Consider the following 121,896-nt stretch of genomic DNA (forward strand, 5'->3'; position numbering starts at 1 on the left):
ATGCCCATGCAGAGTTCACCCCATCACTGCAGCCTGTTCCTGCCCATCCCCTGCCAGGGCAGCACTGGGACCAAAGTACGTGGCCCCAAGGAACAGCTTGGTGTGGATAGAAACCCCCACCAACCCACCTTCCTTCCTCCTGGTACAGCAATTTGGGTTTCCTATTCTCCAGCAATTTGCTTTTCTTTTTTAATCATCTTGTCTAAAATAATTAAAGGGGAAAAGCATTCCCCAAATAAAAATATAAACATCCGAGTTTCCCTGCTTTAATCTGTACCCCTCCGACAGCTCAGACCCTCCTATTAGCACAGTGCCGGTGTGTGATTTCATTACATGAGTAGCTAATTATAGAGTAATTACAACCTTCCCTGGGCTGATAATTTTTTCTGTTTGTTTCTATTTCAACTTCCACAAATAGTGGGAAGTCCCTTCTTTGTTCCTGCCTTACTCTACTGCGATCTGTATGTTCTCAGTCCCGGATTTTTCCCCCCAGTGAAGGGAGGGCTGGATAACACTTAGGTGTAATTCCTGCCTCCATCACGTGTAATTCCATACTGAATGAGTAAATGCTCCTGTAATTTCACTGAGCAGCTGCCTCCCGTCTGGATGGCGGCACTGTGATACCGTTACCTGTTTATCTCCTGGAGGTAGAAGCACTGCTGGCAAGCCCCTGCCCATCACTGTTTATGTGCAAGGAGTTAATACCCCAGCATTACAGTGCCCCTTGGTGAAACTAAAATTAGGCAACGGTTTTATTTTACTGCCTGTGAACACTCCCTGACAGTACAGCCACTGGGTGCTTTCCAAACTGCTACAGTTTCAGGTCCCAACCTGAAATTCTCATTTAGAGGAGGACTTTTACCGCTGCTAATCCCTCAAGTACCTCTCAGAGGCCCTAAATTGCATGAGGGTGCTGGGGCATGAGGCTGGACAGGGCAGGGTTGGCAAACAGCACAGTGAGCCTCTCTGCTCTGCCCTGTGTGATGGCAGGACAAAGCACTGGAGGGACATGGTGATGCTGGTGGGTTGAACAGGCAGGGCAGGTGCTGCAGTGCCCCAGCAGCAGAGGGCTGAGCAGGCTGCTGGTCCTGGGAGCCAGGCTGCTCATGAGTGTTGTATGGGCACAGCAGCTGGCGTCCAGCAGCACCAGTGCCCACAGCAGGAAAGGAGGAGCGGCTGAACAGCAATGCTCTTTTTGTCAGGGGAGCTATTTTAAACCATCTGCTTTGTGGGTAGCCCTTTTGGCTCCCAAGTCTGTCTGAGGCAGAGGTGTAGAACAGGCTGGAGGGCAGAACATCAGAGCAACACTACAGGAGGACAAAGACAGTCTGTCTGCTGAAGCACAGATTCGCACAGGACCGAGAGGCACACACACACTTGCTCATCTGGGACTAAGGGAACAAACATACCCAAGGCTTCCACAGTTACCTCAGAGCTGCTGTTATTAAGGCATTTATTTGGGGTTTTTCTTCTCCTTCCAACACCAAACACCCCTCTTCTTCTACAATCTCCATGCAAACCATGGAAACATGCATTGCCCAGGAGGACACCAGCTCACAAAGACCTAATAAAACAACAACTTCTTCAAACCACTGCTTTTAGGACTACTCAGACAATAGGCAAAGAACCAGAGTACAAGCAACTAGGGAGAAGATTTATTGGCAAGAGGAGTCACAAAATCTTTTGTCTACAGTGATAGAGAAGAGGAAAGGCAAGAACAAGGCAGGGACAGACCCTGGAACTGCAGGCAGCCCAGTAGTCGCAAGGGTTGCCTAGCCTTGTTGAAGCACCTCTGCCTCCTTAGTGGGACACATGTCACCAGCTGGGCACCTACCAGCCCCTGGCCAGGGCCAGGAAGTCTCTTGTGGCAGGGAACAAGGGCTGGGAAGCTTGAGGAGAAGGACAGAACTGAGCCCTTGAGTGCTGGATGGCTGCCATGCCACTGCACTGCCTGAGAAGCCCAGTACCCCTCTCCCAGGGGATGCCCACGCTGTGGGACATCTCTGCTTTCTCATGGCACACTGGGCACCGTAAGCCCTGGCACATATGGCAGGGGGTTTGGAACTAGATGATCCTTAAAGTCCCTTCCCAAACCATTGCACAATTCTATGTTACAGTCCAGCTTCAGAAACATTAAGGAATTCGAGAGTGTCCAAAGGAGGGTGACAAGGACGGTGCAGGGCCTTGGGAGGAAGCCGTGTGAGGAGTGCCTGAGGTCACTTGGTTTGTTCAGTCTGGAGGAGACTGAGGGGAGACGTCACTGCAGTTACAACTTCCTTGTAAGGGGAAGAGGAGGGGCAGGCACTGATCTCTGCTCTGTGGTGACCAGTGACAGGACCCAAGGGAATGGCCTGAAGTTTTGTCCAGGGAGGTTTAGGTTGGATATTAGAAAAAGGTCCTTTACTAATTAGAGGATGATTGGGCACTGGAACAGGCTCTCCAGGGAAATGGTCACAGCACCAAGCCTGACAGAGTTCAAGAAGATTTTGGACAATGCTTTCAGGCACAGGTTGTCACTCGTGGGCCTGTCCTGTGCAGGGCCAGGAGTTGGGCTCGATGATCATTGTGAGTCGCTTCCAACTCAGTTTATTCTGTGACTCTGTGATTCTGTGACCTCACAGCAAGCCAACTCCCATCTTTCAAAAGCCTGTCAGATTGTATTTCCTTCACACATTCACTCATAGCAGTGACTTACATTTCTGACATATGGGCAACATTCTTGGCTGTCCCAATAAAATATGTCTATGCCTTCCCATCTTCAGCAGGGACTGCAGGCATTTCCAGTGCAAGGCAGAGCTGCAGCAACTTCTGCCTAAACTAACATTTCATTTCCTTGCTACAGCTCACTTCTATTGTCATCACTTTCATGCCTCTAATTAACTTGCATCTGTTTCGTGTTTGAAGTTTGTAACACTTGCCCACTTTGGCTACAGTAGTTTATAACCCAACACTAAACATATGTTTATGTTTATGGCACACTAACTCTGAATCCTTTGACTTAGCATTGTATCAGTTCGTTATACCACTAATGGAGAACCTCTGAGACAGGGCTGAAGCTTAAGTGGCAATAAATTGGGGAATCATTTGGAGATGGTTGAAGAGAGGCGGCCAGTGAGGACATGCCTGGCCTGACATCCAGAAATGTTGAGCATTTGCCACCCACCCTGTAACCACTGGGATTTTTAGCACCTCCAAACACGAAACCACAACAGCTTTCAGCAAAATTGTCATCTGGATCTTAAAGAAAAGACTAAAATCCTTTGTCATTTTTGCTCCAGAGGCCTTCAGCACATCCCACCTATCTACAAACTAAGTACCCACTGACTTTGCAGTAGGGCTAATGAGATCTTCACAAAGATTTTAGAAGGCCAGGAGGGAGAGGGGGCTGCATAATGTACCATATTACACATATAATATATAGCATATTGTTAGGTGATATTTAACACCTGCCCTAGCTGTCAGGTGACAGGCTGGTGTTCTGGCACCAGCTGAGGTGAATATTAAGATCCAGTTGGCCATTCAGACCAGTTTTACATCCATTAGCATCAGGGAAGCTTCTTCTGTTTTCCACCAGACATGGTAATGATGTAAGCACACCACCTCTTCGTAGCCAGAGCCATTAAGGTGATGCCTAGATAAATGTGTTTATTTTTCATTCAGATAACAGGATGCTCCTTAGAGCTAATAAGTATTTACTTTCCCTTGCATTGCTATTATCTCTCTCATTGAGAACTGTAATTAACATCATTGATCATTTGCGTAGTTTGTCTTCTAATCTTTCTTTTGTGCTATGGTGGATTGAAACTGCAATGTGCATTATGTCAGTACAGGAAAAGTTACATTTGATCTCTGCCTTTTCACTGGTCTGATCTACATGGGAGCTGTGCATAAGCCATTCCTGTTACACTCCACAATATTTTACACCGTCCCTTCAATTTAAAAGGGACAGCCGTGTATTTTCCATGCAGCAAAAGTGCCCTTGCTCATAACACTATCACCAAACACTTGAATTAGCTGCTTCCACTTCGCTCATTGTTTCTTGACGGGGATAGAGAGCCAAACCCTGAGGTTCTTGTTGGAGCAAGTTTCTATCACCAAACCATAGGGCAAGTGGCATGCAAATATTGCTGGGGACCCAGAGGTGAAAGGACCTTCCCCTCGCTCTCTCTCTGCACAGGCACCGCTCTCAAGAGATACTTCAGTCAGGACATTTTCTGAAAGAATGTGATCCCCGTCTGACAAATGAAAATGTCAAGAGTCTTCCTGTTATTGACTGCATACAGTGGGGATTAAATAAAGCCACAGCCATGACATATAAGGACATGCTCTCTCATGGAGCCTGAGATGCAGAAATCAGTGCTGTCTTGCTGGTCAATGCCACAAAGCTGGTTTGCAGCAACAGATATCTGACCAAGCATCTCCAGGGCTGCTGTTCTTCCTGTTCAGGAGAAAGCATCAGTTTACAGCCATCTACGGTCATTTGTTTTTTTCAGACAGCAAGAGCTACACAAATAATAGATTTACAATAATAAAATTTGTCCAGTAAATTGGCCTGGAAAGTAAAAATAAAACCCTCTGCACAGCTTTTATTTTTTTCCATCTTCCATATACCCACATAAGTGTGAGCACACACTGAGAGGCACCCTGTAAAGAGCCTCTGCTTTCCAAAGAGTCTCTGACGAGAAAAGTCATCCCTGGCACGAGAGCCCTTGCAGGACCTCAGCACCCTGGAAGTGAGGCTGGAAGGGCCATCAGCTCCTTCAACACCCCCCTGCAGAAAGGGCCTTCATTAGAGTTCAGCCAAGCCTGTCAGAGCATCACCTTGTCAAGGACAATCCATCCCAAAGCAACCAAGATTTGCTTCCCCTCTGTACCTGGCTGTATGTGCCTTACACCTGGGCTGCTTTCCAGTAAGAAGCAAGCTGGGAGAGAGTCACCCCAGTTTCTGTTACATCCACCTGTATTGCTTCCTAGCCTATTAGAAATCTGGAATGGGAACAACTTCTTATTGCTTTTGTTTTGATTTTCTCTCATCTTGTTGGATAGGAAATGCCCAGACTCCTCCCTAATTTGGCATAAATTCAATGAACCAATACTCAAACCTTCAGAGCAGAGAAGAATCCATTAAGCTCATTTCCATTTGTTCTAGCAACAAATCAGTATATGGAGACATGAAGAAAATAATTTTGAATTACTTTTTCCATTATCTGGTTCTCACTTCCTTCCATTTCCCGTTTGCCTAGCCTGGCTTCTTTATTCTCCTCGCATCTAGCCCGTAGCAACTATCTCAATATCTAGGAAAAAGCATTAGGTTTTAAGATCTCAAGCTCCCTTTTGACAAAGGCTTTGCAATCCAGAGACACTAAGTGAAGAGGATTAAACTTCCATCTGTTTGCCTTGAGGGGGTAAAGCAGAGAAATCAGAGAGAGGTTTCACGAGATGCTTGTGTGATAACACTGCACACTCACTAGGCAGGAAAGTCTCAGATAAGATGCATTTGCTTGGGAGTCATCCCAGCTGCCAGCTGGAACAGGTTCTTAAAAACTTGCTTTATGCACAGCAGACTAGAAAGATTTGTTCAGGTCTCTTTCTCCAGAGTGTCTGCCTCTCTACACCTGTGCCATCTGCAGCTGCAATTTTTCGGACAGCAATGAGGAAGTGGCTCGATCCTGCACTCTGCTGAAGCTGGAACAGAAACACCAGTGTGGCTACAACCAGAGGGAGCAGAGAGATCCCACAGAGCACCAATCCTGTCCCTTTGTAGGGATGATCATCCCATGGCACAGACAGGCAGTAGGTGGTAGGAACAACACCTGGCGCCTGCAGCACCCCGATCCTGGCATCGCTGTCCCTAAGGAGAGGGGGTGAAGGAGCTGTTGCAGCCTGGCCCCTGCACCCTAAGCTGGCACTGACCTTTCTGGGGACAGAGCTGAATGTGGCTGTGACTCAGCAGCCTCCTCTCCCTCACCAGTGGCTGGTGACTAATTGTATTTAGTCCCATTCTTCATGTTTTGGGGAGAACAAACATAAACAGACTTAGCAGTAATTGTTGCTATGTCTCTACTGTTTCCTCCTCTGGTCAAGTAGGGGTTTTCCCACACACTCATAATTTTAGAGCAGCATTTTAAGTACTTTTTCTTATTTTTAAGAAACAGTGTGAACATTTCTTGACTGGTGGGAAAAGAAGGAAGGAAACTTCAAAGAATTTCTGATTTGGTGCAGACTCTGAGGAAAAAGTGATCCCATATTTGGGATCCCATTCCCACATCCCATATTTGGTGGGAATCTGTAGCTCATATCTGGAATGGACCTGAAAAGTTCTTGAGAGCTGAAGTCTTCCTCCTAGCTAGAGAACACATAGATTGGGCAGATGAAGCAAGGAGAAGAGCAAAGAATGAGTGTGTGGTCAGCTGGACAGGGCACTCAACTCAGGTTCTATTGGATATGTTGTTAATTATACAAAAACATTTAAAAATTATAAAATTATTTATTTACTACTGATATAAAAATCAATTACATAATCCTCATCCTCAGCCAGAAGACTAAGATGAATTTATCTATAAATTTTATAAACATGTATTTTAATGTATTTTAGAATATGTTTAACCCAAAGCTCACCAACTCAGATGCACATCTTGAGAGATAGGAGACCTTTGGTCTAGCTTTCACTTGTGCAATACCTAGAGGACTGTTTAGTGACAGCAATGGCAGTGACAGTGACAGTGCCCCTGCAAGGCAGCCTGACTCAGGCTGGCCCCAAGCAGTCTGCCAGCCTTTACAGCCTGCAGTTAGGTGTTAAATTCAAGGTATGAGCTTATCTCTGTGCTTTCTCTGCAAGCTGGCCTGAAAGCCAGAAGCCAAAATCTTGCTGCTGGACACCTGTCTGTGCTGTGCACCCAGAGGCTCCCACTGCTGTGCAGCCAGCTCTGGTGAAGGACTTGCCCCTCTGTGGGAGTTGTGAGCTTCGGGGGTGATGCCTGGTGCAGTGCCCATGAAACACAGTGCCACAGGGCCCAAACTCACCTGATCCACATGCTGTGTAATACAGCATCAGCAAAGGGCTGTATGCAATTGAGTTCAACCCCATAAACTTCTTCATGCTGACTGCAGCCATCCCATCAGATCCCTACCCAGTGCAGTCATTCACAGGCTGCAACAAAAGTCTTCACATGCCATGGGAGCACTGAAGGCAAAAAGCCAACTTGTCCATGTTGTATTACAGTGCTAGGATAAGTTCATCTGTTGCTACTTCTGTTAATTTTGTATAGCATACACAGATATTTTCAGGGAAGAAAATAAGTTTTTGCATGCTCTGATCTTCCCTTTGTGCCAAATTCTTCCACCTTGGTATGGGCAAAAACTCCCAGTGACATTCTTTGGCTGTACTCCACTGTCCTGTCCTGAAACCCCATGTTTCACTGCTGCCACTGCTGTTCAACTGTACCAGACTTTTAGAAAGCTGCTGGTGAAACAATAGTAAAAATCAAGGAAAAACAGATTTAGTATCTGTAAGTCCACGTGAGCAACTGAGGGAAATATCTGGCTGTGGAAGAAACCAGTGAGATAAGATACTCAAGTGAAGACTGGAAACTGTCCCTGTACATTGTATTTCTGTTTCATTTTCACTCAATAATATACATAGCAGATCCCTGTAATCTTGCTGTTGGATGTTTCTATCCACTGCGACAAAAAGCCACTGACAGCACCCCCAGCTGCGATTAAGTAGACACCAGGCCATCTGTCCTGCAGCAGCACTTTCCTCAAGAGCAGACAGCTCAGGAACCCCAATACTGGCAACTACTTACTTACAAATTTGTCATACGTAATTAAATACTCTGGAAAATATTTGCGAGCAAAGAGTTCCCGGGATATATCATTACTCATTATAAAGTTGCAAATTGCTCATGAATGATCAAATATTAATATGTAGATAGGGTGCAGTCCCAGAAGGGTTCCATGGCTTTGATAAGAGATTAGCCGTGTTCAGCCGCTGGGCACTCCTGTAGGCTCATCAATTGCCATTGTAAAACAGGGCATGCCACTGAATGTTGGGCCATGTATTGAAGATCACTGGGGCACTATAACCTGCTTGCTCAGACACTCATAGGAGAAGTCGGGAGCTTCCCACGTGTGGAGACGCTCCGTACAAAGGGCTGCTGGAGCCCTCGGGGCGGCGGGTGCGCTGGCTGCAGCACGTGTGCAGCCCCGAGGTGGAGCAGACTGTTTTCCTGATACCATGTACATAACACTCCACCCAAGCCTCCCTGTGTAAATAAAAAATAAAGTCAAATTATGCCAGTAAAGAGTGGATTACACTGGTCACTGGGAGTGCTTTTGTATGTTCAGCCATAACCTATGATAAGGTGCTTGCCATAAAATTCCTCCTGGAGCCTGCAGCTCTCCTGAAAGCTGCAAGATGCCAGCGGAACCACCAGCGTTTTGCTTCACCCAGTGGGGGCAGCAAGGGGGGCACTGAGGAATGGGTCAGAGACCCAGAAGGCTGCACAAGTCCCTGGGGCCACAGGGATCCCTCTCCCTTTCAGGAGAAAGACAGGAGTGCAGATTGCCACCAGATATAAGGAGACAAAGTTCAGTTCAAAGAGGTAAAGGGTGACAACCTTTCTACAGACAAAATTATCCCACAGTCAGTAAAGCACAGCAGCAATCAGGACAGATAACAGAGCGAGTAATGAAGGCAGAGATTACAAAACTCCACAACCAATCCATCCCATAGCAAAAAGCTGCTGTAAAGCAATTTTAACCCAGCCTATAAACACTATTAGAATTGTTATGCTTTGGTACAGGAAGTTTTTTAAAACAAAAACACATGGCAAGTTTCATTTGCATTATGATAAATAAATGTCTGAGCAGGTCCCACATTTGGTACATTTTTTACAAACAACAACAAAAAAAATTTATTTCTGTCATCTGTTGATGCAGGAAAAAAAAGTGTTCCCAGCTTCTGATACTAAAGCTTCACAAAAAAATCACTTTCAAGAGAGTGTGTTTTATACTTTTCATTTATGAAGAGGAAGGCCCCCACATTTGGGCCTGTCCCATCCTGAGAGGAGACTGCTAGTCAGTGAAGGCTGGCAGAGGCTGGCTCTGCTCACCCACCTGCAAGTCCATCATGAGGGAACCACTATCCTTTCTGTTCTGCCACTACCAAACAGTCAGGTGGAATTGGGTAGGAAGAAACATAATTGTGGCTCTCCTCTACAGTCTCATGGGGAAAAAAAAATCAAATAAGGGAAAGGTTATTGTGGATTGATAACAGCTGGGGAGGCTGGGAACAGTACGTGTTACCAGGGAGAGTTTGCTCCAGTGCAGGCAAGGCGCCCTGCACGTCTGGCCCTGGGAGAAGAGGTTGAAGAAAGGCATCCAGGGGAGGGAGAGCCAGAGCAAGGACGTGAGATGAAGAGCTGCAGAGAGATTGCAGCCAGCCAGACTGGGACACAGATGGCTGGAGGTGAGATTCAGTAAGGAGGTGTTGTAAAAAAAGCTTTGCATGTGTTCACGTAATTAAAACCCTGACCATCACGCACTGTGTGTGACAGAGGGGGATCATGGCTAAGAGCACAGCTTTGGGCACTGGGTAGACTTAGACAGCTGATCTTCTGCAGGCTTAGCAGTCATGTGATTTCTTGTGTGCAAAAGCATGAAAGGTTTTAGGTGATGGAAGTCTTTTGCAGAGAGATGTGGAAAAGAACAATCCTGTCAGCAGCCAAAGTGCTGCACAAGCATTTTTGTTTCTGCACTTGCTGCTTTGTGCTGCCCTTGCATGCACCATGAAGACACTCCAGAGTGAGCCCAGGAGCAAGCCCAGGGTTCCTGCATGGAGGGATGGGAGGATGGAAATGCACCATCTCTTGGCTCTGGAAAACAGTCACGTAAAGCTGTGGCTTTGCCTGGGGCTCATGTGCCAGTGAGGTGCCTATAAGCACAGGGCTGGTGTGGATTTGCCTGGGGGCATTGCTTTGGAAAGTTAAACTAGGCATAACTTCAAAACCTATAAACCATGCCCCCTTGATGCCTTTTCCTGGTCTTAAGAGTCAAACACGGTTAGAAGGGAAAAAGGGGTTTTACCTTTGCATTTATTTTAAGGATCCTTAGGTGCACCACGTCCAGGTCGAATGCACCTCAATGCACACCACAATGCACACCCCCAAAAGATCTGGTATCACATTATAGGTCTTACTAATTAGCATATCTATCAAAGATTCCCCAATGAGAGGCTCGAGCAAGCCCCCCTCCCCAAGGAACCTTCCCCTGGATGGTTCTATCTTAGTTTACAAAATCTGTTCTGGAGAGGACCTTGGGGTCTGGGGCACACTGATCCCTAGCTACGAAGCTTCTAAAATGTTTAGTCTCCTAGCCTGACAAGCAAGTCCAAGAATGTAGGGAGAAGGCACTAAGAATACAGAAATTGCAAAAAGGTATAAAAGGGGTATAAAAGAAAAGGCAAAAAATCACCATGGCATCACCCTCCTGAGCACAGTCTCACCATGCAGCAGAGCCAGCACCCTGTGCCGGTGGAGCAGTCCTTCTTCCCTTTGCCCTGTCAGGGTGCTCCTCCCTATGCCGCCTGCAGAAAGGGCCAGCTGCGGCCTAGGACAGCGCTCTTGACCCAGGTGAGATGCTGCCGACAAACACATATCCACACTAATTTGGCCCCTGAGTTGTGTCCTGCATGGACTTTTGCTCCCCCATCACCAGCCGCAGCCAGGGCAGCCGGGTCACTGCTCAAGGGAAAACACTGCCTCGGTGGCCACCAGTGCTGTGACTGTGACTGAAGGCTGGTGTTAACTCTCAGTTCCCCTCCACGATTTAGCAAAGCTCCCCCAGAGCCTGCTACAGCTCCTCAACAATGGGCCCACTGCCGAGAGCAGGTATCCAGCACAGAGCTCAGCAAAGCCCTGCCAGCAGCAGGAACAAAACAGCCCCTGGGACCGGAATGAATTATGCACAACCTTAAGTATTTGCAGGATAGAGGCCTTAGTTCACTGGGTTAAAATACCAGAACAATATAAAACACCTCTACCTCTGGAACCCACTGCACTTCATAAAAATGCTTGGGACCCTGCTGGAGCTAAGCCATTGTCGATAGCCATAAAAAATTGGTTAATAAATCTTCTTCCACTGATGAAATAGCTACTTCACAGCCAGAACTCAACAAATTGAGCATTTCAAAGCAACCTGCTTGAGACAAGCCCTTATTTGCACAACAATACAAGCATCCCCAGCCTGGGCAGGACCCTGAGCCTGCACTGTTCCTCCCTCCCCATTGTCACAGCCAAGTGCCAGGAGGAGATTTAGTGCACCGATATTTTCCTCCCAAGTGACAAGAAGGGGGTTTACATTTGCAGCCCGCAGGCCTTTGGAGTGAAATGATCCCAAAAGCAGAGATTAGCCTGGCACTCAGCCGCCACGCTGGCTAGACCACTGGCAATGCCAGGGTGACAGCCCCCTGCCCCCCAGAGCCTCTCCCAGACAGACGCTAGAAGTTCATTATAGTGCCACTTCTAACTTTTTTTTTATTGGAACACATGTAAAAATTAATGTTAAGAGAAAGGCAGGTGCTCATCGCCTTGCTGCTCCACAGAAACTATCCTGAAAGTTTAATCTAATAGGTAAAAAAGCAATTACGGGAGAGACTCCATTCTTAACAAGCTGTCACTAGTCAGTCTTTTTTAAATGCAGCCGATAGCCAAGGGGAGTGAAACAATACATTTCACTCACTCTGCCCAACTGCACAGCCGTTGATATATTTAAGTAGTGAGATAACTAGAAAGAGAAAAATACTCTTACATTTCAGTTTTAATAAAAAACTTCTTAAAAAATTGAGTCACCCTATTTTCATGCCAGTGTGGATTTTTATGAAGTCAGGGCTGACTTGTTCTCTTCCTTTCTGCCTACGGGGAAAAGAGCAGGGCTCAGCTGGGAGGCAGGACCTGCTTCCAGGCAGAAATATTTATTCAGTGAAAAGCTGCATTTAAATATTGATGTTTCAACAGAACTTACTATTTGCTTAACCAAATGTTATAGATTTGCCTAAAGAATCACAATGGGGAATAAAAAGGACATTTTTCGACCCTTTTAGCAACACTGAATGACTTAGAAACAGTGATGAGCAAATCCTAAATTTTTCAAATCCATGTGATTTGTGGCTCAGATTTCCTGATAAGTTGTTAGGATTTGGGTTTGGAAGACAGGTGTTTGGCATTTCTAACTCCCTGCTCCCTGTAGGAGACATCAAACCGAGCATTAAACTCCTGCGGTCTTGAAAGTTCAAGTCAAGGTGGTTTTTGTTTTGCTTTTCCCCCTGAAGGTCAATTCAGGATTGAATCCTTTTGTCAAGGTTGGCTGGAGAGCAGAAGGCTCTGTTAATCTGCAGGCGCTGCGGCTCCGTCCTGGCTTCCTTCCCTTGCAGTTTGTTTTACTTCAGGATTCACCCCCTGGGATTGTAAAGACTGCAGATGAGGGTTAGAGGTGAAACAAAGAAAATGAGGTTGGGTGTTTGTTCAGAGGGAGCCAGAATTCATAATGTTGGAGACACTGGGCCCCTCCCAAGAGATAACCGTAATTTACCAGCACCTCTCCATCACTTTTTTTTTCCCCAGAAATAAAACACAGTGACAGATCCAAAATACTACTTCCCCAAGTAACACCTAGAACCAAAACAAGGAGAGTTTCTTTCTGCAAAGTGACCAGACACTGGAACAATACAAATATGCTTCCAGTGATCTCCATGTGGGAAAGCATCTGAAAAAAGAAATAAAGGCAACTTTGCCTTCTTCAGAGACTTTCTTTTTTAATTCACTCAATAATATGGGTGTGGGGTTATGTGCCTTATGGTGTGGGGGTTTTTGACCATAGATGTTTTTTCCTTGGTAGATAATCTTCTTATCCCATCCCTTTTCAATGAGAAGGCCAAATTTTGCTTTCAGTTATTCACTGTGGAACACCACTGACTGGTAGCTAACAGGCACACCCATCTCACACAGGCACCCTGGTGATATATTTTCCCTGCTTCATACCTTGTTTTAATAATCACAATAGCAGCAAGAGAAGGAGCAGATGCATCCATTACACCTAAGAAAAAACCTTGCTCTTTCCCCAGGCTTTTTTGGGTGTTTGGCCTCTAGGGCATCATCCATTTGCAATGAGATCCCTGGATTTACAACAGAGCAAGTGGTTGTACAACAAAAACTGGATTCCGGGGTCCTGATAAGAGAAGACAAGCGTCCTGCGACCAGAGCCTGACCAGTCACCCCACGGCTAATCTGGTTGAATCAGCTGACGTCAGTGGTTTTATGTTAAACACACACCGGGGTGAAAAATGAGAGTCGCGCTCAGCTCCGGCAGCCCAGCTCCAGCGCTCTGCTACCAGAAGTGGCTGCTTACTTTCAAGCTCTCCGCACAGCCTGTAATCACTCAATATTGAAACCAGATTTACAAGCTCTTTAGAGGAGAAGTTTGTGATTTCCAAAGCAGACGCATTTGGTATTTCAGAAAAAGGTCAAGCCCCCTGTGGAGTAAGGGGTTTTTAATAGAATCAGTTCAGCAGGAGTTAAGAGGAGGCATACCAACCCAGCGGCTCGCAAAGCCAGGAGAGGCAGAGACATAAGAAAAGCCACAACCATTATTGTTTTGAGGCAAGAATCAGAGAAAGAGAGGAGCACGGAGTATGCTAAATTAAATCTTGGACATTTGATTTCATTTATTCCAATCCGAGAGACTTTCTCAGCTGGAAATAGAGAGGGCTGCCCTTCTTACGCTCCCAGGCTTGCAGGGGTTTCAAAGAAAGGAGTGTTTGTTATTGTCTGCAGGGGAAACCTGAGAGTGCTTAGCACAATGGCAAATCCAGGCTCTTAACTCAAATGCATTTAAAAGGATAGCCTTCGATTACTGTCTCACCTCTTCAGCCTCCAGCCAGGCTCTTCAGCTATTAATATTTGTTGCCTGCCTCACTCGGCTGAGTGAGGTGGTTGTCTAGGACTGCCTTATTTCATGCTGGTACAGCACCCAGCAGCCGGGAAGCCCAGGGAACATCATTAACGACCCTCCTTGTCACAGGAATACAAGTTTTCTAAATAATGCTGAGGCCTGCAGGCTATATAAGCAGCCACTACAGAAATACTAGCAATGAAGCTGGCTACTGCTTACTCCAACGCCCTTTGGACTCTGCAGCCAGTAATTTCCATGAAAAGAATTGGAGCTCATTCCGTAACTCACATAGCTGCTGCCAGACAGACACCAGAGCTCGTAACACAATTTCCTGAATATAAAGGCTTTAAAATAATTGGAAATCCAGATTTCATACTGTCTCGGTTTTGGCTGGGATAGAGTTAATTTTCTTCTTAGAAGAAAGCTTAGAAGACTCATAGCCCAGAAACTCCTAGGCCGTATCAGCTACCACACCTAAACTGTAAGTACCACACCAGGTAACAGAACAACCCCAGGAGATGGCAGCTGCTAACCCAAGTCCCAGCAGGCTGTGGCCCTGCTGCCATGACTGCAGGGGATGGCAAACAAGCTCTTTTCTTCTTGAAAACATCTGCACAGCAAGGGGCTCATTAGAGCATCCTGGTCTTACTAGCCTTTTAATGGCAAGCGTAAATAGGCCCTTATGTATTCAAATCAGCGGCAAATGAGCGGTGAAGGTCACAGGATGCTTAAATGACTATACAACATGCTCCCTCTGATTGCTGGAGAATCAGATCTTTTAACTTGTCTAGTCATAGTAACTACTGGTGCAGCTACAGACGGTACTTCAGGTTTGTCTCTTCCAGCATCAAGTTCCCAGTCAGCCATTCCCAAAAATAATACACTTGGCAGAGCAGACAACTGCCCTAGATTTTCAGATCAGTGCAAAGGAAGGGCAGAGCTCTTATAGGAAAGCAGCACTTTGAAAGGTCAGCCAGAAGACCACAGGCCAGATTCCAAGAGAAGTTGTGGCCACGTAATTTCTTAAACTTCAGCAGCAGAAAGAGGTAGAACTCAGAGGATATAATTTTCTGCATTAAAAGCAATTCTCCAGGCACTTTGAAGAAGTAAGAAGGGCCAGCAGCTTGAGGTACACAGATGAAACTAATCCTTCTAAACTGCACTTCAATATTGCAAACATGGGCACAGTGGGACCTTGGCACTCCCAAGGCTCTCACTGCACTCGGCCCATATGAGTATTTAACTGTAGGGGTAAGTTTCCAGTGTCAGTACCTCTGTTTGCACAGCCAAGTGACCAACTTATCTCCAACAATAACCCTACCACATCGTTTAAGTGCACTTTCAGGAACACAAGCCTGTGACTTAGAGGGGCAGGTTTTCCTCTGCATTTCAGGCTTAACAAACCAAAGCAAACTACCACAGCAAACAGGACCAGAGCATTGCTGCAAGGGTGTTGTAACCCTGTGTGTGCCATCCCCTTCTCACTGCTGGCACCAGTAGGACCTCAACCTCACAGCCAGAACAGGAAGCAGACGCATTTGTAAAGCTTCTTAAAACATAGATGAATAGTAGACTCTTGCCAAGTTTTATCTTCTGAAGCAGCATTTTGGATGCTTCTTTCACCATGATGTGGCATCAGCCTTTAAACAAGTATACTTTAATTACTGCACAGTCTAATAAAGCCAGAAAAATAAATACTATAAATTCCTCGAATAATCCAGAGGTTGGTTGTTTTTAGCAACTAAGCATTGCATAAATGAAATGATCAAGTGAAGCCAACTAGCAGAAGGAGTAAGAAACAACAAAGTGCACAAATATTGGCCAGGAAGAAAAGCCACCTAATGCAAGAATAGTATAAAGGAGGAGCCAGAGATTAAAGTATACTGCTGCTTCTTCAGTCCCACACAAAACTAGGAGCATATGATACTTAGTTACATGATAGAGCAAGGCAGATGCTTTCCACTGTGCCCAGAGGGGCTATAAACAGAAAAAAAAAAAAAAACCCAACCAAACCACAGCTGAATAGGCAGTGCGGTTTTGGGGTTTCCCTCTCCTCCCCAAAAAAATTTTGGGTGTAAAAGGTACAAAAGGAAAACAGATCATAGAAACAAGAATTGTGAGACAAGGGAGGAAAACCAACTCTAAAGAATTAGGAGTCACTTTCTGACACATTTTGCACAGAGGAAGTCTTTCTTCATTAAGAGAGAGGAAGAAATAGTTGTCCCAAAGAGCTTTGGAAGAATTCACTGAGGTTATGAACAAAATGCAACAGCCAAGAATTGAGGATGTGGGTTCACTGCTACTTGAAGTATAAAAAACAAAGCTGCCACCTTCATTCTCAAATAACCACCTGAATTCCTTTACAGAGTAGGAAAAGACTGCTTTCAGAATCTAATTGTTATGCATGGCATTACCATGCACACCTTGATTTGTTTTCCACTATCACTCACTAGAAAACACATTTTCCAAAACAAAAGTCACAAGCAAGTTTCAGACAAAATATATATATTTTTTAAAAAATCTTTACAATAAGTCAGGAAACATAGGAGCTTGCATACAGTTTATTATAATAACTCAATTCTCAGCTCCCTACAGTTCAGATAACCCTGGTGACAGTGTTTACAACTTCTAATTTTTGCTTTCACAACTCTGAAGCAAACAATACATTTGAGTGTATTTTACTCTGTGCAAATAAGACAACTTTTGGAATCCTTCAGAAGAAATATCCAAGATTCTGTTTGCAGAGGTCCTTTGTTTCTCAAAGATGATTTATGAGAGTTTTTGTTTTAAGATAAAGTGCTCCTGTCCAGCAGAACCCAAAGGCCTTCTAGAGTTCAGAGAGTAAGTTTAGCTCAGATTAAAAAATAATTGGTCATACAAATTCCAGCTTCCCATGTCCGCTGTACATTCCCCAGTGGACTAGTGAAAGAATTTTATCATTGCTGAGGTCTGAATGTCTCATTTTATCACAGGTCATGCAGCAGTTCTCGTGACCAGTCACAGGCACCATGCATTCCAAGTCCAATTTTGCCACCTGCCCTTTTTTTGAATGATGTCCATGAAAACTATAGTGCAAACGAGAAAGCATTTGCTGTCGCTGATCTTGCAGTCTCTTGTTTTCACTCCTGAGCATCCTCAAGGCCAGCATGATAAGGAGCACCAAGATTAGCCCACCAGCTATAGGAACAGCAATTACAGCCGCCCTGAACCATAACTCTTTCGAAGAAGTCAATTCCTGCACCTTGGTGATGAGATTCCTGCTGCTGTCATGTTGATATCTGCTCCCTTGTCCTGCAAAGGGGAAAGATGTGGAGCTTATTTCAGGATTTACATATACACTGTTTCACATGTAAGCAACTCCCTTAAATCCCACACTGACAAGTTAATGGAGCAACTGCTACACTCTGCAGTATATATAGAAAATACCCCCATAAAGAAAAAGCGTTTCTAAGTCTGCTTGTAACACAGAATTTCTTACCCCAATAGCCAGTTTAACTAGGAACACCACTGCCACTGATTCTTAGAAGCCATGTCAAGATGGCAAGAGAGACTTCCAATACTAATGCACATAAAAAAGCTAATTGGCTGAGATGTTCCCCTGCCTCCAGCCACCCTCTTCCCCCTCTGGTGTCTCTACTTACATTAACAACTAAATCAGTAACAGCAGATGCACAAGGTTTTGACTGTTGCTGGCCTGATGGCCAGAAGAGGGGTTTCACTGAAGCTTTATTGCCCTACCTGAAGTATCACCTCTGGAAGGAGACAAAACATCATGTAGTCCTCTGTAATTGCACATATCTTCATGACAGCATTCCAGCGTGGACATGGTGGTGGTGCCAGAGTGGTTTTGTGCTTGTTTGGCTTGGCACATCTCAGCTGTGCTTGCAATAGAGTCCAAGCAGCCATGAGTAAGTGGGGAATGTGTATTCTGAGGATCAAGCAGTCTGGAGAAGCAGGCGCTAAGCTCAGATTTGCACATATAGCCGGTTGCAACACAGTGTGCAGCATCACAGTAGCATCTGATTTCACCTAAAAAACAAAAATTGCACAAGAAAGGTAAGAATTTGGTCTTCTAAGGACACGTCATCATATATCCTTATTAGCCACAAGCATCACACAACCAAACTCGGTGCCAGTTTTGCGATACTTCTCTAGACTGTAGACCCACAAGAGCTGGGGTTGTTTCCTCCCCATCACTGTACAGTGCCTACCTCACTGTAGCCTTAATCCCTGTAAATGCCTTGGGGCACTTGCTTTAATGACTAGTACTGTAGTCCTTTGAATTAAAGCAAGAGCATTTCACTAAAACAGGGACTGAGGGAGGGAAGGTCACAGTGGCTTTTTTTCCCCCAAGAGAAATAACTGGCTTTTTTTTCCCCCCAAGGTAAATAACAAGGCCATTTTATAGCTACTTCCACTCGATGTCAGCAGTTGCATTTAGCCACATTTAAAGTGAAATACCAGTTCTAAAAGCAACACACACTTTCAGTCCTAGAAGAAAGTCACATCTATGTTTTAACCATTACTCCAGGAACAGCATTCTACTTTTATAAAAGTAACATTTCTTTTAACTGGGCATAAGCACACAACAAAAATATGTTTAAGCATTTATGTGACAAATGAAAAAAAAAAATTGGAACTGCTGAATTGTTTATTACCTCTCAATACTGCACCAAAATTTAAAAGGTTTAACTAACACCTTATAAAGCTATTAGCTAGAACCATTACCATCTAAGTCTCTCAGTCAAGAAAGTTTTACTGTGTGAAACTGAGCAACTATTTGTAATTTCTCCAGAAAATCTTTAACTAGTTATTCGTGAAAAAAGGCTTTTAAATCAGAATTATAAAACAAAAAAAGTTCCAGTTTATAATTTTTCTGTTCACCAGAGACAATGACTCTCAAATATAAAGTCTTTTAATGGAGTGAAACTGCAAGGCTAAAGGCTCCCCCTTGCCTTTCCCCAGTTTCACATGCAATCCAACATGCAGCAGAAAAGAGGAAACACTTAGATTGAAAATCCTCTACCAGCTCTATGAAAAATCTCAGGAAACCTCAAAAATTTCTGAAGGAAGCGATAAAATAAGTTCCCTTCATAAAATTCCTCATTTTGCGCTCTCCAAACTGCCCTGGTATGAATTAAACATGTCCTGTGCTGTAGCGAAAACTTACTCTTTCTAGGCAAGTTGCAACTCAAACATAATTCAATGTGCCATGGAGCCAAGGTTTAAAAGGAAGCCAGATTTTGGAGAAAACCTCGGAAGAATGGACTTAAAATTACTTCTGGTGTGCCTACCATACTTGCCACCATGGTAGCACCAAGGCTTTCAAAGTCGACCGAATCATCAGATGTCTTTTTTCTACAGTCTGCACTTCAAAAAAAAAAAAAGAAAATCAATCTACAGGCTTCCCTGCTGCCACCCCTTCTTATGATGTTAACTACTACCTATACCTAAAAAAACCTGTTCTGTAAGATGTTAAAAATAATCCCAACCAAGTTAGCTTCCCCTCGTCGGGCTACCTTAATACTTTCCCCAAAATGCTACTGCAGGCTCCAGGCCTTGAAGTTCCCGCTGCTCTTTAATAACTCTGCTTAACAGAAGCCAAATGATGGAGTGTCTCACTGTCTCCAGTCCAATTCCCTTGGGCTTTCAGACCAAGTAACCTAATTTTTCATGAATTCACACTCACTATCATCCAGCACGTTACAGAAAAAAAGCCTCAATCGTTTTCTAAGCATTCTATATAAGGTCTCTCCCCACCCCCCTGAAAAAAATAGTTTTCATAATTATTGCACTGTATGAGGGTTAAAAGTAAGATGAAAACATGGCACAGTACCAGAACTGACAGTTCTTTCATGAGTTTCAGCACAGTGCAGGAATAAAGTGAAACAACACACATACTTTCATTTTAACTGCTTATATAATCACGTTCAAAAATCTACATTTTATTGCCCTAAGACAATCTTATAAACAAAATCTGACAGGCTCGTCATCAGGTTAATTCAAGTACTTTTTAATTAAAGCCACGTTTCCAGTGAAACAGAATGGACTTTGTATTACTGTATTAAAACTGTATTTCTGTCAATTCATAAAGTTTCTTCCTGTGCTATGCAAAAGGCCAGAAAGGGTATTTAGTATTTTGAAACATTGAACAATGCCCTTCTGTTCCGTCCTCTTTCTTGTTACTGTATGTAGCTATTAAAGAAAAATGTCTGCTTTTAGTCAAGATGGCTACAGGAGAGACTGCAGGCTTCTCTTAAAGCTTTTGAAGTCAACAGCAGCCAGAAGTCTGTGATCCCCTAATTATATCATTATCAGGCACATAGTTTCAGTATCTGCGACTTCACATCACTCAGTCACTCCCTGTTCTGCCCGCTTTGATGGGGCCAGCAGGCTCTCCCCTGCACGCTGTAAGGCTGTTATTTAGGGTTAATTACAGCCTTCCTTCCAAAATAAATAAATACCGTCGCACATCACCACCACGCTAACTTATCCTTTACCCTCCTCCACGGAGCACGACGATTACCGGCAGCCAGCGGGCCGCCTCTGCCCCGGGAGGGCGCTCCCCGGGCGGCCAGACCACAAACCACAGCCCCCAGAGCCCCCAGCCCACTGCCCCCCGCGGGCGGGGACAGGGCCGGGCGCGGCCGCCCCGCTGGGACACCCGCGGGGCCGTGACTGCCCGGCACCGGCGGCCAGGTGGGAGGGGCGGGACGGGGGGGCGGGAGGCGCAGACCCGGCGGCACCGCCGCCAACACCGCTCGGCGCGGGGTCCCGAGACAGCGCCGGGCCCGGCTGCCCTCGGGCGGCAGCCCCCGGGCACCCCGCTCCCTCCGGCGCGGCCCCCGCAGAACACGAGCCCCGCAGGCGCCGCCGGTGCCCCGCCGCGGCCCCTCACCTCTGGTGAGCAGGACGGCCATGGCGCACAGCTCCAGTTGCAGCCAGATGAAGATGTAGCTGGAATGGCGATCCATTTACCCGGCGCCGCTCGCCACAGCCCGCAGCGCAGGCACGGCCGAACCGCCGTCGCCCGCCCGCTCCTGCCCCGCCGGAGCGCCGAAGAGCCGCTCGCCTGCGGGCAGAGCCGTGGTGCGGCCACCGCTGCGGCGGCGGGCCGGAAAGACGGCCGCGGTTCTCTGCCTTTCCCTCGCTGCTCCGCCGCAGCCGCAGGAGCAGCACCAGGAGCGGCGGCACGGTCACGGTGCCCAGCGGACGCTGCCTCACTGACACGGCGGCGGCGCCGCCCGCCCCGTAAATACGGCCGGCGCCGGGCGCGGGCTGAGCCGCACCGCCCCGCCCCTGCCCCGCCCCCGCCTTCCCATTGGCTGCGCCTGCGGCGGTGGGCGGAGGCTCGGCCCCCCCGCCCGGCAGCGCGGCGCGGCCTCAGCTCCACCCGCGGCGCCCCCGGGCGGCGGCGGCGGCGGCGGCGGGCGGGCCGGGAACGCGCTGGGTGCAGCGGTGCGCTCCGAGCGCCGGGCCCCGGCCCGGGGAGCCCCGGAGTGCTGCTGGGAGAGAGGCCGGCACCGAGCGCCCTCGCTCGCCTCCTCAGGCCCGGGGCTCTGTGGAGGCGGGGGAACGGGCTCTGCCGGGTCCCCGAGATAATTCCCTGCGGAGGCAGCAGCGCAGGGTTCCACTAAAAAACATCGTGCTCTGACTGCGAGTTCGGCGGAGCGGGGATGGATGGATGGATGGATGGATGGATGGATGGATGGATGGATGGATGGATGGATGGATGGGCAGCCCTCAGCCCCGGGTCGCGGTGACGGGCAGCGCCGGAGCGGAACGAGGCGGCGGCCGAGCCCTCCCGCCCGCGCCCGCTGTCCCGGCGCTGCCGCCAGCGCGGCCCCCGCCTGTACGCTCCCGACCCGCAGGGCTGCACGAGGCTGCATAAATGTTGCCCGAGTGAGAACAGCGGCGGTTTCCGTGCAGCCGGGGCTTTTTTTCCCAAGGTTTTAGAAATTCTGCGCTTGGGCTTGGCGCAGCGAAGAGCCGACAGCCATCGGCTGGAACCATGGTGCAGCTGGCGTGTCCATCCCCGGCCCCACGCCACTGTCCCGGCCTGGGGTCCACCCTGCGGCTCGGGGGCTCCTGCACCTCGCACTCAGCCCCTCAGGGTCTCATCCGCTGCTGTCACATCCACGCAGCAAGGGCAGGCCCGTGGGACAGAGCTATTAGCGAATATACCCTGCAGTAGTTATCCTCCTTCCAGTATTTCCTTTCCAACAACAGCTGTTGGGGATGGAAGCACGAGGTGGTGTTCTACCACTAAGCTCCGACACAGCTCCTGTGGGTCGTGTTTAGCTTGGACAGTTTTCCTTCACATGTTGGTCCTGAAAAAAATGTGCCCCTTATTTAAAATTTCTTTGCTAACTTAGTTTTCTTCTTTCTTTGCTCATAACATTTTATAAGACTTGATTTCTACAGCACAAACTGCTTCCCATTTATGGGCAAAATGCTTTACATATTTGGGTCCACTACTACTATTAAAGCTGTTGGATGATGTGTAGATAATAATAAAAAAATTACTTGACAATTTTAATTAGAATTTTTTTGGTGAGTCTTTAAAGACATTTTCAATAGGGGACATAATACCTCGTGTCGGAGACATTCCTCCCTGAAAGAGAAAAGAGGAAATATGAAATCTGAGATTGAGATAACTCCAGTTTACTTTGGCAGAGAGGAACAGACTGGATCTCCGGCTAATTAGTGCTGATGCCATCACATGTTATAATGGTTTTACTGTGAGTCTTGTGATTTGCATATGTATAAGATAGATACACACGTGCTGCGTCACAGTCTTTACACTTATGTTAGACATATTTGCACTCCACCACAAAGTAATTTTCTAATTCTTGTTTCTGTTTAGAAATTACAGAAACAGCAAGAACAGCCAAGCCATATGTCCCAGTCTGGCACCGGCTATCAGACACTCATTTGCAAACATACGAAAATATCGTTCATTATAACTTAGAATCATTACAGCAACATGTGCAATTCTGCTTCTCCTGTTCCTATCACCGGTGACAAGCGCATTTAACAGATCTCATTTGTTACATGCAGTACCGACAGACTGGAAATGGCTTTTATTCATGGAGCCACATTACTGCACTAAGTAACATGAGAGACTCCCTGAGTATTATAAACATCCTGACCAAGGGAGCACAGACAGACTAACCAGAGGGCAATATGCTTGAGATCAGTTTTGAGCAGCAGATTTCAATGACAGCTGTCAAGTTTGAATTGTGAGGTACAATTTACTGTAAAAAAGGTGCTAATTCTGTATGCTACAAGTGTGCATGAAGTACCAAAAGTGAGGGAGGAACAGCAGGGATCACTGCCCAGCCTTAGTGCCCCCCAAAGCAACTAAACACCCTTTAGGAAACCTGTGGATCGAGTCAGAGTGTCAGGAGGGTTTGACCGACTTACTGTGTCTCTTCACTCTCTGGTACACTGCTCAGAGAGACATGCAAGGATTGTGTGGGGTCCTCTGACAGACTATAACATAAACAAGATAATTCAGCTTCTGCAGTGCTAATTTGCTTTTGTTTTAGAGACAAGAGCTAACAGGGCCAGATTGGCCTGTAAAAAGGGACAGGAGACAGACCCAGCACAAAGCAATAATAACAACATGTTCTGCAACCAGAAGGAATGTGGGATAATGACTACGAGGAGCCATCAAGGAAAGCGTCAGGAGCCTGAGGCCGCATTACGTGTCTCCAGCAGCCATGGGAGAGCAGCCTAAAGCCTCCATTTGAACGGACTGCACAGCCTGTAGTCAGAGCCTGCAGAGCACAGGGCTGCTCCCTCCCACCAGATACGGTGAAGGCCCTTGAAGCAAACATGAACAGAAGGAGCTGGTTGCAAAATCAGCCTCTGGACACCTCACAGAAAGGGACTGCTTTGGGCAGCATCTCACAGGAGCACATTCCCCTCTGCATCAGCTCAAAGCTCTGTCACAGATGCAAAATTTTGTCTTTAAGAAGAAGAAATTGCCAACTAAAACAAGAGATCCGTCCAACAAGTCTTTGCAGGCCACACAAATGCTGGTTTGATTCTTTTACTTCGTTTCACAAGCCAATAGTTGCAGCACCAAGTTTCTGGCAGGAGGACTTTAGAACTGATGAGTCCTTCTAAAAGACCAATTCAGATGAGCACCCAGTGTCCTGAACTATTACAGAGCAGGATTTCTCCTATCAGTCAAGTAATTGTTCAGGACAGTAGCTGCTCTCCTCTACAATCATATTCCAGAAAGGGCTCACTATTTTCCACCAGGAGCATGTGAGCAGTGCAGCCATGCAAGAGTCTCCTTCCAAATGTCAGGGTGAAATCCCTCCAGTGAAGTGCCAAATCACATCCATCACATTCTCCAGAATCTCCATGTGCCTGAGAGTCCCAGCACAGGCATGAGAGGATGGCTGCTATGAGGGGTTTGGGCCTTCCATACGTCAAGGAGGAAAATAAAACAAGCCAAGACAGAGGTCAACCTGGCAGCATTTTCTGAGTACAGAACTTTGAACAAGAGAAAAGCTCTTCTCTGGCTCTGTGAACCCAGCTTTAGAAAATTCAACTTCCTCCCATTGTTCTGCTTCTTTCATATATTCCCTTTCTCTTTTTCACATGCATTGGCATTAGTGCCTGTCCCAGCTGCTACTGCCTACTGTTTATGTGCCACCACAGCAGCCTGTGTGCGAAACTAAGCTACAACTTCAGCCTGCAGGTGCCCCTGATTTAGGTAACTCACCCCAGAAAAACAGTTTTGAATCACAAGTAATTCTTTCTTCTGGCAGCTTTGAACACTGCCATGAATTCCTCATCCCTCTATAGGCTTGCATGGCATGCTGGCAGCTCACCACCATTTCCCCCAAATGATTGGATGTAACTCTTCTGTGGATCTCATGCAAACAAAACAGTGTTTTCACAGTATTATTCACTTGTTTGAACTTTCAACAATGAGCCCCCCCAAAAAAAAAAAAAAATTGGCAAAAATAAAAATGGATTAGAGCTGCAATTTGGAAATCCTTTCTACAATCACCTCTGTAGTCAAGGCATCACTGCAGCCCTGTCCTGGGGAGACCCACATTCCTCAGGGAGATGAGGATTTGCATACTGCTGGATCTGCATGTGCACACTGGCATTTGTCAGGACTGCCGCTTCAGATGCTCATTTCACTAGCAAGGAAAGGTTAGTACTGCTGCATTGGAGTCATTTCAAATTGGTGTCAAAGGCAACATTCGCACACCATATCCATTCCTTTTTGCACCTTTCAATTATGATTCAGATAGGAATTTCTCATTTGGAAATGATGTGAATTTAAAAGCATGGGGACTGTTTAAAGCATCTTTGGAGCAACATTAATCAGAGTAGTTTGGGGTTTTTTTGTTAACTGCTTAACACTAGCCAACAAAAAACCAGCTTTTTTTGAGTTACTTTGCTAGCATTTGGGATATGATACACACAAGCTAACTCTACTGAATTGCTTTTATTTATGCTGATTATTGCCTTTAAGAAAAATTAAGGCTTAAGCTAGCATAGCTTGGCATAAAGCCCAGGGGGCAGGGAGCATAATGTGACTCCGCAATTCTTCTGGCTTCCCACTTCTGGGTCTGGCCATGGACTTACTGAAGCAAGTAGCCATTTCAGGATCTAAGCCTATGCAGAGCCCAAAGGCTGGCTTCTCCAGCCGCTCCCCTGTGACAGACAGGCTACTGAGCAGGTTCCCTCAAGGTTAATCACTTCCAAGGAGCTTTCCCCCTGTAACTGGGGCAGTTCAAGGAGGTGGATAGAGGCCAGCACATTATTCCCCGTTCATTTTCAGCAGCAATTAGCGTGTCTCCAGTGACTCGGTTACCTGCAAACTGGAGGAGGGGAGCTGCGTTCCAGAAATGATCGGTGATACATGTTCACCTAAAGTAAGTAGGAAACCAGACTAGTGTCTGTGTCGCAGGATCCACCTCTCCATGCACATGATATATTATCCAGATGGCACCAATCTGCATCCCCTTCAGACACAGGACATGATAAAGAGACAATATTTCAGAGGCCCTGAAAGTGAAGCATTTCCTGCCATGCTCATCACTTTACTTTTTTTTTTTTTTTTTTTTTCATTTAAAACTAATCCTCCCTCCCTCAAACGAGCTACACTCTTACTCCTCCCAATCAATAGGACGATTTGCATTTATCCTCCTGGAGGCATCGCTCCTAGAATCCGGGCCAGAGCGATCCAATCGATAGGAGAAAGCTGGAGCAAGGCTGGAAAAGAAGCAGCAGAGAGATTTCCCCCAGGGAGAAATGCAAAACACTGGAGAGAGGCAACAATTATTGTAATTGAAGGTAATGAGGCCGAGGCGCCAGCTCCAGCTCTGCTTAACATCATTCAATACAAAGTGAGACACACATGAAGGAGACGGCCCGAGCCCGGCCGGCCCCGCGGCGACCCAGCCCGGCTCCCGCAGCCCCGCGCCCAGCCCCGCAGCCGCCGCCCGGCCGGCAGCGCCGCGGATGCTCCCGGGACAGGCCTGTCTCCTGTGCTGCTGCATCTGCGAGAGTCACTCTGGATCTGACTGCTCCCAGGGTCTCAGAGCCCTCCTTTCCCTTTCCCTAGGAGACTCCCGTGTCTGTAAAATTCTCGGTGTGTTTATCGTCACTGTGCGCTGAAAGTCACGCGCTGAGCACCAAATCCCTCGGCCAGGGCCAAACGTCGTCCTGTCCCGTGGCAGGACAAGATCAGCCCCAACCCCTTAACCTTCAGCCCTTCCCTGCAGACACCCTCTCTGCCACCGCAGCCTCTTCCTCGCAACTCCCCGGTGTCGGGGTGCGACTCCCCGAGAGGACAGAGCGGATGCTGGCGAGGAGCTCCACCTGCCCTGCGGCTCTGCCAGGGCACGGCTCAGGTAGTTCGGTATCTTTAACCCTGGGCCCGGCCGGCACGTTCGCCGGCCCCGCAGCAGAGCTCGCACGGGCTTGAGGCGAGGGATCTGCACTGGACACACTCAGCTGCGCCTTCGCCTTGGATTCCTTAGGCACAGAGCCCCCTCGCAGCCCCGGCCGCCGGGGGATCAGGGAGCCACCAACACCGGGGCGGACTTACTGAACTCTCCTTGAGATTAAGGCAGCTGGGGCCAGCACGGCGCGAGAGCCGCAGGGCCGGCCGGAGCCCCGGCGGGGCGCGGCAGCGGGCGGGCGGGCGGCGCTCCCGGCCGCGCCCCCCGGGCCGGCGGCGGCTCAGCGCGGGCACCTCTTGCCCTCTGCCGGCAGAGCCGGCCCTAGCAGGGACAGCCGAGGCCCCTCCCGCAGCGAGGAACCTGTCCCCTGCTAGGTCAGGGCGAAAGAGCGCTGGGTGGAGGTAGAGGAGGACGCGTCTGCTGCAGGCGTAGCGATGAGTAATCCCATCGCCTGAAGAGTAAGAACAGTGTGCGTACACCGGGGCTCACATCAGCATCTACCCCCAGCCACATCCCGCACACAGGAGTTAACATCCAGTATTCAGCCATCACCTTCTGAAACATCCATGTAAAGGTGTTACATTTCAGAATTTATAAACGGTACCTAAAAAGTCAAGCACCACCCATCAGATCTGAGTTATCAGGTGTCTAGAGATAAGGTATGGCAAATATTAGGAATTTGCTTTGGATCCCAAGCATGAGAAACCATTAGTTACGTCCTGTCAGAGCACAATGTGCACATGGGGGAGGAGAGCAGACACTGGACATGGCCAAAAACCCCTGAAAATTGAGCATCATTTTAGCAGGATGGAACATACTGTTCAAGTAAAATCTCTAAAGAAAGCTATGGTTTGGATATAGGACATGTAGCAAAACAATCATGTTTGCTAGTGAAACAAGAGCCTCTTTTGAATGAGCCTATTGCCTAAGCAAGAGTCTCGGGCTCATATGTGCACATGCAAGACAGAATGTCCACGAGTGTGAACACAAACACCAGTTCCTTGGAGGACTTATCCTAACCCTTGGAGGACTTACACCCAGCAGTCAAACCCTGGGTGCTCTGCAGGACCTGAGTGCTATGTGGGGCTGTTCTCCACTCTTGCAAAGCTATTGTCAGCAGCCCCTTCACAACAGCAGCTCTAAAAGCTTTTGATGCAGATAAAGAAACTCTCCAGAGATACATTACTTCGTATTAGTCAATATTTATTGCTCAAACTCTATTTTCTGAGTCGCATATTTCAGAGCCAAATGCCAGAGACGAGGCAGACAATGCAAGTCAGGAAAGCCTATACGCATTGTAACAGACTGGAGTCTCAGCTACTTAAATAGGCAGCACTCTGCCAGATTACACCAAGCTCCAGTTCTGACAGACATTTGCAAATACAGTAGAAAAAACTGAAGGCAGAGCTAGATCTCAGAGCAAGGACCAGCAGTTTCAAGAAGATGGATATGTATCTTAATAAGATTTTAATAGTTCAGCCCAGAAAGGTGCCATTTGAAATAGAATGCAGCAGGACACCTAAGCACAGATGCTCAATAAGAATAAAACCTTATTTCTCACTTTACCATGAAAAGGAGAAGGGACAAAAGTATTTGTGAGAGGGGACATGAAGAGCTAAGCCAGTAAAGGCTGTAGACTTGCTTAAATTCTAGCAGCATGGGATGGTGTGCTTCAAAGGGAGAGTGTGGGGACTTCCCTGCCCTGGCTTTAGGGCAGGATCAGTAAGTACGTCAGAGACAGCTTGTAACTGGGATAACTGTGAGTCAGAATAATTGTAAAAAGGACAAATAACAGGAGTCAAGGGGAGCTGCAGTGAGCTTTGGCAAATATGTAAGAAGCTGGAGGCATTCAATATCTGGGATGCCAGGCAGAGCAGCATCTGAAGACAAAAAGTCCACCACCTCTGGTGGGTTTAACCAGGGAGGGTGAAGGTAGTGATACTCTCAGCTTTCTACCAGCCCTCCTTGAGGGACTCCCACCCTTGTGACAGGGACTGCAGATGGGATCACACATCCGTATCATCTTCAGCCTGGCACTGAAGCACCAAAGGAACAGGTTTGAGCACCCTCTGACTGAGAGGATAATCTCAGGCAGAGGAGGAGGATACACAGCTTGTTGCCAGTAACACCTCAAGAAGCCACAAGGGTTCATCTGTAGGAGCACTGTGAGATCAAAGGTAGATCAGGCAGAGGAAGGATGGGTGGAGAGAACAGTGTTGGCAGAAAGTGAGAGCAAGTGCAACATAAATTCAGATTCCTCCCTGTCTAGCCCTCAGAGGCAGCAAGGGGGCAGGGGGGCTGAGTTCAGAGAGCTGAGAGTCCTGGAACAGGGAAGAGGTGCAGCCCCTATGTTTTCATAACCACGAGTGCAAGACATTAGAGTTACACAGGACTAAATCAAAATTGGGAAGCCTCAGAGTGAGAAAGCAGTCCTGATTATTCCCAAAGCACCTTTTGTAACAAAGAGTATTATATAGCAGAGTGTGATATTAAACCGAGGTCCTCCCCACAGGTTGCAAGGCAGTAGTGAAACATGAGAGTTAAACACACTGGAGGTGGGGAGCAGGAGGGTGCTGCCCAGGGCCCCAGAGCCAGAGTGGCTGGGCAGCCACCCCCAAGCCTTGCCCCCAGCCCCCAGATTCACATCTCTGCACTGCAGAACAAAACTGGTGCTGCCTCTGCAGGGCTGCCATCCTCTTCTTCTGCCATACCTCCAACATGCTACTCTTCTACATTTTTGTGTTCAATGCTGTTACATGTTTAGGGAGGAATATTTTTTCTTCACTTTGGCAGAAAGAAGTTAAAAAAGGAGGTAGTGAGTGTTGCCATCTGAGACCCAAAGGGAGCTTCAGAGATGAAGTTCCAATGTACCAACAGCAATGAAGAGACTAAATCATGGCCTTCAGCAAATATATCAGTCTGCCATAGACTGTGAACAGTCTGGCCAACTGCTTTGTCTTATCTTTGTTGCCTTTGATGCTCATGGCAGTGCAGCGCTGCCTGTGGCTGCTGCAGCCCTGTCTGGCACACGCCCCTCTCCCTGCAGCACATCTATGACCACCTCCTTTTTTAATCAATTTAATCATAACCTAGTTTTCACTTTTATCTTCACTATCAAGTCCTAATGAAGCAAAACTCTATCAATCTCTCTAAAGACACTTTCAGACTGATATTAAGTGTGTCTCTTTAGGTCTGCATGGAGAGCCTGGCAGGAAGATTGATAAAGCATAGAATGTCCCTTTCCCTCCTAAGGGCAGATTTTAAACACATCTCGTTCTAACCATGGGGGTAAACACAAGGGCTGATATTAGGAGCCCAGTAAAGGGAAACTGCTGCTGAACACTTATCAACTGAATGACTATTAGCATGATCGAAATCAGACACAACAATCCACATTAATTAGTATCCCTGTTGTTAACCCTAGATACATGCATTTCTATATAAATACAGGTAATATTCCTCTGAATTGCATTCCCATGAATAAAACTGGACTCGAGCTCTGTGCAAAAGGTAGGTACCTGCCCTTCGAGATGCTGTTTTCAGAGCAGGGCTGGCAGAGGGGGACATTGGCAGCACCTCTGCCCCTGTGCTACGTCCAGCCAGGACCATTTCATTTAACCCAATCTCTTTGCCTTTCCCGAAACCCTCAAGTTAAAACAACATTGGCTAATTCATGACACAAATGCCAACTGAAACACTTTCATTTCCAGTAGCAGGAGGTAACACTTAATTCAGGTCTGAGGAGCTTGGTGCAGGATTTCTCTGCCTGTCCACTGGCAGCTCTGCCTGTCCAAATGTCGAGGAGCTGAGAGTAACTACCCACCAGTTTCATTGGGCTGCTGGGCACCTGTGTACATCTCTGCTCTTCATATATGGTCAGAACCAAAGTTGGTCAAGATCATCCCTACTAACAAGCTCTTCAAGCCTCTCCCAAGAAGCTGAACTTCCCTTTACCCCTGTCACTCACATGTTTTTTTGCTGTATTTACGCATGAAGCTAGAAATCAGCAACAGCAAGAAGAACTGAGCTGTTGAACAAAGTGAAGTGGAGTGAAAGCTGGCCAAAATGGAGAGGAGTCCAAAAGGCTAGCAGGGAAGAAGGATGAGAAATGAGCCACCTGAGTGAAGAGCAGTGAACGGATCTGAGCACAAACCCCACAGTGGGAAAAGCTGGTCCTGGCACTCTGCTGAGTGAACAAGGGGTAATGTGCCAGGAAAAAGAGACATGGTAATGGAGGCCAAGCACATGCTGACTGACAGGCACTGGCACTGCCAAACACCCACGTGTGAAAAACTGTCCTCACTGTCCCCTCTACTGGTTTGCAACTTGACAAGCCTAGAAGCCCAGCTGGCATTGAGAAGGTGCTTGGAAAAACTGGGGACAAGGAGTAGGTACAGGGAGAGCACAAAGATGAGGGGCACCTGAAATTTGAGGAGCAGATATTTGGCAGGAGGACAGAAGCCTTCAGGGACACTGTGTAGGCCAGTGCTGTCAGGATCCCTCTCTCAGCTGAGAGGGCCCCTCTACATCCATCTTGGCAAACCCGCAACAGCGCTCATACTTTCATTCCTAAAATCTAGTACCTTGCTCCAGAAACAGATCATTATTTCCAGCATGCCAAGCTCAGATTTTTTCACTGTGCCCAGAAAACAGTTCTCCCCATGGCCTACTCCATCCCTGACTGTCCTGCAGGAACACTTGGGCAAGGAATATTTCACCGTGGCTGACTCAGTTTTTCCTTTCTGATTTCAATGGCGTAATTAGGAAAGCACAAATGACGCGGTTTTTTGAGAAGGCATGCTCCTTCCCTCTTTGCTGGCACATCTAGAGCAATCTTTCTCACTACATCTGTGTCAGAGATTTACTTCATTTGTGTTGAAAGAAGGGGTTGTCAGAAATCTGAAAATGGAAACTGATCCAGAGTCCTACCTTAATCCTTAAAACTACACAGCTGCCTCAGACTCCCTCACACAGATTGCTTAAAAATGTGGTGGTATGCAATGACTTATCACCATCAACCAGCAGGGACTGGCAGATAGTGTGTCAGGAGATACCTTCAGCTAATAAAACATGTTTCTTCCAGAAGATCCCTAAAGCCCAGTATTAAAAACACTCAGCAAAAATGATTAATTCTCATGATGTTTGATTAAAAGACCTGCATTTTCTCAATTGTGGTACAGGTGACGATCCTGAATAGAAATGCACATGCCAGTTCTGAAGCAAGAGAAATAAATGTTAATTGATTCTCTATAAATTGGGAAACACATAATTCTGTCATCAGCCCCCATGGCTCTTATCACAACATTAAACTTCACTGGACCATTACCAAAAACAATCCTACAGCTGATTCAGAAAGCAGAATAACTCATTCATGGGCTTCTTATTTCCCCCAAACTCAATAATTAAGACTGGGATCCTTTAGGGGAATTTAATGGTACTAAGCTCCCATTTGCCAGGGAAACACTCATGTATTACCACAGAGTCATGGTTACAAACCAGGACTGAAAGTGGTGGACACCGGAAGCAGAGCAAGTTGTCAGTAAAAGCTGCGCAGCATCTACAGCCAGAATGAGTCGGTGAATTTGCACACCCAGCAGTCAACACTCATTCAAGCATCCCCACTGGAAAAAATCACACTTACTTCGACACATGGTTTTCCCTCAGCAGAAGGCAGTGTCCTGTGGACAGTGCTCCACTGCAGGGGTCCAGTCAACCTCCACACAAAAGACCTTCTCTTCTCCTGGCTTTCCCTTGAACAGTGCCCTACAGAAAAGTCTTTAGGAAATACTAGGCCTATCCCTGTAGAAATAATCAGAGACCATCCTGTTTGACCCTTTAAGAATAGATGAAAGGAATAGAACTTAACCGTATTTCTCAGTAGATCTTCAGAAGTATTCAATTATGCAAAGTGCTGCCCTACCCCATGGTAGACTCTTGCTCCAGTACATAAAATAACGTGTGAGGCTTGTTCAGCATCCAAAATTGAAGTCATCAACTTCTACAGATGTTGAAAGTTCATGTATAATCGTCCAGAAATGACAAGGAAAGAGCTGCAGGCAACTATAAATTATCATGGCATACATAATCACTTCAGAACCAAAGAAAAATAAAAGTAACAGTTGACTAAAAAAACCCAACATCGTGCAGTCAGAGTTGCTTGTTCCTTGTTCTACCTGCCAAGGACACAGAAAAACTTATGCTTCTAGCAACAGCCCTCTATGTATTTGAAGATATTGCATATCCCCTCTTTCACCCTTAGGCTGCCCCAGGCTAAGCTACCCCTGTTTTTTCAGCCCTTTCTGTCACATCATGTTTTGGAGATCATTGTCCTTGTTCTCCTCCAGATTCTTTCCAAAGTGCAGTCTACAAATACAGACTCCACACTACACCTCAGACCCTCCTTGCCTGATTTTGCAGACTGGAACATAGCATATACCTCTGAATTTGCTGCTTTTCTGCAACAGCAACACACTGAGACATATCCTGAACTGATCTCCAAAAGGAAGACGTTAATCTCCCTGTTGCAAATTTTGAGGCTACTCCAGAGGACTAGCTAAGGCAGTCCAAATTTCAATGCAGGAGGTAACTGCTGGCTGGGAAGGAACTTTGGGAAAGCTGGAACTGGACAAGGTGTGTCTGACAGATAGACTGCCAGTACCACTTTCAGCTTGTGAGACCCAGATGGACTCTCAGACCCCTTCCAAAGGGCTGCTCCCCAGCAGCTGCTCCCCAGCCGCGTTCCTGCAGTGGGCTCTCCTCTGTGCACAGTTGTTCTTTTTGCCAAGGAGTTTCATCCCATGTTTTTTCAGAAAAAATGCTTTTCACTTTCTGTACACTCCTACCTTGTGAAAGAAGCTACCACATTGTAGCCAGTGTCACCTTTTACTGCCTTGTCTTTCTTGGTCCATGGCTGCTGGAACAACTTTTTTTTTGCATTCTTGGGACTTGTATTTAAATTATTAAAGGATTTACCAGTTCTGCTTAACTCCCTTTTCCTTCAGGCTTCCTCCTTGAAATTACCTTCTAATTCTGATTTTACTCAAGACTTTTGTCTATAGTTTGCTCTTCTCTCACTTTGTATTCCTGAATAATAAATACATTACCTTTTATCTTCATAGTCAACCTGTTTTGTTTTACTGGTTAGACTCAAACCTAGAATTTACCTTTTTAAATTACATTTTATATATATAAAGAAGGTGAAAAAAATAATTTTCCATCTTATTCATATAGGTAGGAATAGACACATACATTTAGGAAACTCATTATGGCAACAAGTGCTGGAATTTCTCGCCAGTCTGCATCCCACTCATCCTTTCCCAGCAGATGTGCAGATGATTATAGCCCTGACCGCCTGTCAAGCTCTGTGCTTTGGATGACATTGCTGGATGCTGAAAGGCTGCCTGGTCCACCTGATTTTCCTACTACAGAAGCCTGCAGGAACGTGTGCATCCATAGTGCTCCTTCTTTCCCTGTCATCGTCACTGACAGAGCCAGTAACTTCTGGGAAAGCCTTCGCCTCTTCTTTAGTGCAACAGCCACAGATCATGCAGCAGTGGAGGCTTGTGGTGTTTCTGATGGTGTTCAGTTCCCACTTCGTGTTTGGGCAAGGATCTAGTCAATCTTTCCTACTAAGGAACAAGTGACCAACTTCCCTTTGCACAACAGCATTCCCTCTCTCATTAGCAATGTTCCTGCAAACCTTCAGCTTCCCAGCTTTTGCATTTTCAGGCCTCTGCATCCACTCTATCTGGGCCTGTGGAATGATGATCCTTTCTCCACCTGACTTTTCCTCACCCAGCTCTTGCAGTCTGCTTCCGCAGAAGTTTCCCCAGAACTATTCTCCCCACTGGAGGATGTTGTTCTCCTCACCCTCACCAGGAGAAAAATGTAGAGTTCAGTCCTTGGCAACCCAGCCCAGGATGCAGGCTGAAACATGGCATGTTTGTGGTGACCATGTGGTCCTGGCCCTCACAGGTCAAGGTATGTCTGGCTTCCATCAGCACAGTTCCATCGTTCCTGCCTCTCAGGCTGTGTCCCAGCCCAGCTGTTAGCCATGTGAAGTTCTCCCTTGTTACCCCATATTTACTCACAGATGCTGGGGCTGGGGGTTCACAGGCTCTCTTCCAGCCCAGCTGCCTCCTGCTCTCTTATTAGGTTGCAAAAGGAGGGCAGAGATGCTGCTTCTCATTAAACAGATGTAGCTGGGGAAGCAGCAGCAGATGGCTCTGGCTGGAGGGATTATGTGGCTGTGATGGGATTCCCTATAAATTCATCTCAGTCAGACCAGTTGTCTCATCATCTGGAAAGGCTAAATGAGAAAGACTCCTAAAGCAGGTGAGGAGGAGGGGCGGCGTTAAGAGTCACAACAAATCCCCTTCATTACCTTCTGAGCAAGGACATTGCTTCTGGCTGCCACTGCAGCTTGTCCCACTACAGAAATGGGGCTGGCTGCACCAATTCTAGACTCCAGCTCTTTTCACTACAAGACTGCCTTGTCAGAAGGAGAGCCAAGATTCACCTAGGTGAGCTGGTGTCTCCTCTAAGTAGGCACCTGCATTATGTAAGAGAAGCCCAACATCTGGGAGACCTATTTTTTCCTCAGTGTGCATAGATACCATTGGCTTTGGTAGCTGTTAGTATGTGTGTTAGGCATCAAAAACCCTAATATTCAAAAGAAGTCAGGTAAAAGTTTTCAGCTGTGTTATTTAAGCTATTTTTCTTACCATTTATCTTCAATATCTCTGAAAACATAATGAGGTTGGTTCTCACTGTGTTGAATGCTATGAAAGAGATGGTAACAATGTCCCCCTATTTTTTACAATCTATGCTCCAGACAGCTTATGTTTTAACATACTACAGGCCACCAAGTTTCTCCAGTCTCAGAAGGGCTGGGTTAAGATCAAGGTTATACTTCCCTAGCCCAAATGTGGACAGGTGGCTACCAAAACAGGGCCATTTCCAAAGTTTGTCAGTTGATGTCTTAAATTCTTTTCCAAAGAATCAGGAATAAGTAACTCAAGTTTGTGTCTCTTCTCAACATTGGAAGAAGTGTTCCTATGTATATAAGTCAAGAGATTTCTTCAAGCCTACACATTTTTTGACATCTCTGGAAACACTTGGATTTTTTTTTTTTTTTTTTTTTAACTTCTAGCATTTTGCAGTGGGCATCTGCACCATGGTACCTCAACGACAGGACCTGGGAAAGGCTGAGCCCTCAGAGGCAGGGATTGCTGGGAGTGGGGGTGTGATAGGAAAGGGAAGCAAGTTTGTAGAGTTGTCACTGATGGGTGACTTAGATAAAGCAGTGTAGGCATGGGGGGATCAGCATGCCTAGGTCAGAAAATCTATCCCAAAATTCAGATGCATGCAAATGACAGAGGGAATTTTAGACAAGCTAATTCACTTAATATATTGTTGCAGATAGAGATTCAAACTGATTAATAATCAAGCTAAGATACCTAGTTTCCTCTTTCTTTTCTCAGTACTTCTAGTGGCTGTCAGTGCATCTTGTTTTATAACATACTGGCTGTGAAGTGTGAGGGTTATTTCCTAGTTTCTGAAATGCTTCAAATACTTTTTGGAACTCAGAAACAATTATTTCCTATTCTCAACTAAGATTATGAGGGCCATTCCCATAATTTCTCCCAAATCTAGGCAAGTTTTCCCTCAGCCTGAGCATGGATCAACTGTTGGCACAACCTAAGCCCACAGAAGACATTGTGACCCTTTCAGCTGCAGGGCTACATTTGACCCATGAATGAGTAAGTAAGGAACAGGATCTCCACCCAGGTCACACCCAGGGAAATGTATTCTTAATGTGAGATATGGGTTTGTGGTACAGAGGAGGTATTTTGGCAGAGAAACCAGCCTGTGTCCAAGCATATTTGGGAAGTCAAATATACAGGAGCCAAGTCTCAGTTCTGACATTAAAATCAATCAATTAGGTTCTTAATCATCTCATTGCAATGTTCTGTTTATGCTGCCAAGCTGGACTGGTCAAGAGAATTTGTTTTCCCTCCAGTATACCCCAGGACTAGCATAACAGGCTAGAAAATCCCACATCTTGTGGGAGCTGCCAGGTCCTCTTCCTTTGTGAAGACAGAAAGATGACAAATCAGGGCAGAGAGCAGAGCAAAGAGAATGGGCAGTCACAGCATTCCCATTCTCTTGTCCAAATTGACTGCCTCCAAAATTGCAAAGGCCAGAAATAAAATGAATTTACACAACCCTATAAGGGACACTTAGGCAGAAATGCAGAGGAGAGCTGGTGTCATGGAGCAACAAGCTGTGCTAAATGAGAAGATGCATCCAGGAAAACAAAGCTGACTGGCAAGGTCCAAGGGGACTATCTTGCATTATACCCAGTATGGATATTTACCAAAAACACTTTCAAAAGCACATATTAACCTTCCTTCAAGAAACAAGGAATCCCCACATAACTGCTCTCCCCCATGAATAGAAGCACCTTGTGAAAATGTCTCTGGGATTCACAGCCTGCAGTCCCCCTCTCTCACCAGCTTTGCACTGGGAATGCACCTCCAGCAAGTGCCAGCAGGAGCCAGGGCCTCCCCAGCAGAGGCTGAGCACTGCCACACTCTGCTTCCAAGTTCTAGGTTCTAAGCACCCAAGAATTCAAGTTCTCAATGCACAGAATGTTTTTGGCACAGGCCTTTTGCCACTGTAAAATGCAGTATTGTGTGAATCATCACTGTAAGCATCAATTTAAAAAAAATTAAATTACCCTGATTGCAAAATTATGCCAAAGGAGAGATTTTCTTTCTTAGGTGGTGTTGCTACAAGTAGAGCTCTTATTGAAAAAAAAACACTTGGAAGAAAGAAGCTTTGGAGCCTGACCCTGGAAGGTCCAAACTAGCATCACCTCTCCTCAAAGCTGAGCAATAATCCATAGCCTTAGTAAATGGCACTTTGATCAAAAGCTATTCCTGTGTCTCTAGATACCCTCAACCCCGTGGTATATTCTCTCATGGTCAGAAACTATTAGCTTCATATCACTCTTTTTTGGCATGGCACCTCTGTAAAGAAACAGGTTGCAGCTGTACCCAAGCATTTGGCTTAGCTCAGCACAGCAGGAGATGCTGGAAGCAGGGGGTTAACATGTCGGAGTAACCACAGCCCTTCGACTTCCCCTTGCAGCCAAACTCAGAACCTGCCAAGTGCCGCGTTCCAATAAAACGCAACTCACACAATCTGTAAGTGCAATAAAATAGCTGTTAACAATTCTGTAACTCTCTCTCTTTTAGCTTGTAAAAGCCTGAAGGTCAGCTGGAAGTCAAGCTGCATTTCTTTGGAAAGAGGGCAGACCAATCCCGGGTGACCGGTTGCTGTCCTTTTGCCTCCTCCTCTGGGGTTTCTGAAGGGCAAGCACTGTGCCCGGAGGGGGTCTTCTGCCTTATTCCCTCTACAGGGGAGAAAGCAGACCTGAAGGGTGCGGCCAAAGGGGAGCAGGTACCCAAGGACCTTGCCATTCCAGGGCAGCTCAGCTCTGCCTTTCATCAGCAGTGATGCTGAGTGAACATCTCCGTTTGGTCGTTTGGGGGAAACAAGCTGATGTTTCCCCTTCTCTGGACTTGACACTACAGACTCTCAGGGCCATGGAGTAAAAAGAGAAGCAATTTCAAATCCTGTCCCTCTAGGAAGGAGCAAGTCTTAAAATCACCTGGTGACCTCCAGACTGCTGAGGTTTGGGGCTAGGTATGCAAACCCAAACACAGTGCTCCTGCACTCATGTATGTTGAAATTTAGGGTCACCAATCAAGGGGCTGAAGCGGCTCTGCCACCTATGAGAGTGGGGAAGTGGGATGGGTGCAGAGGAAGAACAATGGTAAGGGAGGCAGAAAAAATCATCATCACTCCCTCATCACAAGACACTTCATTTCTAGTTTGGCAAATCAAGTGAATTCACTTGTCATCTCCAGGGTCAAAAGCCTCCTCATTTAATCATTGAGATTTGGAGGGACAGAATGTGCCAACACTTAGAGTAAAAACAACCAATATGAAAACAATGTTTTCCCCAGTAATTTTCCAGTTGTGTCCCCAAGTCTATAAAACTCTTGGAAGAAAGAACATCAGAGAGGCCGGGCAGAGGGCTGAGCCACACCGCCAGAGCAGCACTGGTGAAAGCTGCAGTCATTGCAAAATGGCATAATCCACTTCAGTTAATTACCAGTTGTGAGAGCAAAGCCTTCATGGCTGGATCCTTCTGTTGTTTTAGCAAATGCTATGTTATTATATTTATATCATATTTTACATTAAAACTCTGATTATTTCAGCTAAGAAAGGCGGGACTCAAAGGGGAAAAACAAAGAAGTGCACTAACCTGCGAAACCAGTTCAAACACAGGCTTTAAGATCAAGCATTTTTTCCAGGATGACATAGGAGTACTCAAATCCCTGCTCTTCCTAACAGGCTTTTGCTTGCCATTACTTTGTAGTGGCTGAGGCCAGGGTCTTCAGGGGCAGATTTGGATGAGCACTGTGAGGGAGGAGGAAAGGTGAGGCTGAACACCATCAGCAGGCTGAGTATTGCCCTCCCCTCCAAGTGCTGCGAGCCCGTGTACACAGAGGAGATCCTGAGGTATAGACATATCTGCAACACTCACACAGACCAAGTGCTGACCTTTTAATTTTTTAATTCCTTTAGAAATTCTATTTGCCAAAGTACCTTTGGCAACAGGATACAACAGCAGCTTAGGTAACAGTAAGATGCACCAAAATAATGATGAAACACATTCAGTTTTTCACACAGCCTGGTGTCTTGTGTCCAGATTTAATCGGGGAAAAATCTGGGTCCCTTGGGGATTTGATTACAGGAAACCAGCTGTAGCGCTGGAAGAAGACAGAGCTTTTCCAGAGGGAGCTGGTGGGGTTTGTGCCTGGTGAGGAACTACAAAAGTTCAAACTGGCCTCGAAACGATCTCTGTTCTGCACTCTCGTCTGGGAGACAGCATGGAGATACGGTTAAGGTGTGGGTGGTCAAGAGCTGGGGAAACAGCACATAAATCCAGAAAACAGCCCCCGGGATGTGCCACGCAAGGCTGGCATCCCATCACCTTCACCCGCCAGTGTGTGCCTCCCCCCGCGCTGCTGCTGCCTCCTCTGTGGGGAAAACCACCGGATGAGGTGAATTTTGTCCCGAGCCCGGCGGGATCCCCGCAGCCCGGTCTCGCCGTGCTGGGGCAGTGGGGGGCGGAGGGAGGCGGGGGCGAGGGAGGCGGAGGGAAGCAATGGGAACGATGGAGGCGGCGGAGGCGGCGGAGACGGCGGAGGCGATGGAGGCGGTGGCGATGGAGGCGATGGAGGCGGTGGCGATGGGGGCGATGGGGGCGGTGGAGGCGATGGGGGCGATGGGGGCGGTGGAGGCGATGGGGGCGGTGGATGCGATGGGGGCGGTGGATGCGATGGGGGCGGTGGGGGCGATGGAGGCGGTGGGGGCGATGGAGGCGGTGGGGGCGATGGGGGCGGTGGATGCGATGGGGGCGATGGAGGCGATGGAGGCGATGGGGGCGATGGGGGCGATGGAGGCGGTGGCGATGGAGGCGGTGGGGGCGATGGGGGCGGTGGGGGCGGTGGGGGCGGTGGGGGCGATGGGGGCGATGGGGGCGGTGGATGCGATGGGGGCGATGGGGGCGATGGGGGTGGTGGGGGCGATGGGGGCGGTGGATGCGATGGGGGCGATGGGGGCGATGGAGGCGGTGGGGGCGATGGAGGCGGTGGGGGCGATGGGGGCGGTGGATGCGATGGGGGCGGTGGATGCGATGGGGGCGATGGGGGCGATGGGGGCGATGGAGGCGGTGGATGCGATGGGGGCGATGGGGGCGATGGGGGCGATGGGGGCGGTGGATGCGATGGGGGCGATGGAGGCGATGGGGGCGATGGAGGCGGTGGATGCGATGGGGGCGATGGAGGCGATGGGGGCGGTGGGGGCGGTGGATGCGATGGGGGCGGTGGGGACGATGGGGGCGGTGGATGCGATGGGGGCGATGGAGGCGATGGGGGCGGTGGGGGCGGTGGATGCGATGGGGGCGGTGGGGGCGATGGGGGCGGTGGATGCGATGGGGGCGATGGGGGCGATGGGGGCGATGGGGGCGGTGGATGCGATGGGGGCGATGGGGGCGGTGGGGGCGGTGGGGGCGATGGGGGCGATGGGGGCGATGGGGGCGGTGGGGGCGATGGGGGCGGTGGGGGCGATGGGGGCGATGGAGGCGATGGGGGCGGTGGGGGCGATGGGGGCGGTGGATGCGATGGGGGCGGTGGGGGCGGTGGGGGCGGTGGGGGCGGTGGGGGCGATGGGGGCGGTGGGGGCGGTGGGGGCGGTGGATGCGATGGGGGCGGTGGGGGCGGTGGGGGCGATGGGGGCGGTGGGGGCGATGGGGGCGATGGGGGCGGTGGGGGCGGTGGGGGCGGTGGAGCCGCCGCTGTCCCGGGCGGGCGCGGGCAGAGCCCGTGCGCGCAGCGCCGCCAAGCGGCGCCCGGCGGCTCCCGCCGAAAGAGGCGGTCCCAGCGGGAGCGCAGCCGCGAAGGTGGAAGATAAGGGTGGGGAGCAGAATGAAGCTCTCATAATCCAAGAGGAAATGGCCAGCGACCTGTTACACTATTTGGCCATGAAGGCCAGTGGCAGTCTGGCTTGTAGCAGCACCACTGTGGCCAGCAGGACCCGGGCAGTGATTGTTCCCCTGCACTCGGCACTGCCGAGGCTGCACCTCAAGTACTGGGCTCAGCTTTGGGCTCATCAGCAAAAAAAGGGCGTTGCTGGAGCATGTCCAGAGAAGGGCAATGAGGCTGGGGAAGGGTCCAGAGCGTAAGTCTGATGAGAAATGGCTGAAGGAGCTGGGGGTGTTTAGCCTGGAGAAACAGAGGCTCAGGGGAGACCTTACCACTCTGGACAACTGCCCGACAGGAGGCTGCAGCAAGGTGGGGGTCGGTCTCTTCTCACACATAGTAAGTGGCAGGATGAGAGGAAATCATCTCAGGTTGCACCAGGAGAGGTTTAGATTGGATATTTCTTCATGAAAAGGGTGGTCAAGCACTGGAACAGGCTGCCCAGTGAAATCACCATTCTGGAAGTGTTCAAAAGGTGTGTAGATGGGGCACTTGGGGACGTGGTTTAACGGTGAACATGGCAGTGCTGAGTTAACAGTTGGATGCAGTGATCTTGGAGGTCTTTTCCCTTATGATTCTGTGTTTCTACGTGTGCTGTCCACCAATAATTCCGTGGGAGTGATAAGGGAATTGCCCTTTAACAGCGGCAGGAGACTGACAAAAGGAGGCGAAGAGCAGCAGGAAAACAAAAGTAGGCAGAGGAAGGTGAGGCCATGATAGTCAAAACTTCAGCATCAAGACCATAAAAATGCAATGGAGGATAAAATCCTACCTGGAAATTGCATGGCTGAAATATCCCAGCAAGACACTTTGGTGCAAGCATGAAGAGGGGACACAATCCCTGACCAAAGATTAAGATCACTATGACAGGAGCTAGCAAGGAATTCAAGAGACATAAAAGTGTGCTGAGAAGGGAAAAAAGCCTCAAATAATTAAAAGGAAGAGTAACATTTCAAATAAAATGGCTCCAATGGCTCAAAATGGAAAAAATAATCAGGATGATTTCTCAGTTCAGGGAAGTCTCTAGTCACTATAGCCTCCTTCTGCATTGATTAAAATGCGTTAGTAGTCTCTGAGTTTTAGATTAATACTGAAAAGTAGATTCAGTTAAAAGTATTTTCTATAGTTCACTAATGCCCTGTCACTCATCCCAGGAAATTCCACAAAATGTAAAAGCACATAGAAAAGACTGCATTTATTGATACTGAATACAACTTCACTGAAAATTTCAAATCTGTACAGAACTCAAGTGTATAACAAAATGAACAAGCAAATCTTATTTTTTAACTTTCTCCTCCCCTCAGCAAACTATTAGATTCTCACAGCTTTTTTTGAATTCAGGGGTTTTAAGGTACCCTGTTTATGACAATACTTCTCATTTATGTACACTTTGCTTGAGAAAATAAAAGATTAAAGCATTAAAAAAGCACATCAAAAGCATCACAACTATGCTAGATTCCCAGGTAGAAATTCTGTCTCTTGAATAACTCTGTATAAGTGAATTAATCACTCCAGCTCTAAAGAGAAAATCCTATAAACTCTACTATTAAGAGGTACAATTATGAGGTTATTTCAATAATTGTACTTGTCAGTCTGGGATGACATTGCTGAAAAAATATGATTAACAAAATTTCCCTTGTGAAAACCCTCATAATAATCCAAATGCCACCGGAGTTGAACAAGGCAGTAAAAAGAATAGAACACCATTAGAAATGAGATTTTTTTTCTAAACAACTACGTAAGAAGTTAACGGCAGGTTTCTTTTAGGTGGTCCCCATCTAAAACTCTATATCACCATAAAAGCCTGAGGCATCTCAATGTTTTCAGACTAGATCTTCCAAAATCTAGTGCCCATGGGTAGGCACACTGGATGTGAGCAGAAGTTAATGTTGTGATATGAGTAGCTTACCTAAAAATAGTAGCAGCTATTTGGGTCAATGTATGATAATGAAAACTTGTTTTCAAACTACTAAATGATGAATAATCAATCTATAACATGCCTGAAGTGTCTTACTAAGTACTCTTCAGGGATGATGTGTATCAATCCCACTCCTGACTGGAAAAGGAAGATTCTTGTGAAACTCAGACCACCATTACACTTTACCAAAGCCATGAAGAGCAGTCATGTGAAACTGTAAAAGCATGGAACAAACTCCCATGAACCACCTACCAAAATGTTGCCTTCTGATCAATAAACTTCTAAATTGAACCTCTAATCTTGAGTAGCTTGAAACAATTGCTGACATTTCAGATTAAAATACGTCTGTCACAAAACTACACGTAACGTATGAACTCCACTTAATCTTACATTGATCAAGGACAGTCAGTACTAATTCTGGGTACTAGAGAATTAAACAAGGTCAAATACACTAACAATTAAGAGAGAAAGCCCCAAATGATATATAGGAGAAAAATACAGAGATTTAGGGGCTTATACCAATGATTATTCTAGGTGGGGTATCAGAGCCCCAAACGTGGTGGCATTGATTTTTAAGCAAAAGGAAGCCAGTTTCCAGAGGAACAGGGGTCTGGCCTAGCATGACCAAAATTAGTTCTGAGTTGGCCATAATAGCAGTGCTCGATGCAGTTCAGGTGAGCACTGACACCCTGATGTGGTTTTCTGAACCCTCATTTTGGTCGTTCTCTTCCTCTGACCCTCCAGAGCTGGATGCTTTGCGTGTGCCAGAGAGATTCCTATACTTTGGAGTTTCCTCAGCTACTACTGCACTAAAAACTCCAATTAGGTAAAGAAGTGCCAGCTGAAGCAGATGTTTTTATCAGGCCATGCACTAGTTTGTCTCTGCTGAGCCAGGGGCAGCACTGGACCACCTCAGATACATATTCTGCACACCCCCTCACACACCAACCAGGCACCAAACAGTTTCAGCTGCCACAGAAGTGAGGCAGATTGTCTGGAGAGTGAGAGAACACGCATGCAGAGACAGAACCTGTGTCTCTCCATGTACCAGCACAAGGGCAGAGGTGTGTCAAGCACCCGAGCCAGCCCAGGAACCGTGGCAGATCGCCAGCCTGGCTGGCTGTTCAGCACCCGCAGTCAGGGCACGTGCTTGCTCACAAGGCTCCCGCAGGGGAGTCTGCAAGATCCTCACACAACAACTAAGGAGTTCAGGAAATGCTCCAAACTCATCAGATGGCAGATGAGGACAGCCAAGCAGATCTCTCTCTTGAGAGAGGTTTGGTATCTGATGAGACAATCCAGGGCAAGAATAGCAGTTCAGTGTTAGTTTAACAGGGAGTAGTAGTTGAAGACGAATAGCATTTCCTTGGAGATACTGCTTCCTTTATATACCAAACCTATTAAAGATGCACTGTTTACTTTGGGATGGGTGCTTTGTTTAAAATATATTAAGAACATGCTTGGTAGTTAGACCTTGATTTATGCTTACCTGAAAGCTCATGTTGTAGTTGATAGGGCAGTTTGATTTCTAGACTTGTGTTCAGACACCCAGCAGGTACAAATTCATAGAGTGGAAATTTTGAAATGAAAGCATACATGCATCTAAACCCCAGAAAAACATGCCTAACTTGGCGTAGTCTCCATGTCACAAGTCCCTGTTCTCTGCACATGTAGCTCAGAGTTTTAAGAGCATTTGCCATTTGAGCTTACAGCTGACCCAAGAGTTACTCTGACCTGCCCTTCAATGCCAGGAGGTGCCAGCCCTGCCCTTGAGCAGCTCCTTGGTGTGAGCCCTGTCAGCCTCTGAGGTCAGTGACACATTTACCAGGCAGGTTTCTGCTGGCGCTTTACTCCCTAGACCACTTCAGGGCTGGCAAAAAGGACTCAGCAGGAGGTGAGGGAAGCAGTAAGCAAGGGTCGGCTCTTTCTGCAGGGAGCTGGGTGTCAGATAAGCTGTGTGAAGCCTCATCCTCACTGAGCAATTCTTCCAGTGAAATGACCTGTGGGACAAACAAGAGTCCTGAAAGATCTTGCCCTATCAAGATGACACATATATTCCACTTTACACACACCCACACCCCCGTCTCTAATTGTTCAGGTGAAGAGGTGCCAGGGGACATAAGAATACACAACAAATTAATTCTCTTTTTTTAATTACATGAAATTCAGACACCACCCTAGGTCAAAGGGAACTCTGGGAATTTTTACCCTAAAACCAGGGCAGTACTGAGAGGTTCAGTTATCCATGTTTCCGCTGGCAATGTTACTGCAAGCAGAAAGGGGGTTTTATTTAGCAAATGAAGACAGGGACATGCTGTCAGTGGTTTAATAGCTTTTCCATTTAAAAAAATATAAAAGACTTACTGTGAAATTGAATCTCCAACATGAAGAAGAAGTTTAATAAACCTTTCAAAATGCGGAAGAAAGGAAAAGCCTTTACTCCGAGGATGCAGAGCAGCAGCTTGAGAAACCTGGGTGGAACTGATGAACATCAGAGCCCCTTGGCACCATCACGTAGTCCAGACTTGCTGATAACACATTTACCTTCTGTAGCACCATCTGCCATTGGCTTTGGTCATTTTACCAAATAACTCTTCCCAGGACAAGTTTTTTGCTGCTAACAAGGATGTATCCAGCAGAACAGGAACCCCCAACAAATTCTGATAGCATCCCAATTACACTGAAAAAAGATCCAATCACAGATTTTTGCCCAGAGAGGTATGTAAGACATTGTCAGCAAATCTGCCTGGCCAGGCAGGAGAAGAAAGCTGTCCAGGCTGTTCAGAACTCTGAGGCAGCACACTAAGTGACGTCCATGTGCCAACTTTAGAAATATGGGAGAATGATACGGATTTATTTTAGTGACACAATTCTACAATTACACAATTCTAGCTGCTGATACAGATGACTATGATGGTATTTCCCATGAATAATTTTCTTGTAATATAGAGTGAAAGGGAGATGAGCCTAATTACACATTTTCAGCATCACTATATTAACACACTTTTACACAGCCCAGATTGATTTCAAACTGGAGCACAGGGATTAGTCTTTGAGCATGGCACTGCATGCAGGAGTAGATGGCATCCCTTTGCAAATGCTCTCTGGCATGTGTGACTAACAGAAGGTGACAAAATACTGTCACACATACTGAGTAACTGCTGGAAAGATCAGGTTGTTCAAGCCATGTTTGCAAACCTGCTGTGCTAAGTCTGGTATATGGAGCTGTGTAGTACAGCTGCATATGGCCATCAGATCCAGGTAGGGCCCATCCAGGATGCAACAAGATTTCCCAGGATTTTCCTAGTTCCCATGGGAGCCAAACTTGACAGTTCATTCTATAGAAAGTCCTAGATCAGGTGTCTTTATTAGGGAGGAGAAAGTGCTTTTTGACTTCCAGATTCTCAGCTAGCTGGAGCCCTGAGTGGTAGAGAGTCTGCATCAGTCCTTTCCCTCAGACAGGCTTCTCAAACAAAGAGCCATAGTTAGAAAATACAGAAATCTGTATTAAGGAGCATCTAGGAAACAATTCCAGATGGGGTAGTACAGCAGCAGCAACACAGGCATCCATGAAGGTTAGAAGGATAAAGCTGATGCCTACAGCTACGAAAGACTGAATCTTTTCGAGCAGCTGTTGTAGACCAGAGATAGAAGATAGAGAAACTTAACAGACACCTAAAATGACTGATGTGTAACTGGAATCCAAAATTTTAATATTACTGAAAAATTATTTTGCAGAATTCAACATCTACATGGATCTCAGTTGCAAATAAAAGCTTTTGCTCGATTGGCTACAGGAAAACAACAAATAAAGTAAAAATGGGAATTCCTCGGATCAGTCATGTCGTTTTATAATCATATTAAGCTGCTTCTGCTGTAGTCCTTGAGCATGCCATGACATCTGATAAAATACTACCCCAATGGCACTGCTTGCAATATGACTGCACTAGCTCAGACAGTCGCCTCAGGAGTTCTGAAGGCTGTTTCTCTATTATACTGAATAGTTGCTTAGCAAATGCATAACAAGGACATCAAGAGCAACATACACAACAACAGTTCTTTCCCCAGTTTCTCATCACTTTTCCTTGACCACCTCTATTAAGTAATTAATATAGAAAACACATCCCACAGCTCCAATCAACACCTTCCGAACACCTTCCTAGGAAGAATACAAGGTTTGATCCAGGGGAATTTCACTTGCTTTGACTTACAGGTGCAGAGCAATTCAATAAAGCCCCTTTAATTATGCAGTGTGAAAGATAGCATTAATTTCAGGATGGGTAATTAATGAAAAGCTGGTAATCTTGTAACAGGACTCAGTGCCCCTGGCTCAGTTCTTTATTGCCCTGCTTCAGATAAAAATATTTGATAGGGAGGATAAAAATTGGTGTTTTATCCCCCTGCTCAAGGAATCTAGAGAGTGACAGCTTCTGTACACCACTACAGAAAGCAAAGAGGGTCTCCAGAACACAGAGTAAGCCCAGGATTGCATTTGCATGTTAGTGAAGCCGTTTTCAAGGACCTTAACCCAGACCCTTCTCCTTGGTTAGTGCCGACTTTAAAGCAGTACCTGCAATCCTCTTCTCCAACTTGTCTAATACTAGTCAAAGTTTGGCAGACTGTCCCTCCTCAGCAAACAACAGCTCCAGGGCTTGGAAGGGTGTGGAGGATGGGGAGGAAAGCTATTGCATGGTGAGCAAATACAGAACCCAATAAGGTGTGGACATGTCATCAGATGCTGACAAAGCAGCTGCCTTTACTGCACGAGTTAGGGAGGGCAGCACCTGAAGAGAGTCCATGTCTCTGTGTGATGGGCATTTATGCAGGTGGCTTTAGGGGGTTAAAGTGGCACATTAATCCCAAATTATCTGTGACCATTCCTACTTTATGGAAGTTTTCAAGTGATAAACACACTAGCACTTTTTAAGCTGGAAAGGATACTCTTCTGTAAAACTGCAAGATCAACAGGCAGCAGTTAAACTTAAGAAAATTAATTCAAAACAGAGATTTAAAAAAACCAATCCAAAGTAATTTTCTACAAATAAAACTAACTTGTGAAGCTCATTGATACAGGATGTTATAGAGGGCAATGTAACAATCAAAAGGAAACCAAGTAAGCTTGTAGAAAAAAGACCCAGCATATCTATTAAGATAGAAGCCACCTTTGTCTCAGCAAATAACTAAACAGCAAAATGTCTGAACTGCTGAGAGATCCTGATGCAGGCACATACTGGTATTGGTTGACATCTTCAGTGGACGGCCTCAAGCTTACCCCTGTCGCACTAACACAGCCAAAGAGGTGGTGAAAGTTTTGCTTAATCCTGTAACACCAAGGTTTGGGGTTCCTTTGGGTATGTCCTCAGACAGGACCACATTTTGTTGCAAATGTGATTCAGAAGTCAGTCAGATTTTGGGAACTGCTTGGGATCTGCACACACCTTGCAGACCCCAAGCAAGCGGTAAAGTAGAATGCATGAATGGGACCCTTAAGGCACAAATTAGCAAAATTTGTCAAGAGACATCCCATGACCTGGGTCCAGGCCTTGCCTATAGCTTTACTGAGGATCCGCATACAAGCAAGGCAGAGGGATAACATCAGTCCCTATGAAATACTGTATGGCAGGCCATATCAAATTCCACACGTTCCAGGTGGAATTCACATGAGGGGAAAACTTGATTTACAGAGATACCTAATGGCTTTAGGTTCTACTTTGCAGAAGCTCTAGAATTACATCATGTTATCCAGACCCATAGGACTGGACACTCCTGCACATCCCTTCCAGCCTGGAGACTGGGTCTATGTCAAGTGGTGGGACAGTGATCCTCTACAAGGCCAAGTGGAGAGGACCATTCCAGATTTTGCTGACCGCCCTCACCGCAGTCAAAGTCGCTAGCAAAAGACCCTGGATTCACTACTCCAGAGTTGAGAAGGCTTCTGCTCCTGAAACAACTGAGAAAACAGAGACGGATACAAAGAAAGATTATGTAGTTAAAATGATGTTTTCCTGTGCTTATCTACACAGTTGGTAACCCTGACTCAGGTTTGGAACCACATTTTGCACATGATTCTAGTCCAAAGCGTATCCAAAGAGATTCATCTGGATACAAAACTAATAATTGACATGTAAACTGAAGTGAAAAGATCTACAAAATTTGTTTACAATTTGAGAACTTTGAATATTACCCAGTGTAAGATCTAAGTTGATTGTATCTTCCACACCCTGCTTTCATGGTTACCAAACTGACCCTGGATTAAAGATTGTTTATAATGATTGTAATTGTAATTCTTGTTTATAGATATACACTGCTGTTAGACACATTATTAGTAGATATTTAGAATATTTAGAATAGTCTCAACAAGGTAGAGGCCTTGTCAAGCCTCTAAAGGGGGGAAATGATGCCTAAGGTTTTAACTTTTATATTTTTAAAATCCTGTAGTGCTTAGTGTGTAACTCTGAAGTTTCTTGCAGCCTGTTAACTTCTGCTTTCCCATGCTAGGTAGACATAACAAAGCCTCTCCAGGCTCTTCACGGACACCTAGACTGGCCTAGGCCCAAAAAGTATAACCAAAAAGCCTCTAAGGGGAGGTAAGCTGAGGGGAATTCCATCATTAAACTGAAGCTTTAATTGGAGAATTAACCCTGATATGCAAATGAGCCAAACCTATAAAAGTGCGAAGAACTCGTGACCTGTCGTCCATCTTGGGGTCCATCTTGGCAAGAGCCTCTGGCTCCCCAGGGGGTACCTTTGAAGGCCTTTCAAATAAATACCTACTTTTATTCCCTTACTCCTGTCTAGTCTCTTGTTTCTAGGAGGCCTCTTAAGGCATCAATCCCTTGTACATCCATGCATTTCACATGCTATTTCCCCTACACTTGGCAACTTCCAAATACAGGATGAAAGACAAATATTAAAAGTCTCAGGAAGAATTTTGTCACTCAGCCTTGGGTCTCTCTAAAAATGCAGAAACAATGTGTATTCCAATTAATTCATTCAAGATTACTCCCATTTTCTGAGAAAAATCAAATATTTGCATGATATGAAACACAAGAGAACACACTGGGTTAAAAAGTGAGGAAAATTACAAGTTCATCCATCCAAATTTCCCATTGTTGTTGTTTGTTAGGTATTTCATCTTGCTCCATTTGCAATGGTTTATTAGGTCAGAGCATTCAGCTTCCACCGATGAAAACTTGCTTTTAAAAATCAGTCCAAGCTCACGCAACACAAAAACCAAGTAATGTTTCTGGTGCTGGAAGTATTTTTTAGGAACAAAACACAAAGCATCACATGTTCACATGCCAACACCTTTATCATTCTTTTTTCTCAATCCATCCCCTACAATCTTCCCTATTTAAAAGACTGCTGTGACGTATACACCTCTACAAATATTAAACTAGTACTGCCATCACGATTTCTGTCATTTTTAAGCAAAGAAGAAGTCACGTTTATTTTGTAGTAGCAATAGTTTCTTTTTTATTTTTAATATACTTTAGGAAACAATATACAAAGCTGAGCTTTTCCACCATTTTCAAACGGTGAGTTGCTCCAATTACACAAATTCAGCGTTTTGTGATGGTTAAGAACAGCAGTCAGCACCAGACTTAAACAGTTAGCTACAACACAAACATCCTTCGAAATGAAATGTCATAATATCAAGACAGGTAAACCAGGAGTTAACATATGACAACTGTTGGGGAAGGTGTCTTACATCATTCTTGTTGAATTTTATATTTCCTTAAATATTTTATACATATTTTCCTGTTTACAAGTTTTAAACAAAACCTCCCTTGAGGAATTATTTAAGTACAAAAATGTTCAACAAGAACAGTTCTAATAAAGAATCCCCAAAAAGACCAAATTTTAATGTGTTGACCAAAGGAAATGAAAACCAGTGTTTCTTTGCTTTAACATGTTTATTACAACAGATACAATTCACATCTGACTAGCTTTTTTTTCCTCTTTCCCCTCCCACAACCATGTTAACATGTTCATTGGGCTATTTCCTTATATTTGAGCAAGTAATGTACTTTCAGCACACATGCCCAGCAGTACTATAAGTCCATTCTTACAGGGTGCAAATGGAAATACGTTTCAATAATTTATACAAACAAGTGGGTTATGCTCAATCACTGCAATTTTAAGCTACTGTACACAGGAATGAAAAGATTATAGAAAAAGTGCCATAGCAACAGTGCCTTAAGAAAAGAGAAAATTAGAAGCATTAAAAAGCTGATAAAATCAGATTTAGGATTTCATGGGGAAATGGAACACAGAAGATGAAAAACATTTCTCTGTAAAACAGAAATGGAGAAGCACTGCTCTCGACACGGTGCAAGTGTGGAAACAGTTGTTTCGTGGTATTTTGTACATTGCCCAAACTGTTGCAGCCTTAGACACAGATCGCCTGGCGCTTGCATTGAATTTTAGGAAATGAAAAATTTCTGACTGATAAATTAACTAAAAAAAAAAAACAACCAGAAAAAAAAAAAAACAAACAAAAAAACCAAAAAAAAAACCAAAAAAAAACCCAACCAAAAACAAAAAAGAAAAGAAAGAAAAAAAATAAAAAGAAAGCTAATTTTGCAGACAGGTTTACATGTAAGAGGCTAGGTATTTAGCCACCTCAGCATTGATTAGTTTTGGATGTCTAAGCTCTGATACACATGGCTTCCCATGGCTTCACTCTACAAAATATATTTACAACGTGAAGAATACATCTACAAGAAATCTACATTTCAAGGGTTTTACAAATCATTCTTGTATCTTTCCCCTGAATTTGACTCCCTCCTGTCCCCTTCCCCATGTCAACTTTTTTTTTCTGCCCAGCTCAACGGTCCAAAGTCTACTCAAATGCAGCTCAAAAGTGTTAAGACTGGGCATCAGTTTAATAGTTCCTGTACTCAAAACCATGTGCAATTGTTTACAACTTTTCACACCATGAAGGAATTCTGATTCTTTAGCTTTTCAAGTTCTTTAATTTGTTGCCTCAAAAATAGTATCCTGCAAGAGAAAATAAATAAATTAGTATAATCATTTCCATTATACAGATGTATTAAATAAGCATCTACACAAGTACTTCTACAATTTCAGTGAAAGATACCAAGTTCCTTAGCTCCATTAAAAAATTCAGATATTAAGTTAATTCCCAATCTGTTCAACAACCTACAACCACATGCAGATACACAAAGGCTAGGTGTGTTTGACACTTTAGTTCAAAAAACTAAGTTGCTCTATTTCTATTATGACTTACGCAGTTACATTTAGGTCTGCTCTTCACTTGAATGTAGCTCCCAGAAAAAGCAGGACACTGGCAAGTAAGCCAAGTAACTGAATAATCTGGAGAACAGCATTATGTCTGTGTCATGCAGTTTTCCAGACTGTAAAACAACCTGAAGTGCTCAATTGTTTTTAAATGAGTGAGTTTCCTTCTAGGCAACACTGTTTTTAGTATTTGGTTCTATTTAGTATTCAGTCTCTAGTTATGGAAAGCGCCAATCTCAAAAATATTTGAGGCACCATTAAAGGGCATCTAAGAAAAAAAAGTTGTAACTACACCTTGCTTAGAAATAAATGATATTGCTTACAACTTTTTATACATTTTTTCTTCTTCTACTGAACTGACATAAGCAATTACTGCAACTAACAAACATTTGGTTTACAGGACCGTTTCCCAGAATTTTTAATGAACATTTCTCAACGACTTTTCATGATGCTGAACGTAATGCAAATATGTCAGTGAAGTAAGAAAATACTCAGGGAGAGTTTAGGTTTTATATAAATATTCTGTGAAATCTGAAGCAACTTTAATCAATGCAGAGAAAGCATCAATTCAGCAGACTTCTGTGAAACACTTAAAAAATATGTGCCCAGTTCATTAAAAATGAATTTTTTACTGAAAAGCAGGTGAAAAATTATTAAGATACACTGAAAAGATAACATTTAACTTCAAGGCATGGGCATATAAAAGGTATCAGTCAGTGAAAAGTGCCATTTCACATGCTGTCAGTTATGATTCAAACAATGTATGTGCTTTGTCTAGAGATGAAGTTCCTTCTTAGAAGAAATTTAAGTAGTACTCTTCTGTGCAAAAGTACAGAAATAGTATAATCATTTAAATGTATTGATTTTGATAATCCCATCCTTTGCGAAAGCCTCCCCCATCAACTTGGTTACTTATGCCTTGTATTCCACATCTTTAGGATTGCAGCAAAAATAAAAGATACATGTTACTATAGGCTCAAAATCATAATAATAAATTATCCATTGACAGTTTAAGGATACAAAGTGTACAAGAAACAAGATGCTATTTAATGAGCTGAACAATGATATTTCACATTTTATTTCAGATCAAATGTGAACTCAGACACAAAAGACACCTTAGGAAATAAAAACTGTATGAAACCAAGTAGTTCATTAAATATACTACAGAAATCATTCATGTAGTGAAGTTACAAAATAAAGCTTCAGAAAAAATGGGTATTTTCAATTCTTGATCAGTAAAGGTTTACAAATATATTATAGCCTGCTTCTAAAGGATTGTTTCACTAACTGCCAAAATGCAAGAGCTTCTAGAATAAATGCAGCTATTTTAACATTACGGCAACGCCATTAAGGTGGCTTCAAACAGTAAATCAGAAGCACTGTACTCAAACTGTAGCGTGACTTAATAGTTGGGATAACATCATGGAAAATGGAAACTGAGTATGAAAGTAGATTCAGGACCATGACTACTGGTGAAAATTTTGAGCATGTATTTTAAGATTACAGTTCCCAATCTTGCACAAAGTATTCAGAAGTATGGCTGTGTATTGCTTCAGGGATACACAAGACACCGGCTATCACTGACTTAAGAAGAGAAGTCCACTTTGCTATTAGCAAACATTAATTTTTCCTTAGCTTGTGATGTAAATTACACCTGTTCATACTTGCTCTGGCTTTAGACCTATTGAATCTCTCATACAAACTGTAGTGTTTCAGATCAGGAAAAACTCTGTAGATGTGTACCTAACATGATCCATGCACTATGTATGCACAGATTCTCTAGAAGCATGCTGAAATCCTGTGAGTTTATCAGTTTCTTGTAATGCACTAATGTATTTGCAAGGGTATTTCTTTTCTATCCAATTAAAAATACAGAAATTGCTATCTGGTTCTATTTAGTGGAGGGAAACAGGTAGAATGTACACAGGGAAGAAAGGCAGCTTGCAAACATGGCAAGTATTGGTGTACTTACAAAGTCATCACTGAACAGAACTCATGCAAAATAATGCCAGAATGAAGTTCTAGTAACACCTTGAAAACTCAAGATATGCACAGAGCACACACTTACCTTTGCTCACGCAAAGTTGCTTGAATTTCACATACTCGAACTAAAGACCTTAAATTCTTTAATTCAGTACAAATTTCTGACATATGCACACTTCCCATGTTATGGGCTTCTTCACGTAATCTTGATGCCTGCAGTGGTTACACATAAAGGTTAGGTTTTTGAATCATGCATTGGAAACAACTGGCAGCAGCCAAAGTATTGCTGGATGTGTCTTGAAATAGCAAAGCACTCTAATTTCAAAAGGGAGTATTAAATCAGAAACACATTCAGTTCTCTACAAAAGCCCATTTCACATCAGAAATAAACAACACTGCTGCCCAGAAGCTGCCTAACTGAGGTCTAAGCTAAGGCAGGGATAGCTTAGACTTTGATCCTAACAAATGTTTACCCGACCATCTTGAAAGACAGTAGATGACAGGGCTCCGAGTTTCCAAAGTAATTTGTTCAAGTAGTTCAAAGTCTCCATCATATTTCAATGGCAGACTTAAATTTCCCAACTAATCAGGCCTTAGTGACAAAAATTACTGAATGCCATCTTCTTTCCAGCTACCTGGTACATGACAAAAAAACCTTTGCAACCCTCTTCAGGTGTTCTCTTCCCGACAAACTCCATTACTTTAATGCCCCCACTTAGTCAGCCAGAGACAAGCAGAAGTGTAAATTTAAGGGGCATGACCTATCCAATTCCCAATCTGTGCATTTCTCAAAGTCTCATCACTGAACTGGATATGACTCCAGAGAACTCCTCAACAGCACCAAGGAGAACAGTATAATTACTCTGAGGCCCTGTGCATTGTGCTGCAATAAGGAAGAGGACTTCTTGCAAACGGCACATGAAAAAATTGTTTCAAATACAGCCTTCCCTGCAGCATTACTGTTTAGCAATGTTATCCTCTGCTACACTGGGTCTAGCTGGGGTGGATGAAATTCTCTTCATAGCAGTCCACATGGTGCCATGTTTTGAATCTATGACCAAGCCAGTGCTTGACAACACAATAATGTTTTAGCTATTCCTAAGCAGAGCCTACATAGCATCAAGGGTTTCTCCCTTTCTCTCTCTGACCCCCTCTCCACCGCGCCAACACGCTGTGGGTGGACAACAGGTGGGGAGGGAACAAAAATGGGACAGCTAACCCAAACTGACCTTGGGGATATTCCAGTCCACACAATGTGTCATGCTCAGCAGTAAACCTGGGGGGCACTTTTCCAGTGGTTGCCATGGCTTGGCTTGGCATTGGCTGGCTGGTAGTGACTGGTTTTGCATCACTTTCCCCCACACTCTTTTACTCTTTAACCTGCCTACACCTCAACTCATGAGTTTTCTCACTTTTTCCTAATTGCTCCCCCTATCCTGCTGGGGCAGAGCAAGCAAGTGGCTGTGTGGTGCTTAGCTGCCTACTGGGATTCATCCACACCTGCTTAGGTACTCGTATGCTTAATTTTTCATTCCCAAAAATAATGTTATTTAGCACAAATCTTCATCAACCTCTGGCATTTCTCCAGTTCAAAGCAGCATTTTGTGTTCTAATTTCCTACATTAAAAGTTTTTTTCTGGAGTTTGTGAACATCCAGGAGTACCCTGGTCTCCAGTAGGATATAATTTCCCATGTCTTCCCTGCACAACTCCAGTTACTGAGTTGTTTTTCAGTTTCCCATGTTAAGTGCTTTTTATGAGTTCTGTGACATAACTGCTGTAGTTCAAGAACGTTTTAGCTATTACTACTGCACAGAATATTTCTTCAAGTCTGACTGCTTTAGCACATACCTGTCCTGGCTCTTCTAATTTATTTACTTATTTATTTTTCAGTTTACTCTGGCATGTGCTCTTCTGCCCTAATTTCAAGTTACACTATGCATCTGACAGCTATCTGAAGAAACCAAGACACTGCATTTTTAGTCTCTCCACTTTGATCTATCTTATCTTCTTCACTATGTACTGCATCTATACTTTCATTCACTTTTTCTTTTGTATCAAATATCTCACTTAAGTGCCTCAAGTGCTACTATTCAAAACTGGTCTATAAACAACAGTATCATGTGAAATCATCTGAAATAGCAGACAGGACGACACAGCATGTAGCACAAAGTACCCAACTGAGTAAATGACTGCCTAGCATTAGCTGAGTTTTTTGATCTCTTTATTATCAACAAAGGAAAAAAAACCCAAAACCTATGCACTGCATAGATCTGTTTTCTATATTAAGATGACTTGTGATCACTTGTCAATTCAGTACACAGTGAAAATAATACTTTCAAAACTATGGGCCAGTGCCACAGATAAGTGCCTGTACTGCATCATTTCCTTAAAGACTCTCCACAACAACGGCTCAGTATTTGGCTCAGTACAGGTTGGTAATGTCTTAAACCTGATTTTAAAAATTTAATGAAAAGAAGCAAGAATCCTAACAGAGTCTCAGTCTTGCAAGTTACTACCCAGAAGTCTCCAGTGTAGGTTTGTGCCAGCATGCAACCACTCTTCAAAAGACCAAAGTAAACTAGGCTAGGTAAGATTACTATCCCAGACTGCAACAGAGAGGGCTGCCTGTGAAATTAACTGAACTAGATTCAATAACCAATACGGTTCCTTTGAGTAATACATTCCAAGCAGCATCCAGTTTCCTTGTATTACTACAACACAACAGGTTTCATGCAACTAGCTATAATATATGGATGGCAGTTCTACTGGATTTCCCATTATGTAAAAATAGCCCAAATTCAGTCCAAGTACTCTACATCAATTTACAAACAAGGTAGAGTTTCTTTTTCACTTTTTTAGAACTAACAAGTCAGTAACTAGAACTGCGGAATAGTCTCAGTTTAACTCTGTACCTAATTTATAACATTTTACACATTAACAAAAATATCATTATTTAAAAATATGTTGAAATCTATGTTCTTTGCAAATTTCAACAGAACTTCAGCAGTAAGAAAACAGTTATGAGGATAGCCACTCATCTGAGGGAATTTCAAAAACACTGAGACTTCCGAATGAGACTGAAAATCCCCAACTGCTGAAAGGCAAACACACGTAAAACCTGCAAGTCTGGCCTAATCTCTCTTTCCTCTCTTCTGGCTAAGGACAAGCATCAGAGTTTGGGGCTTTTTAAAATACTTTTGATTCCTAGAAAAAGCAACCTGAGTAAGAAACCCAAATTTTAAGCTACACGTTATGCATTCTCACAGGGAACAGAGCAAAGGAGTACTCACCTGCTTTTCTGCGTGATCCGCAGGCCAGCCTTGAACATGCTTTATAAGGTTTTCATTGAAGTGTGCTGCTAGCGTAGGTGTTAATGAACATGTGGGTCGTACAGATGTATTTTGCGGTGCAGGTGTTGAGTTTGATGCACTGCTGCTAGAGGTATGATTTGGACCTGGTGATGGACTTCTTTGACTACTAGAAGAAAGAATTAAAAAAAGCAAGTCAGCATTTAAAAACATATCTGAACCTATAGAAAAATGAACACTAAAAATCCATTGCTTCCAGGCACAAAAATAACATAAAAGTGTTCAAACCACAAGTAAATACTTCTGGTAGACCAAATCTGTACCACTTTTCTACAAGCTTCTAACTTTTATTGCAATGTTTGTGTGCTACAATGTAACGGGGTTTTTTGTTGTTTAGTTGGGTTTTGTGTTTGTCTGGTTTTTAATTCTGAGAGCTGTTCAAGAGATGTAAGCAGTGCCTAGATGGTGTTGGATAGAGAATGTGTACATGTATGTTCTCCCTTCAAACAGCTGCAAACCTAAGATTTTCAGTAATGAGGTATCAGATGTGAGTCAAACAGCTTTATTCAACAGAGGTTCGCCATAATAATCATTAAGAACAATGCCTGATGTTCTGATCTAAAACTACAGCCATATGGGATTTGAGGAGCTCACTACTCATGTCAAAACACAACCCAGGAGGTTCTGTCATATTGTATGTCTTCACTTAATGCACTCAGAAGAACAATCACAGGAGTAGTGTGTTTCTAGCCACCAAACTTGACTGCTTTACTGGGACATACTCAGTGTAACAGTGATGGTACGTCACATTTATGATTTTCTTTGGCACTACACATACTGAGAAATAGTAGCACTAATTGTGTAAGTACCTAACAACTCTCCCACTGGCAGAAGCTTTTCAACATAGGCCATAATTTCAGTCTATTTCTTAAAACTTTATATCACTTGCAGGCAAGAAGAAAGTATTAGGAAGGAGAATCAAATTTTAAAGGACTCTTGATTCATCACCTAACCTAATCTGTTGGTCCCCTTGAAGACTGAAAACATCCTTACAAAATGCAACTATCTTTCTGGTCCAATGCCCAAACATTTATCCTAATCAACTCACACTTGCAAAGAACTACAGCATTAAGAATCACAGCCAACAAACTGGATGTCTGACATGGACCTGCTGGAATGAAGCCAGAGGAGAGCCACCAAGTTGAGGAGAGGGCTGGAGCACTTCCCCTATAAAAAAAGCAATTCCTGCCCTCTCTTCAGAGCTTATGAGAGTGACAGTATCTGGAGCACTGTGTAGTGGGAAGCCTAAAACTGGACAAGAATTAAACTGCTATAGCAAAGAAATGTGGCAGAGGACTACGAAGATGACTAAGAGGCTGAAGCACATGCTGTATCAGGAGAAGCTAAAAGTTTATTCAGTCTGGAAAAGAGAAAGCTGAGGGGAAGGGGATTGAGGGATCTTTTCACAGATTTTTACTACTTTTGGGGAGAACAGACAGACTCTTTTCAGGGATGCACAGCAATTGCACAAGGTGCAGAGACCAGTTGCAACAAGGAAAATTCTAATTAGACATGGAAAAAAACCAATCACCATAAGGGTAGTCAAACATTAGAAGAAGATATTCTGAGATATTAAAAAAACCCACCTAGATAATGCCCTTAGCAATTCAAACTTGCCAGTCCTACTCTAAGTTGGGACCTAAGTAGATCATAACTACAATTCCCTTCCAAACTACATTATTCTAAGTTTCAATGTATTCATTTAGCATCAGCATTGTGATAGTGTAGAGAAAGCCTACTTTTATTAACTAAGTAGAATTCAGGCATAACCTTATTTACTTGTTAGTTCTACTAGAATTAAGGTTCCCCCTATGAGTTGCTTCCTCTTCATTTATCAGCCTGTCTTCTACTCCTACTTCATCAGTAAAAATCACTCTAACACATCAGAAATGTTTCAAGAAAATAAATAAATAAAATCTGTGGGCTTCTCAAAAATAAAGCTGTATCTTAATTATGACTAAAACATACTGTCACAAAATATCTTAGGCACTGCTGTGTTAGCAGCAGGGGGAGCTACGAATGCAGCAATGACGGTTCCAAACTACCATAGTATTTTTAAATGCTTCCCTAAAGGCAAATACCTGCCTCAGCTGAGTTAAAGACTGACTATGCCACAAATAACAGAATGCCCCCAGAGAGGCAAAAATATCTGTAACAAGGGTATGAGAACAGGATGGTTCTGAAATACACTACTACAAACAACAAAATCTTACAACCTATAAAAAAATTGAATGAAATACCTCTCTTCCCAGCTCTTTTCCAAGGTAAAGGAAAAATGTTCCTAGTCCTTTCTGAAAACAAAAAGAAACTACCAACCCGATGAAACTATTAACTGTGGAAGCACTCATTAAGTTGCATTTTTAAAGCAGCCATAATTCACGGTGTGTCTTTGGAATAATCTCTAACAGACAGACTCACTGTATGTCCATGTTGTGTTCATTTCCCAACTTAAATGGCTGAAATGTTCACTTCTTTAAAGCCAGCAATAGCTACTCAGGTTTTCGTACAGTGTTTCCACCCCAACAAGTCAAAAATAATTTTACCTCCATTCACTTAAAACTTTTAATGAACCAAGGAAATGTAGATGTGATTAACTTCTGCTCAATTAATCTGTATTTAAGCTGGAGAAAAACGCAACCTTAATTCACAGAGCCAAAAAGATTTTGGACCATCTGTCCACAGTCTAGGTTGCTAAGTTGTTTTTCACTCCTATAAAAGTAAAGGACATTAGCTCCCAAGAGCAATTCCCAATCCAACCAACTGCTTTCACCTACAAAGGAATAATCTGTTCCACATCAATTCAGACACACTGCCTGGACACAGCAAATCTTTTGCAGGTAAGTAAATCAATATCTGAGCTGGCCCACTTTCATTCAACCCCACTGCACTCAGGAGAAGAGAATACCAGTCACACAGGTTTTACGAGTCACCTATTCCTTAATCTTCCACTTTTTGCGAATAAGACACTTTCAAAGCAAACTGAATCACATGAATGCATGATGCACAATACACCAGAGCTGCAAACGTGTATTATTTTGAGAGATACAGGATACTGAACAATACTAACATTGTCTCAGTATCTTTCATCCTGGCCTGCACACTGCCTCCTGCACTGCCTCCCCCTCAGCCACGGGACTGTGCTGACTGCACAACACACCTGCTTCAGCAGTGCTCGGGCAAACTCAGCTTCCTCCACCAAAACACTGATACCAAATGGAGCAATAGTTTGCAGAGGGACAGCAGATCCCTAAATTTGCTGTAGGTAAGGGTCATGCCAGAGAAAAAAAGTCATGTAACCCAAGGGAGGGTGAGGTATGAATTAGTAGGCCAAATGCCCACCAGTATCAACTCACGCAGACTCCAAGCCATGGTAAATGTTTCCAAGAATGACTACCTTTCTCAGAAAGATTTCCTGTGGGGAAAGGGTGATGAACAAAGATCAAAAGGGCCTGTGACTGAGAGTGGTCCCCCAAAACCTCACCACTCCTCATAAAAAAGCTTGGCTTGGTGCAAAGTGTAATTTTATCTCTGGTACAGTAATTCAGAAAGATTTAAATAGCACCATCCATAATTACTAGGGAGGAGAGCTGGACACTTTGCCTTTATTCTCCTCAGAGATAAATGAGTTATAGGTTTGTAATCTGACAAAGGTAACAAATCTTTGTAAAAATCAAGTGTCTGTAAAATAGCCTACATTAAAACCTCAAAACTCCTGACTTGCTTCTCTTTGTACCCTCAAACTGGTCAATACTGCAGGGTCTCCAGTAAAGCCAGCTTCTCAGACAGGACTAACAAGCACACAACAGATAACCAAGTCCCCCCAAAAAACTCAGAACACAAAGTATCTCCTTTCTCCCCACAAAAACAGCCAAAACCAACAAAGAAAACAAAGGTCCCCTTTGTTATTAGTCCCAGAAGGACAGATAAAAGGACCTCACTATTTTATGATCTGGAAGGCACTACCAAGTATGCTGACAATGAAAGAGTACTGGGGTTTGGTTTTTTTGTTGCTTTTTTAATACCATACCACACACCTTATTCAACCACTCTAAAAATCCAGCTATTAAGAATTGTAGATTTACAGAACTTCTAAAAAAAGTCAACCTGCAACCTCTTCCTGCCACAGGTCTATACCATGACTCCATCACAAAAGGATCTCATGACACATACTTGGTTACAGCCCCTGGAACCAGTATGACAAAATGCAGAGCATCCGACACTATGAAGAGTCCACCTTCCTGAAAGAAAAATTTCAAACAAGATACAGATTCTAAACGCACCTTGTAAATCAATGGTTAAATGTTCGCATCATGCAACATCTGAGTAAGTTGCAATGTTGACAAAAAAGTCTGGCCAAGGAAAGGTATTTGTGAAACTTACTTAATTTTTAACGTTTTTCATTACAGCAGCAAAATCACCTGACAGACCAAAAAAAAAAAATCACACTAATTTAGAAATCAAATTACACAACAGCAAGACACTACAAATATCTAACACTTAGCAAACCACAGATTCCATAACTGCACAGAGACAGCAACTCCAAACTCTGAAATCAGAATACAAGGAATCACTTGTAAAATTGTCACCAGGGTGACAGAGCACAACTATGAGTTCCATTTTGCTTCTGTGAGAATGAAGTCTAATGGTTATCCAAAAATGGGGAATCTACCACATTAGCTGCATCATCTCAGTAGCAGCAGTTAAATCATACGTTCAAAAAACAGGCCAAAGAAGAGTCCACTAACTGCAGCACATACAACACACACTGAATCCAGATGAAAAGGTAAGGACAGAACAGAGAAGCATTTCAATATACCTTGAACGCTGAAGACTTCGTGGAGAGGCAGGTTCATGACCTGCCTGCTTGTCAGCTATTACTGGCTGCTGAGGTGCTGCCTGGGAAGCTGGTCCTTGTTTAACACCTGGAGTAGCAACCTGGAAAGTTCAAAATTTCATTAGATTTCCTCCACAGTAAAGAGTAAGTGTAAGAATCAGTGAAAACCAAGAAAATTACAATTTCAACACCTGTGGGGTTTTTTTGACACAAGGTATTTTGTTGACACAAGTTTTATTCTCTTCACAAGGTGTTTAAAAAAAAAAACCCAAAAACTCTAGTTCCACAGCTGTGACAGAAAGGTTTTTTTTACTAAAATGGAGTACTTAATAGACATAACAGAAGCAAATTTAGATCCATGCGACTTGTCAAAATATTGCAAGCTTATTAGGCAAAATAGTTCAACTCAATATTATTTTTGACTGTATCTTCCATCTGAGCATTGAGCTCATTTTCAACCTCAGAAGAGTTGTTCACTACCCAAACAAAATCTTCATGTACAAATTTAAGAGTTCCCTACTTGAAAATACATTACACAGTGTTAAGAACGTAATTCTATCACAAGCATATTAAAACATCTCTATCAGAAATGGAAAATAAAATCTAAAGCATATTTATCAGTTTGCTGCTCCCTTTTCTCTAAGTTCTAAACTCACAAGTGACTAAAAAAATAGTCACCAGTAGCTTCTTGCTTTTCCTTTGTAGTATACATTCAACACAAGGTATTAAGACACCAGCAGTAAGATACAGTCTTTTCTGTGAATTTCTGACAGGATGAGAAGTTTGGGAACATAGTAATGTCTAAGTTACAGAAAATACTGTATATACTTCGTCTTGCCCAATACGTTGCATACCTCAGTTAATTTAAAGTATGTACAAGAGAGGTTCAGCTTCAAAATTTATCCCCCACTCTGCAAAATCAAACAAATACTTTTAAGAGAAAAGGGAGCAAAGAAAAAATGGCTTCTAGGGATCCATAAAGACAAAAAACCCAAATCATCCAGCCTGCCTGCATTTGCTGACTTCAAATTAGTGTAGATTACTAACTAACAGTCACCTGAACATCCAGAAATTCTCTACTTCAGAAACAGACTTCTGTGAAACAAGCCACAAATGGCAAGTCAGACACTATCTGCTAACATAAACTCAATACATAACTTGACTCATTTAAATACACAGGGAATCTCAATGCAAATTCAAACTCTTATATGTCTAAGAGCAAAACTCACCTTTTAAAATTATCATCAAAATGAAAATGTGTTCTGGTTTTTAGATTAATAGACATATACTAAAAAAGTCTGAGTAGCACATGAAAAAGCCCATGGTACAAAAAGGATAAAGCAAGATCACTGTAAGATCACTCTGCTGTTGAAATAAACAGAACTATATAGTTGAGGGGGGTGAAACAGTAGCAGTTCATAAAACTGATTTATGAGAAGAGACTACCCAAGTACCTTTATGATATGTATGACATGAAGAACTTTGCTATTAATGCCTGCATTTTGCTCAGCCTGTGAGCAGACATTAACCATCAAGGCTGTTCAAACAGAAGGAACAATTTCAAAAGGAAAGTCCATCAGCAATAATGGAATCACGCTGCAGAGTCAAACTGGAAAAATAACCAGCTCCTTAGCTGGTAAAAATAAAAAAGGACCATGAAGAAAAAGTGGGATTTGTGAGATAAATGAACCACAAAGCCTCTCAACTACTCCATGTTTTCCAAGTGTTTCAAAGACTGTAAATACATATATGAGAAACAGAAAAATAATAAGGGCTAAATAAATTAAAAGAACAAACAAACCAACCAACCAACAGCAACATTCTCACTGCGCTTGACAGGTCTGTGTGAAGTGCTTTACACAGCAATTTTGCAGAAATTCAGAAGAGTTTCTGATCACACAATACAGGCACAGCTAAAAGGCAAAACGTGACACCCAGGCTCCTGGAGTCTGTGACCCCCAAGCTGCCACATGCACACAGCACACCTGCAGGCAGACACATCAGTTTAAGTCTGAAAGCAGTACTGACATATTCAAGTGGTCCTAACCAACAGCACTGTGCCAATGGCACTACACTAGTCCCACAGCCAGCCCAAATATCTGTGCATCTGGCACTGAGCTCTGCTTGCACAGGGCCAGTTCAGCTTTGTCTGCCCTAAGCCCATGGGCCTGTGCTCTAAAACCAAGTGTGTCCTGGCACAGCACCACATCTTCATTAGGCATCATTTACCTCAAACTCTGCAACTGGACAAGCTTGCCTGAGTGACATATCTGACGGGCTACTAAAGAGACATGCTCACACTGGAGCTATTACCAGCTAAGTTCCCATCTCGCAGAATTGAGTTACACACATACGAGAACTATCAAGACAGTTCTTTCCCTACTGAACTGGCAAAGTATCTGCTGCAGGACCAAAATTTATTACTCTGGGACTAACTAACAATCTCTGGGTTGTAGAGACCAGAACAGATCTACTTCCAGTTATTGACAGTAAACAACTTAAGAAGATTCTTTTTCATATCTCAGGATTTGGAAGTGCCAAATACCTGAACACTGTTGTCTGATAATTTCATTACTTATCACCTAGCTATGGGATGTGAAAACACAGATTCAGGATGTAATCCAGGAGCAGAAACCAAGGTACCAACCAGTACTGGTACACACATGAAGCTTTTGCAATTCATTGTATCGTTGTCCATCACAAGTAACTGGGAAAATCACTTGGTTTTCTTTGTACCCATGAAAACAGATGAAAGAAAATGAGGCATTTTGACTATGATGACAAATGCAATCTGTTCTCCTGAAGATAAAAGTATTCCTCAAAGGCCTTCAAGGCATATGAGGTTCACTTGTGAGCAGAAAATTGAGAAAAAGACATCTTAGCTAAGCAGGGGTGGTGATAGAGAACACAGATTTTAGAAAGGTGGGGATGTCTCACCCCAAAGTCTAGAGTCATGCTTCTTAGGAAGAACCTTAGGAGCTTATAGGTTAGCTTCAATTTACATCTCCTAGTCACTGATCCACTGAAGGAATTCGGAATCAATAGGGGTCGGGGGGCAGGAAGGGAAAGGGACATTATGGTATTGATCTGTAAACACCTAGCACACTTCCAAAACCAAATCTGAGACTACATCCAGTTAATTGCCCCAAGAAGCTCTCTCCTATTCTAAACATTTTTTATTGGGTAGGTCTAGGGAATTGTATCAGCTGTTGCCTTTGAAGTATGATTTTGTTTCTATTTAAATACGCTAAAATACTGATGCCTTGGTAATATCTCCAGACAGCATCTGAAGCCAGCATAAGAATTTCTTCAAGAAAAGTAAACTAGATTTCATGCTGGAGCTGCACTGCCAAAATACAGTCAAGTAGCTGTTTCCAGTTGTTTGTTTCTACTGGGAAAGATAACATATATATTTTATCATCCTATATACAACTGCTAGCACATGGATATATAGGAGCAATACTTAATATTATGTATAATGGTTTCTTACTACAATATGGCATAAATCAAAAGGAGCTTACCTTCTGCTGGGATGATACTGGTGGCGTAGTCATCAAAGGTTTAAGTGGAACAGTGTTAGTCTGCGGCGTGCTTATCCTTGGAGACACATATGATCTTGGCGATGAGGCATCAGATGTTAAAGACATTGGAGACTGATTAGATGGCTGAGCTGTAAAGGAAAAAAAAATTGCTTTTAATAAAACTATGTCCTATCTTAAATGTGAATTAGACTTTCTTTTGGTATTTTGGAGTATGCTATGTTAGAGGATATACAAACATGCTCACTGTGAACAACTAGAACAATCAAACGTTCAACAACAATGCTAGTTAAGGAATTGTATCTTCCCCAAACTCCCCAGTTCTAAAACTTCAGGGGAGGGAGAAAGAGAAGAAGCTATTAGGAAATGCTTTTAACACACGAAGAGACTGAATCATTTCCAACTCCTATTTTAGAGCACTCAACTTGATTTAACCAAAAGAAGGTCTGAATAGTTTATTTAGAAAGCTATTCACCCATTCTAGGTGTATACCAACAGTTCCCCACCCATGGTTAAAAATTAGAATTAGTACTGCTTACCTACTCAGTAAGATGACTGCATTTATTGTTTTAAGTTTCTAAACTTTGAAACTTAAGTTTTTTTATTAAGTTATAAGCCAGAACATACTGAAAATACCTGAAAGAGTATCTTGCCCGGAAGATGAAAAAAAAAAAAATCCCCCACCAGACAGAGCAAACTTTCTTTTAAGAATTTAAAGCCTCCCCCAAGAGTCACAGTAACACAGTACTACAAGATGGGTGTTAAAGCAAGGAAGAGTTGTGTTTTATACTGAACATTAAGTAACACCTATTCAGGTCCAGAATAAATTGAGAGGGTCTCACAGAGGTTTCACATTACTCATAGAGAATTAGCTAACATACAAAGAAAATCCCAAAAGGTGAGACAGAGAAGCATATTACTTAGTTGTGTGTCAGGTGCCTGCTCCTCAGTAACAATTTTTTATCCTATCTTCAGAAAAAAGTCATTCAACATTCTCCACACTGCGTGGCCAAAGACACGACAACAGAGATTCTACAACTTTCAACTGTATCAGCCTTTTTAAAACACTGTTAACAAATTGATGTAAGTGAAAAAAAGACTCTGAATACCTTGCGTAGACAGTTGTGCAGCTTGAGAAATTAGGGAGGTGATATTGAAAGCAGATGGTCCAGCAGTAAGAATTTTATGGAGTATAGACTGCAGAGAGGCTTGTGTCACAGCTGCTGTTAGAACTGAAAACAAACATTCCGTTTTACTGACAATTCTAGAACACCACTTTAAACTGTTCCAACTGGCTAATTACATTTAAGCTACATTTTCTTTCAGATTTATTTCCCGTATCTACCGTGACCGATGATTCACCTGAACTGTTTTTCAGTTACTTGATTTCAAGTTGACTTGGAATGTCTAGCAAGTCCTTTATTTAGTAGTTTTAACTTTGCAACATACACTTAGAAAAAATTATTTTAAAAAATAACTTTAACTCTTCAGCTTGACCTTACGAATCAGGAATAATTCTTCTAAACATCAACAGAAAATTTGTTCAATTTCGTACTGTAGTAAGTAGAATGCGTGTGAAGTTTTTTTACACTACAATTTTTTTAAAAAAAGCAAAAAGCAGAATCACTTTAACTCACTAAAAGAGATGGGGGGCAGACTTCCTGTTCAAGACAAAAAAAAAAAAAATCTTTCAAGTTAAAAATCTGCATTTCTTCTTACTAATAAAAAAACCCCGTATCTGTTCTGGGTTTAACTGTCCCATGTCATCCCCCCAGTAAAAAAAAAAAAAAAAAAATCAATCACTTTTAACCACTTTAAAACTGCATAATACAGGAACAGTATCTTTCAGTATGAGATGATGAGACTCTGAACTATGAGCTTCTGAACCAACCTTTCCAAAAACGTCTGCAAGCTCTGTGGGATACTTCCTGAACATACATGCCACTCCTGAAAAAACTGACTCACCAGCACAAGCACAGAGTAACTCTGAATCACATGCACAGTAAGGGCAGCCCTGCTGTGCAAGGTGAAGTCACTCTGCCCATGGGGACACAGCCAGGCAGGCCCTCATGCCATCAGACAATTCTGAACACTCTTGTTTCAAGACATACACAGCTGCTGCTCAGATATGGCAACAGAAAACTACTAGAAATTTCACCGGGCAGCTTTTTAATAAAATACAATTGGAGTTGACTGGACCTTTCATATTTCAACACAAACAACCATAACACTCCTTTCTTCAGCCCAACCTAGCGCACTACAGTTTTAAAGGCTTCTCCCTGCACAGGAAAAAGAAACCAGTGACCTACTCACCTATTAGTACTGAACGAAGATAGCATGTTTGCTGATTAAAAGGAAGCAATTGACATCTTTTTCTGATAAATAATTGCAAGGTACAGAATATTTTGTACATATTTTCACTTACTTGATTAGCACTTTCAAAAAGTTAAAGATAATTAAGTCTCAGCACTACATGTAAATGTTTTACTTCCTATTGAAATCAGTGATCTGTACACAAGAAGCAAACAAAAACTCCTACATCACTTTATCAATAACTTGCCACGTGCAGACACATTAGATAAAACTGCATTCAAAATGCATCAGCTCTACCCATTCTTGCAGCAAAAGGCACTATAGGTAGGTGATAACTCACTTCTAACAAACTAAGCCTATGTGACAAAAATGGAAGGGACACACTGATTACATGTACAAAATTTAACTGGCTAGCAAACTTACTGACATGCCACCTTTATTCAGAGAGGCTAACTTGTTACGCTAAAGAAAAAAGTTGTTAGGCAACAAGACTTAAGAATCCCTAGAAGTTTCAGTATTTGCAAACACACGTTAATAGAACAGCAGCACAAACTACAGAAAACAAAGAACAGTGCACGAAACAAAAGAACAAAGAGCTCTAACGAGATTTTGTGCAACAGACAAATGCTGATACAGCGATTAAGTCACCAGTCTCAAACAGATTGCTCATGTACATCAACATTTATTAATTTGAAAACTTTAAATGTTGAGAAGGTTTAACAGAAAAAAAAACCCACAAAAATCCCCACATTACCTAGGGATTCATTTATTCACTTCTCATTTAAAATAAGGCTTTCATTTAGTACAGCCTGGTATCCAATAATATACTAACGTACGTAAATGCCAGACTACATGAACTTCAAAGAATCCTTACCTTCATTGATTTTGGATATATCTACGCTAGAATTATTAAGCTGCAAGGTGGCTTGCAGAGCAGGCAGCAGCTGTCGAAGGAGATTTGGGTCCTGAAGTAATGGAGGAATTGGTGATTGTGGGACAGGTGAAACAGGAACTGTAGGAGCAGATGAAGCAGGCGCAGAAGTTGGATTCAGTCCAGAAGCAGAAGATGTAGAAGGAGTTGTGCAAGAATGGGATACAGACTTGTCCACAGATGCAGACTCTGAACAGAAGACAGAAAGTGTTTTTCATTTCCCCCAATATAACCTGACAACTCACTAGTACAATACTCATATTAAATTCAGAAGATCAAATGCCTAACTATCATTTTTAAGAAAAAACCACACAACATTAATAGAACAAAAATTGAAGATAGCTGATTTCTAATGCAATTTACGCTATTGAACCTAATATTTATCAGGACCACACACACGCAACTATTCCACTTCAAGATACTGGATTAAAAGCAGACAGTATTAAAAATGGGACATTTTTTTCCTTAGCTTTTACAACAAATGTGGGCCAAAAATTCCTTACTGATCTTTTCTTTTACTGTGCCTGTACTCATATTCTGTATTTTTACTTATGATTCCAATCTTTCTTTGGAAAATATACTAGGAACAAAGACCTTATAGCCCATGGATTTCACGTATAGGCTACTGTATCAAATTTGAGGGGAGGGTAAAAGCCATGCTTCATTTATGAAGAGACCAATACAAGAAGCCACAAAATTTAAGTCTATCATACAAAATCCAGCTACATTGCTGAGAATTTAGAAAGGATAATGAGCTGTACTAGAAATGTAAAAACAGTCCTACTAACATCCCCACAGCAGAGTGGAAAAACATCTAAAAATTTATCTGCCCATAATTGATTTTTAACTTGTCAACTTCTCCTGAAGCATTAAGACCCATATGCTTTATTTTATTAATACCATTTTAGGAAATATTACCATTTATTATCCACAGAAATACATAGTACTTAAATTCAGTTACACTGTACGGCAATTTGTTCTGATTAATATGAGTTATTTAATTAATTTTAAATTTGACTTTCACTTAACAGAAAGTTGCTCCTCCATTCCAATACTGTGAGAAATCTCTGAAATGAAAGTATTCCAACTTAGTACACGTGTACCATCAGTCACTTCAAATATCCTTCCTTTAAGAAACCTGGACCATTATATCTCAATCGTAGCTCCCCCTTCTCTCATCCTCGTTAAACCCTCAAGAGACCCCTGCCCCCAAATTCAGTCAAGATTAACACCTCTATAGCACCAAAGAAGTTGTATGCAGAGCATAAAGCTATGGATCCAAGATCTCATGCAGGATGTTTGCCCATAGTAATGAAGACCTGGATTTTAAACCCACCTCAAACCAGGCAGAGGTCAACCTCGGTATTCTACATGTCAGGCAAAAATCTAAATGAATTGGGAAAACAGGATGGGAAGTTCTTTTACTTTAAGGGTGTGCTTTGTTTTTTTCTTTGGAGAGATGGTCAAAGTAAGATGATGCTGACTTTATTAGTAAAGAAGTGGAAAGGTCTTATTTTGTCTTACTACGTAAGACTAAAATGTTACAGAATTTCTAACAGCTTTTGTATTCCAATAACCTTAATTGCAACTTCCAAGACTAATTTGGAGAAGAACCCTAAAAAATCAAAATAAAAAATTATGGAAGTGAGTAACGATGTGTAAATCTTTTCACTGAGGTTTCTAATCTTACTGGGAAAAGGATTTCTGCTTCCCTGCTGCTACAGTATAAATAGCTTATAAAGGTCACAAGCACTCCAGAAAACTTCTTCCCGTCAAGTAGCAGAGAAATCTGAACCAGAAAAAAAGTGCTGAAGAATCCAAATTTGAAAGCTTGCCAGAATGCAAAGACATATTTCGGAGTTTCAGGTGAACTTCTGAAAAAGATGTGGCCTTATCTAGTTACAGTCTCCTCAGGGTTGGTTGCAATGTATCTGTGAAGGGACATGGTCATTTGGCTAGGACTTTTCGTAAGAACAATTTAAAAAGGGACAAAAAGGGTTACAAAGATTGAAGATAGAGAAAAAAAGAAAAACCAGTTACAAAACTTCTGCATGGTTTTCAGTAACATGTGAACTAGGACAGCTGATTAGGTATTAGCTCCTATTAGAACAGTCAGTCATTAGTAAAAGTTTTTATTATAAAATACTGCATAAAAAAATCATATGTTATTGTGTTCAAAGTAAACATTAAGACAACTGCAGGTCAAGACACATCTAACAAACAAGAATCTTACCATACTAAACAAAAAACATGTGAAGTTTAAATTGAATTTGGATCTGTCATAGTCCAAATAAGATCAAGATACACTGGCAGACAAAAGCAAGAGAAATAAGCACAATGGGACACGTTAGTGCTCATGTGTACAAGCCTGCTACCCCCTACAGTTTTGAGAACCTTACCAGAAAAACAACCATTAAAAAACCCCCACACAACAAAACACCCTTATTTAAAAAAAAAAAAAAAAAAGAGCAACTGCCAGCACTAATTTCAAAACATATTTAATGTATCCAGACTTGGATACAGTTAAATATGAAGTTATTTTAAGTAAAGAAGCAACTCACTACTGTATTATTTATTCATGTAAGCAAATACCTGACCCTCAAACCACACCACTATACCAAACAGCTGGAAGTGCTTTTCACCCATGCTGCAGCTCTGAACAGAAAACACTGAATCAAAGGCAAACTCAAGCTAACAATGCAGTTAAAATAAACCTTATACCCACCCAGTCCTGGGTATTCACTTATTTCTTTCATAACAGAACTCAAAACATGGCACTCAAAACCACTGAATTCCATGAGGTCTGTAAAACTACTTTAGTTTGAGTTTTTATGCTACAAAATGCACACTGAATTACATCAACACAATACAGCTGAGTTACTTCTTTCAGACAGTATGGAGACACTATTTCATAGCTGTATTATTGCAGGTATTTTAAGTGTGTGTTAAAATGTATCTGTGAAAGGTATGTTTGTACAATCACCCAATTAAACCTAGAGAAAGGATACAAAGCAAGGACAGTGCCTAATGCTAACACTCCAATCTTCTGAGATGCTGAACAACTCAAAACCAAAACACTAAATGTTATAGAAGAATACATCTCTACGACCATGACTACCTACACGTACCTCACATTAGAACTCTTGTTTAACATCATAGAGGACGCAGAGTAAAATGACTGTTCAGAGCATCACTGCATTACACGAATTACCTAATTTATTATTACTGAAATACAAACCATAAACCTGTTTCTGCCCCAAAAACCGCCTGTAAAAATATTGGTAGAAATTCCAGTATTTCTTGTTTATATTAAATAGCTGCGCTGGTTCTGACCAAGATAGGGTTGATTTTTGGAGTAGCCAGAAGGGTTGGTTATTCTATACCACTGCACTTCACTGCCAGGGGCACGGGGAAGGGAGCTGTTTTTCAGTCAGAGTAGCATGGTACTGGTTCACATACTGCAGGTTCCCACATGGTGAGCTTTTTCTGTGTGTATGAATTGTCTGTCTAGTACACCCTTTTATTAATATTGTTGCTGCTACTGTTGATTTCTCATTTCATTGCTGTTTCCAGTAAATTTTTCGTATCTCTACCTATAATCTTTTCCTTTTGTGCCTCCAATTCTCCTCTCCAGCCTGTCACAGGGGAGAGGGAGGGAGCAGTGAATGAACAGTGCGTGGTTTGGAGTGTTTCAGCAGGAACACTAAATTGGGGAACACCGATCATAAACCTCAAAAGCCTTATATGGCACCCAATGAGGTACAAAGGGTTGAGATAATCCGATCTGACCAGAGCGGTGGGAAACCAATTTAAGCATTTGCTGTACTAGGCAGGGAGTCAATGGTCACAAAGTTGCTTGGTCTGTTCACAGGGTTGTGGCACCTAACCCTGTATATATATTCCTGTGTATGCCCTGTGTGCCCACCATGGTGTTCTTTTTCAGAGCAGGGAAAGAGAGGGATCAGGATTGCTGCGTTGTTGTACTGTGGGAGACCAGTTTATGACATAACATCCTGAAGGGCAATGAGGGTAATTTGGGATGTGTGTTCAGTAATGCTCTTTTACCCTTCCCTTGGGGTCTACCTTTGGGAGCCCATTAAATTGTACCTAGTCTGTGGGGCAACAGGGACAGATGATTTTCCCCAGCTTTTTATGCCCTTTGCCTCTTTCAGGACTGTTAAAATAGCTTTTGAGAATTTCGGATTTCCTCTGGTTGTTAAGAAAAGCATGGTCTCGTTGCTAGGTCTCCTCAGTACAGTCTATACCACGTTTACAGTCAGCGTGGCCCACGCCACATTTAGTAGTCAGGAGAGAGATTTCTAGGAAGGTCTGTCCTGTGGGTCGATTGTCATGAATTGCATGAAATGTGGGAGAAAATGGGCAAGTTTGGGAGGAAATTCTCTGCTTCAATGGTTTGGAAGTTCATCCCCGAACAACTACAGGACCTTGATAAAGAACAGAGTATTTTCCAAGGAGAATGCTGTGGCAACTCCAGAGAGGAGCAAATTATTGCAGTGTTGGGCTCTGGCTACTCTTTAGCAGGCATAGTTCAATAGCAGACAGTCCCTCAGGGAGAAGAGGAAGAATACAGACCAACAGGCACTGAGACCACTCAAACAGCAGCTGAACCAGTGGAAGAACCCAAGCCAGTAGCAGTCACCCCTATAGAGAAGAAGAAATCCAAGATCAAATCAGTTCACTTAGTGAGGGGTGAAGAGGAAGTAGAACCCTCACAACAGCAGGGAGAGGAAGGGCCAAAGATAATCACCCAATCCCTATCCTCGAGTGAGCTGTGAGATACGCAGAAAGATTTCAGCTGCCAGTGGAATGAGACTGGTGACCTGGCTGCTCCAGTGCTGGGGTATCATGGCCCATGATATGAAACCAGATGGTAGTGAAGCCAAGCAACTGGGATCCCTGTCCTGGGACATGGGCATTGACAAAGGGTTTGGGAAGAAGACAAACTGTCAGCCTCTGGAGAAGACTCCTGTCATGCAGGAGGGAAGATAACTCTCTCAAGGACAATCTAGTAGTGCACCCCAGTAAGTAGAATGCCATGGAAAAAAGGTATCCAGTACCTGAATCAGATGTGCTGGAAGCAATCTACAGAGATTCAAATAACAAGCAGTCTCCTGTAGATTCAGATCAGGTCCAGTGTACACAATCCGTGTGGCAGAAATTTGTACAGAGCGTGCCACTGTCATATGCCAACTCACTGGCATTAATGTTAATGAAAGGAAGAGAACCAACAGTGCTTCGTGTGACTACCCAGCTCCAGCACTATGAAGACCATCTTGACCCACACCTCGGCTGTAGAGGTTGTCCAAGACTGTGGACAGACTTGAAAAAGTCAGAGAGGAAATGCCCCACGCCCTGCCAGTACAGACCAGAGTCTCTGCTACTGGGAGCAAGCAACCCCCTGCTCAAGAGAGAAGATACACACGACAAAGTAACCTGTGTTTTTCCTCTGAGCAAAAGAGAGAACATGAGGAAGTGGGGTGAAAACTCCACCTCTGCCCTAGCAGTACAGGTATGTGAGCTGAACAGAATAACAACCGCCACAGGAACTTCTTCAAGGACAAATGCCACTCCAGTTTTCAGTGGGCAAGTCCTCAGATAGAAGAGCTGATGTTACTTCTAATCCTCTAGAAGGGACCTCCAGTTCATATTTACAAGGAGTGAGCAATGAGAACTATGACCAGCACTAAAGGGGCCCTGCCCCCAACCAGATGGGGGAAAGGGACAATCAGATCTATTGGACTCTGTGGATCCAATGGCCTGGCACATCAGACCCACAAGAGTATAAGGCTTTAGCTGACACCAGCACACAATGTACCCTGATGCCATCAAGATATGTAGGGGCAGAATCCATCTGTATTGCTGGGGTGACAGGAGGATCCCAAAAGCTGACTGTACTGGAAGCTGAAGTGAATCAGCTGGAATCTGGAATAAATGGCAAAACTACCCCATTGCGACTGACCCAGAAGCACCATGCATCCTTGGCACAGATTACTTCTGCAGAGGGTATTTCAAGGACCCAAAAGGGCATTGTGGGCATTTGGGATAGGTGCTCTAGAGACAGAGGAAATTAGACAGCTGAATACCTTGCCTGGTCTGTCAGAGGACCGTTCTGTTCTGGGACTGCTGAGAGCTGAAGAACAACAGGTACCAATTGCTACCACAACAGTCACTGTTGACAATACCACACCAACTGGGACTCTGTGACCCCCATCCATGAGATGATCTGTGAACTGGAGAGCCAGGGAATGTCAGCAAGACAACACTTTAATAGCCCACACAGCCAGTGTTTAAGTCCAATGGAGAGTGGAGATTGACAGGGGACTGTTGTGGCCTGAATGAAGTCACGCCATCACTGAGTGCTGCTGTGCCAGACATGCTTGAACTTCAGTGTGAACTGGAGTCCAAGGCAGGGAAGTGGTGCCACCATTGACACTGCCAATACATTTTCTTCCATTCCTTTGGCAGGAGAATGCAGGCCACAGTTTGCTTTTACCTGAGGAGTGTGAAGTATACTTGGAACCGACTGTCCCAAGGGAGCAAACACAGCTCCACTGTTTGCCATGGACTGATCCACAGTGCACTGGAAAAGGGTGAGGCTCCAGAACTCCTGCAGTATATTGATGACATCATTATGTGGGGGAGCACAGCAGAGGAAGTTTTTGAGAAAAGGGAGAAGATAATCCAAATCCTCCAGAAGGCCAATTCTGCCATAAAGCAAAGTAAGGTCAAGGGACCTGTCCAGGAAATTCAGTTTTTAGGAGTAAAATGGAAAGACAGACATGATCAAAGTCCAATGGCTGTGGTCAACGAAATAGCAGCTATGTCCCCACCAGTGAGCAAAGAGGAAGCACAAGCTTTTCCAAGTGCTGTGGGTTTTTGGAGAATGCATATTCCAGATTACAGTCAGATTGTCAGGCCACTCTATCATGTAACATGGAAGAACAATTTGAAGCAGGATTCCGAACAACAAGCTTTTGAACAAAATAAACAGGATCATGCAGTAGCACTTGGGCCAGTCAACACAGAACAAGATGTGAAAAATGTGCTCCACACTGCAGTCAGGGAGAATGGTCCTTCCTGAAGTCTCTGGTAAGAAGTACCTGGGGAGACTCAAGGACAACCCCTGGAGCTCCGGAGTAGGGATACAAAAGATCCAAGGCCTGCTACATCCCAACCGAAAAAAAGATACTGGCAACTTATGAAGGGCTTCAAGCTGCTTCAGAAGTGACTGGCACCAAAGTACAGCTACTCCTGGCATCCTGACTGCTACTGCTGGGCTGGATGTGCAAGGGGGAAGCCCCTTCCACACATGATGCCAGTGATGCTATGTGGAGCAAGTGGGTCATGTTGGTAACACAGCAAATTAAAACAGGAAACCCCAATCGCCCTTGGATCTTGGAATTCATCACAAACTGGCCCAAAGGTGAAAATTTTGAACTATCATCATCAGAAGGGCAAGAAATGGTGACATGTACTGAGGAGACCACACCATATAATCAGCTACAAGAAAATGAAAAGTGATAGTCTCTTCACTGATGGTTCCTGCTGTATTGAAGGGACACATCAAATACGGAAAGCTGTTGTATTGAGTCCCGTGAGGCAAGCCACAAAAGCTATTGAGGGATAAGGTGGATCAAGTCAGGTTGTACAGATGAAAGCCATCCAGCTGGCTTTAGGTATCACTGAATGAGACAAAATGGCCAACACTTTACTTCTACAATGAGTCATGGACGGTAGCAAATGCTCTGTGGCGGTGGCTGGACTGATGGAAAAAGACCAATTGGCAGCGCAGAGGGAGAACCATCTGGGCTGTTGTATTATGGCAAGATATCACTACTGGGGTAGAGAAGTTGACTGCTAAAGTCTGTCATACAGATGGCTCTCTGTACCCAAGAGTTGGGCTACTGAAGCATGAATTATTTCTGGCTCAGTGGGCTCATGATGCCTCACATCATCAGGAAAGAGATGCAACATACTGATGGGCTCACGACTGAGGGGTGGATTTAACCCCAGACAGTATCTTACAGGTTACTCACAACTGTGAAACATGCACTGCAACCACACAGACCAAGCAGGTAAAGCCCCTGTTGTACAGTGGATGATGGTCAAAAGTAAGTACAGGAAAGCCTGGCTGATTGATTATACCATGGTTCCACAAACCTGCCATGGGCAAGCTCTACATGCTTACAATGACGGGAACAACCACTGGATGCCTGGAGACATACCCTGTGCCTCATGCCACTGCCCAGAACACCACCTTGGGACATGGCACTCCGAAAGAACTGAATCAGACAATAGGACTTATTTCAAAAACAGCCTCATAGACACCTGGGCCACAGTACTGAGTGGGTGTATCATACTCCCTGTCATGCACCAGCTGCTGGGAAAATTGAACTGTACAACAGACTGCTAAAAACCACATTGAAAGCAATGAGTGGTAGGACCATCAAACATTGGGAGATGCATTTAGCAAAGGCCACCTAGTTAGCTAACACCAGAGGCTCTACCAAGTGAGCTGGTCCTGTCCAAACAGAACCTCCATATACCACAGAAGGGGATTAAGTCCCCGTGGCGCATATGAAGAATGTGTTAGGGAAGACAGTTTGGATTAGTCCTTCCTCAAGCAAAGGCAAAAGCCATCCATAGGGCAGGCAAACCCATCCATGTTTTTGCTCAAGGACCTGGCGCACTTGGTCGGTAATGCAGAGGGATGGGGAAACACTATGTGTACCTCAATGGGATTTGATTTTTATGTGAGAGCAGTCTGTAATACCGAATTCTTAAACACTGGCTGTTGAATGACACTGTCACTGTATGCTGTAACTACCATGGACAATGAGTATGGACTGCTTCAGACACACCAATCATGAGCTCCCGATACAGCTTGCAATTAGGCGGGAGCACACCAGTTGGAAGGTGTAGGATCTGGGCATGATGTAAGATGGTACAGAATAAAGGGTGGGTAACATCCTGGTTCTGCTCAGACAGAGTTAATTTCTGCAGCAGCCAGGAGAAGCAGTTATTTTGTACCACCTCACTTCACTGCCAGGGTTGGGGAAGGGAGTCTTTCTCCAGTGGGGGAAGATGGCAGTAGTTCCCATAACGTGGTCCCCCCACGTCGTGAGCTTTTGTTTGCATGTGAATTGTTCCTCTCTCTTTCACACCCTTCTAATAATATTGTTGCTTTTACTGTTCCATTTCTTATTTCACTGCTGTTTCCAATAAATTGTTCTTATCTCAGCCCATAATCTTTACCTCTTCTCCACAGAGGGAAACTCCTTTGTGATGGAAACACACATGCTAAAAATACAGGCTACAAATTAGTTGTATATAATCACAACCTTCTTTACCTTAATTTAAACCCATCTATCTTACTTCATGGCTCACAGACAGGATATTAAATCCTAGAAATACTGCCAATAAAAAAAAGCCTCCAAACATCTCTTTTTGTATAATGTAATTACAAAGGTTAAAACCTGGTTTAATTTATGATGCTATACAGAGCCTGCAAGTTTTGCCTTTTGAAGTTAATATAACTAGTCAGAACGCCTCATGATGAAATATTTGTCTGACAAAAACCCTCAGATATCCCTCACTGGGATGTGTGCATTTCCCCCGCTTTTTCCACAAATAGAAGCAAAAACTCCTCACTCCCTTCTTTTCCTCCCTAATTCCCTTTCTCTGATCTGCTTTGAGAGACTGTTACACTGTTTATGTTGCCACAGAATTAAGTTTACTTTCCAACATCTAAACAACGATTTTCTAGTTTATTAGAGTTTTTAAAAATGCTTATTAATAATACAATCCTGTAGTTCTTAAGTGCACTTGAAGCCCTCAAACATCATGAAACACAGTCAAGATGAACACAGCATGCTGAGAAAAGTTAAATATCTCAACAAATTTAAATTCTGTAGTTTTGCAGCTCTGATCCACTGGTCCCTACATCTGTGTCAACATCAATTCATGTTCCTTAACAAGCAACCTACACTATTATTGCAAAATAAGGATTTGGATTACATGGCAGTCATTCATAAACCTAATCTGAATCATTAAGCATCAGACTAATTTTAAAATGACAACTGGAAGTTTACCAACAGAAAATAAAATTAGTCCATGTCTTATAAAAAAATTTTCGTAACAGCTTAAGACTTTTCCAGGCCTTGCAGCACAGACTGTGGCTGAAGAAGTGCAACATGACAAGTCTGCAGCCTCTTCACTGTCAACATCAATGTCGAAACAAATACTAGGCAAATGACTCTTTAACCTCACCTAAAACTTCAGCTTTTATCATGAAAGTCCCAAGGAAAGCTTTTTAAATAAAAAAAAAATTAAATAAAAAACAAAGATAGAACACAGCGTGCTGCAATCTCTCCAAGCTTTAAGAACTTCATTAAATAAAATTTGTTTTATCTCTTCCTCCGAATAACTAAAAAAAGAAGAAAATAATTCTTAAAATTACTTGTTGTGATTTTAAAAATATGACCTTGCACCAATTTTTCCATTATAAGCTATGCACAATAAAGTCTCAATATATGGAGCTTTTAAAATGCTTCTAAAAAGATCCACTCACTTTGTTGCAATAACGCGAAAATACAGTATGCTTTCTGATAATTATGCAAACTAGTTTATTAGATGCAACCTACATACAAAACCATATTATAGAACAACTACAAAACAACTTTCTGGGCCATCAACTTTAATCACATGGAAAAAAAAAGACCAAGAAACAAAGCCATCCAAAAAAAAAAAAAAAAGGAGGAAAACAAAGTAATCTCATGGCAAAAAGAAACACCATTAGATGTGGAGATTAACTTAATGGGAAGAACTATTAATTGGTTTAACATTAAAATGGAGCAGGAAAAAACCTTTTTATAATGAAAATAATTTTTGAAGGCCATAATGATTAGGGAAGAGCTTTCTATTCATAACCTTCTCTGCTGGAGTGTGACCCACAAGCACATTTTTTGGACAAAAAGGAAAGAAATCCAAGTTATCAGTCAGGATTTCACATTACAAGGTGCACATTTGTTCTAAGTTTTACTAAGAGGTTTGTTAAGTTTTTGCAGAAGTAGAAACGCCAGGTCAAGTCAAAATGGAAACCTTCTGGTGTGATGCCTCCAAGCAGTGGGAATTTTTTAATAACATGGCCAAGCAATCCTTTCAGAAAAAAAATAACAGATCATTTTCAGCAGTCATGCCACCATGTTCTTCAGTTTTTTCTAAGCACTCTTAGCTTCTCAGTTTGAGTCAGTACATAAACATGGTACTGAACCTTGCCATCACCAATCTCTGCCCCTTATGACAAGAACCCTTGCTCCTAAGCAAACAGCTGATCCACCAGGATGGACATTCTAAAAGGCAACCCTGAGCCTACAAGCTTGAAGGCAAGGGGGTGGAAATCAAAGCCTTCTGACTGTTCTTCTCTTCTGACTGTTCTGACTCTGCTTCAATGAAGAGGTTCGATACTGACAGTCCCACACCTCTGCTGTGCCTCTGCCACCCCACTCTGCCTGCTGGAATCCCGCAAGCACCTGTAACTTGCTTACTCTCCTCCTAACCAGGGTGAGCTGAGCTCATCAGGCATACTAGTGTGACAGAGAACTGGGTGGGAAAAAAGAACAGAACTGGGAAATGCTTTCTTTGCGAAGGAAGGTCTTTCCTTCACCGTCCTCTTTTTGACAGCTAACATACAAGTACTCCCTGCATGACTAGCTTTAAATTAATGCTACATATAAGCTTGCTCTTATTCTGATTTATTTTAACAAAGATTTATTTTTAATGACATGCAAATTATCCACTACTGCTGACTTGATGATTCCTAAATTATTAAAATGACCCTTTGAGTGTTCCAATAGCTTTTACTACTGATGTAATTTTTATCCCATTTAAAACAAAACAAATGCATTCAAAGTCCTTTGGATCCCAAACTACAATATTACCCTACCACTCTATTGTGAGCTTGAGCTGTTATCTTTGCACTGCTAGCAACTATTAGGCATGTGTGCTCTCACAGTGTGCTCTCTGTGGAAGGAAAACTGCATTACAAAATTTTCAGACATTCGTATCCTACTGCCCTATAAAGCTCATCTCTGCTTCACTGATTAAAAAACTACTATCCAGAACAGCTAAGAGAATTGCTTTATTTTCTGCTGATGATTAAAATCATAAAAAATTTTCTGTGCTGAAGCACCTGGAGTGTACAGTTCACCAACTAAGTTCTCTGAGCACTGGTAGTCACATTTATCTGTTTTACATAGTTCAATTCTGATCTACTAAGGACCTTAAGCCACAACAAAAATACATAAATATTTAAAAGCAATGCATTCTGTAAACACATTTGACCAAATGAAACTATAGTAACAATAGCAACTTAGGTTCTCAAAAATACTCAAATTATCTAAAATACAAAAAATTCCGTATTTCTCACATTTGGATTATTCCAGTCTTACAACTGAATTTTTTGGTTTTTACCTCTGCTGTCAAAATAAATGTAACAGCAACATTCACCAAACAAGTACGAAGTATTGGAAGAAACTTCTAACATTCTCACATTGTAACTTTTTCTAACCAACATATGAATTGAGTAATATACTTGAAACTGCAAAACTCAGCCAAAGAAGATGCAACAACACCAGAAGCAATGTTAATAACTGACCACTAAAGACTAGTGAGTGTTACAAGAAAACCACAGGGGTGAGAAAAGGAAAAGAAGCACCAGAGTCACAACCCACCCAGCATTGCACTGGCCAGCTTGCTGTGTTCTCATAAAAATTTTAGAGTACTACTGCACTAGAAACAGAAGTGCTGCCTGATGGGACTTGGAGGAAAGGTGTGAGAAGCAGTATCCTACAGACAGACACACTGTTAAGATATGGACAATACAACATTTCATTCTGAATTAGAAATAGGAAAATGTGATGTGCCCTACAGATAAAGCAGCCAGAAAGTAGGAAAAGCAACCCCACACTTTACCTGCATAAAGCACTCACAGTGAGCACAAACAGAAGCAGCAGATTCTGACTGGAACATTCAAACCAAAGGGTAGAGGTCAAATAGTTCCCCAGGAACTCTCCACTACTGCCAGCCATTGAGGGCAGAGGACTACTGCTAACAGCTGAGCTATAGTTCAGCCAGGGATTTTATTCAATCTCCTTGTGGGACTACAACATACCCCTGCAGCAAAAGAGATTGAGCTGAAAAAAGCATTTTTGTTGGGTTTTGTGGTTTTTTTTGTTGTTCTGCTGTTCAAAACTATTACTGCATTAAAAAATACACACTGAAATCAGAACTATTAAAACAGTGGTACATATATGCTGGCATAAGGCAACCAGCAACACATTCACAAGAAGCAAGAATTCATTTAAGGAAGGACTACTGCACATAATATTCAGTCATTTGGACCAACCTATTTTTATAAGCAAAAAAATACAGCTTTACCTCTTTTTAGAAAGAGAGAGGGATGGCATAGTCACTGAACAGGAAAAAAAAAGATCAAAGGCTATTTGCTTTACTAGTGTAAACATAAACCTCTCAAACTATTTTTCAGTTTTGCAAAGACACTTTTCGAAGATTGTCTGAACCAAGTGTCTCAGGACAATTATTGTATTTGCAATTCGTAGAACAGCTACAAAAAATACTTTATGACTTTATAAACAGCATACCTCTAGTACTGCAGGTTCACAGTCACCTCTGAGAGAATGAGTAACAGTAAATCATCCAAAACACTGCTTCTTCCCTTCTTTTAAATTTAAATATGCAAAATGCTACAGAAAATTTACTGGTTCAATTTCCTTAAAAAGACAGTCTGACATTCCCCAAAAAAAGAAAAAGGAAAGTCAACTGAATGTACTCTTTGATGATCTTTTATCATGACAGAACCTGCACTGAATTCTTCTGTTTCTGTACAAGAGGTAAAGCAACACCTAAGTCGTCACATTTTCTAGAGTAAGAATTTCAAGCCTAACATTCACCTATTCTAATTCTTCAATTATTTACTAACTTTCTGTAATCCACCCTTTTCTGAAGCTCAGTAAGTACAATATCTGCTCACAATCAAGCACCATGAAACAGACCAGTGAGGCATGATTATTACAGAGATTCTATCCATTTAACCCGTATAAAATTAAAAAAATACCTAAGAATACAGAAATTCAGTGAATTAATTAATATGAAACCATCCATGGTAATATGGATTCTGAAGTAAGATTTACAGTGTCAAGACTGCCCTGTGTGATTGTTTTCATCATTATACCCAGCTGTATGTTCTCAGATTAATGTTGTATGTAAGAAATATTAGAACTCTGCCAACATTTGTAGCAGTTGTCAGAATGGGAAGTTCCTTCAATTGCTGTTAAGAGTCAGTTGCTCAATTGAAAAAGATGTGCAATAAAGCAGTGAAAGAATATCCAGTATGAAATCTGATCACACACCAAACAGGAATCAAGAACATGCCAGAATTGAATAATACTAAGAGGGTTTTCAAGTGTATTTTAAATATAGAAATGGAAATAGAGTAGATACTCTAAAGGAAAGAACACTTGACATGGATGTTTTCCACTGTAATGGGTACAAGTGGGTCAAACTGCAATCAGAAAATAGAGGCTTAACTGAAGCAGGTAACTACTGCACTCAGTACAAGAACCATGCATGAACTAGTACACCTTACTTCATGTTGTACTGTGTTGAACAGGAAGAGGCTTGCTGAAAGTAACCTGTTCCTCTGTAGTTTACAGTCAGTATTCATGACCCGGGTTATGTAAAAATCGCACAAAGTGTCAAGAAAAAACATAAAATTTCTTTACATGCCCAATTATCTTGCACTGCGGTATTTGTCAACGTATGACATTGTTTGAATATTTTGGGTGGCCAGGTGTCTTAAATCTGTGTAAAAGCTGGACCTCTTTAATAAACTAAAGTGGAAGACTTGAAAACAACCACAGAGTACAAGACCAGTGTCAAACCAGAGTCTGTTTTGGTCTTCTTTTTAAAACAACACTATTTAACTAGACCAACTTGCACGTATGAACAGGGCAGCAAGCCATCTTCCAAAAAATAATTCAATTACATACTAATTATGCAATATTTTAAATTAAACCCAACATGATTATCAAAAATTACTTTTCCCCCTCCCAAAGCCCCCAAAATAGTATTTTCTTACACAATACCATACCACTCTCTAAAACTTGACTATACCAAAGTAACACACTATCACTAATGACACACATCTCATTCTCTCAGTCTTCTTGAACTCTTCTTCCCTAAAACAATGAAGTAAAGCTAACTAAAAGACTTTTGAAAGGTCACAAACAATGCACAGTGAAGTCCTGATCTTCACTTGACTCAAACGGTATCTAACAGGTATTATCAGATAACAGAAACACAAACTATCAGCAGATTTAGAACTGAAGATCCAGTATTTCTCAACATCAAAACAGATTAGCTCTCACAAACATGTAGAAAACTCTCACTTTCTGTAAGAATTGTGCTTGTGTTGACTGAAAGGTTTGACACTGACACTCCAAACAGTAACAGCAGTTCATAAACATAATGGTCCAAAATGACTTTCAAATTGTGTAACTGCATAACAACTCAAATAAATGGCAAAAATCCAGAACAACAAGAGAGAACACAAAAATTAAAATATGTTCTACTAAAATACAGCTTTCAAATTATCATTTGAAATGTTAATTTGCAGAATAAGCCAGTAAATAGCAAGTATCACAGTGTCAATTTGAAGTTGTATAAGACATAGCAAATGTGGTTTAGGGGAAAATAAACACATCGAAACAGTAATCGGGTTCTAAGCACATACAACCAAACAGGAGAAATATCCTTGAACTCTAGTACTAATGTACTTTGAACAAGCAATGTAATGCAATGCATAATCTTGAATACTAGAGGGAATTTCAGTAGACATACCTTTTCTCTCTGTTTTCTGTGCAGGGATGGAAGATGTGGATGTAGACAGTTTTGATAAAGTAGATGCTCCATTAGCATCAAAGGATTTCTTTGGCTGGTGATCAGATTGTAGAGAAAATGGACTAGGAGGAACAGTGCTTGGGGCAGCAGTTGGATGAACCACTGGTTTGATGGGATGCTGTACTGGAGTAGAACTACTTTGAGTCTCTGCTCTTGGCAGTCTGTAGTCTCTGTCATTGTGCCTGCTTGTTTGAGATAAAATATTCTGTGGGAGCATACTGCTGGTGTCACTGGAATGCTTGTCTTCCACTTTTTTTCAGGATTCCCCAAGGAACGTTGCAATAAGAAAAAAAAGATTAAATTAGAAACAAGTCTGAGATTGCAGTCACTGATTAATACAGCTGCACACCAACAACTAGAGCTGATTGAACTTCTTATGATTAAAAAAAGCCTCAAGTAGATCAGCATCAAAAAAGGCAAAATTTAATTCTACTCACTGACAAAATGCATTTTCTCTGACCTTTGCTTGATTTAGAGTTCCGGTTAAGCACTGTGTTTTGATGAAAGGCTGCTTTATAACGAGTGTTACAGTCAAGTTAACTTTTGAAGTCTCCTAAAAAAATCTAAATCAAGATCTATTATTTCCATCTTGTATTTAGTGTGAAGAGATAATTTGTGCCATTTTTCTTTTGTTCATCAAAAACCCTGAACATCAAGTATAATTTAATAGTTTCACATTCTAGCCTTCAAAGAATTCCTTTTCATGTCACTTGAGTACTACTACAACAAATTTACTTACTGTTAATTCAAGACATTTATATGTATTAAATGAGCGACTAATCTGCATTGGTCACACGATCATAGACTTTAAAATATGCTAAGTGAACATACCAAGCAAATACAGAGTAGTTCTTTTCACAGATTCTTACATTTTTCACCTGTCATAAACCAAATACTCACTGCATTATGCATGTCTGCTATCTTTTTGTAGCATCCAGTATATTTTAGCATATGCAGTAAGTTTCAGTGTACACAGAAAAACAGCCCTTTATACATCTTTACCTTGCCAAATCCCAAGAGCGTGGGTGAAGAATAATACTTTGGCTTCTACTTTTAAACGACTATGAGAACTATGCTACAAATTTACCCAAACTACATCAGCATACAGACAGAATCTTACAGTACAACTATTTTCCAGAAAAAAATTGAAAAGATTAAAGCTAGGTATCAAGACAAAAATCTCCAAATTACAGAAATTTCTAGTCCAGGGAATATTTCACTAAGAGTAATGAGGAGGTAAAAATATGCTCTCAGTAACACATCCAAGCCTCTGAAAACCCTGATATCAAAATCCATTAAATGAGGTTATTATTTATAGATGTGAAATCTTTACTTCTAAGCTCAGAATATGACATTAGCAGTGATCATGACAGTCCAACTAAACTACAGATTATGCAAGTTAAGTAACTACCCATGAAGAAAATTAAATTCGGCAGTAAAAGCCACAAAAAGGAGAAGCACCATGAAAAGCATTAAGCAAGTATTGCACTAGTAAAGTTATTGAAAGAAACAACATTTGGGAGAGTTAACTGTGCTTTCCACTTTGGCTTTTATATATAAAAAGGTGAGGAAAAACAGCTAGGAAAGGGATTTTTAACTTTTTTCAAGTTTGGAAAAGAAAACAGTAATGCAAACAAGGCAAGACTATATTGCTGTAAAAAAACCACATACTTCCACTGGCAAACCCACTGGCAGCTGTCGCCTGCATCACCTCTCTTCTGTAATCCCTATCTTTTGGAAAACTGTTAACTGACATTTTGCTTGCTTCTTTTTGCCTCTGCTCTCTGAAGAAAAGAAAACAAAAGTTAGCTAAGAACTTACATTATCTAATAATATAAGAGTTTCTGTAAGTTACATGAGATGAATTAAACTGTTAAGAGCTTGCTGCTACAGGTGGGGTTAGCAAACTCTAGCCACTGCTTCCTTACATCTGTGCTGGTTGAAGCCCACAATTCTACCAGTTTAGCTCACCAATCTTGCCAAAAAAAAAAACCAAACAAAAAAAACCTCACCCCAAAACAAAACAAGAAACAAAAAAAACCCCAACAACAACAACAAAAGAGAACAAACAAACAACAACAAAAACCCCCAATCAAACAAAAAGCCATCCCCACACAAACCAACCATACTTCCCTCTCGAGGCTCTGGACTGTCGAGGGATAAAAGAGGTGCCAGAGATCATGGTAAGGGCAGGAAAACAGCAGACTTAGACCACTTAGTCTTTTATAGTGGTAATCTATTAGATAAGCTCAACTGCTCTGAAATGTGCTTAAGAATATTTGTTCTTTATACAATTAAAATAAACACAAACATATACCTTTCCAGCCACTCTTTTGGTTTTTCCCATTGTGAAACTTCTGTTCGGCAGTTGTAGTAGTACTTTTTGCCTGAAGAGCTGATGTGTTCAGACCAATCATCCGCAGAATCATAAGCCTTTAAAATACAAACAGCGTTGGATGAAAGACAATTTTTTCTAATATACAAATTTAATAGCTTTCACTGTTTTTAAAACTACACTACATCCTTATATGTACCCATATCACTGCCTTCCACCATTTCTAAATGCCCATTTCACTAATAGCTTGAAGACATGACCACTATGCTCCTGTTGCATTCTGCAGTAGTTTCCCATCAGTCTCCTTAACAAAATTTAATAGTATGTTTAGTGGGATACAGTAATGTCAATACTGATAATATTAGTCTCCTTCACCTTACAACATCCTCAAAATTATTATCTTTCCAAAATTTTTCTACAGATCACAAATTGACCAATTTTGTTTTATGGCAATTTTTAACAAATACCATTCTAACTACTAAGACTTTGATACTGAGGTGACTAAAATTCACAATATGTAATGTATTGCAAATAAGTAAAATCATACTGTCTGCTCTAGATTTACTACAAAGTTCATGAAAAATACTTCTGTATCTATATCATTTAAATAATCTAGTATTTTAAAATTAATGACAGGTAACTCAAAGCTCTAATGATTACCAGTTAGAATAGTTTTAAAACATACTACAACTGCAGGTTGGGTTTACAGAGTGGTTATAAAACAAAGACTGATGTTGGAAAACTCAAGCACATAATGTACATGCTGCCTGTCATAGACAAAATCATGAAAACACGGTGTGTATAAACGGGACAACACATGGATGAAAATCAATCACGAATACTCACTGCATCAGAAGTTTTGCTTGGATTATTGCTGGGATTAGAAGAATGTGAATTTGAACTATGAAGAGCACTGTGGTTGTGTGAATTTTCTTGTGGAGAGTAACTGGTCCCTGAAAGAAAAGAGAAAGACTTCACCATGTATGCTTTCAGAGAAATCAACCACCTGCATTCTAAAGAGGAGGAAGGGGAAAGAAGAGGCAAGGAGAGAAGGCAAGTTGTCCATACCCTGGACCACAGCATAGTTCAGATGCAGTAGTACTTCAAGAGACCACATGCACATTTCTTTTTCACATAGCATAAAACACACTTTGATTTTCTAACTACAGTAACACAGTATGCCCCTTCACTGGTCTAACTCTCAAACTTTATTCCATTACTAGCAAACAAATAGCCTTTATCATTTTGATGCTTTGAAGAGTCCTAACATGCCACTTCAGAAATTAAAAGGCATTTTCTCCTCAACATTAGATCAGAAAATTTAAATAGGCTTATCAATAGCCTGCATGGTTAGATGCATAAAATCAGGTTTTAAGTTTACTGAAGCAATGCTGTTTCCTTAAAACTGCTGTTTTCTTTTCAGACTACTTGTAATTGGCTCTAGGTAACTACTTCTGTTTATGCATACAGATCAGACTAAATTTTCCGGCACCTCAGTCTCTGCAATAAAGGTAATGGCATCTAGAATACCAAAAACAACATTTCCCAAACTGCCACCTGCTTCTGGCCTCCCTACCAACTACTTTTCAAGGCAACCTGGTTTTCTTCAATGTGAAAACACCTGAACAGCTGAAATGAGAAAGGAGATAATTCTCAACACCTTTTAGATCTGTTTGGCTAAGCTCAAGCCACCTGAACAGTTCCATTTACAGTTAAACAAAGACATCCATTCAACTCTGCAAACTTCTTTTAAATTTCCTGATCTCTAAAATTTCTAAGCAAGTAAAAACTCGTTCATTGTTCTTTATGCAATTTTTTTCCTAAGTTTTAAATGTTCACATAAATCACACCAAACTAAGAAACATCATTTCTTACACATTTCAGGGAAACCCTAGATATTCGAAATATAACACTCTCCCAGCCTTTGTTTTCCCTTTCCCTACTGAGAAACTTCTAAATACCCAGGGGTACTACATCAAGTACCATTTGCTTCACAAGTTGTATACTAATCTAAATATGAAGCCAAAGTGATTTGAAAATGGCAAAGACTTAGTCTTATGGGAAATTACAGAAAAGAACAGTAAAGGACTGATAGGTAGGAGTGAATGGAGTCATTAAAAAAAAAAATTGTTCTAAAGTCTTCCGAGAGCTACACACACAGAACATTACTAAATGACACAGTATGGCGCAGAATGAGAGTCGTTCTAACGCAAATTCTGTCTTCTGAGCCTTCTAACTATACAAGCACTGACAAAATTACTATTTCAAACTTCTTTCTTCCCACTTTTAACCATGCAGGTGAGAAAAACAGTCCATCACAAAAGCAAAGAGGTATACCATCACCAAACTGTTTAGTGCCCTACAAAGGTTAAAGATCAATTTGCACACACACGAGTTACTGCAACCTGAACCAGCACTATCTCAAAACTTTTTCCTACACTATTTTGGCTAAAATTGTATGTTATTCTCATAATATTCTCATAAAGATATGAGGGGAAAAACAAAAAGAAAAAAGAAAAACAGAGGAGTAAGTCTCATACTCAAACACAGTCTTTCAAAAGCTAGACCACAGTCCTACATCAAAAGTATCTTGCATGCTCAGAGCCAGGCAGAATGACAGCACGGGGCAAGTGAGGCTTGTCAAAGCAGTATTTACAACCATCACACACTTGTGACGCACATGCCTAACAACAACAACAAAAATACATTTACAAAAGCATTTGATTTCCTAGATATAAGTAGCATATCATAATTACAAGTACAAATGTACTCCTCAGTTACCAACAGTCTCAATTTTTTTTTAGACACTGACCAGAGTGAAATAGCTGTTTAGTATTTTTGTATTAGCCATTCTTTTAGTCTTTTTTTATTTACTATAGCCTTCTACTGAGATAAAAATCATTAAAATTTCTTAATGTATTTTTATAGGTTGTTCAGTGCAGACGTATTTTAATTAATTTCTGCTATGAGGTAAAATCATCTCCCTTCTTCAAGGAAAAAATGAGATGAAAATTTACCAGACAGCTTTGTTTGAACAGTCCCTTCAAAACATCAGAAAGGACCAATGCGTTTAATTTACTGTAATCCCGTACTATGGATGCAGTAACACTGTATTTTGTTCAGCATGCTCAACATGTACACCGTGATTTTTATATACTGTAGTGGCCTAAATACACCGCCACAGTGAATGGAATCTAACAGGCACTTTCCAAACATGAGAAAGAGCCAACAACATACCTATTACATCAATAAAATACTGTAAAGCCAATTCTACCCAACCCATAAACAAACCCCTCAAATTCACTGTGCAGACTTTCAAATCCCACACGGTCTATCAGCTCAGCAGCATGCCCCTAATTTCACACTGTGCCCAGCCCCAGTAATGAATCACCAAGCACTCTGCAGGAGTATCTGAGCAGCTGCAGCAAGTCACACCCACCTCCAGCTGGTCCTGATAGAGAAACACCTACTATGCAGCAGTTTCTTCAGAAGGGGCCCCAGGGGCCTCCCAGACTGCCCACCCACAGGCTCCATCCCTTTGGAATCCTGTCCTAACTGAGCTAGCCTCAGCTGCATAAAAACTGATCATGGCTGCTCCAGCAATGCCGACTGCCTCGGGCCACCAAGACAAGCATTTACAGGGCCAGCCATAAACACGTTCCAATGGTGCCTGGGACAGTTACACGGGGTAATCACAGGTGCGGGTTCACCACTCATACCTCAATTCTATTTTACACATAATACCACTTTATGTTTGGATCTCTACCCAAACTTCAGGAATGAGCATACAACAGGACTGCTAAACTGCTATTTGCTGTTGGAAAGCTTCCAAGACCAAAGCAGATTATACTCTGAAGAACGAGAATTTTAGGCACTTCATCCAAGTTAAGGGCTTAAAGACTGTATGTAAACATGACAACCATATTACCAAATTACCTTTTCACACTGAGGCAGCAAGGTTTTAGTATGTGGTTAAATCCATTCACAGCCATCATCCAGGAATCTGACAACCCAGCCAAGCAAGCAGTGCCAGCTCAGGCTGTCTGAGAAAGTTGCTGAAGATGTTTAACAGGCCAGAAAGCAACCCACAAGCAGAAGTCTACCTCTAAAAACAAGGGGGGCTCCCCTCACTTGAATGCTAGGCTTCACCATTAGCAAAGCCTAACTCCAAGCCATTTTAAGGTGGCTGTGACTTGCAAACAGCTCTGCATCTCCCAGCTGCACGTCTGGCAAAGCAGATCATGAGAACAGGATCACTAAGACTAGTCCATACCCCAGAAACAGGCCTGGTAAGGTAGATAGCATACTACTGTCCCTTGAGACAGCTCCCCATGGCACTTCTTACGTTTTCCTTTTACAGTTAGACCTTCCTTAGTAGTTCCACTTCCTTCAGTAAAGAGGAACAAAGACTTGTTTTTAAACTCTTTAATTAGCGTATTTTCAGATTTAGCAATTGCTAATATATCTTTGACATGCCATAGGGAAATTCATACTGTGTTATAAATACTCCAGTTTCAGAACTCCCCATGGAAATGTTTAGTGCACAATCACAGTGAGTTTCCTCAGTTTAATCATTATTTTGAAAGCAGTTAAAGCTGGAAAGAGCTACTCCTAACTGGAAGATGGCCAACAAGGGCATCAGCACTACACTTACATAAAACTGTAGTAGTGCAACCACGTGAGCAAGTCTTCCCTAGTGATGAACAAGTCATAGGGCAGGTCAGAGTCAAGGTTAAAATATCACAGCTATCTCTGAGTCTTTCCAACAAAAATCACATCCTCCTTACTAATGCATGAAGATCACCAGAAAGCACAAAGAGCAAAGGTCTGGGAACCAATGCAAAACTGACTTAATGCCTACTACAGATCTGAGACTCTGTCACACTAAGACTCATTTTAATGTTTTTGTAAGTTGTTTCCATATCCCAACTGCTGAATCCAAGACACTTACTTTGAACTGCAACAAGGGCTCAAAACTGTGCCAGACTTGAAAAACAGATTTAACATAGGATGAAATAAGAGTACTCCATTTTGCAATACAGTCAACTTTCTCTAGCAATTATCACATTTAATTAACATTTCCATTAACCACACTTAATTAGCATCTCCATTAACACCACTTCACTTCTGAAATTATAAAAAGTTCAAATTCTGAGTTAACTAAGGATCAGACTGCTCTAATGAAGCACCTGGTTTCCCTTCTCCCCTGCCATTTTTCAAGACCAAGCCGAAACTCTTTCCTTTCCAAAACCTATACACCTATACTGGCAATTACAGCATCTACCTGCAACCACCTAAAATAAATTCTTTCCACTTGATTAGAATAATCAAATACATAACTGTGCATTCCCCGCCATCCTCTGGCATCCAAGTATCTTAGCCTAATTTACTCTTTTTGGTTCATGACATTGTACAGTATCATAATCATAAGATCTCCAACTGAAATGCACAACTTGGAACAGAGAGACATTCGAGTTGCAGTATATATACTGTTGTACCACATGACAGTTAACTTGATACAGTTCACCACTGATAGAGCATTTATGTTTTCTTTTCAGCCAGAAAAATACCTTGTTAATATCCTCTCATTTTGTCTATAATAAAAAATGTCAGTGTAGATATAAAATAAAGGAAGTTCCCAAGTGCTCACCAGCTGGAACTCAAAGACAGTCTGCTCCTTCAGCTCCTCCAGAGGGAACTGGGATTCAGGAAGGGCTCTAGGAGAGTCACCGTTTCTGTGCCCACCTATTAGGCATGTGGAAAGAAACACTGGGCAGCAGAAAAGCAAGGAAGGTCATTACATTTGTGACAACTCCATACATACTGTTCCATGACTCCATGTTCCACCTCTCAGCTAACATGCAATCAAATTCATTAAACTAGAGACAATATCAGAACCTCAACCTTCTCAAAAGAACAAATACTACCCAAATGACAGATACTAATTGGTTGTTAACAGAGAAAACAGGAAGATAGTTTATGGTGGTGATATTTTATGGGGATAACTAATTGAGAAGACTTCTTCAAACAGTGAAAATGATAGAAATTTATCTAGGATAAGCCTAAATTAAAACGTCTAAAGTGTATTTCAACTGGCTTTGTTACTTCAGTGCAAATCTTTGTGCAGAACACTTTCTAAAGTACTGCATATGGGAGGAAATAAAGCAACACAATAGGAACACAATACCCAACATGCCAGCAGTAACAGAACAGGCTAGCATGGCCATTTTTGATTTGCCAAATGTAAAAGTAATACGACAGAACAATTTTTCTTCACTGTTTTTTTATGTGACCTGCTGTATTGAAATAAACATGGCTGCCTTCCATATGCAACCAAAAGCATAAAAACTTGCAATTTTCCTAGCAGAGCAGCAGCCTCAGAGAATACACCAACTGTGAAGTAACATTTTCCAGAAATCCATAACCTACAAAGTTGAATGCACAATGCTCTGCCAAAAGAAAGGAAATCTAGCCTGATCACTGTACTGCCCAACTACATACTCATTATGCCCCCCCAAATAAATGTTTTATAGCAGTCAACAAGTAGCTCTATCGAGCAAAAAAACTTACAAAGTCTTATTTCATTCCCTATCCTTCTGTCCTGCCACACTGCCAATCCAGGACAGCAAAGTCTGTATTGTTTTGCACTATCCAAGTCACAGGGTAATCATTCCAATGTAAAGAAGTTCTCTTTTCCTGCAAGTTACCATTCACACAGAATTTGATGGACATCAGCCATAAACATTACTATAAACAAACCAGGAGTCATACATACATGGAGTGGCACAAACAACCAATAACAGATGAAAATTATACTGTAAACATATAGTTTCATTCATAATAGAATTTTTCTTCTAAAACGGTAGTAAGACAACGACACCTTGAGAAGGAAAAGTCAGGGGCAGTAAACTAATGAAAGTCAAGGACTCGTATTGTTTTACTAATGCAATACTGAGCAAAATCCAAGGCAATACTGATTATTAAAATGAAAAAGATAAAGTTAAATCTTACACATTGCATAATGTACAGTACATTTAATTTGCTCTTTTCTGCCCACATTTTTATTTTTAATTAGTTCTTTGAAAACTATCAGGTTCACTAGCAAGGTACACTGAATGCAGTGAGCTACTGTATGATCCAGTACTCAAATGTCACAAATCATACAGCTGAAAAAAGCCTAAGGGATGAAAATTGGATTTTCAGCACACTCTAGACAGAATTTCCACCAACTTTCTTCATCAAAAAGAAACAGTATATTGTCATTTTCCTTGATACCTCAACTATTGAAATAACAATAAACAAAGACTAGACAAATAATTTTACCATCACCCATAAAGATGTTTATTCTTTACTTTGAAGTGGGGTAAACAGTATCATTTGAAAGAATTGGCCTGTTTCTCGATAAGGCAAATTCCAACCACCTTCTAAACATTTCTAATAAGACTCAGAGATTACTAAAGTAGATTGAACAAATTATAATCTACAAAATGGATTTATGTGAAATTAAAAACTATGGGTAGCCAAATTCTTCAGATTGACACCAGTGATTTCCTCCCTTTAGGAAACCTTAGGTTCAGGTCACCTAATAAAATAAAAAAATCCTCAACACTGCTGAACATTTACTAAGACACCCACTTCACTTGAGATCAATTGACTTGAAAAAAGCAGCTTAAGCAGTTTTACCCATGGAAAATGTGAGAATTTCAGCAACACAGAGTCGTATTCCTAACTCTCTGGCTCACGATACCAAAAGATTTCAGTGTGTTTAATAAAAAACCAAACTCCTTGTTAAACATCACTAATGACAGTTTAAAGTATTTTAAGCTTGCAACACTAATTAACATTACCATATATGTACTAAGGAGCAGGACATGGCTCTAAAAAGAAAGGAGGTAGATTGAGAATAAAGCCAAACTCTGCCTTTGTTCTGGACTGTAGCTCATAAAACATTTACATCTCTAATACAGTGTCAGAGACTGCTCAAGAGAGGTTCTTCTCACCTCAAGTAGCAGTTTCATATGGAGACTTTTAATTATTATGACCTGCAAAAACAGATGTTTTAAACTGACAGCTAGAATCCTTACCACAAACTAAAAACCACGTTATCTGAACTCCACATGGATCAGCACAGCAAATGGGCAATAGACTGAATTTCCCCCTTCTAAGCCCCCCTCAGCAACACACCACGAAATCCAAATGACCCTCCCATGAACATACTGTAATACAGCACTAAGAGAGTGGAGCTCAGTGATGGCAGCCTAACAGCACCACAACACACTCTCCTACCTCCAGCAACAACAATTCCACAAAACTCATCAACTAGGAGTAAGCAGAAGACTGAATCTCTATTTCTGTAATTACTGATTCACATTAATTGACAGTAGATAATTCCAAATTTATAAGTTTTTTTTCCTCTCGAAAGCCAATAAATCTAGAGAACTCAAGACATTTCTAAAAATATATTAGTCATCTGGGGCAACAGGCACATACTCATATGCTTCACAAAAATTAGGCTCAAGGGATACTAAAATGATAAACAATTCCTTTAACATTGCAGGAGAGGGAGGGGGCAAACATCATAAATTTTACTTCTCATTCAGGGAGCTTCTCAAAGAACATAAAACATTGGAAGAACCACTGATGTTTAACAATGCACACCTCAGACGGGAGTTACTCGAATGCAGACACTTTATGAAAACTGTGTATTTCAGTATTTTAAGATTACAAACAGCAGAGTAATACTGTGAAAGACTGACACACCATAACCCAGTCATCACAAACTGCAGTTTGATTAAAATCAGGGGTCACGCAAAACAATTTCTGCTTACAAAGGAAAAAAAAAGCAGTTGCCCAAATACAGCTCTGAGACTATTTTCCCTTTTTCTATGTATCCACAGAACCAAATTAGTACTCAGAAGCTCCAAACAAATAAGTAAGAGACGACAATTTAATCTCCCTAACAGAATCCACAGAGTAAAAATAAGGCTAATTAAGAACAAGGCCAGATTGTTTAGCAACTCTCAAATTTCTTTTGATGTTTTGAGGATAGCTTCTTGAGGACAGAGAAATTTAAACAGAAGACCCTGTGAATGTAATATTACTTACAGAGGAACTTGCATTGAATGTTTCCATTACTAGGCTTAGAATAAGGAAGGTGAAGCTACAGGCTTTTATGAACATAGGTAGTGCCATACAGTGTGATAAATGCGGGAGACCATCATCCCATCTTAAGTTTCCCTCATCTCAACTGAGCGTGCACCATTCAGAATCAGCAATTCAACAAGTAAACAGCGTTGTAGAAGTACTAAAAAAAGGGAGTCTCTGTTATAAAACATCACTGCAATCCTGCAACATGGTCACCGCACATGTAAGTAACGCACTTACATCCTTAATGAGAAAGCTGTGGCAGAATCAATGTCTAGCCACATTAAAATAAGGCAAGAAAAAAGGCACCATGTATCTCCCTTCTTAAATGTGCCTTAAAAATAGTAAGTCAGATTATCTCAAATTCGTATCTCAAGATACATCAAACAAAACAGAAGAACCAATCTCCACTTCAATACCAGATCATTCCTTGAGTGCTACTAATATTTGTTATTTGAAGAGAACTTTCTTTTCTTCTAAGACTACAGCAATGTCCACGTCTCAATAAAACAGAGAAAGCATTATTTCACCTAAAATTTACATACTGAGTGATCTGCCTATACAGAATTCTGGAATACTTCTGTTTTCAGAAAGATTACTCCTTTTTTCTTGGACATGTTATTTTTTTCACCACAAATGAGCAAGCTAACTTGAAAATATTTAGTATTAAAAGCAGCAATTGGTCATTAAACTTTTACATAACTTGAGAAATCATTAGGTTTAGACAAAATACATCTTCAGTTCTGGACATACTATGCCATGTGTACTTATTACCGTGCAACAAGTATAATTTTAATTTCATACTTATTTAATTTCTATCTGGGAATTGTTTCTGAAAAGAAGTGATACTATTAACACTCCAAAAAAAAAAAAAAAAAGGCAAGTCAAATTAATTTGTGTCACATAGAAATTCTTCATTAATAAAGGAATGCTGGCCCACAGCTCGGGGTGGAAGCAAATATGGCAAGCAAGGACTGACCTAAGAATTAATATATATAGTGTTGTGGTTTTAAAAAAACCAGATTCACAGCTTTATTTCAGGCTGGCCCAGCTCAGCTTAACAAAGCTTAGTTCATCTTAACAAAGGTATTGAGCAACAGGGCTTTCAAGCATCTAAAGTACAATAGGTGACAAGACAATTCATCCCTCTTCCCATTAAGTAATTCTTAAATATATACATAAAATTCAACTGGTCTTTCCTGGAACTACCTTACTATAGGAAAATAAGCCTCTTAACAAAAGCTGCTTATTACGTTTACAAATTCAAAATCTATTTTACAATTGTTTGATTGCCTAAGTGTCTCATTTTATTTCCCTAGTTAAGTAAACACTCTCAAAAGGATTATACAAAAACTGCAACCATTACTATACACAGCATTTAGCCAGTAAGAGGAGAACTTTACACTACTTGAGGAGGATCATATTATTTCTTGTATTAAAACAAGCATAAATAGCATTCTTTCAAATGAACAGTTTTTAAAATTAAGTCTTTGTTAATCTGTCAGCAGCAGGTGTCTGAATGAGGAATCTACTTGAATGACTTAACTAGATGAGATCTGAACTCCCCCCTATGTTATTCAAGGGGCACAGCTGGTATGAAGACACCAGCATCCAGAAGATCATAATTATGTGAAATAAATACAGCAGAAAAAAAAAAATAGGTAGAGCACATTACCTAACTTGTATTGCAGAGTTTATGAACCAATGTGCATTACTTATTCTATACCTTAATAAAAAAAATTCTTTGTGGTTTTTCCACATTTGGGAGTGAATAGGTATGTTTGAAACATACAAATGAGATGAGCAGGACAGACCATAATTTCCTTTCCCTGTTTTCGCTCGATAGACATGGATAATTGATAACTCTGCTGCTTGAACAAACTCAGCAACAAACCTAGAAAAACACTGAGGAAGACTGTTGCTTTGGAAGGACATAAAAAAGTGCAATATTTAAGAAATGTGGGGAACCAACACAGAGGAACTAATCTGTGTAACTGGGATGGAACTGTAAATCTTCTTCATGGAAGTATTTTCAGAAAGACTGACATGCCTAAATACATACAGCAGGTCAGAGAAATTAGTTGACAGGTATCAGAAAAGTAATGATAAATGTTTAGACCAAAAAAAAAAAATCCTTCTGAAGATTTCTGCTGCCCCTCAGACACAGGGAATTTAGCTCATTTAGCTCTGGACACTAATTGTTCATATTTCCGGCTGCCTTTTCCTTGTCCTGAAGCACTTGAATACTGTTTTACATCTCTTTTTTGACTGATGACAAAAGAAGGGTATTAGCATTTTTTCTCATACCGCTGTTGTAGAAACAAAACAAGTAATGTTTTAACATTGCGACAGAAAAAATTGCATTTAATGTTGACAGACCATTCCTTTGCAATTCTCCTCTGTAACAACAGTCGCAGTAAGGCACAGATGATTATTCCAAAGTCCCACAGGGCCTAATCACGCATCTCTAGGCCTAGGTTTCCAATTTCCAACACAATGTAACATTGCTGCATGCATGGAAATGTAAGTCAAAGCCACAAAAGCTTAACAGACATCTCTTAATCCATCTGGTAAAAAGAGTGAAGTCTCTTATCAGTCTTCTGCTCAGAAATGTATCTCCCTTTCCAGTCACCTGGAGGACCAACTTTCCAACTGGACATACCAAAGGGGGACCCTTATCACCGTCTCTAAGTATCTGAATGGAGGGTGTCAGAGGATGGATCCAGGCTCCTCTTAGTGCCAAACAGGTCAAGAAGCAATGAGCAGGAACTGAGGCACAGAAGTTCCACCTGATTATGAGGAAGAACTTCTTTACTGCGCGGGTGACAGAGCACTGGAACAGGTTGCTCAGGGAGGTTACAGCATCTCCGTCACTGGAGAGATTGAAGAACCATCTGGACACAATCCTTTGTCATGTGCTCTGGGATGACCCTGCTTGAGCAGAGAGTTTGGACCAGACCCACTGTGGCCCATTCCAACCTGACCCATTCTGTGATTATTCTTGAATAGTATTCCCTGAGTCTACTTCCAGTCAACAGGCAAGTACAATTTGTGCCTTAGAACATGCATCTCACTTCACAAGCATGAAAGCAGTAAGAAAAAGGGAAACACTGCCCAAGAGGAAAAGAAGGGGTGCAAAAGTTTATATAAGAGAATTCCAGGCTATTTCAGTATCTGTTTAAAATTACCACAGCAGGAAGATAGGTGAATATCACGTTCAAGAGATGTCTTTGAATAATTTAGAAAGTGTTTAAGTTTACAGGATGAGCAATTTGTTTTAGAAGCTTACACTTCAGATATTGACCCAATTTTGTTCCCTAAATATTCATCACCATAGACCTTCCACTTACTACAGATTAATGAATTTCAAAATACTCTTTCACAAAACAACACTTCTGACAAAAATGTCAATAAATACAAATTTTAACCTAGGGTATAATTCTGAGATTACTCCCTGTACATACAGATGCAGGCAGAAAGCTCTGATTTCAGAAAAGCGGTAAAATGTTCAGGAAAAGTTTGGTAACCCACAAGTGCCATGGTAGTATTTCTCTAACAGAGTGAAGTACTGAAGGGATACAGGTTCATGACAAAATCCAGACATGAATTCCCTGTATGATAAGGCTAATGCTAAGGCTAATGCTATCAAATGGAAACCCACACTAGTTTAGTAGGAAAGCAAACCTGCAGAACAGAGTAGAACAGTAAAAACACAGATATTAAAAGCATTCTTATACTACTAGCAAATATCACTGGGATAAAGGAACAGGTAATGGACTTAGATACTTTTTAGGGTAGCTTTATTTTTGTAAGTTAGGAAGTCTGTTAAAGGTCTTCAAGGAAACAGAATCTTCTAATACTGAAGTTATAGCAGGGAACACCTGCAGTGAAGTACAATAAAGTCTGGTGACCCTTTTATAATACAAGGGAAAACAGAAACACTGTTGTTATCGTACGATGAATATAAAGAAATGCTTCTTCTTAAGTGCTACATGTACTTCCAGAAAGGATTCATTTTTACACTACAACAAACTACTGACAAAATGTAAGCCTTAGTGTTAAGAACTGCCTTTTGTTGCCAGTACCATTTTTTTTCTTACTGAAGAGTAACATAGGGAATGATCTCTGTACAGCAAGAGGTTTTTCCCTGAAAATGCCTATGAAATTGCATAAAAGCCTGACTTTGTAAACAAATGCAGTTACCACTGCAAGTTGGGTGCCATTAAATTACTATTATTCACAGTAACGTTATTACAGCATCACCTCCCCTCTCAGCCAAAACAGAGGCAGAGCATTCTCTTCCAAGTTCTGCACAGTTTCAGTGATACTTGGCTTACTGGATACTTTACAATGAATAGGTAGAAATGGTCAGGAAAACAAATGTAAACTGTCAATAAACAGTTTTTTTCTTAGAAAGCAGCCATGTCCCAAAACATGGTTAAGGAATAATTCTAATGAGGGGCCATTTGGGAATGAAGAGCAATCCCAGTAAAAAACTACTACATAATTTACAAATTGCTATCTTGACTACAGCCTAGTAGCAGGCAGCTCATCAGAAACTAATAGTTTTCATTACTTCATCTTCAGAAAAGCAACCCAGAAGTACAAGTTTACAGGAAATGAATATGCAGTTTACTAAAGTCAGAGGCAAACAGCATACATTAAAGCATGATGCTAAGTAAAAATCATTCCCTTATGATTAGCTTACATACCAAAGACAAGCAAATTCACCAAATCTTGTATACAGTTAGTTATTTTCTCTTTCCCAAAACATAAAATATGCTTACGTACAAAACCTTACCAGGTCTAGCAGGCAGACTGACTTGAACATATTACATTTATAATCCAGTGAATTCTTAAAACTAAGATACATATTTGCTTAAACACAACAACTATAAATGGAAACCTTCAGAGGACCCATTTACAGAACAGAATTCTACACTCTCACAAATAAAAGAACGTAAAAACAGTAAGAAAAAATTCCCAATGTCAAAGTCCTAATAGCAATAGAGTTTGGAAAGCAGCTGCATCAACAGGTTACAAACAAACAGCAATGCTTATTAACATTTGATGCAGCCTCCATTTCAGATCAAGTCTCCCATTAATACATCTTTACCCTAGCAACCTACACCAGATACTTGAACTTCATTAAGAGAAACAGAGGACTCCATCCACCTACATGAATAAAGACTTAGCATTTAATACCATCATATTAATATCACAATTCTTACCTAACATCAATAATATAAAATTAGGGGTTTGTATCATCCATTCTGTGCTACTTAAAAGCAAGCTTTGCAAGTACTTTTCAAAAACAATTTTCAGTATTAATATTCTAAATCTCTAAATTTAAAGAGTACAAACACAAGTCATATCTGTTACTGTGATTCTATGAGCACATACTTTTCAATTTCTTTTCTACTAGAGATCCTCACAACAGAGTAACACAAAAAAATGGTTATACAGCTGATCCAGCAAAAACTCACCTCAAAAATATTTCCAAATCCACTGAGTAAATGGAAAGCTACTTTCTATCTAGAAGTTCTAAACTTGAAAGCAAACTTAAAATTAAAACCCTGTCTGAAGGCAGTAGAACTAGTAACACTTAAAAAAAAAGCTTATATAAATATCAGAAAACAGAAACTTTTCCTGATTTTTTGTTTTAAATCCAGAGAAAAGCTTCTAAAAGGTGAATGATCCTGGAAGCAATTCTATTTTTCTTAAAACACAAACCAGCCACCAACCCCTACCTCCTTTAAAGCCACCCAAAAAGCCAACATTCAAGGAATAGTGAAGTAAATCACTAAATCTACACTTGGCTGTTGGGGGGTATTCAAAGCATGTTTCATGGAGAGCTCACTCTCCTTTGTGATCAGACTTCTCTCATCCCAGCTTTGACTGTACAGTTACAGCGAGGAAATGGTTTTCATAGTAATGAATAATTGCTTTAACATTAACAGCAGTCAATACTACCTGCATAGATAGAATCTACTCCAGCTTCTTCCTGAACCCTTCGCTATGTCCATTACTCTCAGACATGCCTCCTTCCACCTATCCTGCAATTCCCTCTTTGCAAGGCCAATTGCCCGAGCATCTCCAGTTCTCTTGCAGCTGCCCCAACACCCCCCCACTCACTGTTTATTTCACTGGTCAATGATTCACACTAATTTAATCAGCAGTTCCCCTCCACTGCCAGGGCTGCTAGACAGGAACCTAACACAGTTCTCTGTTTAGGAGTTTGCTGTCCCTTTGCTATGAGGACTCTGAACTCCTTCAGGAACCAGTGGAAATAAAGAAAGCCAACACAGAATCACAGAAGCTCCCACCACCACTTTGGTAAAAATAGGAACTCATTATTTAAATTATTTCGTTCAGCCTCTAATAGTAGGATTTTTAATTCCAGAACTGTATTAGTCAGTAACAGCGGTCACTGACAAGTGTTCTTAATTGCCAATTAAAAAAAAAAAAAAAAACACGTGCAAAAGAAACAGTCACAAAGCTTCAGTTATACTTTGGAATTTAAATATCACAAGTTATAATCAAATTTCATTAAAACAGCCTACACAATAGCACACAATTCAGGAAAATATTTCATGCTATGTACATTTACACTCTCCAGTTATTTTAAGCAATTCAGTAAGATCATGGCATGAAGCACACAAAGTCTCAAAGTCCCTTAAATGTAAATGTAGTGAAACATGCAGTATTTTCTTCAGAGCAAGAAACAACTGAGTACAGGTGCCTTAACTGAACTAACCTTTTCTGTATAAAGTTCTACCGTGTATCTTAGTGGGTCATTCTGCTCCATACAGTTAAGTAAGTATCCCTTTACCCTTTTTTTACCAAGGGTTGCATCTCGCATTTTTGCTCTTAAATTGTATATATCTATATATCTCCCTTTCATTATTCCCAAAGCTACCCTACTTATCTGCCCTCTTTATTTTCTTTCCTGTACACCAGTATCATGTCATTCATGCATTTAAAAAGACCTACAACAGCCTTCCATCCTCAAGCATGAGAGCCCTCAAATCTTTGTATTTCCCTTTTTCTTTAATGGAAACATTTTTCCAAATCTGCAAGGCCCTTCATAGTTCTATTCCCCATAAACAATGCTGGCTTTAAGTCCCTATTTGTTACTGTTAAGAAACTTCACACTCGAGTTGGTCTCGTAAGACCCCCTAATCTCTTCAAACCCCACACTTGCCTATAGCAGCTGACCTAAAAACAAGAGATGCACTGAGGGGGGGAAGCTGTTCATTATGTTTTAAACACTTGCACACAGAGAATGCCCCCATGCACAGGGACCTGAAAGCAAGAACAAAGTTAAGGCAGTTTTTTTATATGCTGAATGTACAAGTACTCTTAGGAAACCAGGGATGTGACAAAAACTTGCAATTACTCCATCATGTTTAGTCCAAGGTAAACTTGGAAGTCTCTCTCCAGAGAACGACTGTCTCTGTACACAGTCTCTTTCCACAGAAACCATGCAGTAAGCAACTCTGAAAAATGCTTTGTTTGCACTGTATCAATGGAGGGCTTACCCGTAACACATTTTAAAACCTTAATTGAATTTCTTACCATGGATTACAATTCTACAAAGATTCTGCCATGAATATTACAAAAATAAGCTGTTACAAAAAATACCTTTATACACAGACTAAAGATATTAATAGGAGGTGGTTCTACCATTTTTGAGTAATTAATTTTCAGTCAATTCCTGCCCTTGTATTTTAAATGTGTACACTTACATCTTGAAATGACATTTAAATGACATTCTGCATTTACCACAACGACATGAACCAGTCATGACTAAATCAGCGTGCTACACCACTGAAACTTCCTGTTTCACTTCAGAGCTAAAATTACTGAGATGTATAGGAGTTCTTTCTATACACTGAGAGTGAGAGATCAGGTTAAATTGGCTTTATGTTCAGCAGTAATACTCCAGATTTATGTCCTATTTTGTTTTCTGAGGTATGAGAGAAGAGATTGCTTGTTTGGGACTTTAATTCAGTTTTGGAAAATAAATACTAGAGATGTTTTAATGAGATTGGCTTTGTTAAGTTCAGGTAGATCACAGGAAGGCTGTAACACCTGTAGCAGTTTCAAATCAAGCAACACCAATTTTAAAATAGTGCACAGCAATTAAAAAAATAAAAACCATCCAACTTCTTTCCTCCTCTCTGAAGAATGTAAAAAGAAAACAAGACAGACAATTACAGTAGCATCAAAGCCAATTAATACTCTTGTCATATTAAGGCTTAGATGAAAAATGTTAGCACTTTAGCAATTTCTTTTTTCCCCTGTATGTCTCTAATTGCAAAACTAAGGGAATACTTTGGCAATAGCAGCCCTCCAGTGTAATTCAATAGACAGAGAACATGGTAAATTATTTTATTATGTCTTTTGCATATTAGCAATATGCAAATGTCCGTTATACTATAGCATTTCACCCATATTCTAACACCTACCTTCAATTCATACTGACAGAAATATTCAGTACATCAAAAACAAATTGATATCCTTCTGCCCACATCCACTTAGCTTTGGTTTACTATGTACAGTACACAGGATCCAACATAACTTTGGTTGTTCTGAACGTATTTAACTAAGGTGAAACTGTGGCCAAACTAACCTTACTTAGGACACACACACAGAAAAAAAAAATCACTTATTTACATTAAACAATACAAATGTTCTACTTTTAAAATTAGTAATTTCCCTCAGACTGTTGAAGACTACTTCCTTCTTCCAGTCTGTTAACACATGATGTGCAAATGCCTGCTTTCAGATCAGAATAAATGAAACTTTCCACTGTCTTAACCAGGAGAAGGTACAGTGGGATGGTGTTCCTTCCATTTACAAAACTACAAATAATTCATTTTCCTTCATCCTTACTGTATGCATACATGCTTCAGACCATTCCCCAACTATTAAATCCAGCTGGATTCTGTAAGAACTTTAGAATGTCTTTCCTATAGTACAACACTTCCAACACACAAATAAGTAAATGTACTCCCCACATAAAGCCTCATTCTCCAGATGTTTTCATATACGCATAATTCCACTAAATGCAGCTCAGTTGAAGCAGAAAAAATCACCGACTGCAGCAAAAGCAAGTGGAATTGCAAGAGTATGTAGGACTAGTATCTTTGGACAGGTGAACAGGAAATAAAAGAGGACGCCTCTGTATCCTGAGAAGTAGCACAGAATAGCAGCATATGGGCATAGCACATGCATTTAATTCTGAGATTACTACACTTTCAGTTGTGATCAGATACAATCAAAATCAGTGTACTAACAAAGAGGCATGTTTTTTAATCCATCTACACACTTCTATGACATTACCAGTGGTCTACAGAGCCTTTGCATTAAGTCAAAGAAGGAAAAACAAATAGGATTTATAAGAACAACTGGGTACCATGAACACATTTGTGGTGTGGAACTAGTATTTCCTAAAAACGCACTTGAAAGATACTTCCTTTATTTTACTATAACTATTATATCTAGTAAAACTAGTGCAGCAATAAATGTATATGTACATCAGAATTTGTTAGCTTTATACAGAAGAAAGAAGCACTGAGTTAAAGCTCCAAATTCTCTACTTGAATACTTCACTTTGTAACTTGACACAAAGACCAATTAAGAAAACAAAAAAACACCTTTCCAAATTCAGACAGTAACTGCTATTTTCTAAACTCTGGCTGTTTGTTATCTTAACACTGTTTATTACCTGGAAAATCCTATTCTTTTTCTAGGAAGCAGGGATACAAAGATCAGTTAAGAAATACTGGAGATATTACTACTGTCTATAAACAGGTAAAAACACAGTAGGCAGACTTGACTGTGAACACACTTCTTAAAGCTCCTGTCAAGAAAGGCTCTAGTATGTGCTACCTTTCATTATCATTTTCTAATTATTAAGAGTTCTACATAGCAGCTAAATACAAAGAAGCTTTTTTCATTTCTGATGGGGTTTAGTCTACGGAGAATGTACCTACACAGTACAGCACCACAATACACAAAGTTATTAAAAAGGATCCAAACCAGCCAATATTTATTGATAATGAAAAATCCAGAAAACTATTTCATGTTATCAAATGTTGCAGTATGTCTAAAATAAATGAGACATACTACTTAAAAAGAAGAAGGTTTATTTAATCTTTGGGACTACAAGGAAAACTAGCATACCTGTAAAAATCAGAAAATTAATAGGTTTTACAGTGCCTAAATGATTGCTTCCAATTAAATTCTCATTTTGGGTTCACTGCAGTCTCCCTAGCAGAGTACGAGGCACATTTAGTGCAAGACATCACCTGAGTGATAATGCCTAATTTTAATGAGAAATTAGTGATTGCTTAAGTAAAAGTTTGTTAAAGATAACTCACCACCATCCCTCTCTCTAACTCTGTGAGTATGCACACTTTTTGCTTTACTGTGCCCTGTGTTGTCACCGTATTTGTTTTCAGGGCTGTCAGAGCGCCGCAGCATTTTATTTGGTGGTGAAGGATCTGTGGTGTCTCGCATCTTGTCATGACGGTGATCACCACCACTGGGGTGACTCTTGGATGAGTACTTAAGAGCCTGTAAAAGATCACAAGAAAACAGGCATTCACATTAGAAATAAAATTTTGGGATTTTTTTCTTTTTTCAAAAGTACTTTAAAAAGTTAATTAATTTGAATTCCTTATTAAAAAAAAAAATCAGCATTAATTTTTCCAGTTTTAATTAACTACATTAAAGCAACAAGTTCTGTAATTAGAACTCAAACCACTTTCTCCCACTATTATATCCAATGTAACACTTGCTGTTAAGAAGAACCTAATTTCTCTATCTTTTCACTGATGGACTACACACTTTCTGCAGTAAATGGGCCACAGTTCTTCTACACCTCTGGGAGAAGAGTAAGTCTCCATTTGTTATTAGGAATACAAACTTAAAGTTACACTGAATCAGTGTAAACCTTGAATATGTCCTCCATACTCTAGTAAAGACCATTCCATTTCACCATTACCTTGCACCTTGGTGATGTTTTTTTCAGTACTAACATCCTTGTCACAGATGTAATTAAAGAAAAAGAATTCTAGGGGGCCAAAACATGTAATGTGACAATTAATTTTGAAGTCTTTACCAGAAATTACATGTTCTGCCTCACTCTGACCTGCTTGGTTTTGCAGTGTGAACTCCTGAAGGCAAGTGTTTACATTTACGTGAACTGTCACTGACAGGTGCCTTGGACTGCTGTACTGCACTTCAGTGATTCAAATACACAGAAATGCAGTAGAACAGTTCAATTCAGAGCCTATGGAGAGCAGTATCACAACATACAGCTTTCCACAGACTCAAACCTCGACAATGGGGTTTTTTCAGTAGACACAGCAAAGAAGCACACTATCCACCTTACAGAAACTGAGGCTGTTGTCAGTAGCTCAAGGATTTGATTGTTTCTGAACATGCCTAGCAGCTGGCAACTGCAGAAATTAAGCTTCAATCACAACTCCAAGTTGGTCAGGGTCTAAACCCGTGCCCCGCTCAGGTTACAGCCCACAGCAGCAGTTTTGGGGAGAATAAAGGACTTTGGGGAGGGGGTGGGGGCGTGGAAGAACAAGACTCCTTTTGTTTTTAGAAAAAAAACATTCACCGCCCCTGGGTCTCCACTCCACCGTGGCTGACCCCGGCTCCCTCGCCCGCCCCTCGCACCCTCCCCGACTCCCAGGCCTGAGCCCCGCACGGGTCGCACTAGGCCGCTCCTGCTCGCCCCGGCTCCGTAGGCCTCGGCCGAGCATCGGGGCCCCGTTCCCTGCGCCAGTGCCGCCGCCGCCTCCCCGCCCCGCGGCCCCGGGTCCAGAGCGCCGCCAGGGGCCGGACCGGGGCGGCCGCGGCACCGCGGCCTGCGGCGGCCGCCGGAGCCTCCGCTGGAGTAGCTCTCCCCCGCCTCCCCTGCTCCTCCTCCCGGCCCGGCGGTACCTGGTAGGGCTGCGAGTCCCCCCTGCGGTCGTGACAGCTGAGGAGAGAGCGAAAGAAAGAGAGAGAGGCGTTAGCGAGCGCCCGTTACCGGCCCCGCGGCCGGGCCGAACATGGCGGAGGGGGGGGGGGGGGGGGGCGGCCCCTCGGGGCCAGGGGGGTGAATTTACCCATCACTGAGTCTCTGCTGTTTCCTCGCATACATTACCATCAATGCCCGGCCTGTGTGTGTGAGGGTGAGGGGACCAGGAGGGCACGGCCGCGGCCGGGCCACAGGCGCCGAGGGGGGAGGCGGGGGTGGCAGCGCTCCGGGGGCAGGGGCGGGGGAAGGGGGCGGCTCGGGCAGCTCGGCTGGAGCGGCGCTCACGGGCCCATCGCCTCGAGAGGGGAGACGCCGGCAGCTCGGCCCCGCGCGCGCTGAGACACACCGGGAACACCGACTCGGCCACCGCCTCCCCCCGCCGCGCCCGCCGCCGCCGCTGCTCCAACTACATCCGGGGAACTCAGGCGACGCCGCGCTCGGTCAACGTCGGCTCTTTCCGGCTCTTTCCGACGCGCTCCGTCCTCTCTGTCCCCTTTGCTCTCGGGCGACTCTGCCTTCGGTAAACATCGGCTGCCTCCGCCGAGCCCGACGCCCCTCAGTCCCTCCCTTCGGCAAACATCGGCTACCTCCGCCGAGCACGACGCCCTTCAGTCCCTCCCTTCGGCAAACATCGGCTCCTTCCGTAACGCTCAGCCCTCCCTGCCCCTCCCGCCTCGGCCCACTCTCCCGACCGCTACCTGTCTTCGGAAAACATCGCGGTTTTCCGGAGAGACGTTTCCGCACGGCCGTCAGGGCGGCGCCGCGTTCGGAAGATCTCGGGTGTTTCCGTGACCCTTCACGGGCCGGCGCGGCCGTTGGCGGGCGCACGGGGCCGGTTGGCCGAGGGCAGCGTGGCCTCGGTGGCAGAGCTGCTCCCTCGGTGCGATCCCGAACTGCGATCCTGCCAGGCAGGTGGGGGCAACAGAGGGAATTGCGGGAGAGGTGGGAGATACGAATGGGAAGGTCTCCTCTTACCTACCCCCTCCTCCCCTTCCGCCCGGGCACTCGATGTACAGGCAGGAGCCATTTTGTGCGCGGCGCGTGTTCCGCAGGGCCGCGCTCGGCGGCGAGGAGGGTGTTAAAATGTCCCTGGGGCGGCGGCCGCGCGGGTCGGGCCTTGGCCCCGGTGTGTCCCCGGGGGGGTGTGAGCGGCGGGCGAGGGGCTCGTCGTGGCTCCAGCACAGGCGTTCCAGGTCACCCCAGTATTTGGGGAGCTCCGGGTGCTCGGTATGTCGGGAAGGTTCTCCGCTGTTGTCAGTGCCTGCTGAGCCCCTCAGGGTGGTGCCCGGTGACAGGACGAGGAGCGATGGCTATAAACTAAAACACAAGAAGCTTCACCTCAGCATGAGGAAGAACTTCCTCGTGTTGAGGGTGGAAAAGCACTGGAATAGGCTGCCCGGGAAGGGCGTGAAGTGTGCTTCTGTGGAGACATTCGGAACCCACTTAGATGCGTTCCTGTATCACCTGCTCTAGGTGACCCTGCTTTGCCAGGGGGTTGGACTGGGTGATCTCTAGAAGTCCCTTCCAACCCGAAGAATTCTGTGATTCTGTAATTCTTGCTCTTTTCTGAGCAGGCCCTTGAAGTTTGACGTACAAAGCATCCTATATTCAGGATTGTATAAAAGTATTGTAAAACATATCATGAATACTTTGATACCATTGCCATGACCGTGTCATAGGAGCCAGCAGTTTTCAGTAAAGGTTTAAGAGCAGATGCCAGATTTTGCCTTGTCCCCCTCCTGAAAAGGGAAGAGATGTGGTACATCTCAGAGTGGGCATGTTAACCTTAAATAGAGAACCTTGCCCCGTGGCTCCATCTGTGCTAGTGAAGCATTATTCATGTTAACACTCTTACAATTTTTTTTTCTGTTTCTTTGTTTGTTTGTTTTCCTTTAATTGGAGTGCAGAAGGCCGTTGCTGAAAGGGGACTTCAGGGAGTGCAGGATGACTCAGCAGGGAGCTGTTCTTCAGGGTTACAATAATGAGCTAGTGAAATGCATTGAAGATTTATGTATGCAAAAAGAAGAACTGAACAAACAAATCCGGCAAGCAGAAGAGGAAAAGAATAAACTCCAGCATGAAATTCAAGTTCTCAGTGAACAGTTGGAATGTGTATGTGAAAATCTGGCCCAAAAGGTGGCTTCACGGAATGAGCTTGATAAAATACTCGCTGAAACTGAAGCTGCTTACATGAAGATTTTGGATAGCTCTAGAACTTTACTTAATGTCCTGAAGAAGGAAGTGGGAAGCTTAAAGCATTCACCAGATCTGAAAACCAATGTAACGTGAAACAGTCAAATGTTTGGACTCTCCAGTTCTAAAATTCCACTAGGTGAGAAACGTGGTCAGCCACGGAACTTTACAGCCACAGTATAAGCAGACAGGGATTTTCTTCCAGTCTTTCTGTATGTTACATTATTTTCAAATGCACTAGAAAATAGATTAAATAAAGTTGCTGTTTTGCTTAAAAAATGTACTTAATTGAACACTATAAAACTTAGCAAAATAGGTAGTTGAGTCAAATGTGACACTGTCAGTTTTGACATTAGGATATTTCAAGACATAAAAAAAGACATGTTTTATTGGTTGACTTCAGATGTCTACTGGTAAATTATTCTTTGAAAACGAGTGGATACAAGTCAGATGCTACTTCTTTTCACGTTCTAAATGCTTAGGCTTTACTGTTGGGACCAAGTAGAAATGAGCTATTTAGCTTCCTGTAGGAGCTTGGAGTTCTGTCTGATGCATGCACAAAGACAACCCTTGTTTACAATAATTGTCTCTTTGAATAATAGAGGGATAAGGTGAGAAATCAGGACTAATGCAGGACATGGAGGCTTAAAATTTAACACTGTATGTGGTTTCTGCATCTTTTGAAGCTATTCTCCAAAGCCTTGTTCAGAAAGGAGATGTGCTGCAGTGAAAGGTTTGGTGCAAGTGCACAGACAGCTACACCATGAATGCTTGGACCAGTAATTCATTTGGGGCTATGAAAAATGTGTCAGTAGTGACTAGAAGTCCTGAAAAAAACACTGGGATCCTGTTAAAAATACTGAGGTAAATACAAGACCAAAGAAGATAGTCCTGGCTAAAAGCCAGTAATACAATTTTTGGAAGCCTTTTTAGTGCCTTTTATCTCAATACTGATCTTTTAAATAATTGTAATAAGATTGTAGAGAATAGTGAACATCCTGGAATGATGTGAAATAAATACAAATGAAAGGTGAAAGAAGAAAATGACAAGTGGTTTGCAGCTATCAGACATTCTTACAGAGGACATTAAAATAGAACTTAGAGATCAGGGATGACATAACAGCATGGCATAAATTTCAATTTAATGCTGTTTTTTATTTTTACTGAACCTCTCTGTTTGTGCGTGTGTACATACACGTGCATTTTGTCACACTCTTTCACGTGTTACAGCAGTAACTTTTTAAGCTGTGTCTTCTTGTCAAATCTTCATTCAATACCAATTAATTAAATCAAAAGAAGTCTAGTTGTAATCTCCTTACTTGATAATGGTGTGTCTCTCAGGTGCATGCATAGAGGGTATGGAGATGTGAATAGTTTTGGTAATAGCTCTTCATCAGTAATAGGAAGCAAATTTTATGTTCTTCTGGTTGCCGTGCTACATCAGGGATGAGTGTGACTGAGATAAACACAGTTTACTTGTATGGCACTTGCAGGGGCTTCCCTCTGGGGAATTTCTAGTGGGTAATGCTGAGGTGATAAAATTACATCATCTCGGGTGCTGCTGTAGTAGTACTGCAGCACTCAGGACCACCTTATGTTAAAGTGAAACACAAAAATTTTGCTGTTTTTAGTAGCAAAAGAGTGGTTTATTTGACTGGACATTTTATGACATTCTGTCTTCCCTTAGACTGGTAGTAGTAACTGATATACAGCAAAATAGGAAGACTCAGGAAAAGTGTTAACTAAAGAGCAAGAACTTGGAGTTGCAAATGTAAACTGCTTCTTACTAGCTGCAATGGAACTCGAAACTGTCTGAAAAAAAATCTGTATCATAGAAAGCTCATTTATAGAGAACAGTACAGTTAGTATTGGTCTCACACAATAATTACAGGTTTGTTTGCCTTAGAATAATCATAAATAATGCCTCTTGTTGTACTGAAGCTGATAAAACTAAAGAAGTTTTAAGAGAAGCCTTATGAGACTTTGAAGAAATCTACTTCCAGACGTTATTATGTAGCTATTACAGTGTCAAAACTAAATAACTGGAGATGCTTTAATTTCTGTTTTTACAAAACTAAGGGAAAAATGTAACTTTTGGCTAGTATTTACACACACACTGGAGCCTCCCAGTTTTCCAAAAAAAGTTGAAATGTTGCTAGAATTCCACTCAGTGATCCAAATCTAAAATTTCCATTTAAAGTCACACTTAAAGGTGGAGAGAAATAATATATCTCTAGGGCTTGCCTATTTTTAGAATAACTCTGAAGTGTGGCAGTCATTGTGCACCCGTAGAGTTGCTACTCAGTAATGCTTACCATTATATTCTACATTGACCCAAATGAACCCTTTTATTGAAGTGATAAACCTTTTTCACTGCTTTTCCAGACACTATAAATCTTGACATAAATAGCTTTTGTTAAACAACTTCACTTTGTTCAGAAGATAGGCAAACTAAGTTGGTCCACAGTATTGCTGGAAGAGGAAATGATAATTTGCAGATAGCAGTAGCTCTGCAGGGATGGCCTGAAACAGAAAGTTTACCTTAAATAAGGCAAGTCATACTTACTCCTAACTTAATTTTTATATTAAATTTGCATGACTCTCTGAGTTCAACCTGATGCTTTACTGCAGTGCTTACAGTCTAGGAGCCTTAATGCCAAAAGTTGGGTTCCTAATCTAAACTGCTGTGTTCGGTGTTTTGTATCTTATTTTGTATGTGGGGAGACAACAGTTTTTGAACCTTCCACCTGTGCCTGATTCAAAGATTTAGTGAAATGCATCTAGAGCATTGGTCTAAAGTCCTGAATTTATGTAAAGACACCTCTACCTGGTTTCCAAGTAACAGAACGTAACTGCAAGGTATCTGGTGATTCTCTGCTTTTATAGCAACGCTTCTTGAATATGTACCCAGCACTTAAAACACTAGTGAGCAACAGTTTTTTCAAAACATTTGACTGTTGACTCCTTGCAAGTAAACTGTAGAGAGTTTGGCAGTTACTAAAGAAACTGCTTGTGGGTGGTATGTTGAAGTAATTTTCTGTGTGGAAGTGATTATAGGAACCACTGAGTGAAGTCACTTATGCCAGCAGCCATTCACATCCCATTACTGTCTCTTTTCAGTGGTGCTTACCCTGCAGCTTAGGTACCTCGTCCCCACATGCAGTTTCTGTTAATCACCTTACAGAAATGGAGGTGAGTGGATTGGGGGTTGGCTTTAATTTCAAGGGTAGGGAATAAAGAGAAGGTGTGGATGTGAAGTCCTGGTTTGGGAAGACTGGAGCATGAGGGGGTATGATAGAGAGATGGAGTTTCTCCTAATTTCTGTCTGCTTTAAGTGTACTTGTACTGAGCTACTGAGTTCTTGCTACCCAATAAATCAAATTTTAGAAATCATCTGAACTTCCTCTGAAGCCAGGACTTTCTGCCCCTTCCTTTAAGTCCACTGACAGTCAGCAAATGAGGCAACCTATGTTTTGTTTTCTCTTTGTGTCTTTTATTTCTGTTCCAGCAGGAGGCTGTGGATTCTAAGCCTCCTGTTTGCTGGGTAAGTGTGCTGCCAGGCTCACACAGGATGCAGTGGTGTTGTTTCCTGTCCTGGATGCTCTCCTATGAACAGTCCTCAGTGAACTGCTTGGGTTTTAAAAAGAACCCCAAGTTCTGTGTGTACTTGATGTACTCTGTCAGATTGACCTTGGACAGTTTAGGCAGAGGGTTGGCAGGTTTTTGGCTCTTGGTGAATGCAAGAGATTGGTTTCCTTGGACTAGGAATTCTTCAGACCAGGAAGACTAGGCATCTTCAAATACCTAAAGAATTGTCCATTCAAACAATGAAGCAAGCTGTAGTCTGAACCCAGGTGACTGGATCTTGGATTCCTGTTTAAGAATTGAGTACAACTCCATCTAGCTCTTGGGGTACAAGTGTGTCCCACTCCAAATCGATAAAGTGGATTAAGCTAAACTGGAACAAGGTACTGGTAATTCTGCACCAAGAACATTCAGAAGATTGTTAGCCAGAGGATCAGATGTCTACAGTTAATTCATCATACAGATGAGTCTTGTGCAGAATATCTATTACTCCTTAGATGATTTTGCTTGTTAGAAGAGATTTGAGTGATAAGGTGTAGCTTGTGGCAGTTGCCTTGAGTAGATCCTAGATTCTTGGAGTTTTATGCAAGAAGTAGACAAAACAGTTATTTTTTTAATTTATTTTTTTAATTTCCTCCTTTTCAGGAATGAGCAAAGAAGTATTAATAAATGCTTTAATGTTGATTTGTTTGTGTGTGTGTGTTGGCGGTTTTCTTAACAGATGAATAGGCAAGTTTTCCTAAAATCACAGTGTGCTTTTACACAATGTATGTGTGTGTTTTTAAATATAGATGTATCTATTTTCTTTTTTCTCCTTTGGGTGAAGGATGGACTAGTGTTTGGTTTAATTTGTGCACCACTTGCTCTGTCAGTGTCTGTTGTTTTACTGGGGAAGAGTCAGGCACCATGGCCACTTCTTGGGTGTCTGTTCTATGCCTTTTTTAAACTTGGGATGGGTGTTTTGTTCTTTGCCCCTTAACTACTTATAAATCTGTCAGGGATTTTATTAAATGCCCCAGAGTAATCCTTGATGGTTGTCTGTCTTAGTTGGTTTCAGATGAAGTTTGGTTCACATCTAGCTGTAAAACCCAGCTAATTGCATGTTAGGTGTTCATAAAACATGGAGAGGTTCAAGCTTGCACAACAAGGAGCTATGTGGTCATCCATAGCTCTAGCTTGTGGGATTTGTGTGAAAAGCAGTTCAGTGTTGTAGTCTGTATTTACAAAAATAAGATTTTAGTAGAATTTGGGCTAGTAGAACACTTTGATTTTATAGTCGTTTCAAAAGTAGCTTCACAAGATCTTGTGGGGTGGAACAATTTGCAGGGTTTTTTGTCTGTTTGTGCAAGACTATGGATATGCTTCAGTAACTACTACAGAAAATTTGTAAATTTTAATACAAACTTGGGTGTCTTACTTAGCAGCGGGATGGAAAATAACAGTGTAAAATCTTTGCATTTTGATTATAGCACACCCATTGTTTGTGACACGATGCAAAGCTGATAATATTTGTAAGTATGCTTAATTTGAATGTCACAAATGGCAAAATGTTACTTTTAGAACAGGATTCATGCATATTAGAAGAAAACAAGCAACTGTAGACAGAGATCACATTCAAGAAGAGGCATTTGAAAGAAGTCCTGTCAGTCTTGCTCTGGAGGTGGGATTGACTGTGATTCTGCTGACTGTGGTGGGAGCTTGTTTCTCTCACATCTCACTTAGGGCCTGTGAAGTTTCATGGGGTGGCTTCTCCTCTCAGCCTTACCAGCACTCCTGTACAGAGAGCATGTACTTGGTCCTGAAGGATTTAGAACAGTGTTGAGTGTTCTTATTTACTATCTTGTGTGAAGTAGACACACAGCTTCCTGGCCAGCCTAAATCAAGACGACAGGAGTGTTAGAGACTATAAAACAAAGTAAGAGGCTGAACAATTTGTAACACTTACTTTGAAAAATGTTTGAAATTACGATACCTAACAGACTGATCACAGAGCATTTTAAAGTTAAATCTTCATAGGTGTTATTTTTTGAGCTTCATATGCATAGGTTCTCTTGCTTCAGTCAGAGCTCCCATAATTGGCTTGAGGTTTTCCATTAATAACGGGCTATATGGGAACACTTATAGAAAATTATTTATGTCATAGTCTGTGACAAATTGTAATTTACATTTTTTTAAAAACCATATAGTTGATTTAGTTGAACATAGTAAAAAGTATATTCTTTCATATTTCTTTCCTAAAGGCTGTCAAATCTCCCTGTCTGTATTCGGAATTAGATCAAAGTATTTGTAGTATTTTCTTTTTGTTGTTACATGATTATTAACAAGTTCATACAACTTGGATACTCATTCTGATTGGGAATGTCTGTCAATTCCTGTCACAAAATCCTCTTCATATTCCGCAAGCTTACACTTTTTTAAAGCCTCTTTTTCCTTATACAGTAAGAGCACTTTAAGTTGAATATCAGCATGAGAGAATTTTGGTTTTTGAATGTTTTTGTAATATAGTTAGTATTCAGGGCTGAATCATACACCGTCAAGTGTTTAAAACAAAAAACTGGCAGTAATTCTTATATGGTTATGCAGCTGTTCAATAACAGAAATCCTGCTATACATTTGTGCTGCTCGCTGCCTCATAGTAAGTGAGATTAATTGCTGTAACTCATGCGCCCAAGGTACTTTTTGTTAAATACTGGTTCTTCCTCAAGTATTGTTGCTAGCATGGGTGGAATGGATACTCCTTCCAGGGGAGCATGGGGCAAAAGAGGAGCTGCCTTTTTAGTAGAGATCACCGTCTGTGGAAAGAGAGGGGCATCCGTGTTAGCCTTGTCCATGGTAAAGTGATGTGAGACAATTAGAACAAAGTGGTTAGAATGGTCATAATTCTCTGTTATAAGGTTCACTGAAGCAAGCTGATAAAAAGAAAACCAGTCCATGCTGTCAGTCACAAGGAATGTAATACCCAATTGCAGCCAGGTTATCTTTAAGTGCAGGAGCTCAGGTGCAGCTGGGGGCAGTGTAACTGCCGCAGTACTGGGCTCAGTGCGGGTTGCTTTGCCCTGCCAAGAAGCAGTTGACCCTGTGGATACCTTTATGAAATCTGATACGCTCTGGAGTCACTGGACTTGTTAGAAAAGTGTGACCTCTTCCTGTTCTTGAAACTCGGAATTCTGTGTCTTAGTGACACGTGACTTCGTGACATGACTCTATGAGAAGGATATTTATTTAAAATCCTGTTCTGTTTAGTGGTTTTCCTCTGAAACCTAAGGTGTTCTTGCTTTAGATTCAGGTTGTTCAAGTTCAAATACATGTGACCTAAAATACAGATGCCCAAGTTCCACTGAAGCCCACAAGCCTGTAAGTTGTTGTTATTCAATGTGTAGTACTCCAGGTTCCTGGTCAAATGCAGACTTAATCCTACAGTTAAGTTGTGAACCTTGTGGCTCCTCTTAGTTTAAATGATTTGTGTGAAGCGTTGTTTGCTCAGTTTGGAATGTACTTTCGGTTTTTTGTTTGTTTTTTAATGAAGTATTCCATTGAGGCCTCCCATGGCACTCTGCCATACACATTCATGGTGTGCATGTGAGAATGTTTTCTTTGGGAATGTCAGAAGAAAACTACCTGTACAGCAGCAATTTAACTGAAACAAGATTTAAACATGGTTAAAAACCATGTTTTTAACTGAAACATGGTTTTATGCTGTGCTTGTTTTTAAAAGTGTTTAAAAATGACACATATATAAATATGTATATTTATATAGGATATATAAACAAGTGCTTCCAATGAACCAATCACATAGTACCTTACAGAGAATGTTAATACCTTTATCCCCCTTGATTGACAGTGACACTCAGTAGTAATCTGCCCCAAATCAGGGATAGATCTGGGAATGGAGGCTTTGCTTTTTCAGCCTCACTTGAATGCTCTGACTTGGACTGGTTCCCAAGGATTCATGTCCCGTTTGGTGTTTTGACATCAACAGACAGGATTATGCATTCTCAACCTGTGTGTTGGGGGAAGGGATAGATATAACTGATTAGAGGCATACCTTTTTGCTGTTACTTACTCCACATGGCACAAAGCATGATGATGATGTTTAAATGTGTTCATCCTTTCTCCATGAATAGAGCCAGCATGACAAAGTATCCCAACTCCTGAGCAGCCACTCTAACTTTCCAGACCTGCTCTCTCCAAGCCCCTGCTTTGGGACCTGACTGTAAGAAGTGGGGCAGAGGTACAGAAAGAGCTTTTAATGATAGTTGCTAATTCATTACCTTTCAAAGCCTAGCCTTCTTCAGATAACTTGCCTTTATAGACCCTATTGTTTTATCAGGCTGCTTATTACCTTATACTAGTCCATGTAAGACCACCAGATTTTTTAGACATGGAGGCTTCTTGATGTTAAAGGTAGTGGGAGGTCTGAATTTTAGTCCATCTATTACATACAGAACACATATAATACCAGCAGGCTGTGAGGCAACCATATTCTACCACAGGTTGTTTTGGGTTAATGGATTGAAGTAGTATGGAAAGTGAGGAACTCTAGGTATCTGGATGGATGGGGCTCTTCTATAGTGAAAAGAAACTGGCTCTATGAATTCAGAGTAAGAACTACTTTAACCTAACTTTAACAGGTGGCGCCTGACAGCAATATTCGTATATTCGTATATCATGTATATGTGTATATATATATACACATACGTTAAAAAATATATATAAATATATATATATATAAAAATATACTCAGCATTTTAATAAATACAGAGAGTTCTTGGTAGAAAGCTGTTTAATACTTCAGTATTATCTGCCATTAGAAAAGACAATTTAAACAGGTTGGACATTAACAACTCACATGAGGTCGTGTATCCTGTTTTATCAGTAGCCCCCACAGTCTTGCTTCCACATAAGCCATCATTTGTAGCACCATCCTCATCTTCTCCTGCAACAGCTTTTGTTGCCTCTATTTCCTAGCTCCTTGCTTACCATGTTTTTAGTTATCCCAAGCTGTTGACCAGAAACATGCTGCTCTTCTGATATGTGGTGTGTCAGAGATACTTTCAGTATCTTGATACCGTCCAGACATGTTCTGGCACACTTGGGAAAATCGTTTACAAAACTAAACAGATCTCATTCAGTTCGATAGTGCCCCTAAAGTTATGGCTGGATAGGGTGCTAATATTATATTCTAGAGAAAACAGATGCCTGATCTGAGTTTCATCCCAAAAAAAGGGTGGGATGGGAAAAACCCATCCTAAAAAGACTTGTAGGTCAAAGGGATGGAGGGATGGATGGATGGATGGATGGAAATGTGATTTTCCTGATATACTATGGAGATTAAAGAACAGAAGTTTATTTTGTCATTGAGGATAAATGCTGACTTTGCTTATAATCTTCTTAATAGACCAGATAAAGGTCTATATGAGGTGCTGTAATTTAATTAATAATTAATGCTGTAATTTAATTAATTCAGAGTGATGTGAGTTTGTTCCAGAAATGTTCACTCTGTGTTTGAGAAAAGATTATAACTTGAAACTAGAAAGAGGAAAAGAAATAAGAGTGCTGGATATTGCAGATAATGATCTCATCGAGGAAGCTGTTATAGGTCACTTGTGTCTTCTTCAAAGCTCTGAGTGTGACCTGTGTTGCAAAATAATAAATATGTGCTAAGACAGAGTGGAGTATGGCACAGTAAGGCTACTTGTAAAAAGTTATGTCAGGGCATTGTATGTATTCAGCAATTTTCTTTGCAATCCTGCTCTATTTTACAAACTAATCTATTTCCCACTAAGGTGTGCTAGAGATAAACACTGCAAATACCTTTGTGTGCAGAGAGGAAGGAGAGGCAATTAAAAGTCTGCATGCTGTGAAATCTCTGAGTACCAACAATGTCTGCACAGACCTTTACCATGTTTTAGGGAACAATTGGTTTTCCTACTTTCTGGGGTGACTGAACACAAACAGTTGTTGAAAGAGGACAGTAGCTCAGTTATTTTCACACTGGCTAAAATCCTGCTGGTTTGCATAAAGGTTTCTAATTTTATTTACTGATAGCAAAGTCTTGGTGACAAAATGGCTCCTTCAGATCAGATGCTGTTTTATTAAAGTGCATCATTTCATCTCTGACAAAGAAAGGGCAAACTTCTGATAATGCAGTGAAAGAACCTGGGGAAGGGCAGTATCTGGTATTGGTCTCCATCAAAGACAAGGAAAAGCACAAAAGGATAAAACTGCTGGCCATGGTCTGAATCAAACGGGGTTGCCTCCGAGAGTAGAAGTGAGAGGGCTTTTCTTTCTTTTAACTTGCTCCCTCCTACATCATTACTGGGCTGAGTAAGAAAAGAATTTTCTTTTGAATACATGGGATAATTTGCTTCAAGAAACGCTAGTTCCACATGGGAAGCAGCTAAAGCTGCCCCATGGGATCTTTTATTTTTTTTCTTCAAAAAATTTTCATAATGCAAATTCTAAAAGCAAGCAGCCATTGTAAGGAAAAGAGAAGCAACAAAATGTTGTGTTTGCTTGTCATTGCAGACCTTTTATACTTCAGTAACTTTATTCCTATGTGGAGTTTCTTGGCTGCAAGTACTGCTTGTCCAAAACATGGATTTTTGGTCTCAGATCTGTTCAGTGTAAAATTCCTTTTTTATTTTAGATAAGCTTAATAAAGCAGTATACATTGTTACTTCTGTTGTATGTGTACTATATACATATTACATATTACTTATATAAGTATGTTGTTACTTAGGTATGAAATTTATCTATAACTCTTAGGTAAAGGTTCTTTTCCATGGCTTGCTATGCCATGTATTATTACATGTCATCACACTGATGTTGCTGGAGTGAGGCTTGGTTCTCAGACATTAAGATAACCTTTGAACTTAGATTAGCTGTTAAGTATTTTATAGTTTCAGGTGTTGGCAAACTCAGAAGCAACCAAAC

General features: G+C 42.1%; 3 protein-coding genes across 7 annotated transcripts; 1 reads left to right on the forward strand and 2 right to left on the reverse strand.

Annotated features, from left to right (window-relative positions):
* Positions 1-16,435: 16,435 nt before the first annotated feature.
* BAMBI (BMP and activin membrane bound inhibitor) lies at positions 16,436-21,177 on the reverse strand. 2 transcript variants are annotated; one of them, XM_048294155.1, is made up of 4 exons: positions 20,846-20,923; positions 19,118-19,312; positions 17,686-17,976; positions 16,436-17,238 (listed from the first exon to the last, which is right to left on the reverse strand). In XM_048294155.1, the coding sequence occupies exons 3-4, from the start codon at positions 17,924-17,926 to the stop codon at positions 16,820-16,822; spliced, it is 660 nt and encodes a 219-aa protein (XP_048150112.1). In that variant the 5' UTR covers positions 17,927-17,976; positions 19,118-19,312; positions 20,846-20,923; the 3' UTR covers positions 16,436-16,819. The 2 variants fall into 2 exon arrangements, with proteins under 2 accessions (XP_048150112.1, XP_048150106.1); XM_048294149.1 differs by lacking the exon at positions 19,118-19,312 and having other exon boundaries at positions 20,846-21,177.
* A 31,116-nt stretch (positions 21,178-52,293) lies between these two features.
* WAC (WW domain containing adaptor with coiled-coil) lies at positions 52,294-109,519 on the reverse strand. Of its 3 annotated transcripts, none has more exons than XM_048294296.1 (14): positions 109,271-109,519; positions 109,104-109,140; positions 107,525-107,720; positions 88,839-88,945; positions 87,975-88,090; positions 87,329-87,441; positions 85,598-85,906; positions 69,602-69,847; positions 67,524-67,646; positions 66,397-66,545; positions 62,858-62,976; positions 57,964-58,147; positions 54,757-54,884; positions 52,294-52,427 (listed from the first exon to the last, which is right to left on the reverse strand). In XM_048294296.1, the coding sequence occupies exons 1-14, from the start codon at positions 109,309-109,311 to the stop codon at positions 52,358-52,360; spliced, it is 1,938 nt and encodes a 645-aa protein (XP_048150253.1). In that variant the 5' UTR covers positions 109,312-109,519; the 3' UTR covers positions 52,294-52,357. The 3 variants fall into 3 exon arrangements, with proteins under 3 accessions (XP_048150253.1, XP_048150244.1, XP_048150263.1); XM_048294287.1 differs by having other exon boundaries at positions 57,964-58,150; positions 109,271-109,518; XM_048294306.1 differs by lacking the exon at positions 69,602-69,847 and having other exon boundaries at positions 57,964-58,150; positions 109,271-109,518.
* Positions 109,520-109,538: 19 nt separating this feature from the next.
* On the forward strand, positions 109,539-121,639 carry LOC125321575 (Sjoegren syndrome nuclear autoantigen 1 homolog). 2 transcript variants are annotated; one of them, XM_048294641.1, is made up of 2 exons: positions 109,539-110,094; positions 111,090-121,639. In XM_048294641.1, the coding sequence occupies exon 2, from the start codon at positions 111,127-111,129 to the stop codon at positions 111,469-111,471; it is 345 nt and encodes a 114-aa protein (XP_048150598.1). In that variant the 5' UTR covers positions 109,539-110,094; positions 111,090-111,126; the 3' UTR covers positions 111,472-121,639. The 2 variants fall into 2 exon arrangements, with proteins under 2 accessions (XP_048150598.1, XP_048150609.1); XM_048294652.1 differs by having other exon boundaries at positions 110,013-110,090.
* Positions 121,640-121,896: the final 257 nt, after the last annotated feature.

This window comes from Corvus hawaiiensis, chromosome 1 (assembly GCF_020740725.1).
Source record: "Corvus hawaiiensis isolate bCorHaw1 chromosome 1, bCorHaw1.pri.cur, whole genome shotgun sequence".
Classification (NCBI taxonomy): domain Eukaryota; kingdom Metazoa; phylum Chordata; class Aves; order Passeriformes; family Corvidae; genus Corvus; species Corvus hawaiiensis.

Bases quoted from the DNA above. Each gene is read 5' to 3' on its own strand.
- BAMBI (XM_048294149.1), bottom strand. From the start codon at position 20,921: ATGGATCGCCATTCCAGCTACATCTTCATCTGGCTGCAACTGGAGCTG. The intron at 17,977-20,845 runs GTGAGGGGCCGC...TTTGTTTTTTAG, and splicing joins GGCCGTCCTGCTCACCAGAG to GTGAAATCAGATGCTACTGT. The intron at 17,239-17,685 runs GTAGGGCAATAA...TCCCCTTTGCAG, and splicing joins TTCCAGAGGTGATACTTCAG to GACAAGGGAGCAGATATCAA.
- WAC (XM_048294287.1), bottom strand. From the start codon at position 109,311: ATGGTAATGTATGCGAGGAAACAGCAGAGACTCAGTGATGG. The intron at 66,546-67,523 runs GTATTCAGAGTC...TTTCCTTTACAG, and splicing joins TGCACAACTGTCTACGCAAG to CTCAGCCATCTAATCAGTCT. The intron at 62,977-66,396 runs GTAAGCTCCTTT...TGAACTTTCCAG, and splicing joins CAGTATCATCCCAGCAGAAG to GTTGCTACTCCAGGTGTTAA.
- LOC125321575 (XM_048294641.1), top strand. From the start codon at position 111,127: ATGACTCAGCAGGGAGCTGTTCTTCAGGGTTACAATAATGAGCTAGTG.